This window comes from Mus musculus, chromosome 1 (genome assembly GCF_000001635.26).
Source record: "Mus musculus strain C57BL/6J chromosome 1, GRCm38.p6 C57BL/6J".
Lineage (NCBI taxonomy): Eukaryota > Metazoa > Chordata > Mammalia > Rodentia > Muridae > Mus > Mus musculus.
Genome location: NC_000067.6, coordinates 114,394,075 through 114,538,253, shown reverse-complemented (window position 1 = coordinate 114,538,253; position 144,179 = coordinate 114,394,075).

Here is a 144,179-nt window from a genome sequence, read left to right as displayed (position 1 = left end):
ATGTATTCACTAGAGAGAGTAAAAAAGGACAGCCCCATGCAGAATGTTTGTATTTTTATAACATCTAAGTGAACAATCCATTTTAAATGATTAATTCTACTAGAATGCAATTTATGTCTACTACTAACTAATGAAATAAATTACTTTCAGCTTCAATTCATCTCTCTTCCCTTTTCTCACTTGCTTTCATTAGCTGTATCTGGAATGCTTTTCTTCAACAGCTTCTCTGCCATGCCAGCTGCTCTGTTAATGGACTGTTCTTATTGATTACTAGGAAGTCACACTTAAGAAAGCAGAATATGCTGAGAACCCATAACCAAGATGAACTTGCAAGTTTAAGACTTAATAAATACCCACAAGATGTTCATTCATTTTCTAGAGAAATCATTGTACATATGACCCTATACTGTTGAAAAGAGCCTATACATATGCAGGCTTACAAAAAGTGTTTTGGAAATGTGATACAGAGAATTTGAAGATTTACATAAAGCAATAATGTTGCTGATGTTACTGTACTTTTCTTAATGGACTTTTCTCACATGTTATCTCAAGGGATTTTCAGAGGAAACAGACTAACAAAAACACAGGTATTGCATTTTCTAATTATGGGTTGCTTGCCTGTAATTTCAGTTCTCAGAAAGGTGAGGTAAGAGGATTAGTAATTCAAAGCCAATACAGGCTACATAGAGAGGCTATCTCAAAAACACAACAAATTCCCCTCTCTCTCTTTCTCTTTAGATAATCAATAATTAAGCTCCCAGCTCTGCCTGCCACCTTGCTTTTTTTCTGCCTCAATGGTCTCTAATTCATAATTTCCAAATTAAATGATGGTTTAAAAAAGTTACATTGGTCATGATGCATTATTATCCAAGCAGTAGAAAAGAAGTTAGTACTAGAAGATGACAATGCTGTGAGAGACATGATGGTTTTGGAATAATATAGGTGGCTCTTTGACTTGGATCTAGGAGAGCAGTATAATGCTAAAATCAGTATTGCTGATAGCCATATGAATTACTGAGCACCACCTCAAGGTGTTACAGAGGGGAAGAATGTTAGCAAATGAACAAAAGACCATTCATGTGGTATTATGGTAAAGATGTAGTTGGTTTCTGTCATTGGTCTAAACACCTGCCTGAGGCTAAATTAAAAATTGATTGGATTAATATTTTTGTTGTGGAGGATTTCAAGGCAGCCTAAGATTGGCCAAGTTGTCAATGCTGTACACAGGGTTCTGGCATTAGAGTAATGAAGGATACACAAAGAAATGGGTTGTACAATCCTCCGTTGTGCTTAAAAAGAGATAGCAAAGCTAGGCATGTGACAGGGGAGTCTTTGAATAGAGGACCTGAGAGGCTATTGAGTAAAGTTTTGAAAGTCAATCCTGAACTGTATTGAGTATTCCAATATCTTGGAAATACCAGAGCTATCAGACATCTTCCAAGGAGAGATACAGAAAGGGAATGGATTCAGTCTAAGAGAGAGCAATGGAAAGATTTCTCTCTATGTTTTCATTCAGATTTTATTAAAAACTATGTAGAAAATGTTAGCCAGATTCTGTTACAACATAGACTACAAAATGTTTCATTTTCTTATGGGAAAGTGGAGAACAGTTTTCCTTGTCCATTTTTTTTTTTTGTCCTGAAAAGGAAGAACAAGAAAGCAAAAATGTCATAGAGAACCACTCTTTTTTTAAAATATTTTTATTACATATTTTCCTCAATTACATTTCCAATGCTATCCAAAAGTCTCCCATACCCTCTCCCCCACTTCCCTACCCACCCATTCCCATTTTTTTGGCCCTGGCATTCCCCTGTATTGGGGCATATACAGTTTGCGTGTCCAATGGGCCTCTCTTTCCAGTGATGGCCGACTAGGCCATCTTTTGATACATATGCAGCTAGAGTCAAGAGCTCCGGGGTACTGGTTAGTTCATAATGTTGTTCCACCTATAGGGTTGCAGATCTCTTTAGCTCCTTGGGTACTTTCTCTAGCTCCTCCATTGGGAGCCCTGTGATCCATCCAATAGCTGACTGTGAGCATCCACTTCTGTGTTTGCTAGGCCCCGGCATAGTCTCACAAAAGACAGCTACATCTGGGTCCTTTCAATAAAATTTTGCTAGTGTATGCAATGGTGTCAGCGTTTGGATGCTGATTATGGGGTGGATCCCTGGATAGGGTAGCCTTATTTATAATAGCCAGAAAGCTGGAAAGAACCCAGATGTCCCTCAACAGAGGAATGGATACAGAAAATGTGGTACATTTACACAATGGAGTACTACTCAGCTATTAAAAAGAATGAATTTATGAAATTCCTAGCCAAATGGATGGACCTGGAGGGCTTCATCCTGAGTGAGGTAACACATTCACAAAGGAACTCACAAAATATGTACTCACTGATAAGTGGATATTAGCCCAAAACCTAGGATACCCAAGGTATAAGATACAATTTGCTAAACACATGAAACTCAAGAAGAATGAAGACTGAAGTGTGGACACAATGACCCTCCTTAGAATTGGGAACAAAACACCCATGGAAGGAGTTACAGAGACAAAGTTTGGAGCTGAGATGAAAGGATGGACCATCTAGAGACTGCCATATCCAGAGAACCAGTCTTGTGTTGAAGTTCTGAAGCTAGGAAGTGTCTTTCATGTAGCAAGCAGGTGCTATGGACTTTCCTCTACTTTGTCCGAATGATAGCTGACATCCTCCTGCTGTTATGAGGGACCTGGTCTTCTCTTAAATTTCTTAGGTTAGCTGTTTTGTCACAGCAATGAGTGAACGAACTAACACAACAACTGTCTTCAGAGAACTGGAGTTCTTCCTATGTCAGATTTGACCAAGTGGTTCTCAGGTTTTTAGAGCTAGTTTTTCGATGAATGTGGAACAGACATGACTTGGAGATACAATCAATTGTTATAACCAGAGCTTACTAGGCAATTGTAGCCAGTATTAGGAAGATGAAAACACCATGAGAAATTTGGACTATAAGGACTGTGCTCATGACATTTCATATGCCCGGAAGTACTCTATCAGGAACTAGAGTACACATAATTCTTGGTATGTTTTGACAAAGAATTGGGGTACATTCTTTTATAGTTCTGAAAAACTGAGTAAGGTAGACTTGTAAAAGTATGGGAAAAATAACCTGGTAGAAGAAATTTGAAAGTATTATTGGATTACACTGTGGCACAGTTGTTGCTAGAACTTTTTAGCTTGGGTACTATGAGGATTGTGATAAAAGTAGAACAGAAATATTTGAAAAACTTGCAAACTGGTGAGAAAGGAAGCAGAACCCACTAAAATGGGCAAAGTGAGCCCAATGAGAGTGATTATAAAACAGTGCTGTTAAAAGGAGGCTGACTTCTGTGCTAGGATAATGGAAAATGTAACTTTAGGGTAAAACTATTTACACTCAGAGTTCATCAAATGAAGCTGGAAGTAAGGGACACCTAGTCACGTTTTCCTGACATTTCTAAGAGAGAGGTGGGACCACATATCTGTTATGTTATTTTGCAGAGTGGAGATAACACAAGATTAGCAAACAGATATGCAAAATTGCTTTCATAACTATAAGAAATGCCTAAATTTGACAGAAAATTTAAGAAAATGTGTAACCAATTATTGATACAGTTAGTGTTGTACTTCTCCAAAAACATGATAGAAGACAAAATTATTTGCACAACTTTCTCACACAGGAATAACAGAAAGACCCAAATTCTCTACATTTTAAAACATATATCTCTTGTGATAGAGTTAAATAATTTTAAAATATGAAATCTCATTAAATCAGGTCAAATTTTATTATCATGATATATAACTAATCTTGAATAGGCAATTTTATTCCCTCTTTTTAATATCAGGAATTTCTATACTCTCATTTATAAACTGAATCCTATCTCATAGGGTTACAAATAATAATAATAATAATAATAATAATAATAATAGCCAGTATGTGACTTACAGCAGATACTAAACAAGACTTCTAGTAACTCCATGTCCCTGTAGTATAGCACTCTATCATTTTTCCTTCATTGCATTTCCTGATATGCCTATTTTGATAGTCTGCACAGCATAACATACTCATTGTTTGGGTTTGGCTAGTACTCTTTGTCTGTGACAGAATGTATTGACCTCTTTCTGCTAACATCAGACACTCTCAATGCTCTTGACTGACATGAATCTCTCTCAGTAAGTGAAGCATAACCACATCTTTTCATTGAACATCTTAATGCTGGGAACACAAAACCCAGAGGGACCTTTAAGATTTCCTGGCCATTTCCAGTGAATGGACCTCTCCAGGGTGGTTTCCAAAGATGAAGTTGCCATTTTAATTTGCTTGCGACTTTATAAGATATACTAGGAACACATCAGTACTGAAAGAATCATATGACACATATGAAATATATGGAAGATCATGTTCGAATGGAAGAGATTTTTCCTGTAATATAATGTTGATGATTCTTTCCTTTACAACCATTCTCAAATGGGATATCTGTGCATTTAAATATTGATAATATTTATAGAATTAGCTTATAAAATCTGATTAAAGTCAGACTATACAGTAAGTCTGGTTCATTCTAAAGTTGTCTGGATAATAAAATAAAAAGATATATTTACCTGTTTCTCCTACTTTTTTAGCTAAAATTCTTTTTATAAGTAAATCTGACAAAATTGCAGATTCTGATGGAAAAATCTTAATACAGCATGTTCCTTCCCTTGTTTGCCTGGTATGTGGTGTGTGTGTGTGTGTGTGTGTGTGTGTATGTGTGTGTGAGAGAGAGAGAGAGAGAGAGAGAGAGAGAGAGAGAGAGAGAGAGAGACAGACAGACAGAGAGAGAAAGAGAGAGAGAGAAAGAGAAAGAGAGACAGAGAGAGAGACAGAGAGAGAGAAAGAGAGACAAAGAGAGAGAGAGAGAGAGAGAGAGAGAGAGAGAGAGAGAGAGAATTGTACCATATGACAACCAAGTGCTGTTCCTTAAGAATGCCCCACATTTTGATGCAGGGTCTCTCACTGGCCCAGAACTCTCCTAGCAGTCTAAGCCACCCAGGACTCTACCTATCTTCACTTTCATAGCTTTGGGATTACAAGCACATAACAGCACACTTGAATTTTTTGAATGTGCATCCTGAAGATCAAACCCAAGTCTTTTTAATGACAGGGTAAGACCATTACCTACTGATTCAGCCTACCAGTCTATTTACCCTGGTTTGTTAATGTCTCACATAATCAGTTTGTTCTGCTTTCAACATATTGAAGTGAACATGTTCATAATCTCAAAACCCTAGCAAAGTCCTTTCTCATATCATATAAAATGTAATTGTTCTTGGACTTTGCTCCTGATTTCAGGCAGAAATCGATGATTGTGTTAGGTAAGACCAAAGAGGATTCGTCACGTGACATACAACTCTCTCCTTGTCTTTATTAGTGAGGGGTGTTGGTTAATTTTAGGGTCACATTTTCTAGAAAATATCCTCTGAATGCTAGTCATTATCTTGTTTCATTCATGTTACTAAGCTAAATTTAGATGTTAATTGTTCCTCCATGAAAGCTGCTACTGGCTCAGTCACCACAAAGCTAAAGCCAAGGAACAGAAAACAAAGAATAGGCCAGTGCCATCCCTGCATGCAAAATGCTACTATCTGGTCAGCTTCCTGCCAACACTTTTGAACTTAGCATACAGACAATTAATTTTGTAGGTGGGCTGATGACTCAGTCAGTAAGGTGCTTCCCTCACAAGCATGAGGACTTCAGTTGGATCCCAGCATCCATGTAAAAAGCTGGGCATGGTTGCACACAGTTAGAATCTCAATAAATTGGGCAAGCAGAAACAGGAAATCCCTCGAGGTCACAAGTCTACTTAGCCAGCTTCAGGCCAATGAGAAACACTCTGTCAAGAGGGGGATAAAGGATCCAAGTCTAAGGAATGGGTCTAAATTTGACCTGTCACATGTACATAAAATGCATACAAGCTTGCATTCTAATGCCACCCCTACTCCTACCAGAAAATAGACCATCAATTTCTCTATAGTTAGTCTGAAAAATAAAATACCCTGGTGTGGCTTTTTAAAAATCTGTATTTTTCCCTGAATATACAGTCTAAGCATATATAAAACATTACTATAACTTATTCAAAAATGTAAAAATAAAACCCTGAAGCTAACTGTTAATTTCTATGCACTGGGTAGTTAAATAGTTCATCCGAATTCTATTCAGTTTGACTGTAGTATTAATAAATATAAAATGTTTCAGTTGGGCAGTCAAATGATTTTATTGTCTCTATTGTCATTAGATTTTTTTAATTTAAATGTTATATAGTGTGTTCCTCTGAGTATAACATCACTCTGGCCAGTCCAACATGAAGGGTTTGAGTTGGATGTGATCAGCCTGATGCTTTTTAGTTTCAGGCTCTCAAAGGTTCAGAGGAAATAGCTGATAGTGTGGAATGGGTCCAAGACAGTCTCCAGTTCAATTAAATAATAATTAGATATAAAATCCTGTCTGTATGGATGGCTCATCTTACTTGATTGTTTTACTCTTTTCATAAGAAAGATTTGTTTCTCTTTGTGTGTGGGTGTCTATATGTGTATGTTTGTGGTGTGTGTTTGTGTGTGTGTGTGATATCTGTGTGTAATGTTTACCTGTGTGCATGTTATTTTTATGTGTGTGTGCATGGTTTCTCTGTGTGTGTTGTCTGTATGTATATGTGTGTATATATATATGAGTGTGTGTGTGTGTGTGTGTGTGTGTGTAGTATGTGTTGTATCTGTATGTTTCTATGAGTGATATCCATCTGATGTGTACGTGTGTGTGTGTGTGTGGTGTTTAGGTGTTATGAGCATGCATCATAATTTTCCTGGAGTCTCTCTGTTGAATAAGGGTTTTCAGTCTCTTTCTTTCTGTCTCTGATCCACATTTAACTACTGAGAGAGTGGCTGCATAGTTACTTTCTGAGAATGAATTTTCAGTTCACCATTACATATGGCCAGGCATCCCATAAGAATGTGAAGTTTTGTTAGTGATGGTCCTCCTCAGGTTACACAGACCAAGTCTTGGAAAGCTCATGGACAGATGCTGCCTCAGACACCCATTTGAGTGTCAGTTGTCAAAAGTAACAAGTAAGACTTGTGGCCCACAACATCAAGAATCCATCAGGATTCATTTATAAATAAAATTAAATCATTTTTTAAAAGAATCATTAAAAAAGAAAGTTTTGTTTTGTTTGTTTGTTTGTCATTGTTGATGTTGTTGAAGGGACAAAAGTGAAAGTCCTCTAACACAGAATTTTGAGAATATATGAAAGAAATGGCCATAATCTGAGAGATGAACAATACAATGTATTTTCCCAAAATTCATCTCAGGGCTTCAGGGACATCTAGAAAAGTACCTTCAACATTTAGATATAGTGATTTGTTTTATGGCAGGGGTACATGTGTTTGTACGCAAGCATATGCATATAGAAGCTAAAAGACAACCTCAGCTGACATCTCTAGACATTATCCATCTGTTTTTCAAGACAGGCCCTCTTACTTGACAATAACTTGGAATTAGACTAAGCTTGCTGGTGAGTAAGCCCCAGGAACCACCTGCCCCTGCTTCTTCAATACTGAGACCATAGCCAGAGGCCACTATGCCTGAATATTTTGTATGTGGGTTGTATGGATCTAAATTATACTTTCATAGAAGTGCTTTACTATCTCCCCATTTCTGCTATGGTTCTTTCTCCATTAAGTCTTTCAAGTACTGCGATTACTTTCAACGTCTTGCCTTTTTTTCAGCCAAGTCCATTTTGAAGCTCCTGACATTGCCCTGGGTGTTTATCAAGGGATTCTCCCTTTTTTTTTTTTTTTTTTTGCTGCAATGATAAAACACCATAACCAAAAGCACCTAGGGGATGCAAAGATTTATTTGACTTATAGTTTGCCATCATTATGGAAAGCTAGGGCAGTTCACAACAGGAACCTGGAGGCAAGGACTAAAATGTGTACCAAAGAGGGACATTGGTTATTGATATGCTCAGCTACCATTCTAATACGGTCCAGAAACACACATCTAGAACCACCAATGGTGACATCTTCCTACATTATCAATTAAAAGGATGATTCACAAAGATTTCTAAAGGACAATCTGATGTGGACAATTCCTCAGTTGACATTCTGTCTTTCCAATTGGGTCTGGGTTCATGTAACATTGACTAGTAAAGTTCTCTGTAACAGAACTGAATCAGAGCTTAATTGTTTTTCTACATTCCACTCTGACCAAGGAAATGGGGTGGGATAGATGAATTATATAACAAAAATACATATATGAAACCTGGAAAAATTCATGGCATATCCAGAGACCAGAAAAAAGCCAGGTAGAGCCAAGGTGGTAGGGGACATAGAAGTCCTAAATCTCCCAAACCAACATCCATATGGCAAGGCCCCATATCTTCAGTAAGCTGATAAAAATGAGCCAGTGCAGATTGCTGTGGAGGTCCAGCCAAGAGAAAGTGGTCACCACATCAACTTGTCCAACACAGAGATGAACAAATGACCATTCGACTGGAAATGGACACCAATGATAGACTAAGAAAAGGGTTCACCCATGTCTAGCTTAGTGAACCAGAGTTTATTTGGGTTACTCATAGTGTAAATGAGGGGTTACTTAATGAAGAATGAGTGAACCTAAGAGTGCTGAATCTCTAAAAAGGTCACCCAGGAATCAGTGACAGTTCAAGAAACCTGCTCACCAAGAGATTTTGGCATACCTTGCAGCAGTTTGGTTGGATAGCCTCCTCCCTTAGCATTCTTATATAACTTTGTATATAACTTTGCCTATAGGCCTGCAAAGTTCTAAGTTTCAGGAGCTTCCTATGACTTTTCTCTACTACCCAAATTTATATGATTCACTCACTTCCTTAGTCTTTAACAGCCTCCTTTCAAGATGGACTGTTTCAGTTCTATGGAATAGCTACACAATACCATCTGGGGCTGAGGGATCACAGGAGTGTTCCTGCCAGTCTTGTGTGTGGACTACACCTACATAGACCTACATAGAAAAGAGGATTAGGGAATGCCTGGAGGATGTTATTCTCTTGGATAATATGAAACAGCCACAGTAAACTTCAGTATATAACCTGCAAACTGTGGCATACACACTGGGAGTTTTTGCAAATAAATGTTTTTCTGACACCTAGTAGAGTGCAAGCAGTGATATGTGTTTTCTTTCCACTTGCCGTTAGAACCCACTGGAAAAAAATACAGGTGAACCGTAGGAGGCACAGCCAACAGCCAACAGCTGCACCCTGAAACTGGCCAGCAGCAAGTTGAGAACATGATTCAACACTTAATTGTGGTTCTTTTCCTCTAGGAAGATAATAGGATTTACAAACCCCAGAGCTACAGAGACCCCTGTGGGACACAAGGCAGTGCCACTGACACAGCAAGACCACAGCAGCAGCAATTAGACCCTCTCCACAGGGAGGCAGTGAATAGATTGTATAGCTGCCATGGCCCTCCTGACCCTCTGCTCCAGGCACCAGCTGCTCTGAGGGGATAAGGCAGCAATTAGAATAATGAGGACTAATCATCACTGGGAACTAATGAGTTGCCAGCCACACTCTCTCTGAATATTGTGGAGCAAACAGAGATTGCAACTCTCACTACTGTGGTACACCATAAATAATCATAAACTTCTGTGTCACACTGCCTGTGTCCGGCAGATACTCCATTAGGATAAAAATAAGTTCTCCAGGTCCACATTTGGCTGACCTAGTCAATATGGACACTTGTTTGGCTGATTGTTTATTAAGTCCCTGGAAGGGCAATCAGTATGACGACAGCATACAGCCATCGCAGATACAAGTGCTGGAGCTGCTCAACCCATTCTCTTCCTAGAAGAAAGAGGTAGCAAAGGTGGCTTGATGGGTAGTAGCCAGTAGCACTTTTGCAAGCTCATACGTTCAGAGACACTTTTAGGTAATTGTACTGCTTATGAAAACTACCCAGAGCCTTGAGATCCTGGGGGTTTACAAACATGAGGATCTGAGTTCTGATCCTAGAAGAGGTAAAGTGTTGGGTGCCACTGTACTTGGGCATTACACCATAGTACTGGTGGGAAGGAGATAGGAGAATTACCAGGGCTTCCTGGTTGACTTCATTGTTGTAAATTGTGATGCATTCACCAGACATAGGCAGACACAATGATGAAGCAAGTAGTTAGGATATACACACGGTGCTGACCATGCTTCAGAGTTCATCCTTTCTGATCAATACAGCCTTCGTGTTTAGGTGACTTACATGTACAGGGTAATTTTCCATGATTTGTTTACAAATGCAACTGTGGTCTGTAAAGCACAATAAGATGTTTTGAGAGAGGGTACAGTGGGTAAAAGTATTTGTTACACAAGTTCCTAGCGTCAAGATTGGAACCTACCACCCATTTAATAGGCTATGCATAGCTGTATATGAACCTGTAGTTCCAGAGTTCCTTTGAAAGCTGAGACAAGAAGATAACTAGTTCTTTCTGGCTGCTAGCCTAGCTCCAAACTCAGAGACAAATCCTGTCTCAAATGAATAAGGCTAAGGTTGACACAGCAGAAAAGCCAATGTTCTCCTCTGACCTGGGCACATGTATGCAGAGACTTGAACAACCCTACAAAGCATAAATGCATACCTTACACACACATGTTATACACACAAGTACATGGATGCACATATGTAGAAACACATTATTTTGAGACAAAAACTCCAGGCCATATTCACATAAATTTTATTTTGTATCATAGGATAGTACTTTAAAAATATGTTGGGAGTGGTTGTTTGTGCTTAGTATTACCTAATTTAGAAATGAAACATATGTAAATACAGAAACAAACATTGTATGCACTCATTTTGGCAATATATGTGGTTTAAAGAATGTGCCATGAAGATAAGAGGGAACAACTATGAAGTAGCCAATATTATCTCTGGATTATATGTATTGCTCAGAATTAGACATTGCTATCTTTAGATTATGTGTTGCTGAGACCTGCTGTTGCAGTCACCTGAAAGAAAACCTGAAAATGTGGAAAGTTTTACTTAGTTCATGGTTTCTGTCCATGTTCTTATGTTCCAGAGTGTTCTTCTGTGGTAAGGTCAGATGTTAAGATAGCAAGGCTGTGTGAGATGGAGCAGAATTCAGAACATCAGACTCCCAGGAGGAAGAAAGGGATCAGGAAGCTGATGTCTCTCTGTGTGAAGTTTCCCCCAGAGACAAATCCTGTTATTCCAGACTTCTACATCATAAAAAAATTAAGATTTTCTTAATTATAAGCATTCAATTTTGAAAATTAGTTCTGAAGTGTTGTGAAGTATTCACCAGTGAAAACTACATGGACATGGGTTTAAGCCAATAGACATTCTTTATTAGTAGGCTGACAACTTCCCTGGGTGTTCAGGAACACAGTGTAACTCTTGCCTTTCTCAGGGTGAGAGATTTTAAGCAGAAAACTGTGTCCTGGGTTGACATACTTCAGTTAACAAGAACAGTTAGCCAGAAACAGAACTACAGAAGCCAAAAATCAAGGTCAGTATATTTAGAGACTTTTCTAGAACTATGGATTTTGATGGATTAGGCCTTTGTTTTAGTTTTGGCAGGTGGTTCTGTCGACGTGCTGAGATTTACAGCCTGAGTACTACTTTCACTATGAAATCAGATTTGCCAAGGTCTTGGAGTCTACTAAGGTCTGAGGCACTTTTACAGATGAAACAAATAAGAATCATATATTATTAAGGTCCTTAGCCATTATTAATAGGACTCTAGGAGGGCATTTATGAACATTAACATTTGAAGATCAATATGGAAAAGTATACCTCCAAAAATCATTTTGTCAATATGACTCAGGTTCTGTAATTTCCAGAGCTAACAAGGACTAGAATTTGAGAGGCTGAGATAAAATTAATGATGATTCATTGACAAGCATTTCCACACACAAAAAAAGAATATCTGCTCTGTGATAAAACCATCATACATGTCATACTTAGGGTTTCCATTGCTATGAAGAGACACATGACCAAGGCCACTCTTATAAAGGGCAACATTTAATTCAGGCTAGGTTACAGTTTCAGAGGTTCACTCCATTATTATCAAGGCAGGAACATGGAAGCATCCAGGCAGGCACAATGCTGGAGATGCTGAGTTATACATGATGTTCCAAAGGCAGACAGGAGAAGACTGACTCCCAGGCATCTAGGAGGAGGTTATCAAAGCTTACCCACACAGTGACACACTTCATCCAATACCGCTATGCCTACTTCAACAAGGCCATACCTTCTAATAGTGCCACTCCCTGGGACAATCATATTCAAATCAACATAACAGGTATATGTATATATGTATATGTATATGTGTATATGTGTATATGTATATGTATATGTATATGTATATGTATATGTATATGTATATGTATATGTATATGTATATGTATATACACAGATTTAGGTAGATAGAAAGACACAGACACAGACACAGACACAGACACAGACACAGACACAGACACAGACACAGACACAGACACAGACACAGATACAGATATAGATGGCTTAAAAATAACTTCCAGTTCATCAAACTTTGTGAAAATAAAGCAATTATATAGCATATTGTTTATTTTAAAACTCTGTGGTTTTGAGTTTTGATTATGACACTTAATTGTTCTGATCTTTCTAGCTAGAAAGTACAGCATTATCCAATTTTTCCTCACTTAACCCCTATAACAAAGTTATACAGAAGGAAGATTTATGCCCCATATGAAGAAATAAACAAAACCTGAGTATTGCAGTAAATAAGACATGTTAGAATATCACAGTTAAAAGCTAATTGAACTGGCTTGCATGGCTGCCCTTAAAGAGAGAACTCCACGATTCCTGTAAATGAATGATTATGGAAAATGCTGTATAGGTATGTATACTCATTTTTTTAGGTAAATATTTGATTTTGAAGAAAAACAATACAAGTGCTTTTCAAATCAGCTGGTTTAAGTGTCAATTGGTTAAATGAATAAATCCTGAGGGTCTTAGTGATGCACATCTCTGGGTGAACCTGTGAGTGAGCTCTATGACAGGATTAGCTAAGGTTGTTTGTCTGTGGGGAACCCATCCAATGATACTAGGAAATAGTCTGTCTGATTTATTGGATGTACATCCAATGATCTGAGAAGTGTAGCCTGTTTGTTTTGTTGTGGCATCCCATATTCTGAGGATGAGCATTTGGCCCAGGATTTTTTTTTTGGGGGGGTGGTATTTTGTGGTAACTGAGGAGGATAATCTAGTTCAATTTCTGAAGACTCTAATGATCTGAGGTCCTGCACTGAATAAAAAGGGGAAAAAATTTCAAAAACTCCATCCTCAACTCTTTCTGTTCCCATGTACAAGCAGCTGCTACACTATTCTACCAAAAAACGAAAAAAAAAGAAAAACAAAACAACAACAACAAACAAACAAACAAAAAAACAAAAACAAAAAAAAAACCCCACCATTACCCACAGCCTTGCCTTACCGACCAGTATGGAATGTGTGCCTTCATCCCATGAAGCAAAATGAACCTCTCTTCACTTAAATTGTCCCTTGTCAGGTCAGAGCATTGAGAATATTTCAGTAGCATTACATCACTCAGCCATCGTCTTGCAATTTTACTCTTTAAAATGGCATTTAAATTGTAAAAGAGAGAGGACTAAAGATCCTCTTAGCCAAGTCTCTTGTTTTCTGAAATCAATGCCATTGCCAGGAATATTATCTTCCTAGCATACCATTTATGCTGTTTTAACACCCTATTTCATGGATAATAAACCTTACACACCCAACACTGTCACTCAGCATCACCACCATACCACCACCCAGATCTTTAGCATCATATGTTTGCTAATCTTGGTTATCAATATGAGTACACCTGGAATCAAGTAAACAAGATGATCAGCACTGGTGTAAGGGATTCTCCTTGATTAAATTTGAAACTGGACAATCTACCCTAAATCTGGGAAACACCTTCTGGTGGGAATTTGATCAAGGAGAATTCCTCACACCAGTGGTGATTTGGAATCAGGAAGCTTTTACTTTTTGTCTGCTTTCCTAGACTCTTCCTGCAAAGTATGTCTACTGTGTTGTTGCAGATGAGTTATAATGAAGTCTGAAGACCAGTTCTGTGGGTCCACATTTTCTCCATCACAGGGCAAGGCCTCTTAGAATGCAGGGAGTTTTACTGCATTTATCTCATGCAACCTCTGCTGCCTCAGTGAGATGCAAGAATTCTGGATTTGGTTTTGGGGTGGGGGGGGTCACAGGCCTGCAAGGAGGTCTGGGCCTAGGGAATTCTCTGACTCTTGGACATTCAAGCACTAGGAGTCTCCAAAGAGCTGAGAATGGGGTCAGAGGTTCAAGAGCTGGGAACAGCATCTAGCCGGGTACTGTGGGAAAAGGGAGTTCCAGCTTGTCCCTGTGATGTTTGTCCTTAGTTTAGCTGAGTCAAGCTGGAAGAGTAGAAGCTTTCATGAGAGAATTAAGCTGTGGTTCTGTATTTGAATGCCTTCTCCATAGCTCCCCACTGCAGACTGATGAAAGAGAAAGTCCATAGTTTATTGGCTGCTCATGGTGGAAAATGGATTCATAAGGTAACATACCCACTACTCGTGCTACACTTGAAATTAAATACCTTTTGCAGGGAGGAATGTCTGGCAAGGGACACTTACTGGCTAAGCCTTCTAGACCTCTAGGGTATGCCATGAGTACAGAGAACTCTGTTTTGGGCCTATGTGACCCTAGGACATATTTGTTTTATGTGACGAGTATGGCCAGTATTCTAGGTCAGGAATCTGGCAGGGAGTAGGGAGTCCTAATTCTCAGGGGTGTGTCCAAGGAATCTCCAGTTCTCAACCTGCTCTACTTAACCAAACTTCCTGGCATGGTTTTATGCCCCACACAATACCTCCTCAGGAATCCTCCTGGAACCCAGCACCAAACTGGTATTATAGCGATTCACAGCATTATTCAGTGAACAACAACTAGATTCTCAGACTGTCTATAGTCAGACTTCCATTGAACCCCACAGACCACAACTGAAGTCAGCCTAATAAATTCCCTTTGTGTGTGTATGTGTCCCCAAAGGACATGCATGGTATGCACTTATTTATAAGTGGATGTTAGCTATAAAATACAGGACACCACTGCTACACTCCACAAACTCAAAGAAGCTAAACAAGAAACACAATTGAGGATACTTGAATCTTATTTAGAAGGAGGAATAAAACAGTCATAAGAGGCAGATGGAGGGAGAGAACTGGATGGGAGAGATGATGGGGAAGGGAATGGAGGAGTTTAGTATGACAGGAGAAGGGGTGGACAGAGAATGAATGGAAATCTGTAACTAACATGGGTGGGTTGGCAAGGGCACATCCAGGCTGAGACAAAGCCTTGGGATAAGGGAGGTACCCAAGAATCAGTGAGGGATACCCTTAGCTATGACTCACAGCACTGCAGATATGGAAACCTGATGAGGCCACCTACTATAGCCAAGGAGAAACCCAAGTGAAGCAACAGAGACACCAACCCACCCTCAAAGCATTTGACCCATATTTTTTTTATCAGAAATGTAGGGTTGGGGGATGCTGCAGAGACTAACAGATTGGCCAACCAATAATGTTCCAACTGGAGATCCATCCCATCAACAAGCACCAATCCTTGGCACAATTTATTGATACTCTGTTAAGCTTGCAGATATGAGACTATCATGGCTCTCCTCTGAGTGGCTCCATCCAACAGCTGACTGAGGCAGATTCAGACACCCACAATCAAACAGTGGATGGAGCTGTGGACTCTTATGGAAAAATAGGAAGAAGGATTGTGGGCCAAAGTGGATAGGAACTCCACAGAAAGACCAACAGAGTCAACTAACCAGGACCTTTGAGGTTCTTTGAGACTGAACCACCAACCCAAGAACATACACTGAGTAGAACTTGGCCTCCCTGCACATATGTAGGAGCTATGCAGCTGGGGGCTATCTTAAAAGCTATTGGCTTTATGTAGGATATGTTCTTTTAGCTGGGTTGCCTTGTCTGGCCTCAGTGGGAGAGGATGTGCCTAACTTAACAGAGACTTGATTTGCCAGGGTTGTGGCATAATCAGAGGGGCCCCCAACCTGCTCAAAGGTGAAGGGAGGGGAAATGGGTAAAGGATTGTGGAACAGGTGACCAAGGAGAGGGTGCAGTGATCCAGATGTTAAGAAGTAATAACTAACTAACTAACTAACTAAGTAGCACTTCATCAAGGAGAGGCCTTTGGATTGTGATTGTGATAAATCTCCAACCCAAATAGGTTCCTGAAATGAAAACAGAACTCAATAAATATGAATACATGCTCTGCACCTAGATTGGCAGATCTACCACTACACTACCATCTTCTACATCTATGAGACCCCTTATAACTTATGGTTTCTCCAGGCCATGTGCTTCTGCTCTGCTTTTCTTCTTCTCCCTCCTCTGCATCCTCTCCCTCTTCCATTTTCTCCTTCTCTTTCTCTCCCAACTTTCTGCACCACCTTCCCTTTATTTGCCCAATCATCAGCCCTCCTTTATTTTACAAATTAAGGTGGGAAGCAGGTTTACAGGAAATCACCTGAGTGCTGACTCATTCCTTATTCACAGTCCCCTCACAGGAGAAAGGAATTAACACCAAATATAATTAGCCCCAGGGCTATCCACAACAGGTTATGCTGTGCACCTGTGTAGCTTTCTTGACCAGTGCTAGAAAGTGCCTGAGCACCGTTTAGAATTCCTGAGATTAAAAGTACACTCTACAGCACATATGCTTAATCCCCACTTACTGTTACCTTATTCAGATAATTGAAATTTGTTGGCTGTTTCTGCCCTAGTTAGAGGTCGGGTGCAAGGTTGGCATTTAGATTGTCTGTGAGGTAAACACAAAGTGATGATCCCAGAAGAGACCAAAATTTATCAGCTGCTTTACCCAGCTTATCCAATTGTAAGATGTCCCATAGCCAGGTTGTGCTCCTTAAGGAAGCTGTGGGAATCTCTTCTCCATGAAACTAGAGTGTTAGCACTTGCATCTGACAAAGTCTCCTCTGTTTAAGGCTTGAAGCTGTGAAGATCTGGTGGAATATTTGGTAGGCAGTGATTAATGGAAGGCAGTTAGGTAACTGGGAGCTTGCCTTTTAAGGAAATAGTGAAACATTTCTCTTCCTTTCCTTTCTTCTTTTGTTTTGTGTCATCATAAAGCAACAGGTCTCCTGGGAGTTCACTATAATGTTCTGTGGTGCTGCCACAAAAGCCTGAGTGCAAACTTACCATATGAAGGATGAGGGATATTTCAGTTACGTAAGACTGAGGATCTGAGTTTCGAACCTCAGTACACACAAAGAAGCTGGGAGAATGAAGTTATATAACATTTAGGATGCTGGCCATGGGTGTCAAGGGGGCATAGAAAAAGCAAGTAGCAGATAAAAGAAATCAGGAGATAAATAACAAAACATTGGCAAACCAAGAGCTCACAATATCAGCAGAAATGCCTAAGACAAAAGAAAGGTAACCTCATCCAGTCATTACTTAGGACATCTAACAGAGATTGATTGGATGAGTTCGGTTGTGGGAAGCAGCTGTAGTTTCCTGTTGGGGTCTCTCAATGGGTGAGCTTCAATTCTTGAAATTCTGGCTAATATTTCTCCATTTTTGTACCACTGGAAAAAATAGTAGTGAGGTTGTTTGGAAATGGTTTACATTCTAGTTCTCCTCAAGAACATGAGGTTTTAGCACTCACTGAATGAACTCAGAAGAGCCTATAAAATTTTACCAATATAGTGTATACAACATACGTGTGCACACACAAACACAAATACACACACACACACACACACACCCATATACACACATACACACAAACACACGCACATTTTGGTTAGACCTTGACAGAAAGAAATGTGCAGAACTGAAAACTGGGAACCTCTCAAATGAATGCAACCCTATAAAGACAAAGCAGAGTGTGGGAAAGCCACATACAAAGTCAGAGCCATGAAATGAGCTACAAAATGCCACAGACCTCTTGACATCAAGAAAGACAGCCATTCTGAATCTTTTCCCACCTATGGGCAAGCACTGTCTTAGAAGTACTCTCTCCTTTAGAAAGCAAACTGCCCCTCCCACTATTCACATGACCCTGTCTATTGTATTATCTGTAGCACAGGTACATAAATATCCCACTCTGTACCTGTTGGACTTTGATACTCAACTGCAACAGTGTCATAGAACAAAAGAAGCAGCATCAAAGAACTGAGGACTGAGACCTCTGAGAAAAGAAACAATATCCTTTTCTGTTCCCCCCCCCCTTTGCTCTTTTTTGTAAGAAAGAGAAAGTTTAATGTAGCTACAGATTAGGGGTATAGGCCATCATGATGGAGAGTGCATGGTGCAAGGATCGCTCCTGTCTTGTATGATAGAAGACTATTATATCACCTCTTAGAGAATCAAGAAACAGAGAGAAGGAAATGGTGGAATTCAGTTAAAGTTTCACTTTTTAGAATATGTCATCTGAGGCATGTGCTAGAGCAATGGAAACCTGACACACACAGGAGTCCGAGGCAGATCATGGACACAGCACTACAGTCTATGCTTTGTTAGGTGAACTGGATTATAGGCTTCATTGACCAGGTTGGCTCTCACATTTGACACACACTCTCCATATGTGTCAAATGATTTTGTCTTTCCCAAGGCAGTAGTCATAGATATAAAATCTGTCTCCCATGAAAAATGTACCAAAAATGTTATATCTGAAGTCAAGCACTATCCACTGCAGCAGAAGGTGAGCAGGCTCTGGGCCCAAGGATAATTCTCTGAGTTTAGTGACATGTCAAATAAAAGATAAAATAAATCATAAAATTGTATAGATTTAGGTATTTTCTTTGGTTGTCAGATATACATGAAATAATGTTTGCTGTGGCTCAGTAGTCGTCTGAAGAGTAACAGCCTCACCTTAATTCTCCTAAGAGCCTCGACTGTAGCCATGGAGATCTGACTAGAGTGAGCTGTTGGATTTTTAACTTAATTGTTTTGAAAGAGCAGAGCACTTGCCCAGGGATGATGCTGACTCTCCTCACTGAGAGGCAATGCACAGATTAGGGAGACTAGCCTGGCTTTAAGAGGTGCTAAGTCCTACTGAAGTATCTATCACTTGTAGGTTTCGGTTTCTTTAGCACAATATTAAGCCTTCTTTGTAAAAAAGGATCATGGCCTGTGGTAAAGCTGAAGTTTGTCCTAAGTGAATTATTATGTATGAGACATCCAGCAAAGCACAGAAAGGCTCTCTAAAGAAGCATTTATTCATGCAGAATTGCAGACTGAGGACAGGGCCAACCTGTGCAAAGAAAGCAGTGTCCTCTGGAAATGACATGACTCCTGAATTCATGAATTCACAGCAGCTGCTACTGATTGCACAAGACCCACCTGGGCTCAAGCCAGTCAGCATTCCAGCAGAGTGGTCAGCATGGTTCATGAACCTTCACACCTTACTGAGGAACTGTGGAGAGGTAATGGTTTGAAGGATAAAAAGAGTTACTTTTCTGTAAAGCTATGAACTCTGGAATGTTGACTTTTCCAGGGTATGCCTGCCCCCCCAGCCTTCAGCTAGGAGTGTACATGCAGTACAAACTGGATTTGGTAGCTTATTAAAAGAAAAAAAGAATAAGAATTAGGGTGCTATAGGGATGAGGAGACAGATTTGAGAGGAGTAAGGGGTATGGAATTCTCAAATAATTAATGAAAAAATATATACACAGTACCTTTGTGTATGTACCTGTATTAGTTATGTGTACGGTCTCCAGTAGGGACTTTCTGAGACAGTAAGAGGATGATGCAGTCCCTGGATCTGGAGTCAAAGGTAGTTGTGAGCTGCCTAATATGTATGCTGAAAATTAAACCCAGGTCCTCTGTGAGGGCATCAAGTACTTGTAACAAGTGAGCCATATTGCCAGTTCCAACAAAGAATTAGTCTTTGTGATCACACTGTAAATTTCTCTGAGGGGGAACTGTGAATATTTTAAGATCTGAAAAAGGTAGATATCACTGTTCAGAGTACATGAGATAAGCAGGAAATATTTCCACATTTACTCATTTATCTGAGGGCTAAGGATATACACACTAAGATCTTCTCAATGGTAAGCAAGCACTCAACCCAAAGTCAAATCACATGTCCCAGAAAACATTTCTATTTCTCTACTTTCATCATATCTGTCATTTTACCTCACTCTTCAGGTTAATAAAAAAGTATGTTCCCATTTATTTAATAATTCAGTTAACAGATATTTACAGTAGTCTTGATACATGGTCGATAACTTCAGTGTCTTCCCAATTCTTCAATTGTGTTTCAAATATATACAAGTAAAAGATTTTCACTCACAGATTAATTCCAATATTGCCCAAAAATATAAGATATTACTTAAAATTGTATATAATGTTATATTTTCTTTATTAAAATCAATATGATGAGTAGTTAAAACCCTGGGCTCTGGGGATGAAAATTCTTGGAGTAGACACAGGACAAGTCAATTTGGTTGACTTATAATGATTTAGTCTTTGTTAGTTTTCTATTGCTATGATAAAGACCATGACCAAAAGAAACTTGGTGAAGAAAAGATTTATTTCAACGTATAGTTTGTAATTAGACTTCACAAAGGAAGTCAAATTAGAAACTCTAAGCCAGACCCTGGAAGTAGTATGTAATACAGAAACCATGGAGGAGTACTGGCTATCAGGTTTTTTTTTTAACTTTGCCTTTCTCAGCCTGGTTTCTTAAAATATTCAGGACAATCAGTCCTGAGGTAACAAACCTGTATGAGGTTAAGAGGTGGGACTTCCAAAAAAAAAAAGAAAGAAAGAAAGTACTCTTGCATCACAGGCCAACCTGAAGGAGATATTTTCTAAGTTGATGTTTCTTCTTCCAAAATAACTATAATTCAGTTCTACAATTACATAAAATGATCTAGTACAGTTTTTAAAATGAGTTATCTATTGGAATCTCCAAAGATGAAGTAAGAGACTGGATAAATTACTCATGGGTTAAGAGAGCATATTCCTCTTGCAGAGGACCAGAGTTCAGTTTCCAGACTCCATGTGGAGTGGCTCACAAGTTACTGTAGAGATCCAGGATATTAAAAACCCCTCTTCTGAATTCTACTGGCAGTCCACTCACAGGCATTGTCTTAGAGTCATAGACACACGTATACACATAATGTAAAATTTAATTAAAAAAACTTTTAAATTGAACTGCATGTTTTTAATCAATAAAACAAAGTTGGGTAGTGAAGGAAGAATGGATCAGGGAAGCATGGGTGAAGGATTGAATATTATCAAAATTCATTGTACAAAATTTTCAGAGAATTAATAGAAATCTTGAAATTAAATAATGGATATAAAGAGTTTTCACAGAATCTATATCAAAAACTTCAAAGAATTTTTATTGCTGTTAACAGCACTGTAGTCATTTCTAGCTTATCATTAAATATTTATGTGCAGATGTTGAGGAAATTTCACATTTTTATTTTAATTTTTATTATTTTTAAGATGTGTTTACTTATGTTATCCTTATGAGTACACTGTTGCTCTCTTCAGACATACAGGCAAGTGCAATGGATCCCATTACAGCTGGTTGTAAGCGACCATGTTGTTGCTGGGAATTGAACTCAGGAGTGAGAGAAAAATATTATTTTCTCAAGCATTTTTACCTTTCCCAAAAGTGATCCAAAGAGCTAAAGTACAGCGGTATGTGAATATTATTAGCAAGTAAATGGTCCCGAAAGAATATGCTTATGCTATATACCAGACATGTAGTACAGCTTTTGAAAATAAAATTGTAGTCCTTGAGCATAAAAGACAAAGATTTCTTTAAAATATAATTGTGTGTGTGTGTGTGTGTGTGTGTGTGTGTGTAAATGTGTGTGTGTATAGACACTTGTGTGCTATGGCATGCATGTAGATGTCAGAAGACAACTTGGAGGAGTCAGTCCTGATTTTCCTCAGTGTGGATCCCTCTAACTCTGGCCATCAGACTGGGCAGCATGATCCTTTATCTGCAGAGCCCATGTCCTGTGTAACATTCCTTGAACATGAGAGACACGAACAATCATCTGCATAGCCCAGATAGTTTATCAACAAGGAGATAATGTATGGTTGCAACAAAGTCAAACTTGGTAAACCATTAAGATTTCTTGGGGATACTTTCAGGAGTATAGTTAAGGGGTTTCTTAGTAGAGCAGAAATGATTTACACAACTTTATCACCAAAGGCCCAGTTTAGCATGGATGACAGGTCGTAAAAGCTGGAAACCAGAAGATTGCTCCAGAACTTGGAGGCAGTTCAACAGGTTGAAAAGTGTTTCCTTCAGGCATCTCAGATTGTGTGAACTTCCTCCAGATAACTTAGTTACTGCCAACTTATTGGTTTTTTTTTTTTTTTTTTTTTTTTTTTTTTTTTTTTTTTTTTTTTTTTTGCTAGTCTCAGTCTTGTCTAGGCAGTGCAACTACTCAGAGCTTTTGTTTGCATTCCTTACTGCTTATATTATCTTGGGAGAGGGCAGGATCTAGTGATTCTTGACAGTTTCAGAGACTTCCTGAAATCATTCTGAAGGAGTTTTCCTGCAGAATACAATACATTGCCTCCATTTAGTATATCCTGTTATTTTATCTCCTTGTAAACATCTTCTATCTTATGAGCTTCCCTCCAAAATGATTCAAAGGATTCAACTCAAAGGAACTGCTACACAGGATCACCTCCTTGGTCCAACACTTACATATTTTTAAGTATGTTCACCTAATAATCACCACATTTTAGATATATCTACACACAATACAAATATGTCTTAATCAAATCAAAATTGTGAATAAGTTTGTTAGTGAAGATGTATAAGCAGCTAAAGAAGGATTTACGTATGTGTAACAAAGATAAATCTGCAGGTTAGAAAGTTGGTTCAGAATTTATTCATGGTAGTGGTCTTGTCAAAGAAGAAAGTTCAGTTCCCAACCTACATTTTTGATAACTTGCAACTGCACAAATCTCCAGGTACAAGGCTTTGAAGTGTCTGGACTTGGAAAGGACAATAATCTGTGAGTTTACACACACAAACACACACACACATACACAAGAGAGAGAGACAGAGACAGAGAAACAGGTACTGTGAAACAGAGAGATAGTCACACACATATACAAAATTAAAAATAATAAAATAATCTTCATAAAGAAAACTCTTTTGTGTCTCTAAGTCTTAGGATTCATTTAGAAACAAGAGTGATGCTCAATACTTTATATAGTATAGTGATTCAGGAAAGGTATCATGGAAATCAAGACATCTGGTTCTGAGAACACCAGAATCATTCAGGAACTCTCTTTGTAGAAGTTACCAATCTTCAGTTGCCTCAGTCAAACATGAAAGTAATGTCAAATAGACATCACAAAAATAAATGGCAATTACGCTTTCCACATGATTGGAGAAATAAACTGTGCTAACCCAAGTAAAAGTCTACCTAACGTGGAACAAAGAATGTTTCACTTATTTATGGCTAACTCCAGACATATGGAGGAATATAGGATTGCACAGGCTTTAAAATGGACTCTAAGACTGATACTTTAATAGCTGTATTAAGAATTTTTAAATCATAAGAAGAGAAGGTTGGAAATTAATCTACTTCTTTGTTTTAAGTGAGAAAGCACCTGAGTATAGTCTCAGCCTCTGGGCATCTTGGGAAAGGTAGACAATTATACAGAAGGTTAGCAGAAGTCAGCAATTCCCAGGTAACATAATCTGAAATAGCTGAAGGTTTAGCTGCAGATGTGCCCGTGGTCTGATTCACAGTGTCCTTAATACATGTGTTAAGGATCATAAACAGGTTTGTCCCATTCTGATTATTTTTGTACTTATTAGATAATGTCTACTCATCATTTGAGCAGTAATAATATTCAGTAACAGATATTTTTCTCACAAATTATGAACATTTTGGATGCTATATTCCTTTATTTATTCATTTATTTTGGCATCAAGATTTGGCTTTTTACTTTTCTTATTTTGTGATTTTATTACTATTATTTAATAAATACCTAAAGCAAAGGCACTTTTAATTTCACTAAATTTATTTTGTATATTAAGCTCTGTTAAAGAACTCATTAAAATACATTTCATCCACAGAAAAAGAGAATATGTTCATAGTTTTTAAAGCAAATATCTAAGTAGTGATTCAAGAGCTTGAGCCACATACTTATTGAAAGTCTGATTTTTGTTTCTCTATTATATTCTATTAGTTCATCTTCCTGGGCTTAAGGAGATTTCAGTCACACTCGATTACTCTCAGATAAAACTATGTTCGTCTACTTCCAAAGTTATTTCCAAAGTTTGAAGAGGGATGATTCACAGAAAAATGTATGAAAATTGTCTTTATATTTCTTTAAAAACCTAGGATAGCCAAAACTATTTTCAACAATAAAAGAACCTCTCATGGAATCACAATCCCTGACCTCAAGCTGTACTACAGAGAAATTGTGATAAAAAACTGCATGGTACCAGTACAGTGACAGACAGGTACATCACTGGAATAGAATTGAAGACCCAGAAATAAACCTACACACCTATGGTCACTTGATCTTTGACAAAGGAGCTAAAACCATCCAATGGAAAAAGACAACATTTTCAATATATGGTGCTGGCTCAACTGTTGGCTAGCATGTAGAAGAATGCAAATTGATTCATTCTTTATTTATTTTTGTTTGTTTTTGTTTTTGTTTTAAAATTCTTTTTATTTTATTTTTTCTTTTTTCTTAGATATTTTCTTCATTTTCAATTCAAAGGCTATCCCCTTTCATAGTTTCTTCTCTGAAAATCCCTATACCTTCCCCACTCCCTCTACTCCCCAACCCACCCACTCCTGCTTCCTGACCCTGGTATTTCCCTGTACTGGGACATATAATCTTCACAAGACCAAGGACCTCTTCTCCCATTGATGGCCAACTAGGCCATTCTCTGCTACATATGCAGATAAAGCTCAAGTCTAAGTGGATCAAGGACCTCCACATAAAACAAGAGAAACTGAAACTAATAGAGGAGAAAATGGGGAAGAATCTCAAACATATGGCCACAGGGGAAATATTCCTGAATAGAAGAGCAATGGCTTGTGCTGTAAGATCAAGAATTAACAAATGGGACCTCATAAAACTGCAAACATTCTGTAAGACAAAGGACTCTGTAAATAAGACAAAAAAGCAACCAACAGATTGGGGAAAGTTCTTTACCAATCCTAAATGCAATAGAAGGCTAATATCCAATATATACAAAGAAATCAAGAACTTAGACTCCAGAAAACCAAATAACCCTAATTAAGAAATGGGGTACAGAGATAAACAAAGAATTTGCAACTAAGGAATACCAAATGACTGAGAAGCATCTAAAAAATTGTTCAACATCCTTAATCATCAGGGAAATGCAAATCAAAACAACCCTGAGATTCCACCTCACACCAGTCAAAATGGCTAAGAGTAAAAACTCAGATGACAGTAGATGCTGGTGATGATGTGGAGGAAGAGGAACACTCCTCCATTGCTGGTGGGATTGCAAGCTGGTACAACCACTCTGGAAATCAATTTGCCAGTTCCTCAGAAAATTGGACATGGTCCTACTGGAGGATCCAGCAATACCACTCGTGGGCATATACCTAGAAGATGTTCCAATATGTAATAAGGACACAAGCTCCACTATATTCATAGCAGCCTCATTTACAATAGCCATAATCTAATATATTTTGAAGTTTTTAAACTTGATGATATAGTAGCTGTTGTTGTTGTTGTTGTTTTATATGACATTCTCATGCACACTTACCTCTGGTGAATCCTCCCTACCCTCCTTTCCCTCCCTCCTTCTCCCTCCTTCCATATCGACTTAAATATTTCTATCCTCAACATTATTCTTTCCGCTTTGAAATCACGTGTCCAACCTATCCAAACACTCTACCTAAGACCTCATTCCTTGTATTTTGGGATCTAGAAAAACTAACTCCCACATAAATACAAATATATGAAAACTAAAATATTTGATCCATATAATAGATAGAACATGAAGTCTTTTTCTATTTAAGTCTGGGTGACCACACTTAATATATTATGCAATTTGATTACTTTTTCTACAACTTTAATAATTTTAGTTATATGCCTAAATAAAATTCTAAGGTATATATTATATATACATTCACTTATTTATTTATCTGTTGATGAACACCTAGACAAATTCTATTTCCTTGCTATTGTGAATATATTTTCACAGTTGAATACTTATGTTTATGGCCGTATATAGACTCCTTATGGTTTATGCCCAGAAGTGGAATAAAAAAGAAATCTTAATCATTTCAATCACACCATTCACAGTACCCCAAATAGGCTTGGGGATTTTCTCTTGCTTCTTCTCAGCAAGTCTAGTGTAGTTGAATTCCAGGGGACTAAGAGATCCTATTTCAAAAAGAACATGGGACTAGTTAGATCTCTCAAGTGAAACTTTACCTTTAACTGTAAATTTGCCACAGGGAAACTGCCTAGGTAGACTGGTATGTGGGCACATCTTCCATTAAGTTGTTTCTGGTCATACTCTTTGTCACAGTTGGAGCAAAGCCAAAAGTTTTTGGTAGGATTTTAATATAAACATTCCTTTATGTAGGTACAATGTGTCTCTTTAAAAAGTTGTTATTGTGTTACCTACAGAGCAATTATCTCTCCCTATACTCTCTGCCAGATACACTCTTTGTATGCTATTATAGTAAAATCTGAGTCTTTCAATGTAAAACTAAATGGGTAGTGTTGGCACATCATGTAACTGGTCTCTTGGATGCCATGATGTAAAGAATAATTCACCACCTCTTCTTTCTTCTTCTAAAGCTGTTCCCCATACCTGCCGAAGATTGATTTATGGGTAGAGGAGGTCCATTAACTTTTACTTTTATTTTTATTTTTATTTTTATTTTTATTTTTGGAAACAACAGTTCTACCAGTTTTAGAAGAAAAACAAAATAAGAAAAAGAACACATGGTCTATGGCAGGTGTCAGAGTTTGCACTGTTGTTGCTGTGTATACAACTGCTAAATTCTGTACCAGAACATCTAACTGTTCTGAGACTAGTAAATTACCACATATACCACACTTTTATGTGTAAATCTTGCTCCCCAATTTGAAACTATTGGTGAAGTATTGGTGGTGAAAGTCAATTTCTGGAGAGAATGCAGGGAAACAGTGTTTGAGTTTTGGTTTCTGGAGTCCCAGGGAGGAGAAAAAAGAGAGGAGGAAGAAGAAGAAGATGGAACTAACAGGAGGTCTCCATTAGATGTAGTGGACCAGTAGCATTTGCCAAAGTGAAATGCACCCCCAAAACAGAGTAACAGAGCAGAAATTACCCAATAAGACACACAGCAGTTTTTGAGGAGCCCAGCTGGGAAAGTACCTAGTCTAGTACTAGAAAATTAGATTACTGATAATCCCCCAGATATTGCACAAAAACCTAAATAAATACATTTTAGTCTGAGTCTCATTCATTTGGAGTCTAGATGGGGGAAATTAATCATTCAATCAATCTACAGGCAGGTATAGACACACACATACACACACACACACAATTTACAGAATTTTCAGGGGCACTATTTTGCAGCTCAATCCAACTTCCACAACTAGTGAAAATTCTGACACTTTCAGTTTCAACCAGCTATCCTGAATTCTTCTGTGGTTGTTGGAGGAGTTCTGGGCTCTGATTCTTCCACAATGTAATATATAGAACATCCTCCAACTTCCCATTTTGACAGCTGTGACCAGAGGAAGGATCAATAACAATACATTTACATTTGGTGTAATTCATATGTGTGTGTGTGTGTGTGTGTGTGTGTGTTTATGCACGTGTGTCTGCAGGTTTATATGAATGATGAGGCTGGTAGTCAACATTTGGTTGTATTTCTACCATATGGTCCATAAGTTTAAAAACCAGAATCTGAGATGAGCATAAGTCTTATTTGGATGTATGGAAGACGAATAGTGGTTGGTATTAGTCATCTTTTGGGAAATACAGCAACCAGTTTACATGGGGTTATCAATAGAATCCACTTAAAGATCTACTAAACAGTAATATACTCTAAATTTTTTATGGAGTAAAAGCAAGACCACATGCATACTATTTTTATTCCCAGAACAATATTGCTTCTTAAATAGATGGATACAAGGATACAAGATAGATAGATAGGTAGATAGATAGATAGATAGATAGATAGATAGATAGATTAATATAGATTATTGGTGGTAGATATGGACAGATAATAGGTAAAGAGTAGCTAAACAGATGATAGGAAGTAGACAATATAGATTTTTTGTATATATATTTATATGTATATATATATATGATAGGTAAATATACATTCACAGAAGATAAATAGATATGTAATAGAAATAGTAGAGATAGGCAAACTTAAGAACATTAATTTAGAAAAAGAAAGTTCCTAAGGCTAGGGTTGTTTGTTTTGTTTTGTTTTTTAAAGGCATGAAATTTCTATGAGCTATAAAAGTTGACTATTACACCCTAGTTTTCCCTAAACTAGGATTGAATTAAAAGATAGTGTAAATAACACACCTCAGAGCAAAAACAACCTGAATAAGTAGATTTATTTGGGAACAGAGACAAGAGGTGATGAAGTGGTATGCGGCATGGAATGATGCTCATAAACACAATGCAGAAAGCTGTAAAACAGCAAAGCAGTGATGTTTTTAATGCATTACATAAAATGAATAGAAATCCTGAGGCTGTTTGTGTCTATTGGCCTAAAGAAAGGGGATGGTTGACATACTCCAGGCTGGCTCTTAAAGAATCTAGAATCAGACAACTAAAAAGCACAGTCAGAATAAAAGAGACTCAAGACCTGGCTTAGATGATGACCTTGGCAGCTCTCTCCTTGCAGCCATTTTACCATCAATAGAGAGTCACAGGCTCACCTTCCAGGTTTCTATGAAAATATATCCCATGTTCAGGAATCTGAGATTTACAAATGGGACTCTTAAGTTTCAGTTACTCAACTTTCAGACTATTTTATATTAAAAGATTCATAATAATAACTTACCATTGAACAGCATAATTTTCACTTCTTTGCAGAAAGAAATTAAAATCAAATGAGGTTGAAACCATGAAGGAAATGACGACAATTACAGTTTAACATCTCTCTACTGAATGCCAGGCAGTAAATTTCTTTTTTTCTTCGTTTTATCTTGAGAAGTATCTTGCAAGGGGATATTATTTTTATCTTCTCTACTTTATATTTGAAAAAGAAAACTTGAAAGAAAGATGAAATTTCCTCTAACTAAAGTGAAACATGTAGAGGTGGGATTTATTTATTTATTTATTTGTTTGTTTTTATTTGCACTTATTTAATAGCTTCATGAGAATGTATGCATGTGGGTTTTGGGTGTGTTTTCGGCTGCATCTGAGTAAGAGGATAAGTTATAGGAAAATTTTCTCTCCTACCATATGTGGACTGGAAAACTGAACTCAGTGAGGTTGGTGGCAAACACATCTGTGTGCTAAGCCACCTTATTGCTTAAAATGCAGCAAGCGTCTACTGCTTGTATTGCTACTTTTCAACTTCAGTGCATTCACATTGTAATCAAATTTCTTATGCATACAGTGTATTATACTCATGTGTAATTGGTGTGAAGTAGGGATGCAGATCAGAAAAAATATAGGAGCACCTCACAGCCATAAAGAAAATAAGTTAAAGCTATAAGATATGCAATTTGCCTTTCCTATACACATGATATATCAACATATTAAGAACACCAGAGATTAAAAATCAGGATAGCAAACTTTTGTCTCAAAGATAAAGATATAATGTAACATATATATTTATGTCATAAATATAGAAGAAATATTGTCATAAATTATAATAATGAAACAACTTTAAAAATACTAGCAGATGTATTGGAACTCTAATCAGTCGATGAAGAAGCTGGGAGAATGGATGAAATGAGAAAATCTGAAAGGTCTAATAAATATTAGAAATGAAAAGTGGTACATGAGAAATTCATTTAAAAGATTGCATGGAGCTAGAGAGATTTCATTGAGCTTGAAAATATTAATTTTAAAAATTATCAAGTATGAAGCAGGATTTTGGAGTCAGCTTATTTGTTAAAGTGCTTGCAATGTACGTATGAAGACCTTAGTTCAAACCCCAGAATCCATATAAAAATCATGGAATGATGGGGGACATGATAGTATTTCTGGTTCTGTGGAGATAAAATCAGATTCCCAGGCAAGCCTAGCATATTTGAATTCCAGGGAACTAACAGACACTATTTCAAAAAGAACATGGGACTAGTTAGATATCTCAGGCAAAATATACCTTCTCCCAATGGTCCAAACACTTCCTGATGCACATAATAAAAATATATAAATAAATGCCAAACATGGTTTAAAGAAAAGAATGTAGGAGACTCACTGATAAACAATATAAGTGGTTGATCTCTAACTACCATGCACCACAAATATTACACACACACACACACACACAACTCATATTAAGACATTTCTTGGCTTATTACAGTTGAAGTTATGATCTTTACCTTTACCATGGTGAGAAAGAAAGGATTAGATATATAGAAGGAGCCAGACTTCTACGTTTCCTCAAAACATTTCCTAGGCCAGCTGTATGTCTCATGATGCTGAACACTCTATGGTCTAGCCACAACTCTCAAACATCCATAAAATCATCAAGAGAAACCTGATACCAAAAATATGTAGGAAATTATTATCCTAATCTGAGTTTTGATTAATGGTACTTTCATCTTGGGATGGTTGATTGAAATGACTATTACAAACCAAGGAACTCTTATGCAGAAAGGTCAGTGATGTAGCACAGCCCTGTGGTACACTTTTTATTTCATACTCTCAACACTGGTTTTCAGTGTGTGTGTGGGGGGGGGGATGGGTGTGGGTGTGTGTAGTCTGTATTGAAACCTGAATCTATGTTACTTTCTGTGGACTGTACTGCCTCTGGGAGCTGCATTGACATGAGAACTCTTCTTTGCTAACTCAGTCCATGGTGATGTTCTTGTTCCAGGATGCCTCTAATGGACATGTGTGGGTCCATGGTTCTACAGAAGCCAACGGTCAAGTTCTTGGTATGTGCTGTTGTCAGGAATCATAGAGATGCCTGTCAAACATTCTCCCATTGACTCTAAAGAGCAAATTTTACAGTGATATGGATGATTGTACATTGATAGTTGTGAAAGAAGGACATGGAAGAGTTTTGTGAAACCCCTACCTGCAAACCCCACCCCACTCATGTCCCCAAAAACCCCCAAAATATAGTAGCCTAAATAAGAAACCATCACCATCAAAGAGAACACTTTTTTTAATTAGATATTTTCTTTATTTACATTTCAAATGTTATCCCCTTTCCAAGTTTCCCCTTTGAAAGTCCCCTATTCCCTCCCCGCACCCCCTGATCCCCAACCCATCCACTCCTGGTTCCTGACCCTGGCATTCCCCTAAACAGGGGCATAGAACCTTTAAAGGACCAAGGGCTTCTTCTCCCATTGATGACCGACTAGGACATCCTCTGATATATATATAGCTAGAGCCAAAAGTTCCATCATGTATTTTCTTTGGTGGTATAGTTTCAAGGAGCTCTCTGGGGTACTGGTTAGTTTAGATAGATTTTACTCCTACGGGGCTTCAGACCCCTTCAGATTCCTGGGTATTTTCTCTAGCTCCTTCATTGGGGACCTTGTGCTCCATCAAATGGATGTCTGTGAACCTCCACTTAAGTTTTGCCAGGTACTGGCAGAGCCTCACAGGAGTCAGCTATATCAGGCTCCTGTCAGCAGGCTCTTGTTGGTATCTGCCTAGTGTCTGAGTTTGGTGGTTGTTTGTGAGATGGATCCCCCAGTGGAGCAGTCTCTGGATGGTCGTTCCTTCAGACTCTGCTCTGAATTTTGTCTCTGTAACCCCTTCCATGGATATTTTGTTCCCTCTTCTTTTTTTTTTTTTTCATTTTTTATTAGGTATTTAGCTCATTTACATTTCCAATGCTATACCAAAAGTCCCCCATACCCACCCACCCCCATTCCCCTACCCACCCACTCCCCCTTTTTGGCCCTGGCGTTCCCCTGTACTGGGGCATATAAAGTTTGTGTGTCCAATGGGCCTCTCTTTAAGTGATGGCCGACTAGGCCATCTTTTGATACATATGCAGCTAGAGTCAAGAGCTCCGGGGTACTGGTTAGTTCATAATGTTGTTCCACCTATAGGGTTGCAGATCCCTTTAGCTCCTTGGGTACTGTCTCTAGCTCCTCCATTGGGAGCCCTGTGATCCATCCATTAGCTGACTGTGAGCATCCATTTCTGTGTTTGCTAGGCCCCGGCATAGTCTCACAAGAGACAGCTACCTCTGGGTCCTTTCGATAAAATCTTGCTAGTATATGCAATGGTGTCAGCGTTTGGATGCTGATTATGGGGTGGATCTCTGGATATGGCAGTCTCTACATGGTCCATCCTTTCATCTCAGCTCCAAATTTTGTCTTTGCAACTCCTTCCATGGGTGTTTTGTTCCCAATTCTAAGGAGGGGCATAGTGTCCACACTTCAGTCTTCACTCTTCTTGAGTTTCATGTGTTTAGCAAATTGTATCTTATATCTTGGGTATCCTAGGTTTGGGGCTAATATCCACTTATCAGTGAGTACATATTGTGTGAGTTCCTTTGTGAATGTGTTACCTCACTCAGGATGATGCCCTCCAGGTCCATCCATTTGCTTAGGAATTTCATAAATTCATTCTTTTTAATAGCTGAGTAGTACTCCATTGTGTAGATGTACCACATTTTCTGTATCCATTCCTCTGTTGAGGGGCATCTGGGTTCTTTCCAGCTTCTGGCTATTATAAAAAAGGCTGCTATGAAGATAGTAGAGCATGTGTCCTTCTTACCAGTTGGGGCATCTTCTGGATATATGCCCAGGAGAGGTATTGCTGGATCCTCCGGTAGTACTATGTCCAATTTTCTGAGGAACCGCCAGACTGATTTCCAGAGTGGTTGTACAAGCCTGCAATCCCACCAACAATGGAGGAGTGTTCCTCTTTCTCCACATACACACCAGCATCTGCTGTCACCTGAATTTTTGATCTTAGCCATTCTGACTGGTGTGAGGTGGAATCTCAGGGTTGTTTTGATTTGCATTTCCCTGATGATTAAGGATGTTGAACATTTTTTCAGGTGCTTCTCTGCCATTCAGTATTCCTCAGGTGAGAATTCTTTGTTCAGTTCTGAGCCCCATTTTTTAATGGGGTTATTTGATTTTCTGAAGTCCACCTTCTTGAGTTCTTTATATATGTTGGATATTAGTCCCCTATCTGATTTAGGATAGGTAAAGATCCTTTCCCAATCTGTTGGTGGTCTTTTTGTCTTATTGACGGTGTCTTTTGTCTTGCAGAAACTTTGGAGTTTCATTAGATCCCATTTGTCAATTCTCAATCTTACAGCACAAGCCATTGCTGTTCTGTTCAGGAATTTTTCCCCTGTGCCCATATTTTCAAAGCTTTTCCCCGCTTTCTCCTCTATAAGTTTCAGTGTCTCTGGTTTTATGTGAAGTTCCTTGATCCACTTAGATTTGACCTTACTACAAGGAGATAAGTATGGATCGATTCGCATTCTTCTACACAATAACAACCAGTTGTGCCAGCACCAATTGTTGAAAATGCTGTCTTTCTTCCACTGGATGGCTTTAGCTCCCTTGTCGAAGATCAAGTGACCATAGGTGTGTGGGTTCATTTCTGGGTCTTCAATTCTATTCCATTGGTCTACTTGTCTGTCTCTATACCAGTACCATGCAGTTTTTATCACAATTGCTTTGTAGTAAAGCTTTAGGTCTGGCATGGTGATTCCAGCAGAAGTTCTTTTAACCTTGAGAAGACTTTTTGCTACCCTAGGTTTTTTGTTATTCCAGACAAATTTGCAAATTGCTCCTTCCAATTAGTTGAAGAATTGAGTTGGAATTTTGATGGGGATTGCATTGAATCTATAGATTGCCTTTGGCAAGATAGCCATTTTTACAATGTTGATCCTGCCAATACATGAGCATGAGAGATCTTTCCATCTTCTGAGATCTTCTTTAATTTCTTTCTTCAGAGACTTGAAGTTTTTATCATACAGATCTTTCACTTCCTTAGTTAGCGTCTCACCAAGATATTTTATATTATTTGTGACTATTGAGAAGGGTGCTGTTTCCCTAATTTCTTTCTCAGCCTGTTTATTCTTTGTATAGAGAAAGGCCATTGACTTGTTTGAGTTTATTTTATATCCAGCTACTTCACCGAAGCTGTTTATCAGGTTTAGGAGTTCTCTGGTAGAATTTTTAGGGTCATTTATATATAGTATCGTATCATCTGCAAAAAGTGATATTTTGACTTCCTGTTTTCCAATTTATATCCCCTTGTTCTCCTTTTGTTGTTGAATTGCTCTGGCTAATACTTCAAGTACTATGTTGAAAAGGTAGGGAGAAAGTGGGCAGCCTTGTCTAGTCCCTGATTTTAGTGGGATTGCTTCCAGCTTCTCTCCATTTACTTTGATGTTGGCTACTGGTTTGCTGTATATTGCTTTTATCATGTTTGGGTATGGGCCTTGAATTCCTGATCTTTCCAAAACTTTTATCATGAATGGGTGTTGGATCTTGTCAAATGCTTTTTCTGCATCTAACGAGATGATCATGTGGTTTCTGTCTTTGAGTTTGTTTATATAATGGATTACATTGATGGATTTTCGTATATTAAACCATCCCTGCATCCCTGGAATAAAATCTACTTGGTCAGGATGGATGATTGCTTTAATGTGTTCTTGGATTCAGTTAGCAAGAATTTTATTGAGGGTTTTTGCATCGATATTCATAAGAGAAACTCTATCTTTGTTGGGTCTTTCTGTGGTTTAGGTATCAGAGTAATAGTGGCTTCATAAAATGAGTTGGGTAGAGTACCTTCTACTTCTATTTTGTGAAATAGTTTGTGCAGAACTGGAATTAGATCTGCTTTGAAGGTCTGATAGAACTCTGCACTAAACCTGTCTGGTCCTGAGCTTTTTTTGGCTGGGAGACTATTAATAACTGCTTCTATTTCTTTAGGGGATATGGGACTGTTTAGAAGGTCAACTTGATCCTGATTCAAATTTGGTACCTGGTATCTTTCCAGAAATTTGTCCATTTCGTCCAGGTTTTCCAGTTTTGTTGAGTATAGCCTTTTGTAGAAGGATCTGATGGTGTTTTGGATTTCTTCAGGATCTGTTTTTATGTCTCCCTTTTCAGTTCTGATTTTGTTAATTAGGATTTTGTCCCTGTGCCCTTTAGTGAGTCTAGCTAAGGGTTTATCTATCTTGTTGATTTTCTCAAAGAACCAACTCCTCGTTTGGTTAATTCTTTGAATAGTTCTTCTTGTTTCCACTTGGTTAATTTCACCCCTGAGTTTGATTATTTCCTGCCGTCTACTCCTCTTGGGTGAATTTGCTTCCGTTTTTTCTAGGGCTTTTAGATGTGTTGTCAAGCTGCTAGTATGTGCTCTCTCCCGTTTCTTCTTGGAGGCACTCAGAGCTATGTGTTTCCCTCTTAGAAATGCTTTCATTGTGTCCCATAGGTTTGGGTACGTTGTGGCTTCATTTTCATTAAACTCTAAAAAGTCTTTAATTTCTTTCTTTATTCCTTCCTTGACCAAGGTATCATTGAGAAGAGTGTTATTCAGTTTCCACGTGAATGTTGGCTTTCCATTATTTATGTTGTTATTGAAGATCAGTCTTAGGCCATGGTGGTCTGATAGGATACATGGGACAATTTCAATATTTTTGTATCTGTTGAGGCCTGTTTTGTGACCAATTATATGGTCAATTTTGGAGAAGGTCCCGTGAGGTGCTGAGAAGAAGGTATATCCTTTTGTTTTAGGATAAAGTGTTCTGTAGATATCTGTCAGGTCCATTTGTTTCATAACTTCTGTTAGTTTCACTGTGTCCCTGTTTAGTTTCTGTTTCCACGATCTGTCCATTGAAGAAAGTGGTGTGTTGAAGTCTCCCACTATTATTATGTGAGGTGCAATGTGTGCTTTGAGCTTTACTAAAGTGTCTTTAATGAATGTGGCTGCCCTTGCATTTGGTGCGTAGATATTCAGAATTGAGAGTTCCTCTTGGAGGATTTTACCTTTGATAAGTATGAAGTGTCCCTCCTTGTCTTTTTTTGATAACTTTGGGTTGGACGTCGATTTTATCTGATATTAAAATGGTACTCCAGCTTGTTTCTTCAGTCCATTTGCTTGGAAAATTGTTTTCCAGCCTTTCACTCTGAGGTAGTGTCTGTCTTTTTCCCTGAGATGGGTTTCGTGTAAGCAGCAGAATGTTGGGTCCTGTTTGTGTAGCCAGTCTGTTAGCCTATGTCTTTTTATTGGGGAATTGAGTCCATTGATATTAAGAGATATTAAGGAAAAGTAATTGTTGCTTCCTTTTATTTTTGTTGTTAGAGTTGGCATTCTGTTCTTGTGGCTGTCTTCTTTTTGGTTTGTTGAGTGATTACTTTCTTGTTTGTTGTACGGCGTGATTTCTGTCCTTGTATTGCTTCTTTTCGGTTATTATCTTTTGAAGGGCTGGATTCGTGGAAAGATATTGTGTGAATTTGGTTTTGTCGTGGAATACTTTGGTTTCTCCATCTATGGTAATTGAGAGTTTGGCCGGGTATAGTAGCCTGGGCAGGCATTTGTGTTCTCTTAGTGTCTGTATAACATCTGTCCAGGCTCTTCTGGCTTTCATAGTCTCTGGTGAAAAGTCTGGTGTAATTCTGATAGGCCTTCCTTTATATGTTACTTGACCTTACTCCCTTACTGCTTTTAATATTTTATCTTTATTTAGTGCATTTGTTGTTCTGATTATTATGTGTCGGGAGGAATTTCTTTTCTGGTCCAGTCTATTTGGAGTTCTGTAGGCTTCTTGTATGATCATGGGCATCTCTTTCTTCATGTTTGGGAAGTTTTCTCCTATTATTTTGTTGAAGATATTAGCTGGCCCTTTAAGTTGAAAATCTTCATTGTCATCAATTCCTATTATCCGTAGGTTTGGTCTTCTCATTGTGTCCTGGATTACCTGGATGTTTTGAGTTAAGATCCTTTTGAATTTTGTATTTTCTTTGACTGTTGTGTCGATGTTCTCTATGGAATCTTCTGCACCTGAGTTTCTCTCTTCCATTTCTCGTATTCTGTTGCTGATGCTCACATCTATGGTTCCAGATCTTTTTCCTAGGGTTTCTATTTCCAGTGTTGCTTCGCTTTGGGTTTTCTTTACTGTGTCTACTTCCCTTTTTAGTTCTAGTATGGTTTTGTTCATTTCCATTACCTGTTTGGATGTGTTTTCCTGTTTTTCTTTAATGACTTCTACCTGTTTGGCTGTGTTTTCCTGCTTTTCTTTAAGGGCCTGTAACTCTTTAGCAGTGCTCTCCTGTAATTCTTTAAGTGACTTATGAAAGTCCTTCTTGATGTCCTCTATCATCATCATGAGAAATGTTTTTAAATCTGTGTCTAGATTTTCAGTAGTGTTGGGGTGCCCAGGACTAGGTGGGGTGGGAGTGCTGCGTTCTGATGATGGTGAGTGGTCTTGATTTCTGTTAGTAGGATTCTTAAGTTTGCCTTTCGCCATCTGGTAATCTCTGAAGCTAGCTGTTTTAGTTATCACTGTTAAGAGCTTGTTCTTCAGGTGACTCTGTTAGCCTCTATAAGCAGACCTGGAGGGTAGCACTCTCCTTAGTTTCAGTGGGCAGAGTATTCTCTGCAGGCAAGCTCTCTTCTTGCAGGGAAGGTACCCAGATATCTGGTGTTCAAACCAGACTCCTGGCAGAAGTTGTGTTCCACTCACTAGAGGTCTTAGGATCCCGTGTGGAATCCTGTGTGGGCCCTTGCCCGTGTCAGGTGACTCCGCTGGCAAGGTATCCCGGGGCTCGAGTGGAGCAGAAGGGCTTGTGCCCCAGATCAGGCCCGGGTAGCCTGCTTCCCTATGTACTGCAGTCTCAGGTTCTGTGTGATTGGATTGGGGCAGGTGCTGTGTTCCACTCACCAGAGGTCTTAGGATCCCGTGGGGAGTCCTGTGTGGGCCCTTGCGGGTGTTGAGCGAGACTCTGCTGGCAAGGTAGCCCGGGGCTCGAGTGGAGCAGAAGGGGCTTGAGTGGAGCGGAAGGGGCTTGTTTTTCCCTCTTCTAAGAAAGCTTCTGAACTTCTGGGCTGATATCAACTTATCAGTGAGTGCATATCATGTGCAGTTTGTTTTGTTTTGTTTTGTTTTGTTTTTTTTTTTTTGTGATTGGGTTACCTCACTTAAGATAATATCCTCCAGATCCATCTGTTTGTCTAAGATTTTCGTAAATTCATTGTTTTTATTAGCTGAGTAGTGCTCCATTGTTTAAACGTACCACATTTTCTATATCCATTCCTCTGTTGAGAGACATCTGGATTCTTTTCAGCTTCTGGCTGTTATAAATAAGGCTGCTATGAACATAGTGGAGCATGTGTCCTTATTACATCTTGGATCATCTTCTGGGTTTATACTCAGGAGTGGAGTTGATGGATCTTCAGGTAGAACTATGTCCAATTTTCTGAGGAACTACCAAGCTGATTTCCAGAGTGGTTGTACCAGCTTGCATTTTCACCAGCAATGGGAGAATGTTCTTCTTCCTCAACATCCTTGACAGCATCTGCTGTCACTTGAGTTTTTTATCTTAGACATTCTGACTGGTGTTAGGTAGAATCTCAGGGTTGTTTTAATTTGTATTTCCCTGATGATTAAGGATGTTGAACATTTTTTTAGGTGCTGCTCAGCCACTTAGTATTTCTCAGTTGCAAATTCTTTGTTTAGATCTGTACCCCATTTTTAATAGGGTTGTTTAATTTTCTGAAGTCCAACTTCTTGAGTTCTTTATATATATTGGATATTAGCCCCCTATTGGATTTAGGATTGGTAAACATCTTTTCCCAATCTGTTAGTTGCCTTTTGGTCCTATTAACAGTGTTCTTTGCCTTACAGAAGCTTTGCAATTTTATGAGGTCCCATTTGTTGATTCTTGATCTTACAGCACAAGCCATTGGTGTTCTGTTCAGGAATCTTTCCCTTGTGCCCATATCTTTGAGGCTATTCCCTACTTGTCCTCTATAAGTTTCAGTTTCTCTGGTTTTATGTGGAGTTCTTTGATCCACATAGACTTGAGCTTTGTACAAGGAGATAAGAATGGATCAATTCACATTCTTATACATTCTAGCATCCAGTTGAGCCAGCACCATTTGTTGAAGATATTATCTTCTTTTCACTGGATGCTTTTAGCTCCTTTGTCAAAGATCAAGTGACCATAGATGTGTGGGTTCATTTCTGGGTCTTCAATTCTGTTCCATTGATCTGTCTGTCACTCTGTATCAGTAGCTTTTATCACAATTGCTCTGTAGTACAGATTGAGGTCAGGGACTGTGATTTCACTAGAGTTTCTTTTATTGTTGAGAATAGTTTTTGCTATCCTAGGATCTTTCTTATTCCAGATGAATTTGCAAATTGCTCTTTCTAACTCTGTGAAGAGTTGAGCTGGAATTTTGATGGGGATTGCATTGAATCTGTAGATTGGTTTTGGCAGGATAGCCATTTTGACTATATTAATCCTGACAATCCATGAACATGGGAGATCTTTCCATCTTCTGAGATCTTCATTGATTTATTTCTTCAGAGACTTGAAGTTCTTATCATACAGATCTTTCACTTGCTTAATTAGAGTCACACCAAGGTTTTTTACATTATTTGTGACTATTGTGAAGGGAGCTATTTTCCTAATTTCTTTCTCAGCCTGTTCATTCTTTTTGTAGAACAAGGCCACTGATTTGTTTGGGTTAATTTTATATCCAGCTACTGCACTGAAGTTTTTATCAGGTTTAGTAGTTCTCTGTTGGAATTTTTAGGATCACTTATATATACTATCATATCATTTGCAAATAGTGATATTTTGACTTCTTCCTTTCCAATTTGTATTCCTTTGATCCCCTTTTGTTGTCTAATTTCTCTGGCTAGGTCTTCAAGTACTATATTAAACAGGTAGGGAGAGCGTCTGCAGTCCCTGATTTTAGTGGTATTGCTTGCATTTTCTCACCATTTAGTTTGATGTTGGCTACTGGTTTGCTTTATAGTGCTTTTATTATGTTTAGGTATGGGCCTTGAATTCCTGATTTTTCCAATACTTTTATCATAAATGGGTGTTGGATTTGTCAAATGCTTTCTCAGTATCTAATGACCTGATCATGTGGGAAACCCTTTTTCTAATTTACTTACTTACTTACTGTCCTGATCATAGCTCTCTCCTATCCTCCCAGCTCTTCCCCAGCACATCTTCTTAACCACCTTCATTTTCTTCTCTGAGCAGAGAGAAGTCCAAAACTCAACCTGGCACCTCAAAGTCACTGCAGGACTGGGCACATCCTTTTCTACTGAGGCATGACAAGGCAGCTGACTTAGGGAAACAGGATTCATAGGCAGGCAAGAGTCAGAGAGAACCCTCACTCCAGTTGTTTTCTAACCCCTTGAAGACCATCTTGAAGAGAATCTCTAGGCTCCAAGGAGTCTATAGTGCTGACTTTAGCTGAAACTCATAACAGCCGATACCTACTGTAACCAGGCAGGGCTCCCAGTGGAGGGATAAGGACAATCACCTTCTCAAAAAGATTTTGACTCCAAATTTGCCCTAATTTCTGAAGAGAACGTTTAAAAACTGTGATAAGCATGCTGAAGTATAGCTATCTACAACTGATGGCTCCCAGTGGGAATATGGGAGGAGAATGACTCAGTTCTACTTAAGTTGCAGGCCAATTAGAGTTTGATCATGCTCCAGTGAATATATAGATAACACTAAATTGGACATGCATTTGTATTGAGTTAATTTAATTTAAATTTATTTTGAGTGGAGGTAACAAGGGATGGGTGGCAGACATGGAAGGACTTCCTAATGAGTATGATGGAGTACATTTTTGTGAAATTCCCAGAGTCAATAAAAAATTTAGGTTGAAAAAATTGTAGGATGTTGGCTTTGGAGTCAAGAGGAAGAGGACTTGATGTGGTCTTAAGGTATTAAATTTGAATCCCCAATAATTACAGGGATTGCCCTTCCAAAGTGAAGGTATTTGTCTTAGTTTCTTTTCCTGCCTCTTTCATAAACTATTCTGACGAAAATAACTTCAAGAACAAAAGTCTATTTGGTTTACAGATCGAGTGAATTGAAATCCATCGTTGTATATACAGCATGGCAGCAAGAAAATGAAGATGGCTGATCATATTGCACCCTGTATCAAAAAGCAACTGAACAGGAAGTAAGACTGGGCTGTAAAAGCTCAAATTGACCTTGTATGACTCTGTTCCTCTAGCAAGGCTCCAATTACTGAAGGGTCTGTAACCTCCATTTGGAGGACTACCAGTGGGGGACCAAGTGTTACCAATAACACATAGTGGCATTTCACATTCAAACCACAATATTAAAACAAGAGAGGAAGTTGCAGCTGAAATAAGATTCACACTTTCTTTGGTGAATCACAGCTCCAGCTGGTGGACTGCAAACATATGTTCCTCACATGAAATACGAGAATAAGAACATTTCCTTTAAGCATTGGAGTTAATTGGTAGTTTCATTTATTTATATTTAAGCCTATATTTTTTAAATTACCAAGATTTATTTTACTACAGCACAGTTATCAAATATACCTAGTATGTTCTAAGATTTGATTTTTATAAGTACACTATTGTGCTTTTAACACAATAATTAGAGCAATTTGGTCTCTGTATCATAACATTCTCTTAGTGGCATAGTAAGAGAGTTCATTCACAAACAGATACATTGATTATTACAACAATAAAATTTTAATGACCAGGAATGGTGAGATAGTTTAGTAAAGGTATTGGTGAAAAAGTCTTTCCATCTGAATTTGATTGCCGAGGCCAAAATGATGAAAGGAGGAAATTGACTCTGGAAATTATTTTCAGATTTGGGACCTTCAGCTTGCTGACATTTTTGAGTTCTGTTGACCTTTCTTTCCTTCCTTCCTTCCTTCCTTCCTTTCTTTCTTTCTTTCTTTCTTTCTTTCTTTCTTTCTTTCTTTCTTTCTTTCTTTCTTTCTTTCTTTCTTTCTCTTCCTCTCTCTGCCTATCTCTGCCTCTGTCTCTCTATATCTCTCTTTGTCTCTCTCTGTCTCTGTCTTTGTCTCTCTCTGTCTCTCTGTCTCTCTCTCTCTCTCTCTACACACACACACACACACACACACACACACACACACACACAAAAACCAAAAAAAAAAAAACCCTTAATTTGTTCTATTTTCATACCAGATTTTAAAATAAACTAAAAGTAAAACATGTCTAAACTGGGAAGAAAAACTTTCTAAAAACCCACTAAAAGAAACTAAGCCAGGTAGAAATAAATAAAGCTGGCGCTCTTTGGAAATCATGAAATGGAAACCATGTTCACTTTGAGAGCCACTTAGAACATCCACTGAGGAGAAATGTTGAGCGTTCCCAGCCATTTCCTTTGACAGGTATTTTCTCAAAAGTACCACAGGCACATACATAGAACATCTACATGGTAAATAACAGCTTTTTTTTTTTCTTGCAATGTCAGCAGGAATAAATGAATGTTCACCAACTGGAAACAAGTAAATAAAATGTGAATTGAACATTTATTCAATTGAAAAATAGTACAGTCAATAAAGTGATTGCTATTCCCTTATGAAGTCATGGATTTTATATGTAGGAAAACAAAACAGGAAAAAAAAAGCTTGCTTGATCAAATCCAAAATTTCTTGTCATCACCAACACTTAAAGGATAAGGTGAGAAGTGAATTAAACTGCAAGATGATTTGAGCAAGAAATGAACACTTGTGGCTACAAGCCACCGAAACTTTGGAATTGCGTCTGAATGAGGCTTAGCCAACTGAAAGATGATTAATGAAAAGTTTTTTTTTTGTTTCCAGACAAGCCACCTGCTTCTTTATGCTTCTCTCCATTTTCAATACTTTAATAGGAAAACATATTACATTTTGTGATGATTATTTATCATTGATTGTTAGAATGCATTGTTTTATCCTTTCTTCCATGGAAATGAAATTCAATATAACATGGTGAAGTTGTAGTGGTTTGGAAATTGGTATCAAAGGCAAAATTATACCAATCCATGACATATTTTTTTTCTATCGTATCAGAGAAAGAAGAGGCTTTAAACAAGTCCCACCAGCTTTGATTATTCTCAAACTCCCAAGAAAAGGTTGAGTTCAAAAAATTGTTCCAGAAAGGTGATTTGAAAGAAATACATATTGATTGAACAGTTTGTGTTTGGCATTTTGAAAGATGCTGTGTGTGTACTGTAGTATTTAATCTTCATTTGCCCCTACAAATTATTCGTTACCATTGCTGCTTGGAGGATTACGTGTCTGAGCCTCATTATTTAAGTAACTTGCCAATTTTCAGGCGACACACCATGATTTTCAACACTGATGGCACTGATGCTGAAGAGGGACCTGCTATGATGCCTGTCATTGCTTCATTCTGAACCATTGCAAGACCACTGGGTTCTAAGTGGCAGCACTGCTTAATTTCCAAACCACAGTGCCTCTGCAGCTATTTCCTCAGAATTAAGGTACTCTTTGTTGTAAGGAAAAAGAAGGCTCTCATGATTCAGGAAGTATATTAAATGAATAAGTCTATCTTGGCAGACAAATTTGATCAAACTAATGAAACTCTTAAAGCTTGTATTTACAAGATTATTTCCAAGGTTAAATAAATAAGTAGAGGCTTCTAGGAAAAGGAGACTTGCTAACCAGTAGAATGTCCTTCTAGGTGTGCAGTTGTCTTTAGGGATATAATTTTCATGAGTTCTACCTCATTGTAGGGCTGACATTTTATTGATGGGTTTGTTCTTTATCACAAATGTCTGTATAAGTAACCTGTCACTGACAATGTTGTAAGGAATCCCAAGAAACTCACTGGTTCAATAAGCTAATCCTGAGTAGAAATATTACATTTTCAGCCATTGGTACCTCATCAGGGCCAAATAGATGTTCATGTCTCAGCAGAAAAAACAAAAAAAAAAAACAAAAACAAAAACAAAAACAAAACAAAAAAACACAGCAGCATGCCAAGTAGAAATTTTATTTGATTTGTTGTAAACACAACAGATAATATTTCTTTAATTGACTCTTCACTGCTTAACTCATAGAAACACTATCTATTAGTAAACTGAGAGTTAATCATTCTGAATTTCACCCATTAAAAGCAAAAGTCATTGTTCAGGAAGCCACCAACAAAGAGCACATATAAAAAGCAATCATAATCTTGGATGTGGAACAACGTTCATCAGTTGCCTGTTATAGAACAGAACACATTGGAGAGAGATGAGTAAGAGGGACCAGTTTTATTTGCTTTTCAAAGAAAATAATAAGTAATGTAGAAAAAAATGCTACTTTTGTGAAGCTCAGGAAAAAATATTATTATGGAATTTCTGATCAACTCTATTTTGTGCTCTTTTAAAGATTAAAAATGCAAAGCTAGCATCATGAAACTATAAACATCTGCATTATTGTGAGAACACTTAAGGTATGTACAAAAATGCAAAAAAAAAAATTCTTTAGTTCAAGTCCTACCTGAGAATTTTTAATCTGAGGCAGTGTCAAAATAATATTATAGTTCAAAAATAATTTATGTTGGTCTTTTAAAAATAAAATATAATGCCATATGATTTATCACATCAGGAAATCTATATTTTCTCCTCTTTCTACAATTTGATTTTTAAGAAGTTACAAGTGTTCTTCAGAATGATATTGATGCTGCTATTTAGGTTATTGTGAACTTTATTTCTAATCATACAATGGCAATGATCAGTTTCTTTATATATATATATATATATATATATATATATATATATATATATATATATATATACTTAGCAGCATTCTGCTTGTGTGAGGGTCTCCAGAAAAGCATTGCTATACAGTAATTTCTGTGACAATATTTTTGTGTTGATTAATCTTCATTGTCAACTTGATTAGATTATGAATTACATAAAGGTATGTCATGAGGTTATTGCTGCAAGCATTTTACTGAGGAAGATGAATCTTCCCTGAATACCGTCAGCACCATCCCATGGACTGCAGGTCTGAACTGAATAAAAAGGAGAAAGTGAACTGTGCACAGCATTGGACATTCTCTGCTTCCTGCCTGTAGATGAAATGCAACCTGCTGCCTCATGCCCCTGTCACCATGTAGCTTTAAACAGTGTTCCAACAATCTTTATCTGTTATTTTGTAACAGCAACAAGAAGAGTAATGTATGCAATCTCTCATTTGCAATTGCAACACCAGAGTGACTGCCTTCAAGGGTGTCACTGTTCTAGATATTAGTGGTGAGGGGATAAGTACAGATCCATTCCCGAAATATGGTTTCACAACCCAGTGATATAATAGAATACATATCTTTGAGTATTGGCTTCATCCCTTATAGAACTTAGAACATCTTAAACTGGCTAAATTTTAGATGAAAGCATATATTACTGTTGTTTGGGTTCAAGAGTTACCTCAAAAAACAGCAACACAAATCTCAGTTAGACAGGAATGGTTTATTGAAGTCACACCCTAAGATGAAACTATGATAACTTTATCTCAGAATTTGAGGACTGAGTTATGACCCAGAACATTGCTCAGGTTCAGCTTATAAAGGAAATAATCACATCAGTAGGTACAGGTAGTGCTACCAAGTCATTGGCTCTCACTCGAGCTATTTTGGCTAGCTAGACATAAATGTCCTAACTGATCTTTATTTTGTTTGGTCCTAAATGAAGGCCATGACTGTGGAATTTTTTTAGATTAAAAATCTGAGAATATACAGAACATGACAGGGTATGTGGTCAGCATGAAACTTCTGAGTCAACTTGTTTTTTCTGCTTCAATAACAGGAAGAAATATTATAGCAACATTATGAAATAGCTGGTGGTCTTGGAACAAAATGACTATAGCTCTGCCCAGACCTCCACAACTCTCAGTTCTGAAGATTTAGAAAGTCTTAGATCAAGGTGTCTAAAGACTCATTCTTAAAAACATATGTAACTGGCTCCTGTTTTTTGGTGGCTTTGTTTACAGATAATAAGCAATAGAAAATTTATTGTAACATGAATAGATACTATTGATTGTAAAGTCTTGTAATTGGAGAGGTGAAGATTATTGGCAGAAGTATGTTACTGGAACCTGTTCTCTGTCATGTGTCTTCCCATAATTCAATACTATATCTGTCTCTTTCATGTCTATCATGTGTAGGCAATAAGATATAGTCATTCAGAGCATTCATACCATCAAACTCTACATTATATGACCTGAAAATAATGGCAGTTGAGGGCTGCAGAGGACTGCAGTTTGGGAATCTAGGAACCAAATGAACCCTTCCTCTCTTCAGCTGTTTATGTTAGGCATTTTGTCATGCAGATAAAAGTCTGACCAATCAGAATCTTCTACTGGTGTACCCTGCATGGTAACAGAGAATAGGTTGCCTGGTACAGGTGGAGGGACCCATGGCAGAGGGTGGCATTTTCTGGCATCAAAAGGAGGAGAAGCCCTTGGTCATGTGAAGGCTTGATTCCCCAGTATAGTAGAATGCCAGGGCAGTGAGGTTGAAGTGGATGGATGAAAAGGGAAGCATCCTCATAGAAGAAGGGGGAGGAGGATTGGAGAGGGGTTTTGTAGGTGAAATTGGATAATATTTGAAATGTAAATACATAAAATATCCAATAAATGAAAAATCTAAAAAAAAAGTGATTGTTGAATTACTAGAATTGAATAGTAAGCTTTTAATGCAAAATACTTAATTTTAAGAACTAAATTTTGTAACTATGTACTTTTAAGCATTTTATATTAAAATTTAAACCAAAACAAAACAAAAAAATCCCTACCACAATTCAAGTTTCAAACTTTTTTCTTTTTTTCTGACTTGACCTTACAGTGAAATGTGTTCTTATAATAAAACAGAGTGAAAAGTTTGAACAAGGAAAATCCTATCAAATGTTCTGTATCATGCAAGACAGGCACACACTATTGTATATAATCTTCACAGTTGGGGCCATGCTTTTTTTATCTGTCATATAGATTTCAATCTTAAACCAAATAGAATATTTGTTTAGACTAATTTGGAAAGAACTTTAAAGTATTATAAACTTTTAATTTTTTTCTATGTATGTTTTTTTTGGGTTGGGTTGGTGTATGCCACAATGTGGAGATCCAAGGACAACTTGCAAGTCTTATCTCTTCTGTTACTGTGCATGTCTGAAGATTCAAACTCAGTTTGCCAGAATTTTTGGCAGGTGTTTTTATTTACCCACTGTAGTTGTTTGAATAGGTATAGCCCCATATACACCTGCATTTTAATGTTTGGCCTATAGGGAGTTGCACTATTAGGAGATGTAACATTTTTGGAGTTATTACAGGTTTGCTGAAGGAAGTGCATCAGTGTGGGGACAGGTTTGGATGTCTCTTATGCTCATGCTACTCCCAACGTGGCATTGAGTCACATTCTTCTGCCTGTGAAGCAAGATGTAGAATTTTTGTTACCTACATGTCTGCCTGCACCATGCCATGCATCCTGCCATGATGATAATGAACTTAACCATTGAAATTGTTATCCAGTCCCAATTAAATGGCTTGCTTTATAATAGTTTCCATGCTTATGGTTTCTCTTCACAGTAATGGAAACCCTAAGACATCTACTGAGCCGAGATAGCGTCCTCATAAAGACCTTCAGCCGTTATTGTTTCAATTATTTTATTAAATCCCTAAAATGAAGAAAGACATAATTTCTAAAGAGAAAATAAATGACTAGAATTTTTTGTAACAATAATACAATGCAATAGTCCATGCTGACTGGTACTTCACAGATAGGCATGAATAGAAATTGACAATTCAAGATGATTTTTGTCTAGAAAACACAGAAGACAGAAGGTACACATGCTAGAAAATCTGGCTTCCATCTAATTTCCAGACTTTATAGGGAACAGGTTACTTACAGGCTTGAAGACAAAGACAATCCATCATTCCAGAGTACAGACTTGCTTCACTGGTCATGGTGAGTTTCATGGTGTTGGTGATTCTCTCCTTATTTATTTCATTCTTTCTTGATTCTCTCAGTGTCTCCTGGTTGGAGGCACATCATGAAACACTGAATCTAACTGGTGTCTTTCAATATATACTGAAATATGCCAATACCATTTCTGTTAGAGAATATTAACCAGACAGAATTTTAACACTGTGTATACACTAAAATTGTAATATCATGTACATACAGATTTTTTTCTTTTTTTTTTCCATTTTTTATTAGGTATTTAGCTCATTTACATTTCCAATGCTATACCAAAAGTCCCCCATACCCTCCCATCCCCACTCCCCTACCCACCCACTCCCCCTTTTTGGCCCTGGCGTTCCCCTGTACTGGGGCATATAAAGTTTGCGTGTCCAATGGGCCTCTCTTTCCAGTGATGGCCGACTAGGCCATCTTTTGATACATATGCAGCTAGAGTCAAGAGCTCCGGGGTACTTGTAGAGTGTACACTCATCCTTATAGAATATAAAAGTAACTCAACCCATACCTTGGTTCCATTACCTAATCATTATATATATATACAGACTGGGGAGGTTATGAGTTGGTCAAAATAACTAGGCATTGGTAACATCTTCAAACATTTTGTTCAGATGACACAAAGAGGCAAAGGTCCCTGTTAGATTCATAGTGTTAGCCATTCAAAATTCTGAGGCTTATTCTAATCACACATTTAACTACAAGTCACTGAGGACTGGAAAGTGGTCAATAAAGTGGTTTCATACCCCAAGGTTATCTGACCTTGAGTGGTGGACTATAGGACAGTAAAGTCTTGGACCTAGTATTCAGAATTCACTCCTATATAAAATCTCAAATTAGATGATAAGAATCATTTTTTTAAACACCAATACTAGATCTTTCCGTCCTTAATTATTGAAAATAGTTAAATATACTTTATACAATGTATTCTGACTACAGTTTCTTCTCCTTTGAATCCTCCCAGATCCTCCTGACTTCTACATCCACCCAAATACACCCTTTCCCTCTTACATTCATTAGAAGAGAAATAGGAATCTAAAAATGATAATATTAACAATACAATTAAATAACATAAAAACTATCTAGAAAAGGGGAAAAACAGAAGAGAAAGTGCCAAAAAAGGCTGGAGCTTCAGAAGTACATATAGATGCAGAGACATTTGTTTATACACATAAAAATTTTACTTACTCAGGGAGAGAGAGAGAGAAAGAGAGAGGGAGAAGGAGAGAAAGAGAGAGAGGGAGGGAGAGGGAGAAGGAGAGGGAGAGGGAGAGAGAGAGAGAGAGAGAGAGAGAGAGAGAGAGAGAGAGAGAGAGAGAGAGAGAGAGAGAGAGAGAGAGAGAATTCCCCAGCGTTTGGTCATAGGAAGGTAGCCAACACAAAGCTTTGGATTTTTTTCAACACAAGAACATATAACTTTTAATTGTGAGTGTTTGAAATGTTGGCTACAAGAGTATAATTACTTATACTGTATCTGTAATCTAATGACTCCCTGCACCTGCAAAGTGAAGAGAGTCCCTTTATAGGCACACCCCCACCTTCCAGTAAACAGTATTCAGGTGTTGGCAACGTCAGTCTCTTAGAGATGGGATTAAATTTTGTAATATGGGTATGCAATCAATAAGTTTGAAAAATATTCTGAAAACACATCTATGAGAATGTCTTCCAGATTTTTGCCCTCACAAGACTTGACATTGTTCTCTCTCTAGCATGGTAAACTTCTACTTTTGACTCCTGAAAGATAGCATTACAAGTCCTATGAGCATTTCAGTTACTACAGCCCTCCTCAATGACTTACTGTTTCCATGTGCTGGTCAACAGACAAAATCCATCCTTGTTCAAAGACTGTGGTCCTTGTTCAAAGACGGTGGTATCTGGAATACCACCGTCTTTGACTATTACCGAAAGAAAAACTCAAAAAAGTATCAGAAATGAAAGAGATGTGATAAAAATGAACACTGTGCTTTGATGTACCTATTGTGAATATTTAGCAGCACAGACAGAATAGTAGAGGAAAGAGCGCCTCATCTTCAAAGCAGTATCTAACTAGTGTATGACATCCAATTACTGCATTCAGCTGGCTCCTTCACTCTTTCAATTTCAAATTAGAAGGAAAAGAGGGCAGCACTCTTCTCCATAGGAAACTCCTTTAGATGAGAATATTTATACTTGAGAACTGGAAGGATAGAATTAAAATGGAGCCATGCTAACCATGGTATTTGCCATAGTAGGAACAATTTGTTCACTGCTACTAAGTATGTAGATTATGTCAATATAAAATAATCAATTTAATTAAAAACATGTGAAAATTATGGCTTTGATGTGGTAAACATGATCATAAAATTAATGCATAAGTAAATCCTAGAGGGATCCATCAAATTGAAAGCAAAGGTAAAAAACATAATCACAACAAACCCTACTTTCAGGCTTTCTTTGAGAAAACACAGATAACTACCCTGAGACAGCAGTTCAAAACTTTAAAACAGAGAACACAGACCATGGATACAGGCATCCAAATGAAAAAGGAGGAGAACAGAAGGAGGACAATTGACAGGAAAAAAGAAAGGAGTAAAGAGGGCTCTCAGAATTATTCTGTAATGTTCCCATTTCATGGAGTTAAGTGAACAAAATGTTTTAAAAGCAGGGTCGAGTCAGGCATGGTGGCACATGCCTTTAATCCCAGCTCTCAGGTGACAGAGGCAGGCAAATTTCTGAGTTTGAGGCCAGCCTGGTCTACAGAATGAGTTCCAGGACAGCCAGGGCTACATACACAGAGAAACCATGTCTTGAAGTAAACCAAACAAACAAAAATCAAACAAACAAAAAGCAGGGTCATACTTCCAGTAGATAGGCATGGCATGGCCCCTGGACGAGGGATTGAGCCACCCACCATCTCAAAGGGTTGTTTTGTTGGTGTTGTTGTTTTTGTTTGTTTGGTTGGTTGGTTTGGTTTTTGTTTTGTTATTTTTTTTTTTAACTCAGAAATGTTCCTGTCCAAAGGAAGAACAGTGACAAAAATGGAAGAGACTGAAGGAAGGGCCAACAGTGAACAGCCCCATCTGGGGATACTTCATGTATGGAGACACCAAACCCAACACTGTTGCCATGGTCGCTTGTGGAGAGGGACCAAGTCTGGCAGTTTCTGGGGAGGTCCCACCAGCAACTGACCAATGCAGAGGTGGATGCTTGGAGCCAACCATCAGGCTGAACTTAGGGAACCTGGTGGGGGATCTGGCAGGAGGACTGGAGGAGCAGAGGGGGGTTGCAAGCCCATTGGAAGAACAACATTGGCTGGGCTGATCACCCAGATCCCCCAGAGACTAGACTACCAACCAAGGAGTGTACCTGAAGGGACCTTTGGCTCCGATATATAAGCAGATGATAGCCTTTCCAGACAGCAAAGAGAGGGGAGGCCCTGGGTACCAGGGAGGTTTGATGACCCAGAGTAGAGGAATGCTGGAGTGGTGGAGCAGGACAGTGTCGGTTCGTGGGGAGCACTCTCAAACAGGCTTAAAGGAAGAGAGCAGATGTGGGATGAGGGGTGGCAGAGGAGTAACTGGAAAGTGGGATATCATTTGAGATGTAAACAAATTGAATGATACACACACACACACACACACACACACACACACATATATATATATATATATTTAAAGCAGGGTCGTCTAAATCCTTAGGAAGAATTTGATTCCCTTTTTAGTAGACACCATCACTTCCATGGGCCCTTATCATCTTATGTTCAGTAAAAATAACAAAACCCAGATGTTCCTTGGCTCAAGATTGGGATGCTTCTCAAATAACCCATCAAAAGTTGACCTATTTCCTTAAACAAATAGAGTTTACAAGGAATCTTAATTAGCAGCAAGGAATACTGGGGATCACTACTTCTTTAATATTTTTACTTTAAAACTTTTTTGTGAAGTGTGTGTATGTGTGTCTCTCTGTGTGTGTGTGTGTGTGTGTGTGTGTGTGTGTTAGTAGGTATGGATACTGCAGGTGTGAGTGCTAGCAGAGGCCAGAAGAGTGTATGAGACTGGAAACCAGGGAGCTGAAGTTACAGGACACAGTCAGTCAGTCAAATGTATGCTGGAAACCAAATGATGGTCCCCGTGACTGCAGCGCCACTGCTGCCTCTTTTACCAGTCTTTCCACCTATTTCTTTTACTCAAGAAAATTTATATGACTCCAGGGTAAGTATAAAAGCAGCTATACAAATCTCAAATATTTACTGATTTTAAAAGTGGTAAGTAACTCTAATTTAAAGTAGTTCCTATACATATAACATTGCTGTGTATTGAAGATGAAATCAAGTTTGCATGGGTGTGTTTGTTTTCACATAAAGAAGGTCTTGTCTGTATATTTGATACACATACCAGAGACAATCCTGAGTGTTTTCAGAGTTTAACCAATACTTAAATCTCATGATGGTCAATGATGAGAATGCCCCGTTGCAGAGGCACCTAGAACAAAATGACAGGATATTTAGAGCCATTTCAAAAACTGTTGAAAATTCTGTCCTGGATCTCGAGTCTGGATCTTTCATTTATTGAGGACTTTAGTGAAACTCAAGTTAGCAACTCAAAAATTAAAACATGTTTACCAGTTTGATTACATTTTATTTTGTTGTGTGAGTGTGTGTGTGTGTGTGTGTGTGTGTGTGTGTGATGCAGAGGTAAGAGAACAACTTGTAGGAGTCATTCTCTCCTTTCTCCATGTGGATCCTGGGAATCAAATTCAAGTCAGTCATTAGGCTTGGCAAAGTGCCTTTACTCACTGATGCATCTATCTCATTTGCCATCAAACAGCAATTTTTCAGGTCAAAATTATGAGAGGCTAGGAATGTGATTAATCACTAAAGATTTTGACTTGCATAGGTGAGACAGCAATTCTCCAAAGCCCTCCTCACCACACATAATGCTAACATCAAACAATGTAATGATTCAATCAAAGCATTAAAATCTGACATTTACCAGCTGTGTAATTATGGTAAAGAAATATTAAACATTCTGACTTCCAGAATTAATCATGTTTCCAATAGCACAGAAACAGCTGTGTGCACAGAGAAAACAGTACAGTGCTCATTAGATCAGTGACTTGTGTGTGGGAATGTGCAGTGCGAAGTATGTGCCATGTGCTCAGAACAAATACCTTAATAGTCTGGGGGAGCAGTGCAACAAACCAAAGCCAGAAAGACTCAGATTTATTACCGGTTTGGTTTTGAATTGAGTTTTGGTCATTATGATTTAGAAAAAAAATTAATGATGACATAATTTGTTTTGAAATCACATACATCAATTTTGTCAACTCCATATTAGGTTCCAAAGAGTTTATGAAGTGGAATTGTAGATGACTATGGTGACAAAGCTGTGGATGTGACTGCTGCCCACCATCACTAGAAATGTTCACACTGACCACAACTAGACCATCCATAAAAAGACGCAAAAATCAATCACCAGTGCCTACTGAATGTCTGTTTCTCTTGTACAGACACAAACTCTAAGATTTGTGCTTTATGTTGCTGTATGCCCATTTAACTGAGTGAAAAATGATTTGCAACAATTAAGGAAAAGGATGAACGTATCTTGCCAGTTTACTTTTGAAGAGGAGATGGCTCAGCTCCCAAGAGTGCATATTTCTCTTGCAGAAGACCTGCGATAGGTCACCAGCAGCCAAAGGTTATCTCACAATGTCCTGAAACTGCAGGACACAGGAAATCCAACTGCCTCCTCTGTCCTTTGAGACACTTGCAGTAATATGGACATACCCTCACATAGAGAAACATAGATGTACATAATGAAAATAAAGGAACTTTTCAGGGGGGAGGGGCTTGAGAGATGACATAGCAGTAAATAGCGCTTCCGGCTCTTGCAGATGACCCTAGTTCACTTCCCAGAATCTACACAAGTCTTCTCACAGCAGTCCTTAATTCCAGATCCTGGCCACAATGTCCGTGGCCTCCAAGGACATCTGAACTTACTTGTATAAACACACACACATTACACTCATTACTCCAAATACAACTAGAAATAAAACATTTTATAATGAAGAAAACAATCACATTAGATTTTTTTTTTTTAAAAAAAGGCAGAATCCAGATTCTAACCCAAATTTGAAATTTTCATTCTCTATTCCACAAACCATAAATTAAAAGTTATCAACCACACACAATATAAGATAAATCCATTATACCTCAAATGTTAAAACATTGTTAATAATTATTCTTAAGACTCCTAGGGTAAATGGTTTTCAATTGTAACCAAGAAGATTTAATTTTAATTTTCTCTCTATAATGGCAATCTAACAGCAGGAGTTGCCGAATGAGAAGCTCCTTCAGGGCCCTAAACTTACAGATCTATTATGTTTTGAGCTGTGATTTGTAGAGCAGGATATTTGACTTAGGTTAAGACTAAAATACATATGAAATAAGACCCGTATTATCTCTGAGTTGAGGAAGCCAATATTATCTATGAGAGGGAGCATTCCCTATACATGGATCCTGGGCTATATAAATTCAAGAAATAATCTATGTGCTCTAATATAACATACATTCTCCTGACTATAAAGTTGAGGGAAATATGGTGGCAAATAATAACATATACCTATTTGTGGACATAGACATACTTATAAAATTAACTTTCTCAAGTAGACAACCATTGTATTTACCAAGTTCCAAGTATAAAACCAAAGGGAAGAACACACATCTCTTTAAAATATATTTGTTCAATACTGGAGAAAATAAAGATTGGTTTAGTGTCACCTCCTTTGAGGTGACACATTTGTTCCATTATTTTTCTAAAACTGAAGCCAAATTATGCTACGTTTCAGCTGAAAATTGTCCTGTTACATTCCATTTAAAGTACTATCATTCTTCCTAGGGTTTCTATCTCTAGTGTTGCCTCGCTTTGAGTTTTCTTTATTGTGTCTACTTCCCTTTTTAGGTCTAGTATGGTTTTGTTCATTTCCATCACCCAGATGTAGCTGTCTCTTGTGAGACTATGCCGGGGCCTAGCAAACACAGAAGTGGATGCTCACAGTCAGCTAATGGATGGATCACAGGGCTCCCAATGGAGGAGCTAGAGAAAGTACCCAAGGAGCTAAAGGGATCTTCAACCCTATAGGTGGAACAACATTATGAACTAACCAGTACCCCTGAGCTCTTGACTCTAGCTGCATATGTATCAAAAGATGGCCTAGTCGGCCATCACTGGAAAGAGAGGCCCATTGGACACGCAGACTTTGTGTGCCCCGGTACAGGGGAACGCCAGGGCCAAAGGGGGGGAGTGGGTGGGTAGGGGAGTGGGGGTGGGTGGGTAAGGGGGACTTTTGGTATAGCATTGGAAATGTAAATGAGCTAAATACCTAATAAAAAAAAATGAAAAAAAAAAAAAAGAAAATATCTAATTAGAAAAAAAGCCACTTACGATAAAAAAAAGAAAGAAAGAAAGAAAAGAAAAGAAAAAAAGAAGAAATCCACAAGATATTGAGAACTGAAATATAATTTTCTTCTATGTACATAATTTATAGCATGAACATGGTATTAATTTTTAAACAGATCATGAAAGGAATTTCAGATTTTGTTTCCAAAATTTGGTTCTATCATACTGACATTATAAAATGGTAACAAATCCATACATATACATTTGTTACTCACTCATTCAGGAAATAAATAAATCTGGCCTTCCTAAAATAATATTGTGAAAAATGTAAATATATCACTTGTATTTTCAATCAAATTTACTTGTTCAAATAGCTAAATAGTTCTAAAATTGCAATACCTTGACGTCATCACTCATATATCCACTTAACTATTGAGTGAAATGCTCATCACATACTCACTATACATTTGCTTATACATAATAAATAAAGGTATGGCATCTTTAAAAAAAAAAAAAAAAAAAAGTACTATCATAATCCATTAAAATAATCAAAATCTTATGATGGTTAATGCTAACTACCTAATTGATAGGATCCAGAATCTTCTGAGAGTTGGGCCTCTGAGGAGTTACCTGAATAAAGTTAATTGATGTAGAAAGACCCGTATTATCTCTGAGTTGAAGAAGCCAATATTATCTATGAGAGGGAGCATTCCCTATACATGGATCCCGGGCTGTATAAATTCAAGAAATAAAGCTGATACTGAGGAATTATTGCACTAATACTCTGACAGAAATAGTATTTTAGCAAGAGCATGATGGTCCTAGTACCTTGACTTATCATTCATTCTGGACTGTGCCTTGAACTATGAGCTAAATAAATATTTCCACCTGCAAGGAAATTTACGTCTTGCCACTGTAAAATAAGGTAACTAATGTTGTAATGTTTTTGATTCCACATGGCAAAATAGAACAATGTTGTCCATTTGGTAAGAAACACATGAATTTACATTAATGTTCCAGCATTTGCTGATTGAGTGTTGTGATAGACGACAGGAAATTATCTCATTGAGTCCTAAAAGGTTCAAGTTTTGGGTTAGGTCTTAGAAATTAAATGTAACATAGAACACACCTGGTCACTATTAATGCAAAAAAAAAAAAAAAAAAAAGTCTTTATCAAGTTTTTTTTTTTTTTTTTTGGTTTTTTTTTTTTTTTTTTTTTTTTTTTTTTTTTTTTTTTTTTGCTGTAAGATAGCATAACACACCTGCAGAAAACTTCAAATTTATGTAACTTAGTTCTATATTTATAATTATCCTCCTGGCTCACATCTTATGGAGAAAACATCCAGATGTGTGACTAAAGATTTCATTATTTAAGTAGATGTTCCTGTATCTGCTACACACTTTTTAAATGTAAATATAATTTGGTAACATTCTTGATAGAGCAATATTTTTACAGCCTTCAGATTCCAATTTTTCTGCCCATCACTCAAGAGAAAAATCCAATTTCTTTGAAGCTAAACTGAAAAAAAAAACCAATAAACTCTGGTTTTCTGCTGTATCTTTTCATATCCAATCAGAGTAATCATTTTTACCAACTGTTGTAGTACAAAAATATCCTTTCTTATGTGCCACAAAGAAATTGCCGTGGTAACTGGACAGCAGCATAAATGTTTAGTATATATCATTTTATATCATGTTTTCCTTCTATATTGAAAATACAAATCAAATTGGGAATGAGTTTTTGGGTCTATGTCAAAGAAGGAAGAACTTGAATTTAACCTTAATTTTCTCTCCAATTCTTTATTCAAATGTCAGCCATGTGTTTAACTAACCATTGAAATATTACTTTCTGATTTTTCTATTTGCTTACAAGGACAAAAAGGTGATTTAAAATTATCCAGGCATAAAAGTTTTGTGGAAAATACATTGAAATTCTAAGATATAGTAGACATTTTGACTGTGTCTAGTAAAAAATGTTCTTTTTCCATTCTCTTCTATGCTTGTCAGTTTTAAATATCAACTTTTCATAACCTAGCATTGCCTGAAAACACGGTTTTATGAGGAACTATTTAAATCAGAGTGGTGAGGGGGTTTATATCTCTGGGGAATTTTATTAACGAATAGTTAGTGGCAAAGCACAGACCATTGTGAGAAATTCTTGCCCTAGGCAGAAGTCCTGAAGCAAATGATATAGGAGAGAGTGCCAAATATGCATCCATTTCTCTCTATTCTTGATTATGGATTCAACATGATGACTTGGTCTCACCTACTTTCACTTTGACTAGGTGTTTTATTTCCTTTTTTGACCTCCCAGCAATGATGGACTGTAACTTACAACTGTGAGCTCAGTAAACTATAGCAGGTTTATGAGAAATATGTGAAGTCAAAGAAACTTCAATGACATAATTGTGATTCTTCAGCCTGTGATAATTAATTGTCACTCCCCTTAAAGTCATACTAAAGTAGAAAGACCTTTTGAACAAAACTTAGAACTGAGGAAATGGGTCAGCAGGCAAAAATGCTTACTCCCAAATATTGAATACCTGAACATAGATTCCAAGTATGTACATAAATATCTGGCCTGGTTGCATGTGCAACTATAACATCATTATAGTAAGGAGCAGAGTTGAAGATTTTTTGGAGTATCCAGTCTGCATGTGAATGGTCACATACACACACAAACAAAACATAACACACACACACACACACACACACACACACACACACACACACACAGATGCACACACACACACACACACACACACACACACTGAGAGAGAGAGAGAGAGAGAGAGAGAGAGAGAGAGAGAACTACAATTTCATATTAAAATCCATGAATATCCAATTAGAGAGTATACATCTTATTTTTTGTTTTAATTTAAGAAGAGACTATTCTACTATTCCATAATTTTTATTAAGAGTAAATTACTAGTAGAATTTATTACTAATTTACTTTTTACTTTTTACCTGATGAATAAATAAAATGTCAGGTATATTAAGATAATATACTAAAGATAACATATGAGAGGTGAATTCCAAGACAGTGTTAACTCACCAAGTACTGTTTCCTATTTTAATTTTCTATATTGTAAAGATTACTATTAGCTGTATCTATGAAAGACATATATACCACTCAATTAATTAAGCATTCATCCATGACTAACACATAATGTTCTCCAAGATACTGTACTATTGGAAATAGTACACCAAACATGGCTTAAGTCAAGAGAAGAAATACTAGTTAAGGGTTCACAGTCTGACGATATCTCTGCCCTATCTTGTGTGTTATCTTGAGGCAGCCTCTTAGGGTCACTTTTATTGCCTCAACCATCAAGGTTAATATCTAATAATGTACACATTTCAACTGCATTAAAATATATCCCATTAATATTTAGTTGTTAAAGAATTTTCACATATGAATGGGGACATAAGCTTGATTTTTAGCATTGATTTTTAGCATTCACATTTCTAAAATCTAAGGCAGGAGAAAAACTCCTCAATCTAGAGAACTTGCTGCTTTCTCATAGAAACTGGGTTCATTTCTAAGCAGCTATGTCAGTGGCTCAGAATTGGTGCAGTTCAACTGCCAGGAAATCTGATGCTCTGTTCTGTCTTTCCCAAACACCTGAGTGTATTTGGTACACGTGCTTGCACTCAGATATGCATATATACGTTCAAACATGTAAATCAATCTTTAAGGAAAATATTTAAGTTTGGAGACGTGCATTTGTATTCCCAGTGGGGGAAAAGTAGAGAAACAGGTTGAAACCGGTTTCTTGGGACTAGTTATGCAGCCAGTGTAGCCTAGTTTACAAATTCCAGCCCTTGTGAGAGACATTGTATAAAAAAACTAGAAGTGAAAAAGGATTGGAGTTTTTCCTAGTGGTTTATTACTAGACCAGCATTTGTGGGTCCCTCATTTCACTTCTCAGTAATTTAAAAAGAAAAAAATATGAGAATAAAAATAACTATAAAGCTGGGTGGTGCTTTACTAGAGCTTGTCCTCTGTCTTCATCACACACACACACACACACACACACACACACACAAATTAACTAAAATTTTCTTACAGGGGCTGTCATTAGCCAGGAACTTACTGAATATTCTTGACTCATTCCCAAATTTTGTGCTTCCTACTATCCAGCAGTACCATCAGTTTTCCAGTGTGTTCTGGTTTTTAACTCAGGACATCATTTTTTCATGACAAGTACTTTGTTTGAATAAGCTGTCTTCACAGTCTCTCATTTTCTTGTTCCTTTCTGCCTCATTCCACACTCAAGAATTTTTCAATATCATCCTTGAGACAAAACACCATGTAAAAACTAGCTCAATTGGAAAAATAAGGAGAATAAATGACCATGGAAGTGTTTGAGTTTGTACCATTTCCTTTCATTGATCTCTATGAAAAAACTAACAAGCCAATTTGTCACACTGGCCAATTAAATATTTTTAAACAGTATTAATATACTTAAAAATAATGTGTTTATGTGTATTTGTGTGTGCATATGTGTGTGTGCTTGTGTACGCATGCATGCATAACAAAAAAGTAAAGAAGCCATAAATGAGAGAAAGGGGCTATACATAATGCTATAGAGAAAGAAAATGGAAGAGGGAACATTATGTGATAATCTCTAAAAGATAAAATAGTCATTAAAAGAATTATTTTTAAAATAATGTGTGTTTGTGTGTGTGTATGTGTGTGTGTATGTGTGTGTGTGTGTGTGTGTGTGTGTGTGTATGTGTGAGTGTTCATATATTTAAGTGCACCATGTCTATGCAGGTCACTGTGGATTCCAGAAAGGGCATCAGATGGAACTCATAGCCGTGGAACTGGAATTATAAGCAACTTTAAGAAGCATCACACCAATTCCTAAGAATTTAAAATAAACAGCACAAAAAATAAAATTCAGACACAGAATATTTCAACAGTGCTAAACACAGAAAGACCAAATATCAAAGAGTCACCTGCATATCACTATTTGTATGTTGAGAATTATTCATAAATGACTGAAAGAGCCATGAACTGCTCCATGAATTCTGACTTTCATTCTTACCAGAAATATGTATGTTAAAAGATAGTGGTACAAAATACATTACTTACCTTAAAATAATAATTTAGCCATTTCTAAGTCATAAAAATAAATGAATAAATCAAGTAAGATTTAGCAACAAAGAGCTCATCATCCAAAGTCAATATGCTTTTTTATGTTCTTTTAATTTACTTATGATATGAGTAAGAAATTATGATGCATAATCATATATCAAATATATGCATTACAACTTTGGGAAGTAGGTGATTTTCCTAATTTAATTTTGTTATTGTGACAAAACACTGTGAACAACAGCAACTTGGAAATGGAAATGTTTATTTTATCTTACACTGTGGGTCACAATCTATCATTGAGTGAAGACAGGGCAAAATCCTATATTCAATAACACTAAAAAATCTTCATAATTTTCCAAACATATACCAGGTACCAAAGTTAAATCACGATCAGATAAACCATCTAATCAGTCTCATAGCCCCTAAGAAAATAGAATAAGTCATTAAAAGTCTCCCTACCAAAACCAGCCCAGGGCCAGATGGTTTTAGTGCAGAATTCTATCAGATGTTCAAAGATGGCTTAATACAATAGTCCTCAAAATATTCCAGAAAACAGAAACAGAAGGAATTCTACCTAATTTATTCTACGAAGCCACAGTTATGCTGATGCCTAAGCCACACAAAGACCCAATAAGAAAGATCACTTCAGACCAATTTCATTTATGAATATTGATGCAAAAATTATCAATAAAATTCTAGCAAACTGAATCCAAGAACACATCAAAATGATCATTCACCATAATGAAGTAGGCTTCATCCCAGGAATGCAGGGTTAGTTCAATAGATGCAAATCCATCAATGTGATTCACTATATAAACAAACTCAAAGGAAAAAAAACACATTATTATCTCATTAGATGCTGAAAAAACTTTCCACAAAATATAATAACCCTTCCTGATAAAAGTCTTGAAACAATCAGGTACTCAAAGCACATACCTAACCTTAATAAAAGGGCTATACAGCAACCCCACAGCCAATATCAAATTAAAAGGAGAGAAATTTGAAGCAATCTTAATAAAATAAGGAAAAGACAAGGCTAAATATTCTCTATTTATTCAATATAATATTTGAAGTTCTATCTAGAGCACTTCGAAAACAAGAGAGGTCAAAGTGATACAAAATGGAAAGAAAGAAGTTAAGGTATAACTATTGGAGATGATGTGATAGTGTACATAAGCGACCCCCAAAATTCTACCAGAAAACTCCTATAGCTGATAAACAACTTCAGTAAAGTGACTTAATAGAAAATTAACTAAAAACAAAAAATTAATAAGCATTTCTCTACACAAAGGAAAAACTGTCTGAGTATAGGTATTTGTGTGTGTGTGTGTGTGTGTGTGTGTGTGTGTGTGTGTGTGTGTGTGTAAGTTTACATGTTCCCAGGGAGCTCAGAAGAAGTAACTGTACACCCTGAAGCTGGAATCACAGGTAATTGTGATGTTCCAGAAGTCTGGGCTGCAAATTGAATCCAACTTCTCTTCAAGAGGATTAAGCATTCATAACCTCTCAGACAACCGTTTGTTTGTTTGTTTGTTTGTTTGTTTACAGAGAGTATTTTGGGGAACTTGGATCTTACTTATTTAGGAAGACTAATTTGCCAGGAATCCTACCTTTACTCCTCAGGACTATGTTGTAGGTATATATTGCCATGTCCAGGTTTTACCTGAGTGCTGGGTGTATAGGGAACTTTTGAGATAGCATTTGAAATGTAAATAAAGAAAATATCTAATTAAAAAAAAGAGAGAATGAGAGCTTGTCATAAAGATACTAAGGAAGAAGAAAAAGAGATTTAGGGAGTGGTGATCACAGGGCAGCTAGAACAAGGGTATTAAAGTGGACACCCAAAGTGACACACCTACTCCAGCAAGGCCACACTTCCTAATAGTGCCACTTCTGTGGGCCAGGCATATTCAAATCATCACACAACCCTCTCTCCTCCGTGATTCAAACAACTTGGCCTCAATGTAGTTCAATGGAAAAAAACACTTGATTTCCAATGTCTCACAAATCATAACAACTGCCAGTACACAAACAATGATCCTTAAATTTCTTATATTTAAATTTGCTTTGCTCTACACTTCCAAAAGTTTCTTATATCTCAGGTTCTACTTATCACTTTTTAAAAAAATCTTATCTCTATGATTTCTCTATATACCCATGACTTCTCTGCACTCCGCCCACCCCCCCCCCCAAAAAAAAAAAACCTCGTAAGACTATGCTATAAACTTTATATCATGATTTGTAAGTTCATTGAATATTTGTAAAGTCAAAAATTTGTAACATCTATAGCAAAATTGGGCTTTAAACTTATAAAAAGGGCATATAATTAAAAACCTATATATAGGTAATATTTATTCCTTACAACTTACTGTTTATATGTGTGTATGTGTGTGTGTGTAAATCAACTGTTTGTGTGTAAAATTTGCATTCACCTCATTAAAAAATATATACATCTACTAGAAAAACATCTTTTTAAGTAGCAGTCATGTGGGTCTCTTCCATCTTGGCTGATGACATCATCAGGATAGAACCACCTACATTACTGGCAGCCATGTTTACTAAGGTAAAGGGTGCCATGTAATTTCAACATCCTTAGATGAATACATGGTATAAAACAACAATTGTAAAATTGTTCACTCCTACTGAACCATCTGTATCTCATTTTAGACTAAGGAGACAACAATTGGTATGGTTTTTTGCACAGTGATAAAAATGTAAGGTTATTATATTCTACTCAGATTAACAAAAGCTGGTTTATGATGTATGTCAAACTACTTACATTGTTGCTAGCTTTACAACATCAGGCTTCTAAAAAACAGATAAAAAACAGCATATACTTAACAAATAAGGCAACATAAATAAGTTCTATTTAGGTTCATAGTAAAAAAAAAGTACCATTCTGAAGAAAACCAGAGAAATTTCAGCACTACCATTTTTGTATTCTGAAAATAATTATGTTCACATAAGATATTATTAACTTTAAAACTCAGACAGAATGCCTTTTGCAAATATTCCTTAGATATCTGTATTTTGGTGGCCATCCAGGTTGAGGAAATTCAAATCACATAAAATCTGAGCAATGATTCACCATCACCATCACCAATATACTAATTGCTATTATTGCTATGAAGACTAATATTTTACAAGGAACAAATAAAAGACAGGTGGGTTTACTTTGGCTTGCAGTTTGAAGACATGGTCCATCACTCTGAGGAAATTGTGATGTCAAGTGTATGCCATGATTATTCTTATTACATCATGTTATTTGGTACAGAATATCAGCCCAATGAGTTATACTGCCCATACTTAAGGTAAATCTTCAAATGCCAATTAGCCTAGTTAAGATATGTTTTTCAAAGGATCACCCAGAAACTCATCTCTATGTTGATTCTATATCATATTAGTTTTACAGTCACTATTCACCATCAAAATTAGCATCACTTTGTTCTTTGGTTCTTATTAACTACTGGACCCCAAACACACTCAAACAAAATATTGAAGATTCATCTGACATAATTTTGGTTAGAAATGGAGCTCCAGATGATAGTGCTATGAAAATAGTGTGGATTAGCTGTAAAAACACACAGCTGTGGAGGAGACAAATCAAGGATGTGATGACAGTGTAAATATAACTTATATTATCTGGGAAATTATACTACAGATAAGAAAAAGATTAATTCCGATTGGTTCAGTACCAATAACCTTTACTTACAGGAAACTTAAAAAGCTCTAGTAAACTCTATGTCCCAGCTCAGCAGCCACACAGTTTGCAATTAGCAAACAAAAAACTAAAATAATTCTCCTGACCCATCTCTATGACTCTAGCAAACTGAAAGACTATTGAGGGGGTCTCATCTATTGGCTTCTACTAGTTCTGCAGTTAAAGCTTTGGGTTCCTTTTAAGTGTCTGGGATTCTGACCCTCCAAATTCATCTTTATTGCTACTACAGCTAGAGAAAATGTACTATTGTATAAGTGTGTTACTTGGCAGAGATGTTTTAGATATAATTCTCTTATATTTCTGATAATTTTGGAGTACAAGATATCTGTATAGATGTCTAGACAACTCAGGTTTGTCTAGATATACATAAATTATAGAATGAATATATATTATGAAAATGGATGATTAGCTTGACTTACAAGATATGGTCTGGGTAGTCATCAATGGCCATCTGCATTCAGGAAAGTAGGCAAGGGCCAGAGATATTTACTTCATGAAGCAGGAGACACACAGTTTCAAACTAGTGCAGAAGACTGTAGGATTTACGGAGGCTACTATGCCTTAACCCACTTTGGAAGGCCTAAGGATCTGGACTTGAATGACAGTAAAGCAGAGCTGTGGCAAATGTAGATGGAGAAATGTTGATAAGGCAGGGAATGTTGAAAGTGGGTAGTCATGAAGTGATGTCCATGAACAGAAAGGAAACACGGAAGGTGGGCAAGCATGGCACATTGGAGGTAGGTAGACAGGTAGCACATCTTTGCCCACAGACCTCTTTTAATCTGTGCTTCTGCCAGAAAAATGCCACAAATTCCTAGGGAGGGCCTTCATTCCTCGGTTGATCCTTTTTTTATGAACTCCTCACAGACCAGCAAGTATGAGTATCTCTTAATTAATTCTAGACCTAATCAAGGTACTTATCAAGACTAATGATTTTGTGGGTAAGCTAAGCTTCCCTTGGGTGGCAGTTCCTTTCCTTGCTTTTAGTGTCTAATGGGATTTCCTTTACTGAAAAATCTTTTAATTTGCTCTGTTTGGTATGGCAGGTCCTACTACTCCCAGAGATGACCATCCAGCCAATGCCCAGATGAATTACATGTGAAGCATTTTTAAAAAGTGTGATTTTCTCTTTTCCTCACTTACTCTGTATAGCCTGTAACCAGCCACATTGCTTTCTCATTTCTATAAGTGTAGTTACCCCACATTTTTTCTAGAGCACATGCCCCCATCAGGTATATTTTCTGTTATATTCATTTCACATATTTTCTAGTCAATATATCTGTCCAAATTCTGCAAATGATCCTAGGTCTGTGTGTTGATCAACATTGTTCAGTGCATTGTGAACACTTAAAATGTCTTAGACAGAAAGTATTTTATACAGGATATTTATTTTTCTCTCTCACATCTTTGAGAAGAGATGAAGAAAAGGCACTATGGAGATAAAGCATGTATTTGTCCTTCTGAGGCTTTCTTAATTTGCTTAATAAGAATATTTATAGTTGCATCTGGCTTCTTACAATTTACAATAGCCACATTCTTCTTTGTGGATAAAAAATAATCCAATGTTTATATCAACCATATTTTCCTCATACTTTCTTATGTTGTTGACCATATAGTTTGGCCCTGAGATTTAGCTATTGTGAATACTGCAATAAACATCTATGTTTAAGTGTTTCAGTGGAGTTACAGATCTGCATGCTGTCCCTCACCCCACAGTCCTGCCCGACTTGCATGAGGCTTACACTAATTCCAGACACAGAGGGTAGACATCTCCCTCATACCAAAAGCCCCCTACCTGCTGAAACCCCAGGAAGTTCTGTAGTCCTGTACTCTGCTCTGCACTGTCAGGGCTCAATCTTCCTTCCAGTAAGAACCTACACCTTGAAGTTTGGAACTCTATGGAAAGGCTAAACCTAAGAATAATAGGAATAGAAGAGGGTGAAGATTCTCAATTCAAAGTGCCAGAAAGCATCTTTAACAAATTCATAGAAGAAAACTTCCATAACCTAAGAAAGAGATGGCTATAAATGTATAAGAAGCTTTGAGAACACCAAGTAGATTAGACAAGAAAAGACAATATACTTGTCACATAATAATCAAAACACTAAATGGATAGCTCAATGAAAGAATATTAAAAGCAATAAGGGAAGAAGAGTAACCTATAAAGGAAGACTTATCATAATTACATTTGGTTTCTTAACAAACACGGTAAAAGCCAGAGTGTCCTGCACAGATGTCTTGAAGACCCTAAGACACCACAGAAGCTAGCCCAGACTATAATACCTAGAAAAACTCTTAATCACCATAGATTTAGAAACCAAGTCATTCCATGACAAATCTGGAGCGTTAACATAGGGACAATTGCCATCTTACCAAAAACAATCTACATATTCAATGTTATCTCTGTAAAAATTCAGGCAAATTGTTTTACAGACCTTGAAATAGATATTCTTACCATCATGTGATAAAACAAAACTCCCAGGAGATCCAAAACAATCTTTAACTGTAGAAGAATCAACCTTGCTGATGTCAAGCTGTACAACAGAGAAATAATGAAAAAGCCTACACGGTACTGGTGCCAGAGCACATGCTGATCAATGGAACAAAATTGAAGATTCAGAAATAATCCTATACATGTATGGTCACTTGATTTTTTTTTAATAAAGAAGCTAAAACCATACAATGGAAAAAAAGAAAGCATCATCTATAAATGGTTTTGGTGTAACAGGATGTTTACGTGTAGAACAATGCAAATACATTCATATTTATCTCCCAGCATACAATTCAAGTCCAGGTGGATCAAGGATTTCACCAAAATGAATACACTAAATCTAATAGAAGAGAAAGTGGGAACTAGCCTTGAACAGATTGGTACCAGGTTCAATTTCATGAACAGAACATCAAAGGCTCAGGCTCTAAGATCAACATTTTATAAATGGGACTTCATGAAACTGAAAATCTTCTACAAGACAAAGGACACCAACAATAAGACAAAATGGCAGCCTAAAAATTATTTAATATCTTTACTACCCATCCATCTGACAGATTGATAATATCCAAAGTATATTTTTAAAATCTCAAGAAGTTAAACTCAAAGAAACCAAATAATCCAATTAATAAAAGAGATTCAGAGATATACAGAGAATTCTCAACAGGAAAATCTGGAATAGTGGAGAAGTTCTAAAAGAAACATTCAGCATCTTTAATTGTCAAGGAAATGGAAATCAAAATGACCTTGAGATTCTACCTTACTTACACCATTCAGAATAATTAGGATAAAAATCCTACAACAACAGAACATGCTGGTGAGGATGTTGAGAAAGACTAGTAGTATTTCCTTGTTACTGGAAATGAAAACTTATATAAGCACTCTGGAAATTAATCTGGAAGTTTTCCAAAAAATTGGAAATAGTTCTGTCTGAAGACAAAGCTATACTTCTCCTGGGCATATACTAGGTAACTTGCTCTACCATACCACACGGACACATGCTACACTATGTTCATAACAGCTCTATTTGTAATAGAAAGAAACAAGAAACAACCAAGATGTCCCTCAAGTATACAGGATACAGAAGATGGGGCTCATTTACATAATGGGACACTATTCAGCTTATATAAACAAGAGCAGCATGAATTTTGCACTCACATGGATGGAACTAGAAAATATCCTGTGTGTGGTAACACAGACCCAAAATGATACTCATGGTATGTACTCATTAATAAATGGATATTAGCCATAAGGTACAGTATGGCCAAGATTCACACACACACACACACACACACACACACACACACATACACACGCACGCACGCACGCACGCACGCACGCACGCACGCACACACACACACACACGTATGTATGTACATATATATATATATATATATATATATATATATTCCCATAGACCCATAGAAATTAAACAAGAACGAAGGTGAAGGTGAGGATGCTTGAGTCTCACTTAGAAGGAGGAATAAAATAGTTGTAGGAGGCAAAAGGAGGGAAACATAGGGTGAGAGAGAGGATGAAGAAAGGAATGGGAGACTCAGGACTCAGGATCAGGTGTCTGTGTGTGGGGGGGGGGGTGGAGGGGGGGCAGAAGAGAGGCCTAAAGGGCCAGGAAGAAGAATGGAAATCTGCATGTGCTTGAGGCGAGGTGAATGTAGGAGGAATCTCTTGGGAGTCCCAATGACCTGGAATGGGGGAGGAACCCAGAAGTTAATGTGGGTGACCTTAGCCTAGAGGCCTAACAGTGAGGGTATGAGACCTGAAATGGCCACCTCCTTTAGTCAGGCTGGATTCCCATTAGATAAATAAGGATACCACCTCACTTAGATAATTTTTGATCAGAAAATTGTCCTGTCTAAAAGAAATGCAGTGGTAAAGACATAGAAGAGACTGAGGGAATGCCCAATCAATAACCAGCCAAAATTGAAACACATCCCATGAACGAGCACCAATCCCTGGCATTGCTAGTGATACTCTCTTATGCTTGCAGTCAGGAGCCTAGCAAACTGATTTCTGAGGGCCTCTACCCAGCAGTGGACTGAATCAAATGCAGATACTCACAGCCAAAATTGGATGGATGTCTGTGCCTCTTATGGAGAAGGTGGTGGCAGGATTAAAGGCACAGAAGTGAATGGGAACCCAGAAGACCAACAGTGTCAACTAATCTGGGCCCTTTAGAGCTCTCAGAGACTGAGCCACCAACCAGCGAATATACATGAGCAACAAAGTGGTGCCTAGGACTTATGTAGCAGATGGGTAGCTCAGCCTTCATTGCTGTTTGTCTGACCCCAGCTGGAGAGGATGTGCCTAATCTGCCAAAGACTTGATGGGACAGGTTGAAAGGTTATCCAGGGAGCCCAATCATCTAAGCCAAGAAGGGATGGGGCATAGAGGAGGGCTTTTGGGAGGGAGAGATTGGGAGGAATAGTATTTGCGATATAACTAATTAAATACATTTTGTATATTTTCCCATCTTTTCATCTGATATTGAACAATTAGGTTGGTTATGTAATTTAGCTATGGTGAATTCCTAAATAAACATTAATGTGTAAGTTTTTATAGTTTTATATAGTCATATAAAATCATCCCTGAACAAAAAAAAAATGAATGTAAAATTGTCTAGGGAGACAAAGGGGGAAAATGAGAAGGGTAGCAGTTGAAAAGAGAAAATTGCAGGTAAGGATTAAATGTACAGCATACAATAGACAACTTTAAGATAATTTAAAAGTAAAATAATAACATAAAAATTTATTTAAAATTGCTAGTGGCAAAACTAGGTTGTAGGGTAATGCAATTCTGATACTCATATAATAGAATCATATTAATTGTAATGAATTTAAAAATAATGATGATGATGATGACTGTGACGTACAACCTCAGTAATCATCCTGAGGACAACTAGAGTCACCTGAGAGGTTGGTCACTGGCATACCTGTGTGGCATCATCTAATAATTCATTGCTTCCTGCTTTGTAAGTGCAAATAAAATGAAATTGATTGCTTCACTGTCTTCTGAAAAGACCTCTCTGTCATGATGGTGTGTACTTTTGAGTTGTGGGCCAAAAATAAACCCATTCTTATTAGTGTTACCTTTGCTTTGCTAGGATATTTTATCACAGTTATAGGAAAAGAATTTCATACACACACACACTCACACACACACACACTCACACACACAGACAACACACATACACCCCACACATATGGGCTTGTTTTTCATTATCAGTAAGTTTCATCATTAATACACATTGTCAAACCAAAGTATTTCTCCTGAAATAATAATTTATCTTTAATTATAATGATTTGTAGATATTAGGTAGATATTACACACACTATGTCAATAGAGTGAATTATTATTATTTTATCATTAGCCAACATTGGAATTACTTTAAGAGCATCAGTTATTCATATGGTCCCTGTATGGTTTGAAAGAGAAATGTTCCTCACAGGATCAATATTTGAACACTTGTTTTTCAGTTCATGGCATTGTTTGGAGAAGTTAGGGAATTTTATGAGGAGGAGTCTTGGCAGAGTCAGTAAGCCACCGTGGTGACTTTTGAGGTTTTACAACCAGACTCCACATTTGCAGAATATCCTTGCCTCCTGGGTGCATGGTTGAATATGACATTTCTAACTCAATTTTGTCCGGTTAGCCTTGCACTCCTGCTGTAATACTTTTTACTTGGTGATGAACACTATCTCTCTGGATCTCTTATACAAAATAAACTCTATCTTAAATATTACTTTTAGTCATGGTATGATCACTGCAATGAAAAGCCATTAATACAATGAAAATAAAAACAAACTGCCATGTTTTATTGATTCAGGTTGGCTGTAGATGCTGCAGTAGGGAGAAGCTCACCAAGATGCTTCATTTTCTGAAGAAGCAACAATTTCAGCCTGCTGAGGAAAGACAAGAGCCCTGCTAGCTCACTACAGTTATTTATTCAAACATCATAAAAGGTTAGTAGGGGCTGGGAAAGATTCCAGCAACCTAAGTTATCTTTCCCTTTATTGCTCATAATTGCAGATAACCAACACAAATCTCAGTCTCTTTTGATCATAGCTAGCCATAATCAAAAGTAAGAACATCATGTTTTTCAGGACCGTCTTTGGACTAGGATGAGTGCAGCTGCAAGCTCTTACATAGCACCCAGTACAGATGTTTAGAGAGACATTTCTTTTTTAAATTTAACTTATTTATAATAATAATAATATTATTATTCACTGTCCCCCTCTTGGTTATCCTCTCCCACAGTCTTCCTCCTCCCCTTCTCCTCTGAATTGATACAGGGTCCCTGGGTACCCCCCCCCCACTCTGGCACTTCAAGTCTCTTCAAAGCTAAGTGTTTCCCCTCCTACTGAGGCCAGACATGGCACTCCTTCTAGTAGAACATATCCCATGCAGGCAACAACTTTTGGGATAACTTTTGGGATGTAGTTGTTCCAGACCTACATGAAGAGTAAGCTGCACTTCTGCTACTTATGTGATTAGGCATGCTTAGGTCCAGCCAATATATGATCTTTGGTTGGTGATTCAGACTCTGAAATCCCCAAGGGTCTAGAATAGTTGACTCTGTTGGTCTTCCTGTGGAGTTTTTATCTCCTTCAGGGACTGCAATCTGTTTTATTATTCCATAAGAGTTCCCAAGCTCAATCCATTGTTTGGCTGTGGGTGTCTGCATCCATCTGACTTAGCTGCTGGCTGGAGTCTCTCAGAGGACAATATGTTGACATCTGCAAATATACCAGATTATCATTAATACTGCTATGGATTGGTGCCTGCCTCCATGGGGTATGTCTTAAGTAAAGCTGTGTATTGATTGGCCATTTTCTCAGCAGGGGTGAGGAGGTGAGGGGCATTTCCAGAAACAACATTTCTTAAAAGTTCAATCACTCTCAAAACAATTTCTCAGCCATTACTGATTGATGCAAACACAGCAAGGGTTTTGCTGAAACATTTCTTTCAGAGACAAACACAAAGTTTTTACTATATATTTCATTTAAAGCCAGACACAAAGGCTTTACTATATATCATTACAACGGATGATGATTTGAGTCAGTGGAACTCAGCCCACGGATTATCAGGTTGTATTTGTTATCTCCAGTGAATATGGGACTGTGTATGCTTGTGTTTAAAATGAAGAGTCAAAAAATCTGATGGTTGGTACAGTTTAATGATAGAACACTAGCCGAGAATGTTGAAAGCACTGGGTCATATCCCCAACACAGACAAAAACAAAACAAAACATCAAAACACAATGTTTAAAGTGAAGAGATGGTGAAGAGACAATTGTGAGTATATTTTATTATATCATTCTTCATGACTATTTAAAATTTTTATTTGACACTTTCTTTATTTACATTTCAATTGTCTTCCCTTTCCAGGACTCCCCTTCAGAAACCGCCTTTCCCATCCTTCTTCACCTGCCTCTATGATGGTGCTCCCCCACCCAGCCACCCACTCCTGTGTTCCTGCCCTGGCATTCCTCTACACTGGGGCATTGAACACACTGAGGCCCAAGGGCCGCTCCTCCCACAGACCAACAAGGCCATTCTCTGCTAAATATGCGGCCAGAAACATGGGTCCCTCCATGTGTACTCTTTGGTTGGTGGTCCAGTCCCCAGGAGCTCTAGGAAGCCTGGCATGTAGTTGACACTGTTGCTCCTTCCATGGGTTTGGAAAGCCCCTAAGCTTCTTCAGTCCCTTCTCGAACTCCTCTATCAGGGACCCTGAGCTCATTCCAAGTGTTGGTTGTGAGCATCTACCTCTGTACTTGTCAGGCTCTGGCAGAGCCTCTCAGAAGAGAACCATATCAGGCTTCTTTCAGCAAGCAATTCCCAGCATCCACAAGACCATCCAGATTTGGTGACTGCATATGGGATGGAGTCCCAGGTGGGGCAGTCTCTAGATGCCCTTTCCTTCAGTCTCTGCTCTACACTTTGTCTCCATATTTCCTCCTGTGAGTATTTTGTTTCCCCTGAGACAACTGGTAGATTCTGGATCACAGAGGAATACTGCTTACTGGCTTGTCTCCCTTGGCTTGGTCATTTTGTTTCTTATTCAACCCAGGACCACCTGCCAATGGATGGTGTCTACATCAGGTGGGATGAGCCCTCCCATATCAATCATTATTAATCAAGAAAATATCGTACATAGAAGTACATGGGGCAATCTGATGCAGGCCATTAATAACAAGCACACCATTTTATGAAACATAGATCCAAAAATATAATTTAAAACTTCCTTTTTATAGCTCATTGAGTAACGTGTAGGATTTGAGTTCAGATTTAAAACAAAACAAAACAAAACAAAACAAACAAACAAACACAAAATAAAAACCAGAAACCACATAAATCTACACTTAGAATCATGTGTCAGTAATCTCAGTTCCCCTACAGTGAGTGAAGTAGATGAGACAGGAGACTCCCCAAAACCTCACAGGCTATTTAACCTGGTATATATCACAATGACTAATCAAAGTGGGATCCTGTCTCAAACATGGTAAAAAGTGAAGACCAATATGCAAGGTTGTCCTCTGACACACATGTGCCATACATGTGAGTACCCCCACTCACATACATAAGCATGCACACACAAACATACAAAGATTTGTTTAAAAAAGTCTTCCATGGACAGGCTTTCTTTTTATAGATGCTCTGTAGATAAGAAAGTGTTGAAAATAAGGCTTTCATGTGTATTGAAAATCTATAGGCTACTGAATATGTTTTTCACTTCATTGATTTAGAATGACATACTTTTGTGATTGATCAGTGAAAACAGACACATTTCATGGAACATTTCACTGAGTACTGGATTTGTTGGTTAGACTTACACTTGCAAAGAGAAGAAAAGGAAAACTATACCCTAAACTTCCTTGTTTACATCAATCTGTTTCCATGGGGTGGAGAACTTCCTGATGGTGCATAGACTGAAGTTGATATACTCATGATTCATTGTTTAAAAATTAATTACCTGCGACTCTAAACAAATGGCTCTATGCATTGTTAAAAGTCATAGCACAGACTGCTAAAAGCATGTGAAGGACTTGCAGCATGCTTAACCTGGTACATTTATTGAAATGCCCTATGCAGTGGTCAAGTTTCTGTGGTTGTTTAAATACCCAAACATAAAAATGGGGAAAGATTTGCCAGGGTGCACAATATTGAGACTTCAGCTCATGAGACAGTGGCTCTGTTGCTTTTGACCTAGGACGGAACATTTGAGAGTTTCATAGGATGAAGTTTACTCAGTCTCAGATGCTGGATGGAAAATAGATTGAAAGCAGAGATAACAGGGTTCAACTGTCCCCTCTGAGAATAGACCACACAAGACAATAAATAAATAAATAAATAAATAAATAAATAAATAAATAAAATCCCTGTCAAAATGCTACCTCTTAAGTTTCAGTACTACCTAATACTACAATGGGGATAAAGCCTTTAACACATGGGTTCTTATATAATACTTAAGATCCAAACTGTGGTTTCCACTAAATTTTGGAAATAGGTTAGTTAAGATAAATATTAGGGACACTATAATAGCATCTAGAGTGTACAGGCTTTGAAAATAAACCCAAGCAGGGTGGGATTTAACACTTGGTAACAAGATTTATGTCAGTGTCTTAATTTGTTTGCCAGTTGCTGTGATAAATTTCCCTAACTAAAGCCACTTAAGACAGAAAAATTTTATTGGGGCTTATAGATCCTGGTACAGTATATCAAGCATGGAGTTCAAGGCAGCAGAAGTCTGAGGTGACTGGTCACATTTGCAAGTAAGAAGCAAAGAGCAATTATTACAGGCAATTGCTCAGTTCTCTGAGTATCACTTAAGTATCACAGGATCTCATCCAAGGACTAGTGCTACACACAGATTAGAGCTTCCTATTACAGTTAATGTAATAAAAATACTCCTCCACAGATATGTCCAGAGGACCATCTCCCAGGTGATAGAAAAATTAAGCATCCCTGTTTCATGATTTCTGAATTAATTGACAGTAGTGGAGGATATGGTGCCCTTTCACTACAGAACATTTAAATGATAGCCATTTGACCCAAGAGAAGTGTGGATAAATATTCTCAGACATATTGCTTGAAGTGTCAGTACCTATCTTTTATTGTGTTTCAGTTTTAAATGTGCATGAATCTGTATCTGGATTCTATATTATGATTTAATTTTTTCAAAGTTTTTATCAATTATTTCTTTGATGAGATTTTTGGTGGTGTTTTATTACTTATTATATATACTCATCTTACTTTATTTTTCTTCTTTAGACATGGTTGGTCTTCATAGAAAACTTCATCAATCCTGTTTATGATTAAATGTGTACGATGTCTTTAATGTCTTCTTTAGAGGAACAACCTCAAATGCAACATTACATTCAAGCTTGTTTAAGATACCAAATCTTAGTACTGAGAAAGATCTTCCAACATGGGAACTCAGTGCTATAGTCATAAATACTTGATTTATCAAACTGTTAAGGTGAGTCTATATAATGCAAAAGTTTGGAACTGAATAAATGGCTCAGCCATTATGTGACCTTACTACTATTCTAGGAAACCTAAGCTATGTTCTCATCACCCAAGTTAGGTGCTTTCAAAACAAACAAACAAGCAAAAAGCATTTAAAATAGAATACTCAAACTTGGGAGGAATATACTTAATCCAGTGAGCCTCTATTTTCTGCTAAGTGTTTTATTACTGCACTGGTGATATAAGGTGATTCACTAACTGGAAGAATTGAGCTAGGAGATCTAGCAGCAGTTTAATTGTGTTGCATCCACTCATCAACGAAGGAAAACTGAACTTCCTAATCATGCATTGCATTACACAATTGAAAATTACTGTTCTTCCTAGCTAATCAGCTAGGCCTGAAATTCATTCTCTAATTGTGTAGAACTATGCATTTCATAGTATTTGTGGGCATTTTATAAAAAGCATTGTTCATCCAAGTTCATCATCAATATATTCAAAGTAGCTCGGAAGTAGAAACAACCTAAGTGTCTTGCAACTGGTTATTATAATGTGGTTCATAGCCAAAGTTAAATTCTACTCTGCTGTAAAGAAGAGTGAAATAATGAAGTACAGGTAAATGGATGGGATTAAAGCACATTATAGTGAGTGAAATAACTCAGACCCAGCAAGACCAAGCCATGCGTTGTGTTGCCCCTTACTTGTATATCTGTCTCTGAAACTTTGGATATAATTACATAACTTGGAGTAACTAGAAAAAAAACAGGAATGTAAAAAGGGGCCATGGGGTTAGTGAAGAAGAGGTTCTATAAAGTGGATACAAGAACACAGATCCTTGGAGGTGTGATGTGAAAACTGAGAAATCAGCTAAAATGGGAAAGACAGACCATTACAGACTTTGAAGTAAGGAAGAAAAATAAATAACACAAATGATGCTTGAAAAAGCTATAGAAAAGCATTGTTTTACATTTATTCAACTGTATTAAATATGTATTTGCTAAATACATATTTAGGTTGTTCCTTAGAGAAAGTCAAAGAAATTACCAAAATAATATAGACTACTGCCTTTGCCCTCAGTTGACTCACAGGACTAGAAAGGGAGACCATATTTTAGATATCAGGACTTGGAGGAATAGATATGGAGCTAAACTGGAAGCCTTTCTTATGAGGATTAGTTCTCATAGTATTAAAAAAATGTATGGAATCTGTCAGGGGAGAAAGCAATTAACAGTAAATAGTAATTAAAATAGTACATTGCTGTAAAGTCCATGAACAACAACAATTATCAGAATGGCCAGATACCCTTAAGAATATTATAGTTGTACATATATCTTGAGGCTAGACAACAATAATGTAATTTTATTTAAGGTCTGCTTAATAGGAGGGTATTTGTATTGGATACTGTAAACTCAGCCAGAGTATGGATGGTGAGATCATGAACCATACAGAAGGATCTACTGCAGACATTGTCCTAGACCAGTATAATTTCCAACTATATTCTATGTTCTTATCCTTATAGCTACAAATACATGTAAATCTCATTTTTAATTAAGGAAGCTTCTTTTGGCAATAGTTTGAGATTTTATAAGTTATTTTTATATTGTGATAAAACATTATGACCAAAGGAACTTATACACAAAAGGGTTTATTTGAGCTTGTGCCTCTACAAGGATGAGACTTCATCACATTATGACATATAAATGTGAAAAGCACGTGAACATGGTGACTGAAGCAATAAGCTGAGAGATCGAAGACAAGAGGGGAGGGGAAAAACTCAAAATGGTACATATTTTAAATTCTGAAGTAACTTCTATAGTGACTTTCTTCATCTAGCAAGGCCACACCTCCTTAACCTCCCTAAACATTTGCACTAAGTGTGGACAAAATCTTCAAATGCCAGAGCTAATAAGCTGCATTCTCATTTAAATCATCACAGAGACTGATTCTTGAATCCACAACTGATCAAAATGCAGAGAACAATTGACTATGGTGAGCAAAGCACAACTGGTACATCTATAGCTAGACACTTATATCTAAGACTTTCAGAGAATATTCTGAAGAGTGGTCAGGGAAACTGTAAGAGACAGAGGACCAAGACACTTCTGAGAGAGGGTGTCTTCTAGGAATGACAGAGAGGCTGCACCCATGATATTTTAACAGTATTGCTACTTAAATATGATGGGCACAATAACACCAGTTGATATACCATTGTGAACAAGGGAAGTCTCACAAAGTCTCTTTCATAAAAGAAAAGGTATAGATGATTTATGGACAGTGAGAAAAGACAAAAGTCTTCTGCATGAATGAGATATGTACTAGGTGATTGCAATGTCAGATGGCTATTCCTTAATATGTATAAGCACCACCAATTAGAAGATAGCCCAGGTAAGATTAGCATATGGCTATGCCTGTCAGAATTTGCCTAGATTGATGATTGACATAAGAGGATTCAGGCAGCTCTGGGTTACACCATCCCTAGGCAGGTGGACCTAGTCCGTGTAAGAAAATTAGATGAGCAGAAAGCAGAAGCCAGTAAGGAGCCTTCATCAGTGTTTTCTGCTCCAGGTTCCTGTTTTAACTTTCTGCTGTGATGGACAATATCTTGGAAGTGTGATTAGAAGTGTAGTTTTTCCTCAGTAATTTGCTTTGGTTGGAATTTTTTATCACAGCAAGGGAAAAACAAAACTAAATCTGTGTGCATATACACATGCATGTTGCTGGCTGTGCAGACAGAAGAGGGTATCAGAACCCATGGACACAGAATTATACATTGATTGTGAACAAAGAGACCTGAGTATTGGTAATGCAAGGCATGTGCTCTGCAAGGGTAATACATTCTTAATTGCTGATTTATCTTTCCAGAAACTAATCATGAATTTACAAAAATAGTAAGATGTGTTTCATTAAAATGTGTAAGTTTCTCTATATTTATGAATAACATTGTCTTATTGTTTTTTGTATTTCCCTGTCCATTTCTCTTGTTAAAAATACTAAATGTCTTGAATGATATTCCTTATTTTCTTATATAACATCTGAAAGAATTTGGCATGATTGAAATCATATATTCCTAAGGTATATGCATGTGTCACCTTGTTACTTAACAGAGGTACACTCGAATTATTGATTACCTATGATCTATTTTCCTTATTCAAAATTATGACAATTTCTGATAGACTCTGCTGTCATGGTTTTAATGTTTTTAAATTTTTCCAATGTGGACACGTTACATTCTTCCATTGACATTTTCAGTGCTGATACATGAGGAATGGTTTACCCATGCAGTTTGTTGAGTCAATTGATGTTATTCCTGGTGAGGTGATTGATTGTGATATCCACACAATGGTTTTTGATCTACATAAACTTGATAGTAACTCTGGATATTGTCACTGAGAAAGGGAGTTACTTTCTTATTCTAAGTTCTGTACTTGACTAAATTTGATGATAATTTAGTGGATCTTGGCTAAGCTTCTCCGTGGCTATTTGGGCTTATGCATTGTATGACTACTTCTTTTTCCTTGGTTCCTGTAACAATATCTCTATATCTTTGGTTCAACCACATCTCTAGTGCTATCTTTCTGCATATATCATGCTACTTTCATTTCAATTAAATATAAATTTAGTTCCTAATTGGAAGTATTCCCAGAAATACCCTTTAAAGGAGTTTTTACTGAAGGTTTCTGTTATTTTCTGACAACAGGAAGTCTTCAAAGTACAAAGGTAGAGAAGCAATAAAAGAAAGAGTACATTTCACATTTTAAATACATTTTTCTTTTAATATTGCCTTTTATCTCCTCAGGAATTTATACTAATTGGACAGCATGGGCAGAAGTATCAAGCACATATATTGTAATGTTGGAGTTCTACTAACTATAGGACATATGTATATATGAAATTTATCACTGACACTACCAGTCCTTTTTAAAAATAATACAGGAATTTAGAGCTCATTGGTCTAAAGCATAGTATGTTCTTACCTCTCAAGTGCAGGTACAACATGGCTTATATAGCCATAAAGAACAGCTCACAAGTTTTCAGAATCACTAAAATTCATAGCCCTGTGCTTCTGCAACTGAGTTACACTCTCTGCTCTTTCAGAGTATTGCTAATTTCTCTTCTGAAACACCTCTAAAAGACAGGGCATTAATATATCAATGGCCCAATCACCACTTTTACTTAAAAGTCAGATAAACAAACCAAATTAATATGTCAGAAACTTGAGCTTCCTCATTCTCCAAGCAAGTGAACCTATGCAGTAAGGGCTAATATTGATTGTCATCTTGACAGATCTAGAATTACTCTGGACTTAAGCCTCTAAGCAGATCAGTGAAGTATAATCTACACTGTAAATTCAGATGGTAGGATCCACTTGAACTGTTAACAGCACCATCCTCTTGTAACCAGACTAGCACATGCTAAATATAATTCAGTGTAACACTTTAACTATGAGACTATCAAAACAACAAACAGCAAGAAATTTGAATTCCACATATTCTCAATCATCTGAAAAATAATGACACGACAGGAAAAGTCTGGACCCCACAGAATAGAAACTCTTCTATCCCGAAAAGGGATTTTCTGCCTGACAAAGACAATAGCACATCAGTGATAGGAAAGACAGTGCTCTGACTGGGATTGTTTAACAGGGGATATATCTGGCCATTTATTAAACTTTAGTGTCATGTCACATCTCAGGGACTAGAAGGGCTCACTGGATATGGGTGTCCCCCTTTCCAATGTTTCCACATGGAATAAAATCTTTTTCACTTGTTTTATATGAATTTGGATATTCTGGTTGGCTTTGTGAAGATGGGTAACTGAACCTGGTTTCATGGGGCACATACTATGATTCCAAGTTTAGTAATACAACGGGTAAGGTTCCTGGAATGTATTTAAAGAGGGAGAAACCAAGCCACACAACACACAGGCAGGCTTAAATCAATCTCTACCTTTTTGAGTATGAATGCAATGTGACTGTCATCATGCTTCCCCACCATGATGACCAATACCTTCAACTGTGAAGCAGAACAAACTATTCCTTCATGAAACATTTCCTGTCAGGAATTTTGTCACAGAAACAAGAAAGTAATGAACACAGTAGGCAAACATGTGCTTTTATATATGCACTGTCTACTGTTTTGTTGTCTTATAATAGGAGAAAGGAGGCTAATGCCATTGAAAAATATTTGGTCTTATTGTTACAAAATGTTGCTGGTGTTTGTTTTATCTTTAGAATACTCTGCTGATTGAGACCGATTTGTAGATTTTTTCAGAGTTTTAAATGTAATTATTGGTCTTAATGACCCTGAACAATATTTTGTTTTTAGCTCAGAGAGAGACATATTTCTAAATATGTCCTACTAAATTAAATATGCTGCAAGTTACACCTTCACTTTAACTTTCTAAGATTGATGGCCGATGTGAAATTACCCTGAGAAGAAGCAGAGTGTCTCCTCAGACTGCCTTTCAAAGACTCCAACCTTGACCCTCAACTCTGAATAATTTCTTCTCTGAATAAAGAGTCTTTCAAGAAGCGTTCAGGAGGGTGTGATGCTAACATCACACAACTTTCAACTTTCTTAAGACACTCTGAGTATCACTGTGACACATTCAGGGCATCACAGGTCATTGCTGCTACTTAACAGTTACCTGGAAGGTACAGATGCAAGCCTGTCACCTGATCAGATAATAGCCACAAGGGTCCCTATGTGCACTAACCCCACATTGACACTCTTTCTACTTCCCAGCCCCTGTGAACTCCTTTGCTGGAGGTGAAATTTGAGTTCACAGAACAATTATACCTCAGAGAGATTCTGTGCCTTTCAAGAAGACTCTTAATAGACTAGATATTCATTCTATTGGGCTTGAGATATTGACCTAACAAGACATTATCTGTTCATTCCAATGTGGGATAGTATTAAAAAGTTCGCATGTGTGGAGGAAGAGGTCTCCATGTCTATCAAATGACACCATTTCTGCTGTGGGCATGTGGTAAAGGAACAGAGACACAGATCTACACAGTCAGCCTGCATAACTGGGGCATTCCTTTAGGTTTTGAGAGACCTCAACTCATAGCAAACTGGAATTCACAACAATGATCCGGAAAGGGATTTCAGGACTTCCTAATAGGATGAATTAGAGCTGGATTAGACTTTTTTTTTAAGATCTGAGAAAGCCTCTCATAAGGATAGTCAGCATGCCTAAGAGTGTTGTGTGGATTTCTGAATATTTAGGCACCCTATTCCTGTCCTAGTGATGACTATGGAGAACTTCACTATGTTTCTGGTAACACTACCTCCCCTTCACTTTCTCACATACTCAGTAACTGAGATTACAAGTTGGCTGAAGAAATGCCTTGGATAGAATCTGAACCAGAAAACATAAACCCTCAAGGCATTAGTGTTGTGCATAGGGTGTAAAATACACCTTTCATTGTCAACTGAGATCCTGTTGAGAATTCTAGGAAACTGCTGCCTTATAGCTAGAAAAGAATAGTTTAAACAATTGTTTTTTTTTTTTTTTCTTGAGATTTATTTTACTTGTTCTTAGGAATCTGTGTGGAAGGGGAAATGTATCTGGAGCTGGAGTTAGAAGCAGTTGTGAGCTTCCCAAGGTGGATGTTATGAACGGAACTCTGAGGCTCTATCTCTCTAGTCCCATCTGCAAACCTTGCATCACTTCTGCTGTGAGGCTTCCATCAGATTCTATGCAAGGGACTCTTCCCCCCCTCTTGAGCCCTTGATATTTTTCTTGTCTCTTATCTTATATTTCTATATTTACTGGGGGCCTACTTTATCTAGAAAAGTTGGTGGCAGACAGGAAATCAGAGGAAACTGCCCTTATAAATAATAATCAAATGGGGTCAGGGACAAGATGCTGTCTCCTTCAGAGCTATTGACTTTTTTTTTGACCATGAGCAGTGTGCCTTACATTATATCTCAGTTTCTCTTTCACAATGATCATCCTCAGGCAATTTAGCATGCCCTTTGTGACTGGATGAAACCTGAAAAGATGGTAACATTGAAGGCAATAGCTCGGTAGCCCAGAGGTAGAGCTGCAATTTTCACTTTCATCATCCAGATATCCTTGAGCACTACAACATCCTTTGCTTGACTGGACTGCCTTCCTACTGCTACCAGAAATTTTAGGAACTGAGACTGGACCCTAACATTCCTTAACAAGCAGTTCATTTTCAAAAATTGAATTGAATAAGTAATGATGAAAACAAGAGAAAGACGATTTGTTCACTGTGTGCACACTAGAAAGAAATATAAACTAGACCAATGACTTTTCTATCCCCAAGTGACCTTTGCAATCTTAGTAGGACAATTGGTTTTAATTAAGGACATAGAAGTATGAACAACTATGCAGTCATGGTCAAGATGTGTTCCCACCCATCATCATTTCTCCAGCTCCAATTTCTCCCTGTTTGGCAAGCTCTCCCTGTCTCATAGCAAGCTCTTAAACATTTCCTTCTCTCAACTTAAGATTTGAGGGAAATTTCAATTCTTGGGGTCCAACATTTCCATGGTTTGATCAGCTCCTAGGATAGGTATTAGTGTCTCTTCAGAACACCTTCATTCTAAACAGAATACTCCCCCTCTGGCCACTTTGTGATGTCTACCAGCCATGGTTTCAAACCTTTGGTTTTTGTCTCTGTGCTTTGTTTGTTTTTATTCTTTGGATGTAAATGTTATTCTCCATCATTTTCTTAAAAATTATGTGCTATTTTATGTATAATTTATGGGCTATTTTTAATACTTTAGTAATTTGCAGTATAAATTATTTCTTTAATTGTTTCATATTTCTATTATTTCTTTGCATTTATGCAATTGCTTAATGAAAATATTCTATATGTATGTACACACATCACAAATAGGTTTGTATGTGTATACAATTATTTAGGAAGTGTTAAATTTATCAAGATGCAGGCTGAGTATAGCTTATTTGGTCTAGTGCTTTTCTGGAGTGGACAATGTCATGGGTTTAGTTTCCCATATAACATGGTAAGTATTAACCTATAAATCCATGACCAGAAGATAAAAATGTAGCCTGCGCTACAATTCCCAGGGATCTTAGCCTGATATCAGTCCAAGAGAACAAATGGACCAGAGATGATAAACTACATCCAGTAATAATGACACTAGGAACAGCTGTGGGGAGACAGATCTACTTTACTTGGGATGATTCAAGCATTTTATAGTATTGTGTATGAGGGTGAGGGTAGGAATATACAGGATGAGCAATGGTCACTGGCTGAAGGTTTAAGGTACAGAGATGCCTCATTAACATGGAACCTCAGGTACTAGCTAAATAAGTTCTTATTGTGGGAAAAATGAACCTGCAATATAATAAGAGTATGTAATATGCTATAGGTAGTACTGTGTGGGAGTTAAGGTCAGAGAAGGGAAAGCCCTGCTAGGAAGCAGATTCTTCCATTTTGTGCTGAGACCTGAAGGCTATCCAGACAATGGTATGCTTCAATCTTAATTACTAGGATTTTTCTCACAGGCTATATAAAACGGTGTCTTAAAAATATAGAGAGGTGCTATGAAACTAAAGTGGATGATTTTACACATAACACACGTAAAACTTTGATCTTTGATTTCTCGACATACCCGAGGTTCAAATGATATTTGTACAGCAAAGTGAATGAATTTTTATAAATTGTGTTTCTCCAAGTTTACAGCTTAAATTAACCTTTTTCCAAATACATTGAAGCTGACGTAAGGCAAATCTTCACATGAACTGTCTACTTGTGTTTTAAAAATCTTTATGTGTGTCTGCTGGCTAAATATGCCTTGCAAAGTCATTCAGGTGGCAGGCAATGCCTGGGGATAAGCTAAGACTGTCCTCTTTGACAGAAGAATTTTCTAAAGAGAATTCTTTCTGTAATTGTGAAGCAACACAAGTCTCCAGGCCAAATCTTAGGTTTAAATCCCTTTGTCCCTGAGATGGGACACTCTGCGTATGGCAACATCTTAAGAAAGGACATAGTTCTGTTCAATACTTGACCATGCTCTTTATGTGGCTGCTCAGTGCAGTGGCCATAGTAGTGAGATGCCTGGATGGAAAGGAAGGCACAGTAATTCAGTTGCTTTTGTTTTGTGCACATTATGTCTTCAAAGCTTGCTAAAGAGAAGCTTATGTGGCACTGAAGCCTACAAACTAACAGTGTGTCAGTACCCATGTCAGGCTGTCACAATCCCAAACACAAATGTTGAGTGAACCTTGTCTGCATCTTATCCTAAAGAAGACATCAAACATCGGTCTTCTCATTCAGTTGGTATCAGCTCATGATGACATTATGTTACTTCTGAGGATTAATAGTACAATATGCTGGTTTGGATGAACTTTCAAGAAAAATTCATAGTTTAACAATAAAAGCAATAGAAATGGATACATAACTAAGTGGATAAAAAGCTGTCAAACAGGCATAAAAGCCATTGTTTAGATTCCTTGCAAGCCCAGTTTATTATAGGTATGATACTGAGGAAGAGTAGAAGTAGAAAGATTCCTGGGGCTCATTGGCTATCCATACAAGGACAGTCATTGACCTTTCATTTAAGTGGGTGATTCTGTCTCAAAATATATAAAGGCACATATGGTGAAACATAGCTTGTGTCCCTTTGTTTTTACCTCTACAGTCATGTTCACATATGTGCATGCACATACATGTACCAAACAGTATAGCAGTAATAACAGGAGGAATATATCTAGAAACATCACTTTTGACACTCAGGACTGTTATGTCAGTATGTGCCATGGCTAGGATCTAACCCAATGTAAAGAATAATGGCTGTATTTGTCTTTCCTTCTCACTGGCCATTACTCTAGCATTGAGAAGTAATTTAATTATTTTCTCGTAAAATTGAATACCTTTGAGAAAAATCTCTGCAACAGTAGAACTCATTCTGCAAAACAACTTCCTAAAGTCAGTTATCCTTGAGTGGGTAATTTAATACACAACACACACATGCACTTTGACCATTTATTATACCCTATAATTATGTTTGTAGATGATTGCTTGTATATTTTCTTACTTTATAATGGAAATTAAACTCTGATAACTGGAGATGATTTAATTTTCTCAAGGAAAGGAACTCCCACCAACTTCTACCACAGAGAATTTGTTATTATTTTGGACTACAGAATTTATAGAATTATAACATGCTAGAAACACTCATTCATATACAGGATTAAGTCTCTCTCTCTCTCTCTCTCTCTCTCTCTGTGTGTGTGTGTGTGTGTGTGTGTGTGTGTGTGTGTTTATATAGTATTCATGTGTGTATGTATGTGCATGTACCTGAGTGTGGAGAGCTGAGGTAAACAGTAGGTGCTGTTCTTAAAAAACTTTCATTGTTTTTTTTTGTTGTTGTTGTTCTTGTGTTAGTTGTTTATTTGTTTATTATGAGTTGGGACTCCATTGGCTTGCTGGAAATCTCTGATTAGAATAGCTAGTTGGCTAGTGAGATTCAAAGATCCTTGCATCTCTGATTTCCCAGACAAGGATTCTAAGGGCATACCTCATACCCATGTTTTTACATGTCTGCTTGGGATGGCACAGAGATCGTAATGCATAGCAAGCACTTTACCCAGTGAGTCATATCATCATTTTTTGAAATTCCTTTTGTATATTCATTCAAGTTAGCTGGATGTCTGTAGAGTTATTTATCCAAATATGAGTGGGGTCAGAATGAATTTGATATAACAGTCAAATGTAATATTGGTACAAATATAGGCTATCTTGAGACTTGAATTGCCTAAAGTCAAATCATCTGATGGTAAGAAAGTCAAATAACTCTGCTCCAGGGTGCTTCCAGCTCTATTGATTCTTAATTTCCAGCATTATTGTTGAGCATTTCCCAACCCCCTTTATTTGCAGCTCTAGAGGATCCAGTTCCTTTTCTACTACACAGATGTCAGTTCATATAGACACATACATATAATTTAAAATAACAAAATAAAGTATTAATATAGATGGATTTCCAATTATATTCTGCCTAACCCTCTCTGCCACTTTTCTATAGAATTAAAAGGAACCAATGAGACGATTCAGAGAGTAAGTGTGTGAGCTGCCAATCCACACAGCCTGATATTAACCTTTAGAACACATGCATACCAGAAAGAAAAATCAACTGCAGCAAATTGTCCTCTGCCCTTCATGGAGAAATCCCTTCAGCAACATACACACACTAAATAAAAATAAACAAACCAATAAATAAAAGTGAAAGTGAAAGTTATTAAGTGAAGTAAGTAATTGCATCACTTACTTTTGCAGCCCTCAAAGTACATGTACGTACATTTATAGAGTAACAGCTCAGTTTTTCAAACCCTTATAAGCCAACACTCAGCAATGTTGTAAATAGATGAATGAATGTCCTACAGGACTATTCACTACAGAACAAAGTCTGCAATGATAGCTTCCTTTTCTTTTTCTTTTTCTTTTTCTTTTTCTTTTTCTTTTTTTTCTTTCTTTTTTTTTTTTTAATTTTACTTTAGAAGTCCAGTTACCTTGGAGTTTATTTAAACTAAAGAAAAGGTCATGTTTTCATGCAATACATACTTAGTTCTTTAAATAACAATTGTGACAAACAGCAGAAAGAATTAGAGAATGCTGCACTTGTGATCCATACAAAACATCAACATTTTGGGTTGTACATAATTAAAGAAACATCTCACTTTTCGAAATACTGTAATAGCCAATATATAGAGGCATGCCTTTATGTGGGCATAGGAATGCAAATTAGAAAAGAAAAGAAAAGAAAAGAAAAGAAAAGGAAAAGGAAAGGAAAGGAAAGGAAAGGAAAGAAAAAAAGAAAAGAAAAGAAAAGAAAAGAAAAGAAAAGAAAAGAAAAGAAAAGAAAAGAAAAGAAAAAACGTCACACGGGAACTAGTCAATTTCTTTAAAATCACTGAGCAAGAAAAGCAACATTGAACTTCCATACTGATTTTATGCAGCTTCTCTACAGTACCTTGACTTAAATCCAAGAGCAAAGTTAAGAATCTCCTTCACTATTTTTGGTAAACAATTGCATGGTAAACTTAGATGACTTTCCAGATAGCTTCCTTTTCTGCTGAGAGATTTGATGTCATGTCTTAGTTGTTTATATCATTGTAAGCTGACGTTTTCCATGCCACGAATTCAACACAGCATAAAAACTGGGCCCCAGGATAGATTTTTGTTTCCTGTATTCAAGTTGAATATCAAACCCTAATGTTTCTTATGTTTAACTTGTTACATCCATATAATCGACAAGAAGAAACTAAAGGAGTGAAAGTTTAATTGAGTTCATGTTTTGGGGTCCATCATAGAAAAGAAGGCATGGGGCATGAGGGAGAGGTGGCAGCTGAATTCAAAGTCAGGTATCAGAGAGAGCTACCTCATTTTTCCCTTTTTATTTAGTATGTGAACCCAGATACTGCGATGCTGACATCTACATGAGTGGTTATCTTAAATCTTCAGTCAATCATCTCTGGAAGTATTCTAAAAAAACACACCAAGTTTGTTTCACCGCCCCACTAAGTGTTTCTTTGTACAATCAAATGGATCAAATGAGCTGTCACATACATCTTTCAACCTCTTTACATTTCACTGTTGCTTTTTCTTCTCCATTTGAGGAGTTTAGTTAGACTTTAGTTTCATCCTTATTCTTTCTTCAAATACATAAAGAGCTTCACTTCACTGTCCCTTTGGCCTTTTAAAAATCTTCCCCAGACACCAAATAGCTTCTTTCATTCTTTCCCCCAGTCTTTCAATTTTTTTAATTATTCAGATTCTATATAAGTAATGACACATTTATTTTGTAAGTAAGATCATTAGTGTTGTCTATTAAAAGCCTTCTTCCTCATATATTTGAAGACATCACTATTGGCCAGTATTGAGTTCCCTTCTGTGACAATAGCTGTATTACTTTCTCTGGGTCATCAAAGTGAATGAGCAATTGTCTCTTCCTTCAAGTGCCTCACAATTTAGAACAATGATATTTGTAGGTTTGAGAAGGAATCATTATAACATTGTAAGGAACATTTGAACGTTGAAACTACCAGAATTGTCTGAGCCTGCACCTGTTATTGATCTCAAAGTGGCTGGAAGTTCAAAAGGCTTTATAGATCTATTGGAATATGTATTTCAGGTTCCTGGTGTCTTATTCAACTGAAGTATGGACAAGGAAATAGCAAGGAAACTTCATTCAAAAGCAACTGACAGTATAGATCATAAATACTCTACTAAGAGTAACTACAAACCACATGACACAGGACACTCAAGAGGTCTGGTTATTGTTTAGGTGTTCTTTCTATTGGGTTCAAGATAAAGATTCATTCAGTGTGGGACATCAGTATGATGGGTTCTTTATTTTGATTATTTGGCTTGGATTATTTATGACTTTGATTCATATTGTTTTAATTATATGTTTCACAGGCATAAGATGGTAAAAAGGGGCTTTTTCCTGAAAGTTCACTTAGAGAATATATTCACTCCAAATCAATTAAGGAAAGATAAATTAATTGCCTTTATCTCACAGTTGCATTTCTGGATGTTTTAGATTAAAAGAAAGCATCAACATAGGACTGTCAAGAAGAAAATGTTTCCTTCATTATTTGAAGTGGAATATCCTGATCCAGGTAGGACCTTCAGTTGCTAAGCACATTGTTAGGAAAAGAGTATGTGTATAAAGTATATACAATTTGGGTTCAAGTTACTAAGTGCATTGACAAAAGAGGAGTCTGTATTTAGATCATACTATGAAGTGCCATGTTATTAAACAATTCTTTACATTTGCTTTGAATGAAAAAAAAACTATCATATATAATTATCTTTCAAAAATTTAAAAACAAATGTTCCATAAAACTCAAATAAGTGAATGATGAATTCTCATATGATCTTAGTCTTCTATTCCTACTAGGTTAGTTCACAAATGCATTTATATTTACTTTTTGTTTCCAGAGCTCAAGAACAAGTGCCTGTATCTGGGGGTCCAATGACCAGATTCAGACAAGTGGTTCCTTGAGAGTCATTTGGTGGTATGTAAGATGGGGATACCTAGAAGGAATTTTATCACTGTTGCTGTGTTGGGAAGGAACAGAGAAGACAAGATCCTGTTCCCTGTCTTGAGAATAGTGACAGAAACTTCAGTATTCAGGAGGAGGACAAAAACACACTGTGAGAAATAACTGTAAGGCTCTCTTGGCCAAATTCTTGCTGGATTGATTAGTTTAATCCCATTTCTGTCTTCAAAAAGGCCTGTGCAGATGGCCAGAACCACCTTAAAATATTAAATCCTTAAATGGTATTTATTTTTATAGAGATTTATATTTAATATCTCTCTCTCTCTTTCTCTCTCTCTCTGTCTCTTTCTGTCTCTGTCTCTCTGTGTCTCTGTATCTCTGTCTGTCTCTGTCTCTGTCTCTGTCTCTCTGTGTCTCTGTCTCTCTGTGTCTCTGTCTCTCTCTCTCTCTCTCTCTCTCTCTCTCTCTCTCTCTCTCCAGTACAATGCTTGCTGGGGACTGAAGAGAGTGTCAGATTCTCTGGATCTAGGATCACAGGCTCTTGTGAGCTACCCAGTCTGGGTGATGGAAATCAAACTCCAGTTCTCTGCAACAGCAGTGTGTGCTCTTAACCACCAAATTGCCCCTTTAGCCCAAAGGATTTTACAGAATGATAGCTTCATTTTGAGCTGCTTCTTCCTACCTGGAGTAACTTTAATTTCTACTATAAAAATAAACCTGCAGTGCATCCCACCTCTAGAATTTGATGAGCTGGTAAGTACTAAAAAGGTAACAGCCTAGGGAAGGAAACTGGATTAAATCAAGACAAGGATTGGGTATAGAAAAGGACAGCTTCAAATCAACCCCTGCTGAAATTTCTACAATGTCTCTGCCATAATCTCAGTATTCAGCATCTTCTTTTTTATCTGATATTCATGCTCTTTGCTAGCTTGTGATTAATTACATGAGACCAAAAATAACCACATAAATGCAGGATCCCAAGGCCTATTCAATAAGCTCCAAACTGCACACTCCTGGACTCTCTTGTGAGACCACAATCAACATCTCAAAACATTAAAATTTGAAAATAACATCTGGGAGGTCAGTTTCCTCTACACCTGCTTCCTAAGGTCATATGTCTCTTCATCATAGACAACAAAACTCCCATAAAAAGCTTACAAAGCAGTGCATTAGACTACTGTGATGGTTAATATTGACAGTTTACAGTATGTAGAACATGGCAGGAGTTAAGCCTTTGTCCTTACCCATTATAGAATATCAAAATTAGGCTAAATCCTGGGATACCTGTGAGTATTCTGGGAAATAGTTCCAAAAATCCAAGGAACAGTATCCTTGACTGGAAGAAAGTAGCAGTGAGGCAGAATGCCAGCATTCTTCTTTGTATGTGAAAGAAATGAGAACTAGTGATGTGTGTGAGACTGACCAAGGACATATTCTTCAGGAAATTATCAGCCCTTTTCACTGACTGTTCCTTGTTGGTTTTCAATATACTGTAAAAAAAAGGCACTTTTCCTTTTTACATTTCTATCTTTATATCTGAAAGAGCACAGGCAGCAAAAAAGAACAAATATAATAGAAGAACAATATGTCAACTGCTTTCAAGCATGCCAGAAATAATTTGAAATGAAATCAGGACTTAAGTGTTAACAGCTTTGATGATTTGTTCTCCCTTAGTTTTTGCTTTATTACTTTGCTCCTAACAACCTTTCCAACCCATATTCTGTGCCTTCAGGTTTAAAACCACAGACCTTTGGAAAAAGTAAGTTCTTTGCACACTGGCTCTAGAAATGTATTTGCAAAAATATATTTTTTAACATTTTGTGTGCATCTCTGTGTGTGTGTGTGTGTGTGTGTGTGTGTGTGTGTGTGTGTCTGTGTTTTTTTCTGTCTATTTCTGCGTGTGTGTGTGTGTGTGAGCAACCTGAATATATAGATTAGAGAAAAAAGTGTGGAGTTGATTGCATCCTTCTAGTATGTTGGTTCTGAGAATGGAACTCAGGTTATCATGAATGACAGCAAATACCTTTACTGATACACTATCTTCCCAACTTGAACATAAGCCAATACTAATTTCCTCATTTACTGAATTACAATAATAGAAATATGCCATAATCTGAGATCTATCCTTTCATTCTCACAATGGTCCAATCCTATTGCACCTGTTCAGAAACTCATATATTTTACAGATTCATGGATTTAATTAAAGCTTATAATATGCAAGCACATGTGTACACATTTACCTCAAACAAATATCTCTGTTGATATATTTTTTTCAGCAAACTCTTATGGAGTAGGGGGATGTTCAACATAAAATTTGAATCCTGTAGACCCTGATATGTCACTTTCAAATGTGTGTCTTTGCCATCGGGTTTATTTGGAAAGGGAGATATGAGAACAAGTCTGGAAACGGAGTCAGCCACCCCTCTTTAGATGAAATTTACACCTACAGAAGAATCATTTGTAAAGATGCCCCCTCACTGTCACAGGAAAGGGGAAAAATCTAAATTACTAAAAATTCAGCAATGGAAATTCTGTAACCAAAGGAAAAAATATCATTTGTGTTCTATGCTATGCCTGCCATCATTTCACTTCTTTTGTCACAGAACTATTATAAGGCTGGATATCATATTTTATTACTCCAGGTCCTGTGGGATTGAGACTTGTGATTATTGGGATGAATAAATATCTCAATCCTTAGAAGGTCTGATAATTAATTTAGCTCAAATAATCATAAAATAACAGCTTTAAAGAACAGAATCTACTTCAATATGCCCTTGCATGACTTCTTAAGTGTGAATGTAGAGGAAATAACAATCATCTAAAGGACTTAGCAGGCAGGCTCTCTTTCCTTCCCAGAATTCCCACCACCTATTGCAGGCCTTACAACATGGCATGAGGTTGAGCTGCATCTGCCCACCTTTCTAGGTCATAACTTAGGAAGGCATATGTCTTAGTTTGTGTTTTATTACTGTGAAGAGACACCATGACAATGACAATTCTTATCAGCAAAAACATTCAGTTGGGGCTGTTTTACAGGTTTACAAGTTTAGCCAGTTAGCATTATGGGGGTATTATTGGCTTGAATGACAGCTGGGAGGCAGATATCATGCTGAAGAAGGAGTCAAGAGTTCTACATACATACTGGATTAGCAGAAACCAGGAAGAAAGAGTGAGCCACTGGGACTGGGTTAAAGTTTGAAATTTCAAAGCCCATCTCCAGTGACACATATCCTCCAACAAGGCCAGTCCTCCTAATGTCAATTCCTAAGCATCCAATTATACAATCCCATAGGAGTTCAGGCTAATTAAAGCCACCATAACAGAGCTATTTCTTTTCTTCTGCCTTTTTGCATTTAGATTCAAAGCACAGACTAACTACACTTTTAAATTCTCTGACTAAATGTGATGGCTAATCTTAGTTGTCAGGTAGCTTTAATTACATACCCAAACTGTTGGTTACCTGTGGGAGATTTTCTCTGATTAGAGTGTTTGAAGCCAGAAGATAAACCCTAAATCTGTGCCATACCTTCTAGTAGTAGCCCACAGAAATGACATGAAAGAAGGAAAGTTTTCTTTTTGCCTATTTGACTTTACTTTTGCTAATATATCCTATTGCTGCAGCTCCTCCACGATAGCAGAGCCAGCGTCTTTAAGTTTCCATTATAGACAAAGTCAGGAGTTCTGCAGGACACTAGTGCCAGGTTAGGACAGCTGAGACATCCAGGCTTATGGATTGAACAACAATAGGATTCTTGGTTTTTCAAGCATGAGCTAGTTTGCATCCTATAAGCCAATGTAGTAAATTCCATGTATAAATGTATCAGTTCTGCTTACATAGGAAACCTGATTAATACACTAATGCTTTGAGGTTTCTTTCTTCTTCTAAGGCTACCTCTCTTGCATTGGCACTGTCTGCTATTGCCTTCAATGCTTCTCTTTCCTATTATCCTCCTCTGAGCAACTTCAAAATTTCCAGCTTGCTGCCTTAGCTTTTCCATTTAAACTCAATTAAGTGGTCTTCTAACCTCAATTTGAGCCCATTATTTGCCCTAAAATTTCTATTTGTGTCCATTCTTACCTTCTCATGTTGCTTAAACTATCAACCACTAAAAGAAATTTTGGTTTTATAGGTATCATATAAAGGTTTTCCTGGAAAACCCTAAGATTTCTTGTAATATTTCTTTCTTGTCCTTTATGTTTTTTTTTATTTGTTGGAAAATTAACCTATTCCTGCATCCCTGGATTACATAAAGATTAGCAGTAAAGAAATTTAAAAAAGCCTGCTGGTTTATTACTAGCAGGAAGGTGTAATAGGAATATGAATACAATAACATGTTGGAAATTCTGTACCTTTTGTATGAGTCAGTGAAATTTTGTATCTCAGCAATGACATAGAGAAAAGTTATTTTATTGCTTGCCTTTTAGGCCAGAGGCCTGACTGGGGGCACTGGCAAATTAGAGTCACCCACATTTCCCCAAAGAAAATCAATGAAAGAAATCAATGATGGAACTGAAGCAGTTTATTGTGCTGTGATACACAGGGAGGACACATCTATAACTAACTTGCAGTTTGAGAAAAAGAAAAAGGAAAATGTAAAATTCTGTTATTAGAATTGCAAGGGTCAGAGTCTCAGCTCTAACAGTGCTATCGAGTCAGACTTGACAGCCGACCTTCAACAGACTAATTACAAAGTCTAGTGAAATTTAGAAAAAATAAATAAAGAAATGTATTCAATGTGTCAGACAGTTTAGCTACAGAAAGAACTGACCAGCAGACTCCAAAATAGGAAGTAAAGAACAATAGGTGGCAAGCACCCCAGCTGGACCACAAAGTACATAGGTCTTCAAAATAAGATTTATGGAAGAATGGATGCTAATGATCTTTAAATGTCTGCAAAAAGCAAACTTAGGGTCCTGGTTAGGAAAGTATGCACAGAAGAATACTGCATATATATATATATATATATATATATATATATATATATATATATATCAGACTACTGTGCTTTTTAGACATCTGTTTATAATGGAAAGAATTATGGGCAAAATTGATTTTCAAGTAAAGCATGCCTCTTTTCTAGAAAGGAGCACCTTGTGGGAACCAAAGATGAGAGAATGTTGAAGAGAAGAATATAAACACAGAGCATGACATGGTGGAGGCTGTTGGTGCTTGGGACTCTCTTTGTCTATATGGGTAGCCATGCTTCCTTCTCGGTTCCAGTTAAAGTCTTTTTGAATTATTACTGTGCATAGTATGACATCTATTCTTTTGTGAATACAAAAAACAAGACTGATGTTGAGGGAGAGAGGTCATATTGAGAAGAGGAACAAATATGTCCAGTTAGCTTCCCAGTCCACATTCAAGAGTATTATTTGGGGTTGAGGTTTAAATAGAGTGCAAGTGTTATGAATAGGAAAGTTGTCCCATAGGAATGTCTGGTCCATTCCATCACTAGTCTCAGCTGCATTCTCTTCAGTAACATGATCTGTCAAGGAATAATTCTTTCTATGGTAGAAATGTTCCTCCCTATGAATACCATCCTAGAGACCCAGAATTATCTTCTTCTAGCATAAGATTCCATAGGAAATGGTAACTTCTTAGGGTACATTTTCTCAAAAGTCTGATAGATCAAGGGAATGGTGCAGCTGTCTCTCAAATAATACCCTTCCTGCCAGAACAGCTATAATTTGAACTGTTTTCCACAATGGAGCATCATCTTAGAAGTAGTTACAGGGTTACTTTGGGGCCAAGAAACCTACCATACTTGGGTGAAACATAGTTCAGTATATTGTAGATTATTTATCTGTCAGATCTATGGGTCTGGAATTTGAAGTAAACTTAGAGAAAGAAGAACTCAGCAAAGAACAGACTAGTGAAAGATCTGTGGAGTCCCTTAGATAACTATAGATTTTAGATAGGAGGAGTGACCTCAAGGGACAGAAAATAGTGGTCGATAAATGTCATTTACACCCTCATGAGGCAGGCATTTCAATTTTTTTCTGAGAGTTGATCTTCCTGCCAATAGCAGAGGAGCCTCAGAGATATCCTTTCTCACCTTTGGGAAGGAAGAACAGAGGCAGAGTGGGGGTGAGAAAGTGATATGGGCACAGGGGAAAAATTCCTGAACAGAACAGCAATGGCTGGTGCTGTAAGACCGAGAATCAACAAATGGGACCTTATAAAATTACAAAGCTTCTGTAAGACAAAAGTCCCTGTCAATAAGACAAAAAGCCCACCAACAGACTGTGAAAGGATCTTTACAAATCCTAAATTTCATAGGGACTAATATCCGATATATACAAAGAACTCAAGAAGATGGACTCCAGAAAAACAAATAACCCTATTAAAAAATGAGGTACAGAGCTAAACAAAGAATTCTCAACTGAGGAACAATGAATGGCTGAGAAGCATCTGAAAAAAATGTTCAACATCCTTAATCATCATGGAAATGCAAGTCAAAACAACCCTGAGATTCCATTTCACACCAGTCAGAATGACTAAGATCAAAAATTCAGGTGACAGCAGATGCTGGTGAGGTTGTGGAGAAAGAAGAACACTCCTCCATTGCTTGTGGGATTGCAAGCTGGTGCAACCACTCTGGAAATCAGTCTGGCAGTTCCTCAGAAAATTGCACTTAGTACTACTGGAAGATCCAGCAATTCCTCCCCTGGGCATATACCCAGAAGGTGTTCCAACTTGTAATAAGGACGCATGCTCCACTATGTTCATGGCGGCCTTATTTATAATAGCTAGAAACTGTAAAGAACCCAGATGTCCCTCAACAGAGGAATGGATATATAAAATGTAGTACATTTACACAATGGAGTACTGCTCAGCTATTAAAAACAATGAACTTATGAAATTATTAGACAAATGGATGGATCTGGAGGATACCATCCTGAGAGAGGTACCTGAATCACAAAAGAACACACATGATATGTCCTCACTGATAAGTGGATATTAGCCCAGAAACTTAGAATACTCAAGATACATTTTGCAAAACACATGAAACTCAAGAAGAAGGAAGACCAAAGAATACTTCGTTCCTTCTTAGAATAGGGAAGAAAATAACCATAGAAAGAGTTACAGAGACAAAGTTTGGAGCTGAAACAGAAGGAAGAACCATCCAGAGACTGTCCCACCCAAGGATCCATCCCATAAACAACCACCAAACACAGTCTCTATTGCATATGTCAGCAAAATTTTGCTGACAGGACCCCAATATAGCTATCTCTTATGAGGCTCTGCCAGTGCCTGGCAAATACAGAAGTAGATGTGCACAGTCATCTATTGAATGGAACAAAATGAAGGAGTTAGAGAAAATACCCAAGGAGCTAAAGAAGTCTGGAGCCCTACAGGAGGAACATCAATGTGAACTAACCAGTATCCCCCAGAGCTTGTGTCTCTAGCTGCATATGTAGCAGAGGATGGCCTACTAGGCCATCAATGGGAGGAGAGACCCTTGGTCTTGAGAAGATTATATGTCCTGTTACAGGGGAATGCCAGTGCCAGGAAGCAGGAGTGGGTGGTTTGGAGAGCAGGGTGGTGGGAGGGTATAAGTGACTTTCTGAGAGGAAACTAAGAAAGGGGATACTATTTGAAATGTAAATGAAGAAAATATCTAATACAAATAATTAAATATACTGTTAGACTTTTCTTTGGTAGAAAGAAAAAAAAATGGTCAGCATGTTCAAGTACCACACATTGAGACACTATTTTCTGAGCTCTAAAATAACAAATATTTTGTCACCATCATCTGGCCTGGTTAATGTCTTAATCAGTGTTTTTGCTGTGAAGAGACACCACGATCAAAGCAACTCTCTTAAAAGAAAATATTTATTTGTCGGCTTGCTTTCATTTTCAGAGGTGATCCTATGATCATCATGGTGGGGAGCACATTAACAGGCAGGCAGGCTTGGTAATTGAGAAGTTTGGGTCAACAGTCCACCACAGAGAAGTAGCTGAGAGCTATATCCTCATCCACAGACAGCAGGAAGAGAAAAAGTTTCTGAGCTTGGCATAGGCGTTTGAACCATCAAAGCCCACCCCTAGTGACCTGCTTCCTGCAACAAGATCATATTTCCTATTCCTTTAATCATTTTAAGTGGTGCCTCTCCCTGGTGACTAATAATTCAAATATATGAGATTAAGGGGACATTCATATTCTAATCATCATAGTCTTGCTTCTTTAATAGAATTGAGAAACTAAACACATTTTAGGCTAGAAACTGTAAATAGAAATACCATAGGCTGTTGTTATTTTTTTGTTTGTTTCTTTCTCTACATGCTTTATGGCAGTATACACTTATTTTAAGGTATTTTGGGTAATTCTGTGTAAATATGTGTTATCAGAAATGAAAGAAAATCACACCTTATATTTACAACTCTAGAAGGCTCCGTGACTGTTTAGAACTTCATGATTACAAAGAGTTGGGATGTCACAGACCCAGAGCTAAATTATTTTGGAATATCTTTAGTCCTCTTAGTAGCCATTCAGAGTCCATGCATCTTTTCAATGATCATGTGAACTCACTTGTATATTTAGCTATATAAGCAACCTCTAGCTTCTACCAACCTCCAAATTAAGAATATTATCCGAGAAAATCCCCATCCTTTATCATAGATTTGCAACATTATTTTTAAACCTTCTTTCCTAGCAAAAGCAAACACTGTACTTAAAATGAGCCTTCATTTACAGCTTACATTTTGTCAATCACTACCAAAGTTCATGCAAACATAACTATATTCATGTATTATTGCTGGCAACTTAAATCCATAGTCTTTGGTATGGTCAAGCATCCTGAATTATGACAGCCATATTTGACTGCCAATGTGGGATGGACCTTTAAACACTTGGATTTATCTGTATGTTGCATCTTTCCTTTCCTTTCCTTTCCTTTCCTTTCCTTTCCTTTCCTTTCCTTTCCTTTCCTTTCCTTTCCTTTCCTTTCCGTTTGTTTGTTTGTTTGTTTGTTTGTTTGTTTTTGAGACAGGGTTTAGCTGTCCTGTGTAACTCTGACTCTCCTGGAACTCACTCTGGCCTGGAACTCAGAAATCTTGCCGCCTCTGCCTCCCAAGTGTTGGAATTGAAGGAGTGTGCCACCACTGCATAGCGTGTGTTTTCTTGTAGAAGAAAAATCTTTAGACCTTTTACTTCCCCAGGTTGGAAAACTAGGTGGGTGAAATCTTCCCTTGAAAGCATCCTCCACAATGTTCCAGTGTTTAATGATACTAATCTCCTTTACAATTACAGCCCCTTTCAGCACACTCCTCAGCCTTAACACTAAGTGTTCTTTTATACTCTAAACTATATGCACTGTATTTCTTTCTGCCTGACTTGCTTTTTTCATTATAGACCTGTATCAGAGAAATCAGTAAGAAGTATTGAACAGATTAAATACTATGTAGTCTTGAAAATTCCTCCACCAAAATCATAATTGTTTGAGTCCTTTCAGGTTTAGCCACAGGGAAGTTCTTATTAAAAGGAGAAAAAAAAAAAAAAGGCATCCAGATTATTTGCCAAAGTATCACAGGTATGTTCCAGTTTCTAATATGTTCCCCTCTGAAACCTCTTGAGCCAGGCCTCTACTGTCCACATGTCTCTTAGTCTCCCATGCTCCTATTAGATTATCCCAATATTCTCTGCTTACAGGATTCTACAACTTTTTTTAGCTCAAAGTTCCACATTCTTCCCCATTCTTCCAAAAACTATGACAGAATCTTCAGACAAAAACAACCATCCATTTACTAAACTCTAAGCTATGTTTCTGTTCTGTAATAAAGTATGGTGACAAAAATTAGACTCATAAAAGAAATAGCTTATTTTCACTTATAGTTTCAAAATGCAAAACCTTCATAGCATGTGGAAAGCATGGTAGCAAGAGGCAAGTTCAGTACAGAGACTGAAAGATCACATCTTCAACTCTTAAACAAACAGTACAAACTGGGAAATGACGGGAAGCTATGAACTTCAAAAGCCCATCACTAGTGACTTCTTTCATGAAGGTCATAACACCATCTGAAACACCACCAACAAATGCGAATCATGTTTTCAAATATCCAAGAAATAATTCTAACTTAAACTATCAAATTCTTTCAACTATGAAGCTAAATTTGAAAGAAATTAATTTAAAATACCATTAGCTTCCACCAACACTGAAGCTAAGAATATTATTAGATAATATCTAAAACCTAACATTTTCCCCAGTTTACTGTAACTAACCTGATGGATTGGTGTCACTATTCCAGCACTAGGAATTTTATCTGGCTACTGATGGTGTAAATATGATGTAAATATGATGGTGTAAATGGCTACTTCAGGGTAAATATCCTTAGAATATCTTCTATCAAGATATTAAAAATGACTTGACTTAAGACTGTTTATTTCTATCCCTATAAAGCATTAAAATGCTTCTACATAAATGTCCATTTCACATAACTTGTTTTAGCCAAAACAGCAGATACTAATGAATCTGAATACACATCAAAGAAATTATGTTTAAATAATTCAGAATGCATTAGTCTGTTTTGTATGTTTTTTTTAATTATCTGTTTATCTACACCCCAAATGCTGCCTCCCTCCTACCACCCCCCCCTCCAGAGTTCTGACCTCAATCCAGCAGAGGTATTGCAGGATCCTCCAGTAGTACCATGTCCAATTTTCTGAGGAACTGCCATACTGATTTCCAGAGTGATTGTACAAGCTTGCAATGGAGGAGTGTTCCTCTTTCTCCCCATTCTCACCAGCATTTGCTGTCACCTGAATTTTTGATCTTAGTCATTCTGACTGGTGTGAGGTGGAATCTCAGGGTTGTTTTGATTTGCATTTCCCTGATGATTAAGGATGCTGAACATTTTTTTCAGGTGTTTCTAAGCCATTTGGTATTCCTCAGTTGAGAATTCTTTGTTTAGCTCTGAGCCCCACTTTTTAATGGGGTTATTTGATTTTCTGGAGTCTACCTTCTTGAGTTCTTTATATATATTGAATATTAGTCCTCTCTCTGATTTAGGATAGGTAAAGATCCTTTCCCAATCTGTTGGTGGCCTTTTTGTCTTATTGACAGTGTCTTTTGCTTTATAAAAGCTTGAAATCGCCTCAAAAGTTTTTTTTAAGTTGATTGATGTCACTATTCCTGCACTAGGAATTTTGTCTGGCTACTAATGTTGGTCTCTTTGGGGTGAATATCCTTAGTGTTGGGCATTTTGGCTAAGGTCACCTGCATAGACTCCTGGGAGCCTACCTCATCTTTAGACTCTGGGACCTTCTAGAGATTCTCCCCATGACCTGGGCCCTGTCAACTGTATATTTTCATTCATTCTCCTGGCTTTCTGGACCTCACTCCTGTCTTTCTTCATGTCTAATATTGCCCTTCACCCATTCCCATTATGTGCTTCTCTCTCCTTGCTCTTTACTTCCATATGGAAAAACAAAAACACAGGATAGTCAAAACAATCCTAAGCAGTAAAAGAATAAGGATGTATCACCATCCCTGACCTAAAGCTGCACTACAAAGTAATATCAAATAAAACTGAATGGCATTGATGTAGAACCAGGCAGGTGTATCAAACAAATCATTTTGAAGACCCAGAAATGTACCCACACACCTAATGACACTTGATTTTTGACAAAGAATCCAAATCTATAAATTGGAACTGGATGTCTTCGTGTGGGAGATTCATATTTATCATCCCATACAAAACTAAAGTACAAATAGAACAAAGACCACAAAGTAAAACCAGACACATTGAATGTAAATAGAAGAGCTACATGGTAAACACTCTTGAATGTATTGGCACAAGAGAGAATTTCATGAATAGAAAGAACAACAGTGTCAACAACAATATTGTCAAGAATCAAAAAATGGAACTTCATGAAACTGAATAGCATCTGTAAGGCAAAGAAAACTCTCAATAGGACAAAATGGAAGCCTGGAGACTCTGACAAGATCATTACTAGCCCTTCTCCTGGGAGAGTGTTAGTATACAAAATATGTAAAGAACTCAAGAAGTTAAACTGCAAAAACAAAACAAAAACACAAAACAAAATAAAACAAACAAACAAAAACTCAAATGAATAACCCAATCAAAAAAAAATGAGCTATAGAACTAGACAGAGAATTCTCAACAGAGGAATCACAAAAGGCCCAGAAACACTTAAAGAAGTGTTCATCATCTTTAATTATCAGGGAAATGCAAATAAAAATGACCCTGAGATTTCACCTTACTTCAACTAGAATGGCTAAGATAAAAAACTTCCGTAGACAGCAGATGCTGGTGAGGATGGGGAGAAAAAAAGGAACATTTCTTCATTGTTGGTGGGATTGCAAACTTGTAAAACTACTCTAGAAATCAATCTGGCAGTTTCACAGAAAATATGATCCAGTCTTACCTGAAAACACAAATGTACTTCTCCTGGGCGTATATCCAAAAGATACTTCACCATACCACAAGGACACATGCTCCAAGATGTTCATAGCCAATTTATTCATAATAACCAGAAGCTGGAGAATTTGGAAGGGGATCCAGATGTTCCTCAATTGAAGAATGAATACAGAAAATATGGCACATTTACACAATGGAATTATATTAATCTATTAAAAACAAGGACAGCATGTATTTCACAAGTAATTGAATAGAAGTGAAAAACCTCAGCCTGAGTGATGTAATTCAGGCCCCAATGAACGTGCCTGGTATGTAGTCACTGATAAGTAGATATTAGTAAAAATATTTATTATACCCAAGATACATCCCACAGACTCAAATAAGTTATACAAGAAGGAAGGCCAGTGTGAGGATGCTTGCATGGTTTTTACAAAATGCCACAACTTGTGTAATTTACAAAGAACAAACATGGGTTTCCTCACAGTTCCAATGATTCAAGTATTCTGTCATTCATATCTGATACCTTATAATGTTATGAGGTTCTCCCTGTTTTGCTCTTAAAAGAAAACAACAACAACAACAACAAAAACGTAGGTCAAGAGAGGGAGTTTGAATTTGGAGGAAAGAAAAAAAGCCCAGACTATACCAATGGACCTCTGTTGAGAGGCATTTGTCATCTGATTGTTCATGAGAATGGATATAGTTTTGTATTGAAAGTTGAATTTTCAAAACAGAAATTTAGGGAGAACTTCTCCAAACAAAACACTGTGTATTATCTGATCATTATACAACAGCTGTGAAGTTTTCCTTCATATCTCACAAATGATTATTAAAAATAAAAGTGATCATCCAATCAACATGGCTATGTTATAGTAATTACAGAGGCAGAGGCAGGCTTTAGTGGCAAGACCCAGAATTTTGTGTGTGTTGCAGGTATCAAGTCCATGTTTAGAGATTCACAATGGTGAGTGTAAGTTTGCATGTGGAGGCCAAATGACAACTATGAATGTCATTACTTAAGTATGTTTTACCTTTGAGACAGGCTTATTTCTGAGCCCAAAGTTTCACTAAAAAGGATAAACTAGCCTGCCAGTACACACCTAGGGATCTTCGGCTTCCACTTCACCTCCTTCTATTACTGCATTTATTAATATGAACCCACATGCCCAGATATTTGACAGGATTCTGTTGATCCAATTCAGATCTTCCTCCAATTACATGGCAAGCACTTTTCCAGTTAAGCTTAGCCCCTGACTCAAGAACTCACGTGTTTTAATAAGATTTCCAAGACAGGATTATTTTCAAAGTGTCTGAAAAGTATTAACAAAGATGTGGTACTCCGACTCTCACCAACATATTGAGGCTCTATTCTTAAGTGGAAATTAGACCCAAGCTTCATCCTACAGAAAAAAATAAAAGTAAAAACAAAAACAAAAACAACATTAAAAATTGCTGTATTTGCAATATTCTTTTGTCTGTGGTGAAAGTACATAAAAAGTAAGCAAGAAAATTTATGGCCCACATTTAATGATGTGCTTACATTATCAGAGACTTTTTGGAATTAACTTAATTATACATTTAAACCATTTATAAAAGTAAAGATTCCAATATATTTACCTATTTTTGTTATTGTAAGCCTTTAACTAAAACAACAATGTGAACAAAGGAATCACAATGTAAATATTCCAGAGGCTTCACACCAACCTCCACTTCAATTATAGGTTAATTAGTAGAAATGCATTCACAGTATTACTGCATGATGCAGTAGAGCTCAAGTATTTTATAAAGTGTAGTCGTGCAGCAAATTCTGGGCTCATTTTAGAATAATTAGCACATTGATGCTACTTGTGTAGCTAAAAGGAAATGTTTAACTTTTCCCACTTATATTCACTTTCTGAAGGACTACTCTGTTCTCTAAAGTGAGCAATCATTCATTCTAAAGGAAGGCAGTAGCTCCATCTTCCTTGCACTTCATCTTCCTCCTTTTATACCTCAATTTAAAGCTCTGATACTCATTCAGACAAGACTTAATCACAGACCTGGGGCAAATGAAGGTGCCTCCAGGAATTTGCCAGGTCATTTGTTTCAATGATGCATTTACCTTAAATTCTAGGTCCTTTGTATAATTAGGGCTGAGCTAAAGGAGACATAAAATCTGTGCCTTAAGTGTCTTCAGTTAACATGCTCATGAAAATTTGACATTCCTATATCTTTTCCCCAATCTCTTTTATAAAAGTGATACCCTGAAGAAAGTGGGTCAATTATTTGAAGTTTTTGATGCACCTGGTAACCTTTCAATGTTATTTTAGAAAATATATTTAAATGTTTATGTTTTATTCTATCTTACATGTATACATGTGCATGTGAGTGTAGATACCCATATGGAGCAAAAACAAAAAACAAAAAAACAAAAAACAAAAAACAAAAAAACCAACCAAACAAACAAACAAAAAAACCCCAAAACATTAGAACCCAAGGAGTTCAAATTACACCTTGTTGTGCTCTGTCTGACCTAGAGTTTTGTGGTTAATTTCTCTGTAACAGCAACAAGTGCCCTTAACCACTAAACATTATCTCTAGGCCCAGTTCAGATAAACCCCTGTGCAGACTGTTTTGCAGTCCTATTTCCTTAGATAATCATGAGACTCTACAGTCATTAGTAGTCACTGCCATGTGGAAACTGAGGCTAGTAGGAGTAATGTTAAGCAAACTAACTGAAGTCATTACCTGATCTTGAATAAGTGGTGTAGAGGGACTTTAATTCTATCTCTCAGAGACTGGATTTCTGACAATAGTTTAGTCCAAGGTGAGTGACTGCTTAATGCAAGAGAAGCTTTTTGGCCTATTCTCAAAAAAAAAAAAAAACTCAACAGGAAAAATCAGAGTTTAATTTATAATTTTTAATGGTTATGCAGAAAGTCATTAGAAAAACTAACAAGTGCAATATTATAATACTGAGAGATATTAGTCTAAGGTGAATTGTGATTTTACTGCCACAAGACAAAACAAAAGAACCAAAATTAACTCAAACCAGAGACCTAGCTAATGAGAAGCTTGTCATACCTCAAGCACTGTTCTCTGTTGTTGCTATTATCTAAGAAAGAATTTTCTACTATAACTTATTTTGATCTCTGAGACAGCTTCACAGAGTATTCTGATGTATGAGACTGTATTGAACAGAAGGAAAACTATGACCAAAATGTATGTGATTGTTTTATAACAGTCATTTACTGATGGCCCTTAAGAATAAAACCTGGGAAGAACTGGGAGATTTTTCTTTACAGGTCTCAGGTCAGTAAGAATTTGCAAAGGAAAATTGGCATATCCTTTACAATATATGATAATATCACTGTGAGGAGCGGGTGTGGCGGCAGTCCCAAAGGTGCCAGGGACTGCAGCTAAGTCGTATGACTTGCACCTGACTTCCTCATATAAGCCACAAGCATCTTGAGAGCTGCAAAGGTGTACCAGGATACAGGTGAATCCATTTTGATGGAGATATGCCCCTGCTGCCCTGATTAGCTGAAGCTGCATGCCTGGTGAGGTGGCGTGGCCTGCTGTGCGTGGATGGGAACTGAGAGTATAAAAGAGTGAGAGGCCCAGGGTTCGGGGGAGATATACACAAGGGAGATATAAACAGGGGAGAGATATAAACAAGGGAGATAGATATAAACAAGGGAGATATAAACAAGGGAGATATAAACAAGGGAGATATAAACGAGGGAGCTATAAACAAGGGAGATATAAACAAGAAGAAACAGGACTGAATAAACGTGTGCAGAAGGATCCTGTTGCAGCGTCGTTCTTCCTGGCCAGTTGAGCTAGTGCAAGATATCACAACTTCCTCTAGTGAAGAGCATGACTGTGGGGCAGTGTACTATGAGAGACCTGGTTCTCAGTTGACCAAAGTTTTGAAGCCACAGAAATCCAGAAGCTTTGCCTGTTCTTAAACACCCACCTTCTGTCACTTTGCTGCAGTCTCCCATAGATTTGTGGCCATCAGTCACATAAGGGCAATGCCCCAAGCTCTTCCACATGAGGCATTCCTAAAGATTCAGACCAAGACAAAAGAAAAAGAGATGTGATCTGTGGCCATGTATGCTCAAGACCGGGCTCTCCATGATAATGAGGTACCTAAAGACCTGGAGGGTGTAGCCAATAAGCCTTTCTTCCCAAATATTCCTCCCTGCAAAAAATATTTAATCTCAGGCCCACTCTGAGAAGTGGAGTATGGTTTTATGTATCCACTTTCCACTATGGCAATAAATGATTAAGAACAACAGACTGTGATAGAATGTATATGGAGTTTAATCACCAAATTATTTTTCCTTTGTTTTTAATTAGGTATTTTCTTCATTTACATTTCCAATGTTATCCCTAAAGTCCTCCGTGCCCTCCCCACCCCTGTCCACACACCCCCACTCCCACTTCTTGGCATTGGCGTTCCCCTGTATTTAGGCATATAAAGTTTGCAAGACCAATGTGCCTCTCTTTCCATTGATGGCCAGCTAGGCCATCTTCTGATTCGTATGCAGCTAGAGACACAAGCTCTGGGGAGTACTGGATACTTCATATTGTTGTTCCACCTACAGGGTTTCAGATCCCTTTAGCTCCTTGGGTACTTTCTCTAGCTCCTCCATTGGGGGCCCTGTGTTCTACCCAATAGCTGACTGTGAGCATCCAGTTATGTGTTTGCTAGGCCTAAGAATAGCCTCACAAGAGACAGCTATATAAGGGTCCTTTCAGCAAAATCTTGCTAGTGTATGCAATGGTGTCAGCATTTGGAGGCTGATTATAGGATGGACCTCAGGGTATGACAGTCTCTAGAGGGTCTATCTTTTCATCTCAGCTCTAAACTTTGTCTCTGTAACTCCTTTCATGGTTGTTTTGTTCCCAATTCTAGGAAGGGGCAAAGTGTCCACACTTTGATCTTCGTCCTTCTGGAGTTTCATGTGTTTTACAAATTGTATCTTGTATCTTGGGTATTCTAACTTTCTGGGCTAATATCTACTTATCACTGAGTATATATCATGTGAGTTCTTTTGTGATTGGGTTACCTCACTCAGGATGATGCCCTCCAGGTACATCCAGTTGCCTAGGAATTTCATAAATTCATTCTTTTTAATACCTGTGTAGTATTCCATTGTGTAAATGTACCACATTTGCTGTATCCATTCCTCTGTATAGAGGCATCTGGATTCTTTCCATCTATGGCTATTATAAATAAGGCTACTATGAACATAGTGGAGCTTGTGTCCTTCTTACCATTTGGAACATCTTCTGGATATATGCCCAGGAGAGGTATTGTGGGATCATCCAGTAGTACTATGTCCAATTTTCTGAGGAACTGCCAGGCTGATTTCCAGAGAGGTTGTACCAGCTTGCAATCCCACCAGCAATGGAGGAGTGTTCCTCTTTCTCCCCATCCTCACCAGCATTTGCTGTCACCTGAATTTTTGATCTTAGTCATTCTGACTGGTGTGAGGTGGAATCTCAGGATTGTTTTGATTTGCATTTCCCTGATGATTAAAGATGTTGAACATTTTTTTTTTTTGGTGCTTATCAGCCATTCCTATTCCTCAGGTGAGAATTCTTTGTTTAGCTCTGAACCCCATTTTGAAAGGGGTTATTTGATTTTCTAGAGTCAACCTTCTTGATATATATATATATATATATATGTATATATATATATATATATATATATATATATATATATATATATATATATGTGATATTAGTTCCCTAACTGACTTACTATAGGTAAAGAACCTTTCCCTATCTGTTTGTGGCCTTTTTGTCTTTTTGACAGTGTCTTATGCCTTACAAAACCTTTGCAATTTTATGAGGTACCATTTGTTGACTCTCGATCTTACAGCAAAAGCCATTTCTCTTCTATTCAGAAATTTTTCCCTGTGCCAATATCTTCAAGGCTTTTCCCCACTTTCTCCTCTATAAGTTTCACTGTCTCTGGTTTTAATGTCCAGTTCCTTGATCCACTTAGATTTGACCTTAGTACAAGGAGATAGTAATGGATCAATTCACGTTCTTCTACATGATAACCACCATTTGTGGCAGCACCATTTGTTGACAATGCTGTCTTTTTTCCACTGGATGGTTTTAGATCCCTTGTCAAAGATCAAGTGACCATAGGTGTGTGGGTTCATTTCTGGGTCTTCAATTCTATTCCATTGGTCTACTTGTCTGCTGCTATACCAGTACCATGCAGTTTTTATCCCAATTGCTCTGTAGTACATCTTTAGGTTAGGCATGGTGATTCCCCTCTCCAGAGGTTCTTTTATCCCTGGGAAGAGTTTTTGGTATCCTAGGTTTTTTGTTATTCCAGATTAATTTGAAGATTGCTCTTTCTAATTCGTTGAACAATTGAGTTGGAATTTTGATGGGGATTGCATTGACTCTGTAGATAGCTTTTGGCAAGATAGCCATTTTTACTATATTGATCTTGCCAATCCATGAGCATGGGAGTTCTTTCCATCATCTGAGATCTTCTTTAATTTCCTTCTTCAGAGACTTGAAGTTCTTATCATACAGATCTTCCACTCCCTTAGTTAGAGTCACGTCAAGATATTTTATATTATTTGTGACTATTGAGAAGGGTGTTGTTTCCCTAATTTCTTTCTCAACCTGCTTATCCTTTGTGTAGAGAAAGGCCATTGACTTGTTTGAGTTAATTTTATATCCAGATACTTCATTGAACCTGTTTATCAGGTTTAGGAGATCTCTCGTGGAATTTTTAGGGTCACTTATATATACTATCATATCATCTTCAAAAACTGATATTTTGAATTCTTCCTTTCCAATTTGTAGCCCCTTGATCTCCTTTTGTTGTTGAATTGCTCTGGCTAGGACTTAATTACAATGTTGAATAGGTAGGGACAAGATGGGCAGCCTTGTCTAGTCCCTGATTTTAGTGGGATTTCTTCCAGCTTCTCACCATTTACTTGGATGTTGACTACTGGTTTGCTGTAGATTGCTTTTATCATGTTTAGGCATGGGCCTTAAATTTCTGATCTTTCCAAGACTTTTATCATGAATGGGTGTTAGATTTTGTCAAATGCTTTCTCCACATCTAACTAGATGATCATGTGGTTTTTGCGTTGAATTTGTTTGTAGTGGATTACGTTGATGGATTTCCGTATATTAAACCATCTCTGTATCCCTGGAATGAAACCTACTTGGTCAGGATGGACGACTATTTTGATGTGTTCTTGGATTCAGTTAGCAAGAATTTTATTGAAGACTTTTGCATCGATATTCATAAGGGAAATTGATCTGAAGTTCTCTATCTTTGTTGGGTCTTTTTGTGATTTATGTATCAGAGTAATTGTGGCTTCATAGAATGAGTTGGGTAGAGTACATTCTGCTTCTATTTTGTGGAATAGTTTGTGAAGAACTGGAATTAGATCTTCTTAGAAGGTCTGATAGAACTCTGCACTAAACCTATCTGGTCCTGGGTTTTTTGGGTTTTTTTGTTGTTGTTGTTGTTTTTGTTTTGTTTGTTTGTTTGTTTGTTTTGTTGGTAGACTATTAATGACTGCTTCTATTTCTTTAGGGGATATAGATAGGACTGTTTAGATCATTAACCTGATCCTGATTTAACTTTATTACCTGGTATCTGTCTAGAAATATGTCCATTTCATCCGGATTTTTCAGTTTTGTTGAGTGTAGCCTTTTGTAGAAGGATATGATGGTGTTTTGGATTTCTTGAGGATCTGTTGTTATGTCTCCCTTTTCATTTCTGATTTTGTTAATTAGGATGCTGACCCTGTGTCCTCTAGTGAGTCTGGCTAAGGGTTTATCTATCTTGTTGATTTTCTCAAAGAAACAGCTTCTCGTTTGGTTGATACTCTTTGAATAGTTCTTGTTTCCACTTGGTTGATTTCACCCTGAGTTTGATTATTTCCTGCCATCTTCTCCTTTTGAGTGAATTTGCTTCCTTTTTTTCTAGAGCTTTTAGTTGTCTTGTCAAGCTGCTAGTGTGTACTCTCTGAACTGTTTTGCATACATTGAATAATCATTGTCATTCCATAATAAAAATCCTAATAGAAATTCTTCTTCATCATCTAATGTGTTGCAGAATTTAGTTTGATAGTATTTAATTAGGGATACATGGGTATATGTTTACAAAAGTCTTTGAATTTTGGGTTTCCTCTGCTTGTAATGTCTTTATCTGGCTCTGATATTAGAGTGATCGTGGCTTACAAACTGAACTGAATTTGGGAGTGTTATTTTTTACTTATTCAAACTTTCAGAAGAATTATAGAAAGTAATTGACGTTGATTCTTCTTGAACAACTGTAGGCCATATAGACATCATAGATATAAACATATATTCTTCTTTCTGCATAAGGCCAGATTTCTAAAGATTGCCTATCATGTCACACATTATTAATAAATTCAAGAGTTGAAGTCATTAAGCCATTGTCTTCAGGTGATTTCAATAAAACTGAACATCTATGACAAAAGAAAACAGAAACATTCACAAATATCTTGAGGTAAACGTTCAGTTCTCACATAACAAGCAGCAAACTATGCCCTTATTTCCAGATAGGGGGAGAAAAAAAATCAAGATCCCTGGGCTTGTTTGCCATCTAGTTAAAATGAATCAGTGACCTTTCCTTTCACTGAGAGATCTTGTCTCAAAAACAATGTGAAGACATGATTGGAAAGATGCTTAAATTCTAGATTCCACATTCATGACTACTCACATGAACACATACATCTTCAAATCTACTCAACTTTACAGTGAATAGTTAGTGCTTTCTAAGGGCAAGTGTAATCTTAGTTTCTTTTGCATGCTTCAGTGTAAAAAAAAAGACAAATACTGCATAAAGGAGAAAGGATTTATTTTGATTCACGATTCAAGAAAATAGTCTAAAATTCTCAAAAATTCAGAGAGAAAGGAACTTGAGATAGTCACATCTGTAATAAGGAAGCATGGATGGTGTGATGAGTACTAATGATCAACTCACTTTCTTATTTTGATTCAGTTTATGACCAAAGCCCAGGGCTGAGTGGAAAGTGACTGGCAGCCCTCCCACTTCTGCCTGCCCAGAGCATAGGAGGAACTCTGGCCAGGCAAGGGCTATCCTCCCTCCCCTCTCTTTCCCCTATGCCCCTTTTAGTTCCCACAATTTAGTTTGATTTTTTGTTTATATGTATTATTATCCTGATATACTGGCAGTTGGGGGAATCTTGGGAAACCTCACTTCTCTTCTGGGATGTGACTACTAATATATTGTTCATGTTCTATGATATGTGCATACTGTTATCTTTAATTGGATTCAGTAAGATTTAAGAAAAGTACAAAAAGTTGGAAGACAAGTGTGGTGGAGTTGTTCTTGTACAATGTGAGGTTCTAAATATATTAAACACATACAAAAATACAAGTACAGGTACCAATATCAGTATATTTTCTCACTGTAACAGATTTTAGCCCTTTATAGCCAGACCACTTGTTTGGACAATGTTAATTGTTACTAAACATCACTTTGCTTCTCAGATTGATGAGGGCCACAAGGTCAAAGTTTGTAAAATTTAATTTAAATCAAGGTTCAATTCCCCCCTCATTTTTCTGTGAAAGATATATTCCTGGTATTAGGAATAAAAGTTTCTGTGGGATACATTAAGTAATGTATATTTTGCCAAAAATATTGGGTATATTTCTGAGAAAATTATGTATGTCAGGCTTGGGGAATCACCATCTACCATATTTACTCTCAAGAGAATTATATGCCTGGGTTCCTTTCATGCTCACAGCGTTCCTTTGAAAAATGTTAAAAATAATTTTTACTAGAGCATATTAATTACTCACAAAAATGTGTTTATTACAAAATTTCATATATGCATATATAAATGTTTGTGATCATTTTCACATCAAACAAAGAAAGACCTGTGAGTATCTCTATATCAAGACTAATACCATATGCAAACTCCTATTGTTTTATGATAGGCTAGTTTTTCTTTTATGATAGTCTAGTTTTTCCTTTTGTGTTTATATTAAAGGAAACAATGATATTTAAAGTTGAGCCAGAGTATATGTTGATATTAAAAGTTGAGAAACGACTGTAAGACACCTGGCACGGGTCTAGACATGTCACAGATGCTTCCTAAACTCTGGTTGACTGAGCAGTCCTTAAAGACTATCAGTACAGAGGAGAAGGAGGCCACATGTTGAATAGTAATCACTGACAAAAATCACATTAAATGTCATGTAACAATATTGTGTTTGTTGGAGCAAGTCATAAATAAGATAAGTCTCTGAAATGAGTAATGACACCGATTTGGGATCCAGATGTGGTGAAGCAGAACTCCATCCTGCAAGTGGGTTTGTAGGAGCTGTTAATAATGATAATGTTATTAGAAGATATTTTAGAAAATATGAGATTGTTCAAAAATTGCAGAGTCAAACTTTCCAAAGGCATTTCTGAAGGCATTATGTTCTAGCTGAAACTCATTCTTTGTCATACTTTCATTTCTGTGGATATGACAAACTATCTTGAGCAAATGCAACTTAGGAGAAGAAGAGTTTATTTGAGCACAGAGTTGTAGGCTTCAGTCTATAACTGAGCAGAAGTCAAGGCAGGAAATCAGGCAGCCAGTCTCCTCCTCAAGACTCTATACCTGATCGTCTTGAGCCTGTACTGACTTCCTTTCCCTCTTAGACTATGATTTGGAAATGCAAACCAAATAAGAACTTTCCTCACCATGTTGCTTTGGTCATGGTGTTTCATTATAGCAGTAGTAACTCTAAGGAAGACAGTAAGTCTGCTTACTTTAACAGAAGACAAGAACACCTCCCTCCTCCATCAACATGCCCAGAGGCCAATCTAATCTACATTATCCCTCAAATGAGACTCCCTTCTGGGTGATTCCAGATTCTGTCAAGGTGACTCTTAAAATTAATAGCCCCAACTCAGTAGCCTTGTACTTCCTTGTACTTTCCTTTACACCTGATTTTGCAGACAATTATTAATAAATTCTCAAGTACCCCTTATGCTTTCTGATTTCTGGATTAACCACCTGTAGGAAATTTTGACTTTCCTAAGGTACCATCATCTTTAACTTCTCAGATAGAGCTTTCTGCAAAACTTCTCTGTATTTGCCTGCTCTTCTACTTCAATGACCTAGGCTTCAGTCCAAGTTGTCCCATAGTACTATGTCATATCATTTAGCACAGAAAAGTAACATTGTCAAATGTATGAGTGTTTAAATGACAGTAGGTTATGTACCTCTGTGCTGGCTAGTATTGGTTAACAGCTTGATAAGGTCTAATAACTGAGATGAGATCCTGAATATGTTTGTCACATATTATGTAAATTAGGTAAAGGAAGTGAGAAATCCTACTCTAGAGGGCACAATACCTATATAGACTCCTGGATTAATAGAAATCAGGAATGAAGCAAAATGCCAGGATCCATATCTTTCTGTTTTCTGACAATGGATGAAGTATGCCCAGATGCCCTATACACCTACTTCCATGTGTTCCCTGCAGGATTAACTTGTCCTTGAATTGTGAGATTCATACAAATTATTTCATCTTTAATTTGCTTTGGTCACCTACTTGGTATCAAATGTTAGGAAATTAACATGACAACCATGAAAGTGATTCCTTGTTTCTTATTTTTGTCCCTAGGATTCATGGTATAAGATGCGATATAAACCAAGTCCTCTGTAAATGTAACTTTATTTACTTTTCTATCTACAAAGACAATTGAAATTCATTGAGGAAAAATTACTTCCTTTGAAATTTCGTTTCTGTAATAATACTTCTCATATGGTCTTGCACATGTTCAATACAATGTGTAGTTATTACAAATAAAATTATTACAAATAAGTTATTACAAATAAAGCTACTATGAACATGGTAGAGCATGTGTCCTAGTGGTATGGTGGGATGTCTTTTGGTTATATGCCCAAGAGTGGTATAGGTAGACCTTCAGGTAGAACTATTTCCAATTTTTGGAGGAACTGCCAGATTGATTTCAAGAGTGGAGAAGCATTCCTCTTTCTCAAAATTCTCTCCAGGATGTGCTGTCACTTGAGCATTTGATCTTAGCCATTCTGATTGGTGTGAGGTAGAAGCTCAGGGTCATTTTGAATTGCATTTCTCTGGTGACTAAGGATTTTAAACAGTTCTTTATGTTCCTCTTGACCATTTGAGATTCTACTGTTGTGAAATCTGTTTATCTCTGTATCTCATTTTTCAATTGGGTTATTTGTTTGTTTGTTTGTTTGTTTGTTTTTTGGAGGTTAACTTCTTGAGTCCTTTATATACTTTGGATATTAAACCTCTCTCAGATGTAGTGTTAGTGAAATTTTTTTTTCAATCTGAAGTTTGCCAATAATTGAATACCTAGAAACAGGAAACAACCCAGATGTTCCTTAACTGAAGAATAGATACAGAAAATGTGGTTCATTTATTCAGTGGAATACTATTCAGCTATTAAAAATGAAGACATAATGAATTTTGCAAACACATGCATGGAACTAGGAGGATAAAACCAGGAAGCACCTGGCAAAAATATAGCAGAAGACTGCCTGCTCAGGCAGAAGTTGTGGGAAAATATGTGTTTAATCCTTGAGAGACTTGTGGCTCCAGGGAATGTGGAGTCCTGGTTGAGAGCCACCCTCAAGTAGGCAAAGCAGAGTAGGAATGGGAGGGGTGATTAAATTAAAAAATAAGAAAGGAAAAATATGGACATTGTATAGTTACGATTTCAATTACTCATTTTGGTGTCATATATATAAATATACACATTGTCAGTCAGTCAGTCTGGGTTCTCTCTAGAGTCACAGAACTTATGGGTAGGCTCTAGATAGTAAGGAAATTTGTTGATGACTTACAGTCTGTAGTCAAACTCCCCAAGAATGCTCAGCAACAGCTGTGAATGGAAGTCCAAGGATCTAGCAGTTGCTCAGTCCCAAAAGGTAAGTAGGTGAAGAAGAGAGAGAAAATCATCCGTCTTCCAATGTCCTTATGTAGGTCTTCAGCAGAAGGTATGGCCCAGATTAAAGTTGTGTGCCACCACACCTGGATCTGGGACTTGCTTTGTCCCAGATGACCTTGAACTCAGACATCTCCCTGTCTTAATCTTTTGGGATTCATAGCCACTATGCCTCAAGATCTCCATGCCAAGATCTAGGTCAGAAACTTGTATCTCCCAGTCTCCAGATTAGGGTCACAGTTGAGCCTTCCAATTCTGGATTGTAGTTCATTCCAGATGTAGTCAAGTTGACAACCCAGAATAGCCACTGCATGCACACATACATACACACACATATATATATGTGTGTGTATGTATGTAATTCAATATACCAAAAATCTTTATCTAAGGATTGGACAATGGCCCAGTTGGCTTCAGCAAACATAGAGACCTGAGTTCAATCATGAGTACCCATTCTAAAAAGCATAGTAGCACAGACCTCCTTTAGAGTTAAATAACCAAACTCCTTTCATGGTTTCAAAATCTACTCACCTGGAAGACCTATAAATTCATATAAACAGTGCTGAGCTTTGGTTTTTTTGTCTAAAATTTTCTTTTAAATATTCTCTTTAAATTTAACACACATACACACACATACAAACACACACACACACAGACACACACACCTCAAGGGCCCTGTACACTAATGTGATTGGAAGAAAAGCAAAATACAATTTTAATTTCATAGTGATAGGGGATTTATATTTTTTATTTTGTTTATAAACACTTATGTATATGTGCTGTGGTGTATAAGTGAAGGTCAGAGAACTGTGATCTTAAATACATTCAACAACACCTGACCTTAACATGAGTACTAGAGATCTGACATTAGCTCCTCATGCTTTTCTGGCAAGAATTTAACCCATAGAAACAATGCCAGTGCCTTTCAAATAATTCCATAGATATTTATCACACAGTGGAATGTAATACTTTCTCTTTATAGGGAAGTAAACTTTAGGCCAATTCAGTTCTCAGTACATCTGCTGTGGTCTTACCTCAGCAGCTTTCACCTCTCATCTCAACTTCTGGGATGAAGCTCTTTATATTGTTCCCAGTATCTACTCTTGCTGCCCTTTCAACTCTCTCCTCTGAAGACTGTGAAAATGCAGGCCAGTGTATCCTCCCTCGGCTTTCCTTAATGCAAATCAAAACAACCCTGAGATTCCACCTCACACCAGCGAGAATGGCTAAGATCAAAAATTCAGGTGACAGCAGATGCTGGCGAGGATGTGGAGAAAGAGGAACACTCCTCCATTGTTGGTGGGATTGCAGGCTTGTACAACCACTCTGGAAATCAGTCTGGCGGTTCCTCAGAAAATTGGACATAGTACTACCGGAGGATCCAGCAATACCTCTCCTGGGCATATATCCAGAAGAAGCCCCAACTGGTAAGAAGGACACATGCTCCACTATGTTCATAGCAGCCTTATTTATAATAGCCAGAAACTGGAAAGAACCCAGATGCCCCTCAACAGAGGAATGGATACAGAAAATGTGGTACATCTACACAATGGAGTACTACTCAGCTATTAAAAAGAATGAATTTATGAAATTCCTAGCCAAATGGATGGACCTGGAGAGCATCATCCTGAGTGAGGTAACACAATCACAAAGGAACTCACACAATATGTACTCACTGATAAGTGGATACTAGCCCAAAACCTAGGATACCCACGATATAAGATACAATTTCCTAAACACATGAAACTCAAGAAAAATGAAGACTGAAGTGTGGACACTATGCCCCTCCTTAGAAGTGGGAACAAAACACCCATGGAAGGAGTTACAGAAACAAAGTATGGAGCTGAGATGAAAGGATGGACCATGTAGAGACTGCCATATCCAGGGATCCACCCCATAATCAGCTTCCAAATGCTGACACCATTGCATACACTAGCAAGATTTTACTGAAAGGACCCAGATGTAGCTGTCTCTTGTGAGACTATGCCGGGGCCTAGCAAACACAGAAGTGGATGCTCACAGTCAGCTAATGGATGGATCACAGGGCTCCCAATGGAGGAGCTAGAGAAAGTACCCAAGGAGCTAAAGGGATCTTCAACCCTATAGGTGGAACAACATTATGAACTAACCAGTACCCCTGAGCTCTTGACTCTAGCTGCATATGTATCAAAAGATGGCCTAGTCGGCCATCACTGGAAAGAGAGGCCCATTGGACACGCAGACTTTGTGTGCCCCGGTACAGGGGAACGCCAGGGCCAAAGGGGGGGAGTGGGTGGGTAGGGGAGTGGGGGTGGGTGGGTAAGGGGGACTTTTGGTATAGCATTGGAAATGTAAATGAGCTAAATACCTAATAAAAAATGGAAAAAAAAAAAAAAAATAAATAAATAAATAAATAAATAATAAAAAAAAAATAATGGCCTTTAGAGGGCAGAGATGGCTACAGATACCAACAGTCCAAGAGTCTCAAGAAGCAGGGGTAGGAGGATCACTCAAATTCACAATTTCTCTGCCAGCTTTGGAAGCATAAAGGGGCCTGTTACCAGCACTTAGAATGAAGATGAATCTCTCTGGCTGCTTTCTGCCTCTGATTCTGTCAACAGCATCCATATTGTCCTTTTGTGTTATGTCAAGCTCATAAGTTAGTTCTATTAAAAGAGTTGAAGTACTCCAATTGGAATTATTCCCCATATACATAGTAACACTCACCTGTATTTTACTGTCACCTCCATTCAATTTATCCCATAGTAGCTGATTTCTAGATAGATGGGATAAAATTTCTGACAAACACTAGTTAAAGAAGGCTTTATTTCAGCTCACAATTTGAGAGTCGAGTCTGTCATTCCTGTTAAGCCATGGCAATAGGAGCATAAGACATCTGTCCATGTTGTATGTTCATGCAACCAACAAGCAGTGAGGAGTAATGTTTATATTCTCTTTGCTTTCTTATTTCATTCAGTGCAAAGATTCAACCCATGGTATAGTGTTACCCATAACCAGAATGTATCTTCCCTCTTTAATAAACATAATGAAGTTACTCCACAATAGATATGCTCACAGATATTTCTCTGAAAATTTCCAGCTGATATTCAATATTAATTTCTTTTTTTTTCCATTTTTTATTAGGTATTTAGCTCATTTACATTTCCAATGCTATACCAAAAGTCCCCCATACCCACCCACTCCCACTCCCCTACCCACCCACTCCCCCTTTTTGGCCCTGGCGTTCCCCTGTACTGGGGTATATAAAGTTTGCAAGTCCAATGGGCATATTTTTTTATTTTTAATTATGACAATGTGTGAATTTCTGTGCAAGAATATGTACACCTAATTTAATCGGAAATACCTACCGATGTCAGAGTAGTCAGGCCTTCTGGAGCTAGAGTTACAAGAGATTGTAAACTATCACATGAGAGGTCTAGGAATCAAAACTTGGTCCTCTGTAAGAACAGTATGTGTTCTTTACTGCTGAGGTATGTGTATAGCTTCTATACCTAAAACAGTGTTTGTCAAAAACAAATGATGTAACATATCACTGAAATAACTATGTGGGTAAAAAAAAAAATGAAATTCTTCATTATCTATGGTACAAACAGGCAGAAGAGACATCTCCCAAGTAGAATAAGACTAGATATGAATTAGAAACTAACTAGAAATGCCAGAGCTTTCTTGTTCTGCAACCCTCTAGCCAGCTGTTCTACAGTTTTCTCACTTTGGTAAGAAACTGTCTTAAAAACCATGGTAGACAGCACTTGAAGAACAAAGTCTAAAGATGTTCACTGATTTCAAATTGCATAAGTGTGTTCTGCATCACACACACACACACACACACACACACACACACACACACACAATTTCCATATATACATATTCCAAATTAGATCTGCAGAGACAGTATAAGAAATAAGGTCCCATTTACAAGACCTGGGGTAATGGACATACGATTGTCAGTCAGTATGAAAAGAAAGTTGTTATTCAAGCCAATTCAGCATCCAAACACCTAGAACCTAGGTCCTAGCTTCACCTATGACTCAGTTTAATGACATAGTCTCATTTCTTCATGTTAACAATGCCTATAATTAGGCTTATTTGTTCCACAGTTGCTTCATTCAACACCCAGCTGTACTACTCCACTATTGCCAGATCTATTTAATCAATAAAAGGATGTAGTAACAGAAGGTCCTTAAGAGAATTTTCACTCAAAGTCTTATTTTCTCTATTATTAGGCTGTCAAGTGACACTTTCCTATTTACTGTTCTAGTTTGCTTTTTGCTGCTGTGATGAACTCCATTATCCTAAGTAACTTTGAAGAAGAAATAATATATCTGATTCATATTTCCAGGTCACAGTCCAGCATTGAGTGAAGTCAACAGAAAAACCAAAATAGGAACTGAAGCAGAACCCATGGAGCAATGCTATTTAATAGTTTGGCACAGAATTTTTATTAGCTTGCTTTTTTTATATAGCATCGAACCACCTGACTAGGGATGTTGACATGCGGAGTGAACATAGCTCTCCTGTATCACTACTAATAAATATAATATTACACAAACATACACAGTAGCCAATAAGACCCAGTCGAGTATTTGCTTAAGGTTCCCTCTTCCCAGGTTGGGAAGTCTGGGATGGTTTATGTTGAAAATTCTGCTGAATACGTATAACCTTCTAATTTTATTCAAGCTCCATTTTCTGCCAGATATTTTCTTAAATTCCCTTTATAATTTAAAGACTGTAAACAACATTCCATGTTGTATATTTTTTATATTTACTCACTATTACTTTCACCATGTGCACTGAAAATAATTTTCTCTTCTAAGATTGTGTTTCACTGTCTTTTCTTCTAGAGGAGTATGATGATGCATAAGAATTGTCAACTTGACCAGATCTAGAATCACGTAGGAGACAAATCTCCTAGAATATCTATGAATCAAATTTTAGACTGGGTCAATTTAGGTTTGGAGAACCTCCCCATGTTTGGACAGTGGCATTCCATGGGCTGGGATCCTGGGCTAAACAATCTAAATGTAGCCCTCATCTTTCTCTGCTCCCTGAACAGTGGATATAGTATGAACACCTGCCTCCTGATCCTATGGTTATGTTTGGCCAATATGATAGACTTTGTCCTCAAACTATGGGTCAACATAAACCCTTCCTTTTGAGATTTACTTTGTCAGGTTTATTTTATGTATTTTGTCTTTGGCAAAACCGGAAGTATGGAGTAAAAAGAAACTGTCATATTTCAGGGTCTAGACTGGGAACTTCTTGACTTCTGATTCCAGTTTCTCCATTGTAAATTATTGTGTATAAGGAGGTGAGAGCAAGTGTGAATTACCATGTCCAGATTTTTACAGGGGTTTGGTTCTAAGGATAAGGATAAGACATGGGTCTTCATGTTCGTGTATGTGACACAGTATATTAGCTGAAGACAAAGACAAACTCAATCATCTTCCTTCTAGGGAGCACTGAAGTCCTTGTTTTAAAAAAAATAAGCACCAAGGGAATTGGAAATGTTAAACACACAGGACTGTCTCTTCAAAGAGCGAGAAGTATAACCTGTTTTATGCCAAGAAGTCTGGAAATGATAAAGCTATACCCTGGTGAACTTCACATTATGTGTATAGCTAAGACCACACCATATCCTCCCCCAGACTCTTGTCATCAGCTGTTTTCTCAGTTAATCTATCAAAACTATCTTTATGGAACACCTTACTTGTACTTTACAAAGAAATTTGGTGTAATAATGCCTTAAGCTTTGTTTTGTATATAGGATTGAGTTAATTATCACCAATTTTCCAAATTATGATATGCTATAATATGTCTAAAATTAACTATTCAGGATAAAACTCTAAAAATTGAGCCAACACCTACTAATGAATCATGTTTAACGGAAATACTTTCTTACCTCCAGTGGGTCTATTACAATGCTGGCTACATAGTCTCTGGTCACAGAGACTGCTGTTTCCTAGTTCACATTCTTTCTTCTGTAAGAGCACAGAAAATACATCTATACCTCTGATATTATACTAGACATTTAAAACCCCACAAATACATTCCCAGTTGCCCATATATTCTGACCCATGCTACAGAAAAAAAGAAAAGAAAAGAAAAGAAAGAGAAAGAGAAAAGAAAAGAAAAAGAAAAGAAGCCACCAAAAATAAAAGCTGCAAAGTCTCTCAACTTTAAAGTTAAGTCCAGCGCAGTACAGTTCTCAGCATGCCATGGCTTATGTATTAGAAGCAGCATTTAGTGAATAAATCACACTTCTACATTTTAATCAAGCTCTCTTCTATCATTCTACTCTCTGTGGTGGATCTTCTGAGTCATTAAAGCACTACTCTTCAAGACTCCTCCCTTATATCTTCTAGATCCCTGTTATCTTCTCCAAAATTAGTTCTAGTAATTAGATTAGAAATTATATTAGATTAGTTATTAGAATAAATTAGTAATTAGTAATTAGAGATTAGATTACTAGATTAGTAATTAGTAATTAGAGATTATATTGATTAATAATTAGTAATTAGAGATTAGATTAGTAATTAGACTAGATTAGAGTAATTAGATTAGAGTTTCAGGTTTTTCCAGAGTTCAGTGCCTAGAAATTATCCCTTGGTGTTTTCCAGAATTCATCAGTGAGTTCTCATCACATTTAGGTGTGTGATATTAGAGCAAAGCAGAGAGTGAATGTCTCAGAAGCAAGACTGTGATGACTCTTACAAAAACGTCAAGTGCTAGAATAAAAATCCCGTTTCACATGTGTCCATCATTCTTCTTTTTCAGTTATCATTACCCTCCTGTTTTCTTGTTTCTGCATCCTCTCATTAAATTACTGGAATTTTGGTAATATATTTCCTTTTACAACCTAAACTTTCCTAAACTTCGCTATGTAGTCAAAGTGGCTTTGAATTCCCACATCTATCTGCCAATTTCTATGATTACATTCATATACCATAAGCCTAATTGATATGCTGCTGAAGACCAAACCCAGATTCTTGTGAGTTATAAGCAAGTATTCTACTAAATATGCTACATAACAAGCTCAAGAATAATTTCCCTTTCCTTTTTTTCTTAGCATATTATGATACCACCTTTGAAGTAATTAATGAAACATGATTTAGATAGTTGTAAATGGTCAGGATAAAACATTATTATTTTTCATATATCCATTAGCCATTGACACAGACATCAAACTCTGTATATTAATGAGGGCATATCTAAGGATTTACTTGGAATGGACTCTACAAAAGTTATTTTCCAATGCTGGGTTCCAAAATTGGGAGCAAACGTTTAAGCACCAGCATTTTTTTAACAGCTACATAAACGCTAAGTTGGTTTGACTTTTAAATGAAAGAGTGTTTTCTTCCCTCAAACAAGACCACCTGGAGACATATTGCAAAATGTTAATGTATTCTGATTATTTTTAATTCAAAAGAAGGCCATAGCCTATAATTAAGTGTGTTCACCTATAATTTTGACTTATTGCATAAGAACAATCAAGAGGAGCCATGTAAGGGATTTGAGTAAAGATTATGAGGGAAGGATATAGGCATGCTGCCACCAAAATGAGAAAGAATAAAAATTCAAGGAGATATGATATGATAGACAAGGATTCACAATGTATGTTACATTACATGTGGGAGTGTCTTAATTTGCTTTCTGTTATTATGAAAAAGACTGTGAGCAAAGCAACTTTGGTAGGATGTGTCTTAAACATCCCAATTATCAATCATTAAAGGAAGCCAAGATTGGAATCCAAGCAGAGCAGGAACCTGGAGTCAGGAACTTAAGGAGAGACTATGAAAGAATGGTTCTTACAAACTTGCTCTCCATGGCTTGTTTAGCCTTATTTCTTATACATTAAGGAACTTTTATGTAGCACTGTCACTATCCACACACATCTAGGTCCTGACACATCAGTCATTAAGAAACACAATGTTCCACAGACATGTCCACCAGCCAGTCAATCAAGGCATTTTAGCAATTGAGGTTCCTCTTCTTATATGACTCTAGCCTTTGTTAAGTTGAGAAAACACAAAACAACAAAACAACCCTAGTCAGGCCCATGACCTTAATAAAAATAAAGACCAGTGCTAGGTTATTTCTAGATGGGGAGATGTAAAAATTCAAATGAAGAAAAGCATTTAAATGTTTTGATTAACCAAATTTTAAAATGAGAACTTTAGTGAAAGGAATGAAAATCAGAAGTTGCTACATGGGGGGGGGGGTGATGCAATAATTTATGTCTCACTCTAACAGTCTCTAAAATGGGAAATTTGATGGTTTCTCTCCTCAATGTGATGCCAAAGAGATGACAGATGACGTGATATTTTTCATTCTTCTTTCATTCTAAAAGAGCCCCTATTCTTTCTTCTAAAATTGACTATGAGTAGTATGTTGATCAAGGATTAACTAGAGGAATAGAACCCATAGAACGATTATGTGGAAGGGGGGATTTCTTTTTTAAAGATTGCCTTATGCAGTCTGGTCTGAGTAGTCTCATCAGTGACTCATTCAAACCTGAGAGACTGAGAATCAGAATTTTGTTTAGTCAGGAAAGGTAGATATCTCTGCTATCTCAATCTGGTATGGAAGGCCTTGAGGGTTCCTATAATGCTGCTGTATCAGTGTACATTTGAATATCAAAGGCACTTGTCTAATGTCAGAGGAGAGATAAGGCAAGGTCAAGTATAAATTCCCAGTAAGAATGAGGCATGTGGTCAAAAAGCAAATTTTCTTTCTACCACACTTCAATCTGAGCTGGCACCAGATGACATTTATATGAGAATGGTGTTTTCCACTTTAAATAATCTATCAAGAAAATTCCTCAATGGAGTCCACAGCAGCTTTGTTTTTACTTTATTCCATGTCCAGTCAAGTTGACAGTCAGGAATGTCTTTCACACATATATTGTGTAAATTTGTTTCAATGTTGTCAGCACTGGAGATGATCTTCCTAAAATACTTCCTAAATTTCATTGACCACAAACCAAAGGAGGAAAAAGAAAAATACTTTGTAACCTGACTCACCACAAATAAATAAATAAATAAATAAATAAATAAATAAATAAATAATAAAAACCAAAATCTTTTTATTTTTTTAACTTGGTACTTTTTATTAGAATTTTTTTTAACTTTTTTCAATTTTTTTATTAGGTATTTTGTTCATTTACATTTCAAATGTTATCCTGAAAGTCCCAGATACACTCCTCCAACACCCTCCCCTACCCACCCACTCCCACTTCTTGGTCGCAGTGTTCCCCTATACTGGGACATATAAAATTTGCAAATCCAAGAGGCCTCTCATTCCAATGATGGCTGAGTAGGCCATCTTCTACTACATATGCAGCTAAAGACACGAGCTCTGGGGGTACTGGTGAGTTTGAATTGTTGTTCCAAATATAGGGTTGCAGACCCCTTCAGCTCCTTGGGTACTTTCTCTAGATCCTCCATCGGGGGCCCTGTGTTCCCTCCAATAGCTGACTGTGAGCATCCACTTCTGTATTTGCCAGGCACTGGCATAGCCTCACAAGAGACAGATATATCACGGTCCTTTCAGCAAAATCTGGCTGGCATATGCAATAGTGTCTGGGTTTGGTGGCTGATTTTGGGATGAATCCCTGGGTGGGGCAGTCACTGGATGGTCTATGCTTACATCTCAGCTCCAAACTCTGTCTCTGTAACTCCTTCCGTGGGTATTTTGTTCTAAATAATTCTAAGAAGGGGCAAAGTATACACACTTTAGTCTTCCTTCTTCTAGAGTTTCATGTGTTTTGCAAAGTGTATCTTGGATATTCTAAATTTCTGGGCTAATACCCACTGATCACTGAGTGCACATCATGTGAGTTATTTTGTGATTGGGTTACTTCACTCAGGATGATACCCTCCAGATCCATCCATTTGCCTAGGAATTTCATAAATTCATTTATTATAGCTGAGTAGTACTCCATTGTGTAAATGTAAAACATTTTCTGTATCCATTTCTCTGTCGAGGGACATCTGGGTTCTTTCCAGCTTCTGGCTATTATAAATAAGGCTGCTATGAACATAATGGAGCATGTGTTCTTATTACCAGTTGGAACATCTGGATATATGCCCTGGAGGTATTGTTGAATCCTCCAGTAGTATTATGTCCAATTTTCTGAGGAACTGCCACACTGATTTCCAGAGAGTTTGTACCAGCTTGCAATCCCACCAGCAATGGAGGAGAGTTCCTCTTTCTCCACATCCTTGCAAGCATCTGCTGTCACCTGAATTTTTTATCTTAGCCATTCTGACTGGTGTGAGGTGGAATCTCATGGTTGTTTTGATTTGCATTTCTCTGATGATTAAAGATGTTGAACATTTTTTTTCTGGTGCTTCTCAGCCATTAGATATTACTCAGTTTAGAATTCTTTATTTAGCTCTGTGCCCCATTTTTTAATGGGGTTATTTGATTTTCTGGAGTTCATCTTCTTGAGTTCTTTATATATATTGGATATTAGTCCCCCTATCAGATTTAGGATTGATAAAGATCCTTTCCCAATCTGTTGGTGGCCTTTTTTGTCTTATTGACAGTGTCTTTTGCCTTACAGAAGCTTTGCAATTTTATGAGGTCCCATTTGTCAATTCTTGATCTTACAGTACAAGCCATTGCTGTTCTATTCAGGAATTGAAAACCCAGAAATAAACCCACACACGTATGGTCACTTGATCTTTGACAAGGGAGCTAAAACCATCCAGTGGGTAAAATATTGCATTTTCAACAAATGGTGTTGGCACAACTGGTCATTATCCACATATAACCAGAGACACTGAAACTTATAGAGCAGAAAGTGGGGAAAAGCCACCCAAAAATCTTTATAAAATATGATTAACGTTACATTTTAATGTCTGTATTTTCTATTTTGTGCACATTTAAACTAATATGGACTTCACAAAGAAATTTGTTTATATAATAAAATTAAATCAGGTAGGAATGATTTTGGTGACTATTCTGGGCAAATAAATGAATGAGATGTTGGTGAGACACAATTTGAATTCTTTGCATATAAGCTGTAGAAAGCAAAGGAATTTTACTTGGTGTTTTGAAATTATACCTGGGAACATTTACAAAGATGAATTCAGAGAATGCAAAAGCTATCACCCAATCCTCTTTCTGGAGAATATAGAAATGAGAATGCCTATAAACTATGCTCTTATTTTCCCATCAATGCTGATGGGTACAGGATAAACCCCTTCTGCCAATCATCTGTCAGCAACTGGGATGCCTCATAGAATAAAGCTTTCTGATGCTCCAGTGTTTCTGATTTGACATCAAGCCACTCAAAATCATGGGGGCGGGTGGGGGTTGGAAATAAAGAGAGTGGATTTGACTAAAGAAAATCAGTGAAATTGATGGTTTACCTATGCCACATTATATTTGTTCCATTATTTTATTTTAAAAAACATATATAGCAACTGGATTCCTAGAGTGTGCAATCCAGCTAGACTAGTGTATTTAAAAATGCACTCATAAAGCTAAATTCTCAGGGTTTACTTGTCAGTTATCTATTGTATTTGGAGAATTCCTGGGGACTGAAGGACCCCATTTCAGAATGCAAGGTGGACAATGCTTGAGAAATGATAGCAATGGTTGTCCTCTGTCTTCCACACATATACATTTTCATGCATAATTGTATACAACTGAACACATACAGAGAGAGAGAGAGAGAGAGACAGACAGACAGACAGACAGACAGACAGACAGACAGAGACAGAGACACAGAGAGAGACAGAGAGACAGAGAAACAGAGAGAGTGCATCACTAATAGCTGGAAATGTGCTAGGACCTAAAATTTGTTCTAGTTCATTCTAGCTTCTTTATGAGAAAATATCCTGTAGATGCTTTAAAAGCAATGCATTTCTCTCACTTCTCTCGGCTAAGAGTTCAAAATCAAAGGACCAAAGGATTCAGTATCCAGCTAATATGAGATGGCAGCTTCTGGCTATGTCCTCACTTTATTGAGAAGATGAAGTATCTTTTCCAGGCTCCCTGTGAAGAGCAGTATTCCTATTTATGAGGTTTATGACTTAGTTTTCAAAATGATTTAAGTCCTGACACCAGAGATTAATTTCAGGTATTATTCTTCAGGTGCTTTTCATCTTGTCTTTTAGAGAAAGTCTCTCATTGGCCAGTGGCTCACAAAGTAAGCTAGGCAGGCTGTCTAGTGAGACATGGGAATTTGCCTATCTTCACTCTTTCAATTGCTGGAATACAACTGATTAACACCAGCTGCAGCTATGGTTACAGGGGCTTTTGGGATGAATTTTTGTTCTCATGTTTGTACAGAAATCATTTTACGATCTGAGCTTTCTCTACTTGCCCTAGCTGTACTTAGATAATGAACAGATATCTGTAACAGATATACAACAGTTTGTTTCTAACTTAAGAGTTTGTGGTCTATTCTATTCCCAGAATTCACCCACTCTCAAGAATAGATTATATCATCTAGCTGGTGATGAAGTCTTGATAGACTTGCAATCCCTCTGCGTACCACCCATATTCTAGCCGAAACAGTGAGATGTCTAAAATCCTAGTCTGAATTATGCTTGAGAGAAATAGATAATAGGCTGGGATTCAAGATATTGTTCAGTATTTAAGAGCGCATACTGTTCTTGAAGAAAACCCCAGTCAGATGATTTGCAATGATCTGTAACTCAGGCTTCTAGTGATCTAGTGCTCTCTCTGGCCTTTGTGTGAACCTGCAATAATATACACATACCAACAAATATATAATTCAGACTGCATTACTCTGAGTTTTATTAATCTACACCTCAAATGCTGCCTCCTTCCCAGTCCCCCTCACAGAGTTCTGCACTCAATCCAGCCTACTCTTCATCTCTGAGAAGACATCCTATGTTTCCCCCTACCCTGATGCATCATGTCTCTGCATGATTTGGCACACCCTCTCCCTTTGAGGCCAGACATGGCAGCCCTCTGTAACCTATGTGCCAGGGTTCCTGGTCCATATATGCTCTTTGGTTGGTGACTGGGTCACTAGGAGATCACAGAGGTCCAGGTTGGTAGAGCTGGTTTTTCTGTGGTGTTGCTCTCTCCTTGAGGGTCTATAATTCTTCCTGTAACTCTTCCATAGGGGTCCAATGTTTGTCTATAAGTATTTGCATCTGTCTCAGTCAGGTGCTTGATAGAGCCTCTAACAGTGCCTCTATGCTAGGCTCCTGCCTGTAAGCACAACATAGCATCATACATGTTATGGGAGATTGATGCCTGACCAAGGGATAGGTCTCAAAGTGGATCAGTTACTATTTAGCTATTCCTTCAATCTCTGCTCCATCTTTGTCCATGAATTTCTATTAGTTAGGACCAAATTTGGGTCAAAAGATTTGTAAGTAGATTAGTGTCATCATTCCTGCATTGACTCCTAGAAGCCTCCCTCATCTTGAGTCTCTTGGACTTTCTAGAGATTCCCCCCACCCCCTGCCCCCGGTAGCTGAATATTTTCATTCATTCTCCTCAACTTCTGAACTTCACTCCTGTCTTTCTCTATGTCTAATATTGCCCCCTCATTCCCTTTATGCTCTCTCTCTCCCCTTGTTCTTCAATTACATGTGGAAAACAAAAACTTAAGATAGAGAAAACAATCCTAAACATAAAAGAACAGGGAGGTATCACCATCCTAGACCTAAAGCTACACTACAAAGCAATAGCAATTAAAACTGAATGGTACTGATAAAAAACCAGACAGATGAATCAAGCAAATTGATTTAAATACACAGAAATAAACCCACATATGTACAGACACTATTTTTGACAAAGAATCCAAAACTAACTTGGAAGGGGAAGTTCATATTCAACAAATGATGCTGATTTAACAGTATGTCTTGGTATTAGATATTCTTTGAAGGTCTTAGGGAACTCTGTACTAAACCCCCTCCGGTCCTGGGCTTTTTTTTTTGGGGGGGGGGAGTAGTAATGACTGCTTCTATTTCTTAAAGGGCTATGGGACTGTTTAGACGGTTAATCCAAACTTGATTTAACTTTTGTTCCTGGTATCTGTCTAAGATTTTATCCAGGTTTTCCAGTTTTGTTCAGTATAGGCTTTTGTAATAGAATCTGGTGATTTTTTTTTTTTTTGATTTCCTCAGTTCCTGTAATTATGTCTCCATTTTAATTTCTTATTTTGTTAATTAAGATACTGTATCAGTGCCTTCTAGTTAGTCAGGATAAGGGGATAAGGGTTGATCTATTTTGTGGATTTTCTCAAAGAACAATCTCCAGGCTTTTTTTTTTTTTTTTTTTTTGTATAGTTCTTTTTTTTCTGCTTGGTTCAGTTCAGTCGAGAGTTTTACTATTTCCTGCTGTCTACTTCTCTTGGGTGTACTTGCTTCTTTTTATTCCAGAGCTTTCAGATATGCTGTAAAGCTGCTTGTTTATGGTCTCTCTAGTTTCTTTTGGGAAGCTCTCAAAACTATGATTTTCCTCTGAGCACTACTTTCATTCTATATGCTGTGGCTTCATTTTCATTGAATTCTAAAAAGTCTTTAATTTCTTTCTTTATTTCTTTCTTGACCAAGTTGGCATTGAGTAGAGTATTATTCTACGTCAATGTTTATGTGGGCTTTCTATTGATTTTGTTGTTATTGAAGACCAACTTTAGTCCATGGTGATCTGATATAATGCATGGGCTAATTTCAATATCCTTTTTTGTTTTGTGACCAATTATATGGTCAGTTTTGGAGAACGTACCATAAGGTGCTGAGAAGAAGGTATATTCTATATCTGTTGAAACCATTTGGTTCATAACTTTTATGTTTTACTATGTCTCTGTTTAATTTCTGTTCCCATGATCTGTCCATTATTGAGAGTGTGGTGTTGATGTCTTCCACTATTATTGTGTGAGGTACAATGTGTGCTTTGAGCTTTACTAAAGTTTCTTTTATGAAAGTGGGTGCCCCTGTATTTAGAGCACAGATGGTCAGAATTCAGAGTTCTTCTTGGTAGATTTTTTTTCCTTTGATGAGTATCAAGTGTCCTTCCTTATGTTTTTTGATAACTTTTGGGTGAAAATTGATTTTATTTGATATTAGAATGGTTACTCCAGCTTGTTTCTTTGGACCACTTGTTTGGAAAATTGTTTTCCAGCATTTTACTCTGAGATAATGTCTGTCTTTGTTACTGAGGTATGTTTCTTGTAGGCAGTAAGATGTTGGGCCCTGATTACATATCCAGTCTGTTAGTCTATGTCTTTTTATTGAGGAATTGAGCCTATTAAGTTTCTATATTAAGAGATATTAAGGAAAAGAGATTGTTGTTTCCTCTTTTTTTTTTTCCTTCTTTCTTTTTATTTTTTTGTTGTTAGAGGTGGAATTATGCTTATGTTGATATTTTCTTTTTGGTTTGTTAAGAGAAGGTTATTTTCAGGGGCTGGTGAAATGGCTCAGTGGGTAAGAGCACCCGACTGCTCTTCTGAAGGTCCGAAGTTCAAATCCCAGCAACCACATGGTGGCTCACAACCATCTGTAACATGATATGACACCCTCTTCTGGAGTGTCTGAAGACAGTTACAGTGTACTTACATATAATAAACAAATAAACAAATAAACAAATAAATAAATAAATAAATAAAAAGAAGGATATTTTCTTGCTCTTTTTTTAAGGTGTAGTTACCCTCCTTGTGTTGGAGTTTTCCATCTATTTTTCCTTGTAGTGATAGATTTGGGAAAGATATTGTGTACATTTTGTTTCATCATGGAATATCTTGGTTTCTCCATCTATGGTAATTGAGAGTTTTGCTGGTTATAGTAGCTTGAGCTTGCATTTTTGTTCTCTTAGGGTGTGTATGACATCTGCCCAGGATCTTCAGGATTTTCTAGTCTCTGCCGAAAAATCTAGTGTAATTATGATGTGTCTATATATGTTACTTGAACATTTTCCCTTACTCTTTTTATTTTCTTTCTTTGGGGCATTTGGTGTTTTGATTATTATGTGACAGGAGGAATATCTTCTCTGTCCAATCTATTTGGAGTTCTGTAGATTTCTTGTACGTTCATGGGCATCTCTTTCTTTAGCTTATGGAATTTTTTCTTATATAATTTTGTTGAAAATATTCATTGGCCTTTTAAGTTGGGAATCTTTGCTTTTTTCTATACCTATTATCCTTAGGCTTGGTCTTCACATTGTGTCCTGAGTGATTTGGGTTAGTACCTTTTTGCATTTTGAATTTTCTCTGATTGTTTTGTCAATGTTATCTATATATCTTTTGTACCTGAGATTTACTCTTCTGTTTCTTATATTCTGTTGGTGTTGCTTGCACTTATGACTCCTGATCTCTTTCCTTTTTAATCTCTAGATATGTATCACTTTGTTATTTCTTCATTGCTTCTACTTTCACTTTTAGATCCTGAATGGTGTTGATCAATTTCTTCACCTCTTTGTTTGTGTTTCCCTCTAATTCTTTAAGGGATTTTTGTTTTTCCTCTTTAAGGGCTTCTACCTGTTTACCTGTGTTCTCCTATATTTCTTTAAGTGAGTTATTTATAGTCTTCTTAAAGTCTTCTATCACCATCATGAGGTGTGATTTTTAATCCAAATCTTGCTTTTCCATTGTGTTGGGGTATCCAAGACTTGTTGATGTTGGAGAACTGGGTTCTAATGATGCCAAGTAGCCTTGTTTCCTGATGGTCAGTTTCTTGTGCTTCTGTGCCATTTGGTTATCTCTGGTGTCAGTTGGTCTTACTGTCCCTGGCTGGAGCTTGTCCCTCCTGGGTGCCCGAAAGCCTGTGTCAGCACTCCTGGGAGACTAGCTATCTTCTCACAGGACCTATGTACATAGGGTTGTGGAACAGCCCCAGCTCCCACTTGGAGATGGAGATTAGAAGGATCCTGTCACAGTTGCTCCACTGTCCCTGTGCCCTCTGAGCTACTGGTCAGTCCCACTTTTGACCATTTTTGGAGAGAAAGTGGAAATCTGAACTCTGAGCCCCTGGGAGATGAGCTCTCTTCTGGTGTGACCTTTGTGTAGAGAGCATCTATTTTTTTTTCTTTCTGAAACATACTCCAACGTAAAAGAACATATATATGTTTATTCTTATTCAACATTTGAGTTACAATATGTTAGTTAAAGAACAACAATATTATATTAGATTCCTTATGTTAAAAAATGGTAAATATGTGAGCCTATACATACATTCATCATAAGCATATATTTTAGGAGGTCCTTCATGGCTGACAACTCTTTTCTTGGTACAAAGTGTTCTTTTTTTTTTTCATTCTTATACTCCAGATCCATGAAGTGGAAAATTAGTTAGAATTATTGTAAAGCAGATGATATCATTGTTTCGTTTTCCTTTCTGTGTCCTCTGAAACAACATAATTCTCTTTGTCCTGAATCTTATAGGATTCCAAATGGCACTTCATTTAGATTATGTTCAATTTTTTTCTATTGACTCTAAGCTCCTACACATTACTTATATTCCAAGTCCACTGCTTAAAATTATTTACTTATTAATCAAATTAATGAATACGATTTCGTATTGTCATAAATGTAGAAATGATTAAACCATAATTATAGAGTATGTAAGAATACCTTAGAATACTCAAGTCTTTTGGAATAATGTGAAGGCTTAGTACAAAAATGCTTTCCAGGTAAGTTCAGATTGCCAATACCCAATAAAGGTTGGGAATGGCAATATACCTGAGTAACCTCAGAATTAGGAGAGAAGAGACATTATTAGTACTTTGTACTCACTAGCCCTATAGTCTAGCCAAGTTATGGTCCTTTCAGTTTTTGCAAAAGACTCTGCTTAACTCAAAAAAGTCAATGGACTTTCTCTACACAAAGAATAAACAGGCTGAGAAAGAAATTAGGGAAACAACACCCTTCTCAATAGTCACAAATAATATAAAATATCTTGGTGTGACTCTAACTAAGGAAGTGAAAGATCTCTATGATAAAAACTTCAAGTCTCTGAAGAAAGAAATTAAAGAAGATCTCAGAAGATGGAAAGATCTCCCATGCTCATGGATTGGCAGGATCAACATTGTAAAAATGGCTATCTTGCCAAAAGCAATCTACAGATTAAATGCAATCCTCATCAATATTCCAACTCAATTCTTCAACGAATTAGAAAGAGCAATCTACAAATTAATTTGGAATCACAAAAAACCTAGGATAGCAAAAACTCTTGTCAAGGATAATAGAACCTCTGGTGGAATCACCATGCCTGACCTAAAGCTGTACTACAGAGCAATTGTGATTAAAAAAAAACTGCATGGTACTGGTATTCTGACAGACAAGTAGACCAATGCAACAGAATTGAAGACCCAGAAATGAACCCACACACCTATGGTCACTTGATCTTCAACAAGGGAGCTAAAACCATCCAGTGGAAGAAAGACAGCATTTTCAACAAATGGTGCTGGCACAACTGGTTGTTATCATGTAAAAGAATGTGAATCGATCCATTCCTATCTCCTTGTACTAAGGTCAAATCTAAGTGGATCAAGGAACTTCACACAAAACCAGAGACACTGAAACTTATAGAGGAGAAAGTGGAGAAAAGCCTTGAAGATATGGGCACAGGGGAAAAATTCCTGAATAGAACAGCAATGGCTTGTGCTGTAAGATCGAGAATTGACGAATGGGACCTCATGAAACTCCAAAGCTTCTGCAAAGCAAACACACAGTCAATAAGACAAAAAGACAACCAACAGATTGGGAGAGGATCATTACTTATCCTAAATCAGATAGGGGACTAATATCCAACATGTATAAAGAACTCAAGAAGGTGGACTTCAGAAAATCAAATAACCCCATTAAAAAATGGGGCTCAGAACTGAACAAAGAATTCTCACCTGAGAAATACCGAATGGCAGAGAAGCACCTGAAAAAATGTTCAACATCCTTAATCATCAGGAAAATGCAAATCAAAACAACCCTGAGATTCCACCTCACACCAGTGAGAATGGCTAAGATCAACAATTCAGGTGATTGCAGATGCTGGCAAGGATGTGGAGAAAGAGGAACACTCCTCCATTGTTGGTGGGATTGCAGGCTTGTACAACCACTCTGGAAATCAGTCTGGCAGTTCCTCAGAAAATTGGACATAGTACTACGAGAGGATCCAGCAATACCTCTCCTGGGCATATATCCAGAAGATGTCCCAACCGGTAAGAAGGACACATGCTCCACTATGTTCATAGCAGCCTTATTTATAATAGCCAGAAGCTGGAAAGTACCCAGATGCCCCTCGACAGAGGAATGGATACAGAAAATGTGGTACATTTACACAATGGAGTACTACTCAGCTATTAAAAAAATGAATTTATGAAATTCCTAGCCAAATGGATGGACCTGGAAGGCATCATCCTGAGTGAGGTAACACATTCACAAAGGAACTCACACAATATGTACTCACTGATAAGTGGATATTAGCCCCAAACCTAGGATACCCAAGATATAATATACAATTTGCTAAACACATGAAACTCAAAAAGAATGAAGACTGAAGTGTGGACACTATGCCCCTCCTTAGAATTGGGAACAAAACACCCATGGAAGGAGTTACAGAGACAAAGTTTGAAGCTGAGACGAAAGGATGGATCATGTAGAGACTGCCATAGCCAGGGATCCACCACATAATCAGCTTCCAAACGCTGACACCATTGCATACACTAGCAAGATTTTATCGAAAGGACCCAGATGTAGCTGTCTCTTGTGAGACTATGCCGGGGCCTAGCAAACACAGAAGTGGATGCTCACAGTCAGCTATTGGATGGATCACAGGTCTCCCAATGGAGGAGCTAGAGAAAGTACCCAAGGAGCTAAAGGGATCTGCAACCCTATAGGTGGAACAACATTATGAACTAACCATTACCCCGGAGCTCTTGACTCTACCTGCATATGTATCAAACGATGGCCTAGTCGGCCATCACTCTAAAGAGAGGCCCATTGGACACGCAAACTGTATATGCCCCAGTACAGGGCAACGCCAGGGCCAAAAAAATGGGAATGGGTAGGTAAGGAAGTAGGGGGGAGGGTATGGGGGACTTTTGGGATAGCATTGGAAATGTAATTGAGGAAAATATGTAATAAAAAATATTTTTAAAAAAGAAGATTCAATGAGGGATTCTGCTTTAAATAATTGAAGGTCCAGCAAGATACCATATGTTAAATAATACAGTTCAATATAAAACAACCCTTCAGTGAGAAAATGTTCAATAAGTGATCCTTCTTTACTTACTAAGTTGGAGAACAATCAATGAACACATCAGGTATGAATCTCTGGCCTCTATACTCATTTTCACAGACTCTTAGAAGCACAAATACATTTTTGCATATGCCCCCCATTTGTACAATGCTACACACAAAGATTGGAGAGAGAGAGAGAGAGAGAGAGAGAGAGAGAGAGAGAGAGAGAGAGAGAGAGAGAGAACAAGAAAGAAATAGAGAGTGGGTATCTGATCCAAGAAACTGTCCAAATATCTGCTCCTTGTATTTATTTGAAGCCTCTAGGTATTTCAGCCTCTCTAATTTTGAAATTTATGATATTTTCATCTAAATCCATTAAATTTTGCTCTGAATACGTTGTCTTCCATGTGGTATTTCATAATGGGATACGGAGTGCCCCAGCACCAACTTTTCTCATATATTTTCAGCTTTCAATGGTCACCGCTATAGAGAATTCCCTTTAACATATCAGTCACATCAAGTAATAACATCTGAAGTAGGCACTTCAGGGAGGAAACTGTCATAATGCTGGTAATTTTGTAAGCTACTACCCTTAAAGGGAGGAAAATAAAAGTAAAAAGAGATGCCTGGACAAAGGTAAAATCTAATTAGGATTACTGCAATTAATGACTATTCTTCGAAGAACTTCACTTGAAATGAACTTGCAGGCAATAGAGCCAAATAAAATCTCTTCCATCTAGATGGAACCACTGTAAATCAGGGTGATATTGTCTAACTTTCTGTTCAATATGAAGCCCTTGCTCCCAGTCTGCCTACTTTATTTCTCACATTCAGATTAGTCATCATTGTCCTCACTGGGAAAATGAACATATATGTATATATTTGTAAACTCCTTGCTGCAACAAATTATTTAAAACTGCATAGTTGCTTCCATTCCCTTCTTGTGTATAACTATGCTCATCTTGTGAGACTAGGCTGGGGCCTAGCAAACACATAAGTGGATGCTCACAGTCAGCTATTGGATGGAGCACAGGGCCCCCAAAGAAGGAGCTAGAGAAAGTATCCAAGGAGCTAAAGAGATCTGCAACCCTGTAGATGCAACAACATTATGAACTAACCAGTACCCCGGAGCTTTTGACTCTAGCTGCATGTGTATCAAAAGATGGCCTAGTCGGCCATCACTGGAAAGAGAAGCCCATTGGACATGCAAATTTTATATGCCCCAGTACACGGGAATGCCAGGGCCAAAAAATGGGAATGGGTGGATAGGGAAGTGGGGGACTTTTAGGATAGCATTCTAAATGTAATTGAGGAAAATATGTAATAATAAAAAATATTAAAAAAAATAACAATGGTCAGGTAGAGTGGTGGAGTATTTATTTACCACCTATAGCAGGTTCAATGTTAAGGCATATATGAAATCAGACTCATTCCCATAAGTCAATCTTTCTCTCTCTCTCTCTCTCTCTCTCTCTCTCTCTCTCTCTCTCTCTCTCTCTCTTTCTCTCTCTTTCTTCCCCCTTCCCCTCTAAAGGAAGTAAACTTATTACTTTTAAACTATATGGTTTTTCTGTCTATAATTCATGATAAGTAATGTGATAAAAAATGTAAGATGTAAAACTTACAGTTTTTCAGTGAGATAGCTCAGCCAGTAAAGGCTCTTGCTTAGAAACCTGGAATGCTTTCCCTTGAACCCACATAAAAGTGGAAAGAGGGAACTAACCCCACAGAATTGTCTCTGTTGACCTCAACAAGCACACTAGGTCACATGCTCCCCCCATGCTTATATAGTTTTTCCCAACCATGCCTTTTTATTACATTATATGCTGCAAAATCCAGTTAGTCCTCCAAAGAAGGCTGTAAATATTTGTAAAGGATTATGCTTATACTAAATATATAACATTTTTCTTCCATTGTTCCTTAAACAAGAAATGCAATGTCTACTTATATTGTAATAGGTGTTATAAGTAATTTAGAAATAGATTTAAAACATAGAAGATACATATAGATCACAAACACTTTAACATTTTCAGTAGGACAGGAACATGGACAAAATCCAGTGTCTCCAAGTTTTCCTTGAAATTTTTTTTAGAGAGGTAGAAATCTGACTGTGAATTCTTTTGTGGCCTTTTCTGTAAACTGGTTATTCTCATTTGTTTGGCCTTCCTTATCCTGCCTTCTTGCCATACCCTCTGCACCTCTTCTCCTCTAAGCTTGAGATATAATTATGCTTCTCTGATGTGTGTTATCTCCATTCTCTCTCAAGATCTTACTTCTTTAAACTGCTTCTTTCCCTCCTTTGTATATGGACTCATTGCCTCTCATTCTGCCTTTGTACTCCTGTCTTAATGTCTAAAGTCACTACAATTTACTAAGCTTGATTATACCCCATACCTGCTATAAAATACTTTTATAAGCTATGTTTCTTAACAAAGAGAAATGGATATTTATTCTGGAGCAGCCAAGGAGGCAACAGGCAAGCAGAGCCTGAATAAAGCCTCCTATACTACAATCACATTCTTAGTCTCACAGAACATTAGGGTCTCGGTTGTAAAATAAGGCCAAAAAAAAAAAATGGAACAACTCTGCATCATGGAAAGTTCTTTCCATTAGAAGAGACTTAAAAGACATCATAAATAACTTTAAAGAGACAGGAACTTTCTAGCTCATAAGACTGTTCATCCAGGGCTTTGTCCTCTAGCAGATTGGGTTAATTGATATGAGAATGCCTACATATTGTTGGTAACATAATCCCCTGAGCTGGTATCTTGGTCCACATAAAACAGGCGACAAAGACTTCATTTTAGTACCCATCTCTATGCTTCCTGACTATAGATAAACATGTAACCAGCTGCCATATATCTGGGTTGTCGCACAATCTCCACCATTATGGACTGTATCTTTGAACTGTCTATGTAAATAAACCCTTCTTTAATTCCTTGAGATGATTTTGTTAGTATGTTTTATCATAGCTACAAGTAAAAGAGGAATTTTTTTTTCAATTATCTAAGGACCTGAGGAAGGAACACACTATCTTATAGCTTTGATGATCTTATCCAAGGTACAGTGTAACCCTTCTCTGCTTTCTTTGAAATAGCAATCAATTAGATTTTCAGGCAACACTATATTGAACAATTGTCAAGTCTTATTGCAATATGTGCTGGGATATTAGGAATAATTAGATTTTGTCTTGCCACTGAGGAAACCATGACATGTAATTCAGTAAAAGACAGCACAAGCAGTGAGAGAGAAGACTATGGTGAAATTGGATATTTGGGGGGGGGGGCAAAAGCTTAACAATCACATTGAGCACTTAACAAGGAATAAAAAACCTCCAAGCACAACTTAGTGTGAATATTAGAGAAAAACATCTGAACTATCTTTAAATAACAACAACAGAAACAGTTCATGGGAGCCTCCTTTTAAATTGCTGATCAGAAAGCTCAGAGAGACTCTAAAATAATATAAGTGGTCTTAATCAGAGACAGGTGTAGGTCTGTAAGTAGTTACACTCCAGCTAGGTTTAAAGAGTAAGCTCCAGAGTAACTATCTATCTATATATATCTGTATCTATATATCTATATCTATATCATCTATATCTATATCATCTATATCTTCATCTATATCTTCATCTATATCTATATCTATACACACACATAAGCACATATATCACAAGAGTATATATACTATATGTAAAAAGTAAATATGCAAAATAGTATGTATATTATATTTATAAAATATATAGTCTATATATACAAATCATACACACACACACACCCCACACACATATACATACATACATATATATATATATACATATACATACATATAAAATATTTTTGTTGTACTGGATTGAGTCTCAGATCTTGCTGAAGATATTACATACTTCGAACACAAAACTTGAAAGAATTGAGCCAAGATTAACCTAGAAGCATCCTTTCTAGGACTAGCTTTATTTGAAGCAGTCAAACAAGCACTAAGGTAAAAAAGTAACCAGCAGTTCTAACCAGACTTAAACTACAACCATTACTAGCACAGATCAAATATCCTAAAGACAGCAGAAGTATTACTTACATTTTAGAATCAATTAATAGTTGTCTTATTAGGGGTAGCTAGGGCACAGTTGGCTGAAACCCGCCAGCTAACCACAAGACCTGCCACAGGATTTTAAGACCTCTGGTGAGTGGAACACAGCGTCTGCTCCAATCCAATCACATGGGACCTGAGACTGCATTAATTAGGGAAGCAGAAAACCCGGCCTGATCAGGGGCACAAGTCCCTTCCAGTCCACGCCAGCACAGGGTACCTTGGGCGTGGAGTCTGCAGACACCCATGAGGTATACACAGGACCCTCCACGGGATCTTAAGACATCTGTGAGTGGATCACAACTTCTGCCAGGAGTCAGGTTCAAACACCAGATATCTGGACACCTTCCCTGCAAAAGGAGAGCCTACCTGGAGAGAGTACTTTGAGCACTGAAACTCAGGAGAGAGCTAGTCTCCCAAGTCTGCTGATAGAGGCTAACATAAACACTTGAGGAACAAGATCTAAACAGAGACAACTACAACAACTAACTCCAGAGATTACCAGATGGCAAAAGGCAAACATAAGAATCTTACTAACAGAAACTAAGACCAATCACCATCATCAGAATGCAACACTCCCACCCCACCCAGTCCTGGGCACCTCAACACACCTGAAAAACTAGACCCGGATTTAAAAGCGTATCTCATGATGATGGTAGAGGACATCGAGAAGGACTTTAATAACTCACTTAAAGAAATACAGGAGAACAATGCTAAACAGGTAGAAGACCTTAAAGAGGAAGCACAAAAATCCCTTAAAGTATTGCAAGAAAAAAAATGACCAAACAGGTGATGGAATTGAATAAAATGATCCAAGACCTAAAAAGGGAAGTAGACACTATAAAGAAAACCCAAAGTGAGGTAATGCTGGAGATAGAAAACCTAGGAAAGAAATCTGGAACTATAGATTCAAGTGTCAGCAACAGAATACAAGAGATGGAAGAGGGAATCTCAGGTGCAGAAGATTCCATAGACAACATCGGGACAAAAATCAAAGAAAATGCAAAATGCAAACAGATCATGTCAAAACATCCAGGAAAATCAAGGACACAATGAGAAGACCAAACTTACCGATAATAGGAGTTGATGAGAATGAAGATCTTCAACTTAAAGGGCCAGCAAATATCTTCAACAAAATTATAGAAGAAAACTTCCCAAACCTAAAAAAAAGAGATGCCCATGAACATAAAAGAAGCCTACAGAACTCCAAATAGACTGGACATGAAAAGAAATTTCTCCTGACACATAATAATCAGAAAAACAAATGCACTAAATAAAGATAGAATATTAAAAGCGCAGTAAGGGAAAAAGGTCAAGTAACATATAAAGGCAGGCCTATCAGAATTACACCAGGTTTTTCACCAGAGACTATGAAAGCCAGAAGATCCTGGACAGACATTATACAGACCCTAAGAGAACACAAATGCCAGCCCAGGCTACTATACCCAGCCAAACTCTCAATTAACATATATGGAGAAACCAACGTCTCCACGACAAAACCAAATTCATATCTTTCCATGAATTCAGCCCTAAAAAAAAAACCACCAACAACAACAAAAAAACAATACAAGGACAGAAACCACACCCTAGAAAAAGCAAGAAAGTAATCCCTCAACAAGCCAAAAAAAAAAAAAAAAAAAAAAAAAAAAAAAAAAAAAAAAAAAAAAAAGACAGCCACAAAAACAGAATGCCAACTCTAAAAACAAAAATAATAGGAAGCAACAATTACTTTTCCTTAATATCTCTTAATATCAATGGTCTCAATTCCTCAGTAAAAGACATAGACTAACAGACTGGATACACAAACAGGACCCAACATTCTGCTGCTTACAGGAAACCCATCTCACGGAAAAAGACAGACACTACCTCAGAGTGAAAGGCTGGAAAACAATTTTCCAAGCAAATTGAAGAAACAAGGTGGAGTAGCCATTATAATATCAAATAAAATTGATTTCCAACCCAAGGATATCAAAAAAGACAAGGAGGGTCACTTCATATACATCAAAGATAAAAATCCTCCAAGAGGAACTCTCAATTCTGAATATCTATGCTCCAAATGCAAGGGCAGCCACATTCATTAAAGAAACTTTAGTAAAGCTCAAAGCACATATTGAACCTCACACAATAATAGTGTGAGACTTCCACACACCACTTTCACCAATGGACAGATCATGGAAACAGAAACTAAACAGGGACACAGTGAAACTAACAGAAGTGATGAAACAAATGGACTTAAAAGATATCTACAGAACCTTTTATCCTAAAACAAAAGGATGTATCTTCTTCTCAGCACCTCATGGTACCTTCTCCAAAATTGACCGTTTAATTGGTAACAAAACAGGCCTCAACAGATACAAAAATATTGAAATCATCCCATGCATCCTATCAGACCACCATGGACTAAGACCGATCTTCATTAAGAACATAAATAATGGAAATCCAACATTCACGTGGAAGATGAACAACACCCTTCTCAATGATACCTTGGTCAAGTAGCAAATAAAGAAAGAAATTAAAGACTTCTTAGGGTTTTATGAAAATGAAGCCAGAATATACCCAAACTTATGGGACACTATGAAAGCATTTTTAAGAGGGAAACTCATAGCTCTGAGTGCCTCCAAGAAGAAACTAGAGAGAGCACACACTAGCAGCTTGAAAACACACCTAAAATCTCTAGAAAAAAGGGAAGAAAATTCAGCCAAGAGGAGTAGACAGCAGGAAATAAACTCAGGGGCGAAATCAACCAAGTGGAAACAAGAAGAATTATTCAAAGAATCAACCAAAGGAGGATTTGGTTCTTTGAGAAAATCAACAAGATAGATAAATCCTTAGCCAGACTCACTAGAGGGCACAGGGACAGCATCCTATTTAACAAAATCAGAAATGAAAAGGGAGACATAACAACAAACCTTGAAGAAATCCAAAACAACATCAGATCCTTCTACAAAAGGTTATACTCAACAAAACTGGAAAACCTGGACGAAATGGACAAATTTCTAGACAGATACCATGTACAAAAATTAAACCAGGATCAAGTTAACGATCTAAACAGTCCCATATCCCCCAAAGAACTAGAAGCAGTCATTAATGGTCTCCCAACCAAAAAAAAAAAAAAAAAAAAGCCCAGGACCAGATGGGTTTAGTGCAGAGTTCTATCAGACCTTCAAAAAAGATCTAATCCCAGTTCTGCACAAACTATTCCACAAAATAGAAGTAGAAGGAACTCTACCCAAGTCATTCTATGAAGCCACAATTACTCTGTTACCTAAACCACAGGAAGATCCAACCAAGATAGAGAACTTCAGACCAATTTCCCTTATGAATATCAATGCAAAAATCCTCAATAAAATTCTAGCTAACCGAATCCAAGAACCCATTAAAGCAATCATCCATCCAGACCAAGTAGGTTTTATTCCAGGGATGCAGGGATGGTTTAATATATGGAGATCCATCAACGTAATCCATTATATAAACAAACTCAAAGACAAAAACCACATGATCATCTCATTAGATGGGGAAAAAGCATTCAACAAGATCCAACACCCATTAATGATAAAAGTCTTGGAAAGATCAGGAATTCAAGGCCCATACCTAAACATGATAAAAGCAAACTACAGCAAACCAGTAGCCAATATCAAAGTAAATGTTGAGAAGCTGGAAGCAATCCCACTAAAATCCACGATTACACAAGACTGCCCACTTTCTCCCTACCTATTCAACATTGAACTTGAAGTCCTACCCAGAGCAATTCTACAACAAAAGGCAATCAAGGGGATACAAATTGGAAAAGAAGAAGTCAAAATATCACTTTATGCAGATGATATGATAGTATATATAAGTGACCCTAAAATTTCCACCAGAGAACTCCTAAAACCTATAAACAGCTTCGGTGAAGTAGCTGGATATAAAATGAACTCAAATAAGTCAATGACCTTTCTCTACACAAAGAATAAACAGTCTGAGAAAGAAATTAGGGAAACAACACCCTTCTCAATAGACACAAATAATATAAAATATCTTGACGTTACTCTAACTAAGGAAGTGAAAGATCTGTATGATAAGAACTTCAAGTCTCTGAAGAAAGAATTTAAAGATCTCAGAAGATGGAAAGATCTCCCATGCTCATGGATTTGTGTGGTCAACATTGTAAAAATGGCTATCTTGCCAAAAGCAATGTACAGATTCAATGCAATCCCCATCAAAAGTCCAACTCAATTCTTCAACGAATTAGAAAGAGCAATCTGCAAATTCATCTGGAATAACAAAAACCTAGGGTAGCAAAAACTCTTCTCGAGGATAAAAGAACCTCTGGTGGAATCACCATGCCTGACTTAAAGCTTTACTACAGAGCAATTGTGATAAAAACTGCATGGTACTGGTATAGTGACAGACAGGTAGACCAATGCAATAGAATTGAAGACCCAGAAATGAATCCACACACCTATGGTCACTTGATCTTCGACAAGGGAACTAAAACCATCTAGTGGAAAAAAGACAGCATCTTCAACAAATGGTGTTGAAACAACTGGTAGTTTTCATGTAGAAGAATTCGAATTGATCCATTACTATCTCCTTTTACTAAGGTCAAATCGAAGTGGATCAAGGAACTCCACATAAAACCAGAGACACTGAAACTTATAGAGGAAAAAGTGGGGAAAAGCCTGGAAGATATGGGCACAGTGGAAAAATTCCTGAATAGAACAGCAATGGCTTGTGCTATAAGATCGAGAATTGACAAATGGGATCTCATGAAAATGCAAAGCTTCTGTAAGGCAAAAGACAGTGTCAATAAGACAAAAAGGCCACCAATAGAGTTGGAAAGTATCTTTACGTATCCTAAATCAGATAGTGGACTAATATCCAATATATATAAAGAACCTAAGAAGGTGGACTACAGAAAATCAAATTAAAAAATGGGGCTCAGAGCTAAACAAAGAATTCTCACTCGAGGAATACCGAATGGCTGAGAAGCACCTGAAAAAATGTTCAGCATCCTTAATCATCAGAGAAATGCAAATCAAATCAACCCTGAGATTCCATCTCACACTAGTCAGAATGGCTAAGATCAAAAATTCAGGTGACAGCAGATGCTGGCAAGGATGTGGAGAAAGAGGAACACTCCTCCATTGTTGGTGGGATTGCAAGCTTGTACAACTACTCTGGAAATCATTCTGGTGGTTCCTCAGAAAATTGGACATAGTACTACAGGATGATCCCGTAAT